This window comes from Phocoena phocoena, chromosome 18 (genome assembly GCF_963924675.1).
Source record: "Phocoena phocoena chromosome 18, mPhoPho1.1, whole genome shotgun sequence".
Classification (NCBI taxonomy): domain Eukaryota; kingdom Metazoa; phylum Chordata; class Mammalia; order Artiodactyla; family Phocoenidae; genus Phocoena; species Phocoena phocoena.
The window spans coordinates 12,611,618-12,755,796 of NC_089236.1; the positions used below are offsets into that span (position 1 = coordinate 12,611,618).

Genomic DNA, 144,179 nt, shown 5'->3' on the forward strand with positions numbered 1-144,179 from the left:
TAACGGGAAGACTTGTCAGCGATTAGCCATCCATAAAAATGTGTCCCGTCCCCCCGCCGCCGCCCCACGCTCGCTGCTCCTTCCGATCACAATGCTGGCGTCAGTAAGTCTCCTGTATCTGTTCCCCACCTCGCCCCCCTCCCCTCCGCGGAGAGTTGGCACCGAACAGCAGGCGAAGGAAAAGACAAACACCCCAGCTCCCAACACAATCCAAGCGCTAGCGCAGAGACACTTGAACAACATTCCTAACTTTTCTTTTTGTCTTTTTGCTCACTTCGCGTGTCTCAAAGGTAAGCAGAGTAAAAAAAACCCTACGAGATACAAGGCCTGGGAGGCCAGCGGAGTCACACATACTACCCCGCACCCCGATTTCTCCACTGTCTTCCCCCTCCGGCCACAGCAAACAGTTACTCAGCGGCAAATCGGGGTCTCCACGGTGCCTCTCCTCGGTGCTCGGCCCCTCGCGGTACCCAGCCTGGGGGCTGACGGCGAGCGCCCATCCCTGTCCCCCGCCGCGGGCCAAGCATCCTCTGACAGGTCCCAGGTGCCGGCGGCTCCCGCAGCCGCAGCCGAGAGGAAGGCGCGCGGCCGTCTCCCGGGAGCTGCCCCCTCCGGCCTCTCGCCCACCCCGACTCACCCCAAACAGGCCCCACCAAGAAATACAGGTATGGAGAGTATAAAGAGCCAAGCCACACACCAAAGAGCCTCCAAGACTTCCCTGTGGAAGAAAAACTTCGCCGCACCCGCGTCCACACACGCACACGCCCAGCGCGCGCCGGGGAGGGCAGCTCTTACCTATTCCCCGCGGTGCCGCTCATCCCTACCCCCCACCCCCACCCAGGTGCGGCCGCGTCCCCTCCCCCGCGGTGGGTGCCCCGGCCGCCCGCTCCGAAAGCCGCGCACTCACCGCCTGGCTGAACGCTTCCAGCGCCTGCAGGGCCCGGCGGCGGCGGCGGCGGCGGCGAGGACCGAGACAGCGGCTGCAGCGGCGGCGGCAGCGGCGGCCCCAGTCGGCGTCAGTCAGACTGGAGCCGCGAAGCCTCATCGCCCGTATTAGTGCGCCGACCTGGAAAGCCGCCAGAAGTCCTGCTCGCAGGCCCGCCCCCGCCTGCCGCCTGCCGCCCGCCGCCCGCCGCCCGCCGCCGCCGCCGAGCGCCCGGGCCGCTCCGGGAGCCCAAGAGGAGGGGGAGTGCGGCGCGGCCCGCAGCCACGTGCGCGAAAACCCGCGGCGGGGGCGCCTCGTGGAGGCCCGAGCGAGGGGGCTCCCAGCCCCGGGCTGCGTCTGCGTCCTCCCGCGAGACCCTGGACTCCACTCGGTCCGCGATCAAGCTCCCTCGGCGGCGAGGCTCCCGCCAGCGCGGGGCAGCTAGCGTCTCTTCCCCGCTACGCTGAGACTTCCTGCCTCCACCTGGAGCCCAAGGCCGGAGGGCCGTTACCAGAACTAGAGATACAGGACCAACAAATCGGTTTGGACTCCCCCCCACGCCCCCGAGTGACTCTTTCTGACGTGTCTCTGGCCCCTGAGGGTTGCTGTTATTTGCTGTTTGTTTCTTACTTGCTTTGCAGAGTAAAGGGGATCATTACTCCCACCGACAGCGCCAGAGTAGCTGGTTTGCCCTGGCATAAGCAGAAGAAAAGCTACTCACTCTGAGTGGTGAGTGGTGGTTAAAACAAGCCATATAATTTTGTGGGTTGTCATTTCCTTACCCGTATTTATTTGCTTAACAGCCTAGCATATATAATATATACTCTTGTCTAATCTAATAAAGGTACAACCTTATGGGCCGTGAACAACGTTAATGGACAGCCTTCCTTGCTCATGGCCTGGCTCCCCCCCTGGATAGCCTGCCTTTGGAGGTCACTGTGGACTCCTCCAACTAGCTCAGAATTTGTTTAGGAAATGCCACCAACATACTGATGGCCTCTGATTCCCCATCAGCCAGCAGCTCTTCATAGAAAAGGCATTTACTGTAGAGATGAAAGTAGAAGAAAGCCGCACGGGACAGTATTCAGCTTGCTCTTGTGTGTAGAAAAATGAGTCCTTCAGAAGGTCCTGATACCCCTGAAATGCAAAGCCATGAATTTAACTGCTTTTTCTCCTTCTCAAAGTACTGAGGTTTCTTCCTGTAGCAGATGCCATGTTTGCATTATCATAGTGTTGTCAGTTGAGCAGTGACCTTGTGTAAAACAGCATTTGTGGTAGAATTTAAATCATCTTTCTACACCTGGCCCATTTTCCTCTGCTCCAGGCTAGGTGTTAAGTTGGAGATTGTTCTGGGTGTGAAACTCCAGGAAACCTTTGGACTGCTAAGAACTACAGGTTGCACTTCCTGGGCACTTTATTGCAGGTAAACTAATGAGGTCACACAATTGCTAATATGTGGCTTACTTTTTCTTTTTATTAATGTTATTAAGAAAAGAAATGGCCCAGCCACTATCTGTTTCCTTTGCTTACGTGCATTAGACAATGCAGAGGACACAACGCAGAGCAAGAAATTATAACCTCTGCAGTACTGGCTGGTGCTTCTGCCACAGTCTTTTTAAGTTCACAGAATTCTCTGGGCCCTTGGCAGGACTTGGATTTGCAGATTCTTTGTGTGTAGTCTTCTTTTTCTGTACATTCTCATTTACATACCATGAAATTTTGGCATCGAGAAGTTAGCCTGTCACTTATACAATGCCTATCACTTATCTCTCAAACCTAGTATAGCAGGTTAATCCTTTATACCCAGGAACAGTAAGATGTGAGTTCCAAGGAGAAAATACCCACTCTGGGAAGGAAGGCTCAGAGCTGACACTCCATTTTTCAAAAGCTGAATATCCTTGGAATAGGAAATCCAGACTCTTTGCTTTAGTTTTCCCTCTTGATTTCTTGATCGGCTGCAGTTTTATTGCTTGTTAGAACTTCCACCAAAAAAGTACATAATGGGAATCATGTGAGAGCTGAGACTCAGTCACGGGTTGTGATTTGGTAGAAACACCAGTATTAAGACCTGAAAACCATGGCAAAATGAAGATGAATTTTCTGAATTACAAGAACTTGGCTGAACATGGGCTCCTGCAGCCCATAAAGAGGTGGTAGGAAAGGCAGCCTCCTTACCCATGAGAAGGTTGGTTCTTTTCACTTGTCATGTGCCCAACATAGGACAAGGTTGTGAGAAAGTCTACAGTAATCCATCGATGCAAAGATCCTGCTTTGTACATCTGTTGTACCTTATGTTTGATCCAGCATTATAATGGTTCCACTCAGAGCCATTGGAGTTGCTGCCTGTACACCTCTCCCACTTCCAGTTTCCTTCCTACATTTCATCTGTAGCTCTCCACTTTTCCTGCCTCCCCCTTGAACTCAGTCTCACTAGAGAGACCCACATGCCAATGATTGTCATACAACTTCATGTGTCGCTTAGGGCCACGGACACGGAAGGTGTCAGGGAGGTCTCCACAGAGGTGAAATTCAGCTACACCTTGAGAAATGAGTATGAATGCCTACCAGCCAGATAGCCAAAGAACCACACGGTGCGCCCGCCCACCTTGGTGGATGCAGCCCTGTGGGTGCTGGCTTTGAGTCAGAGTGCAGCCTGGATTTCATCCAGCCACCTTGGCCAGAGACTTGGATGCAGACACAACTTGCACGATCTTAATGACAGCCGAGAGAATGCCTAGAATGTGCTGAATTCCATGAGGTTTTGAGTATGAAAACCTCAGTTTTTGTAGAGAATTGTCAAACTATTTGATTTGAGTGCTGTTCCAACATTCTTAGAGGTCAACAATGACATTTCTGTAGTTCAGTGAGTTTTCTTGATCCTCATTTTTAAAGTTTTGAGATACAGCTTTATTATTTTAATTGAATTTATGTTAATATTGGAATTCATTCAAATTGGTGCTTGGTAGCATGCTATTTAGGGACTAGGTGAGACTGACTTTCTTTTTTTAATTGTATTTATTTTTGGCTGCGTTGGGTCTTCGTTGCTGCGCTCGGGCTTTCTCTAGTTGTAGTGAGCAGGGGCTTCTCTCGTTGCGGAGCACAGGCTCAAGGTGCGCGGGCTTCAGTAGTTGTGGCGCATGGGCGTAGTTGCTCCGCGGCCTGTGCGATCTTCCCGGACCAGGGATGGAACCTGTGTCCCCTGCATTGGCAGGCGGATTCTTAACCACTGCGCCACCAGGGAAGTCCCCGACTTTTTTTTTTTTTTATCATCTTAATCACTTTAAAGTGTCCAGTTCAGAAGTGTTAAGTATATTCACATTGTTATACAGCAGATGTCTACAACTTTTTCACTTTAGAAAACTGAAATTCCATATCCATTAAAAAGTAATTCCCCCGCCTCCTTCTCCACAGCTCTTGGCAACCACTTTTCTACTTCATGTTTGTAGGATTTTGACTCTTTTAAATTTATTTATTTACTTATTTTTGGGCTGAGTTGGGTCTTCGTTTCTGCGCGAGGGCTTTCTCTAGTTGTGGCAAGCGGGGGCCACAACGGTGCGCGGGCCTCTCACTATCACAGCCTCTCTTGTTGCAGAGCACAGGCTCCGGACGCGCAGGCTCAGTAGTTGTGGCTCACTGGCCCAGTTGCTCCGCGGCATGTGGGATCTTCCCAGACCAGGGCTTGAACCCGTGTCCCCTGCATCAGCAGGCAGATTCTCAACCACTGCGCCACCAGAGAAGCCCCGGATTTTGACTCTTTTAGAAACTTCATATACATGGTGTCATACTGTGCTTCTCTTTCTGGGACTGGCTTATTTCACGTAGCGTAACGTCCTCTAGGTTCATCTATGTTGTAGCATGTGGCAGGATTTCCCTCTTTATTAAGGCTTCATAATTTGCCATTGTATGTATAGGCCACATTTTTTTTTAATCCATTCATCAGTCAGTGGACCTTTGGTTTGCTTCTACCTCTTGGTTTTTGTGAATAATGCTGTAGTGAACATGAGTGTGCAACTATCTTTTTGAGATCCTGCTTTGAATTATTTTGGATATATACCCAACAGTGGGACTGATAGATCACATGGCAGTTCTATTTTCAAGTTTGTAAAGAACCTCAATATTATTTTCCATATGGCTGCATTATTTTACATTCCCACCAGAATGTTAAGTGCACAAGGGTTCCAATTTCTCTGCATCCTCACCAACCCTTTTTACTTTCTGTTCTTTTGATAGTGACCATCCTAATGGGTGTGAGTTGACATCTCATTGTGGTTTTGGTTTGCATTGCTCTATTAGTGATGTTGAACATCTTTTCATATACTTGTTGGCCATTTGTGTATCTTCTTTGGAGAATTTTTTATTCAAGTCCTTTGCCCATTTAAAAAATCTGATTGTTTGGTTTTGTTGTTGAGTTGTAGGAGCTCCTTATATATTATGGATATTAACCCCTTATCAGATATGTGATTTGCAAGTATTTTCTTCCATTCTGTATGTTGCCTTTATACTCTGTTGATTGTTTCCTTTGATGCCCAGAAGTTTTAAAGTTTGATGTAATCCCATTTGTCTGTTTTTACGTTTGTTGCCTATACTTCTGCTGTCATGTTTGATCCTCATTCTTTGATGCCTCTACTACTTTTAAGAAACCCACAAAGTTTTTTAACAAGTTAAATGAATAAGTGAATGAATATTGACTTCCCTGGTGGCGCAGTGGTTAAGAATCTGCCTGCGAAGGCAGGGGACACGGGTTTGAGCCCTGGTCTGGGAAGATCCTACATGCTGCAGAGCAACGAAGCCTGTGTGCCACAACTACGGAGCCTGCACTCTAGAGCCCGCGAGCCACGACTACTGAGCCCGCGTGCCTAGATCCTGTGCTCCACGACAAGAGAAGCCACCGCAGGGAGAAGCCCGCACACCACAATGAAGAGTAGCCCCCTTCGCCATGACTAGAGAAAGCCTGTGCGCAGCAACAAAGACCCAACACAGTCAAAAATAAATAAATAAATATAAATGAATGAATGCAACACATAAAAGGAAAAGAGAAGAAAACATTCTACTTAATTAAATGGCAGGAATTATTCAACCATTGTTAACTCCCAATTCACATTTCCGTTGGGCTCCATTGTATTGGGCTTTTCCTTCCCCTCCTTGTCTCATTAACACCTACTTACAGATCTCAGCTCAAGTGTCACATCTTAGAGAAGCCTTCTTGGGCATCTTTGATATGGTTAGACTCTCTGGTTTATTATCTTGTAGAACCATGTATTTCTCATTCATAACCAACACCATTGTTCCAAATTGACTTATATTTAATTACTTGATTACCGTCTGTCTCCTTTAATTATCTGTAATATCTAAAAGAATGGGGAGTGTGTCTGATTTTGTTCTTGTTTATTCCCAACACCTAAAAAGGGCCTGGCATATAGTAAGTGCTCATCAAATACTTGTTAAATGTATGGAGGTGTATTAGGAATAGAGGAAGAGAATAGAGTAACGGATCCTGGGCTTGGATTCGTACCAGGCTTTTGGTGTGCCAAGGGCTTAGCAGTGCAGGAGAAAGCAACGCCTGCCTCTGGTCTTCTTTTTGAAAAACTAGAAGTGTGTGTGTGTGTGTGTGTGTGTGTGTGTGTGTGTGTGTTTTGAAGTGGGGTGAAGTTAGGGGTGATTCATAGTCATTCTGGGGAAGCGGTAGACATGTTAAAGCACCTGGAGAGTCGTATGGTCCACAAAACTTAACAGTAAGGGTAAGTTTAAGGTTTATTCTTATTTTCATGTGGGATTTAATTATTTGATGGTATATGTAACACAAACCCTAACCCAGTTATAATGACTTTTTAATTTAAATTTTATCCACTTATTTCAATATAATTTTTGTGGGTTGTAGGGGGTACTTGACTTTGTGGTATCTGATCCCCACAGGACTGAATGGGTTCCCATTCCTTTTGAATAGCAGAAATTTGTTTTTAAGATGAAGATAAGTTTAATTTTGATATGGGAACTTTGCAATACATTCTGGGATAAAAGGCAACATCCTAAAGTATCACAGAATTATGGTTGAGCTTTACTACTAAGAATGGGTGTCTTAGTTCAGGTATCTGCAACAAGATACCATAGACTGGGTGTCTTAACCAACAGAAATTTATTTCTCACAGTTCTAGAAGCTGGAAGTCCAAGATCCCTGCCTACTAGCTGCCTGGCAGGAAGATGCAAGTTTCTCCCTGGTATTTGTTAGCGATCAGTATGTTGACTTTTTGCCATTCTCTGTGGCATTATTTTATAAGGGCTTAATAAACTTTATACTCTTTCAGCCACACATTGCTCTTTATTTTTTTATTTTTATTTTTTTTGCTGTGCGCGGGCCTCTCACTGCTGTGGCCTCTCCCGTTGTGGAGCACAGGCTCCGGACGCACAAGCCCAGCGGCCATGGCCCACGGGCCCAGCCGCTCCGCGGCACGTGGGATCCTCCCGGACCGGGGCACGAACCCGTGTCCCCTGCATCGGCAGGCGGACTCTCAACCACTGCGCCACCAGGGAAGCCCACTCTTTAATTTATAGATGACTTCTGAAAGAATGAATTCTAGGAGAAATTAAAGAAATATTCAGAACACTTTAAATGAGAATAAAAGAACATCTCTAAAAGCATTTTCTGTACAAATATTTCATGTTCATACAGAATCTTAAGATTCATAAAGAGTCTTCATGATGTGCTTGTATCGTATCACATATTGTTTAGTGAGCCTTAGATCTGCTTTAAGGCCTCTATTGAAAATAGTTAAGCAGAGAAGAAAGCCAATCCATTACTTTTTTTTTTTAACATCTTTATTGGAGTATAATTGCTTTACAATGGTGTGTTAGTTTAATCCATTACTTTTTGCTCTCCTATTTAAGAGAGAAGTTTGGGTGGAGAAATAGTCTTTTAGAATAGTTACCTTTAGAATAAGGTACGTTGTAAACCAATAAAAGATAATATTCTGCATTTACCAAATATAAAATATTCTCCCTGATATGAGCATATGTGTTATCTTTCATTTTCATGAAATTCTTGTTTTTAAAGCTTAGGCTTGTATATTTCATTTCATTCAGCAGCTCATGTGTTATCTCTGTATTACTGTTTTATAGATAAGAAAACTGAGATGCACGCAGCTTTCATCACTGGAAAAAAGTCTCCTGACTCACCCAAATAGTATCCTTCCACATCAGTTGCCTATTCAGAGGGAAGAATGATGTCCAAGAAACCACATTTTTAATGAAATTTAAACTTCTTTTTTAAAAAATATTTTTTAGGGCTCTTCTGGTGGCACAGTGGTTGAGAGTCCGCCTGCCGATGCAGGGGACACATGTTCGTGCCCTGGTCTGGGAAGATCCCACATGCCGCGGAGCGGCTGGGCCCGTGAACCATGGCCGCTGAGCCTGCGCATCTGGAGCCTGTGCTCCGCAACGGGAGAGGCCACAGCAGTGAGAGGCCCGCGTACCGCAAAAAAAAAAAAATATATATATATATATGTATTTTATTTTTTGGCTGCGCCGCACAGCATGCAGGATCTTCTCCTACCAGGGATTGAACCCGCGCCCCCTGCAGTGGACTCACAGAGTCTTAACCACTGGACCACCAGGGAAGTCTGAAATTTAAATTTCTAACATATATTTCCCATAAGAAATACAAATAAGGTTCTACCTAGGGGCAGGACAGGAATAAAGATGCAGACGTAGAGAATGGATTTGAGGACATGGCGAGGGGGAAGGGTAAGCTGGGACGAAGTGAGAGAATGGCATGGACATATATACACTACCAAACGTAAAATAGATAGCTAGTGGGAAGCAGCCGCATAGCACAGGGAGATCAGCTTGGTGCTTTGTGACCACCTAGAGGGGTGAGATAGGGAGGGTGGGAGGGAGACGCAAGAGGGAGGGGATATGGGGGTATATGTATACATATAGCTGATTCCTTTGTTATAAAGCAGAAACGAACACACCACCGTAACGCAATTATACTCCAATAAAGATGTTAAAAAAATTTAAGAAAAAAGAGAAGAAATATAAATAAGGTTCTATTTTTGTCGGAAGTGTTTTCTTCTGAAATGATTATTTTTGAAAAGTGTGATAAAATTGCAGCTAAAACTCAGCTGTCATGCACTGACTGATCATCAGAAATGGTGAGTGTACAGGTATTCGAGAAATTCAAAAAACTATGGGACTTGATTAAACTGAGGATTTTAAATTTTAAAATCTCAATTTATTTCTCTTAAATAATTGGCCTGTGGAAAGAGAAAAGTAATCATAGTTGGAAACATTAATGGGTCAAACTCTTACCCCACCTACTTTAGTATGAGAATCTGTCACCTTCTGAATAGGGCTTGCTTTGGGCAGATTCTGCTAATACTTCTTTTATCTTAAAAAAGACAGATTGGGCACTAGTTGCATACTTAGCTTATTGATTCTCCAACTGTGGGTCACAGCTCCCCAACTGCGATGTCAGAAGATTGCCTAGGGGATTGCAAGGCCTGTTACCTCTGTTTTTGCCCCTTTTCCCTCCCTCATTTGTAATAAATTGTCTTATATATTCCACTACATATATTTAGAACCACATCAGACTGTTTTAGTATTTGCTTCCACCATCAAACATAATATAAAACTCTTGAAGATAGTCTTTTGTATTTGTCAATATTCTGCTTACCATGTATTTTCTTCCTTCCTAACGTCCCAAGTTTCCTTTTGATGTTTTCTTTCTGTTTAGAGAATTTTGTTTAGCCATCGTTTTAGGGTAGGTCTGTGGGTGTCCAGTTCTCTAAGCTTTTCTTCATCTGAGGTTGTCTTTATTTCCCCTTCATACTTGAAGATTTGTTTTTTGCTGAGTATGAGATTCTGTGTTGACAGTTTCTTACTTTTAGTATTTAAAAAATATCGTGCCACATCCTTCTGACTGGCATAGTTTCTGATGGCAAATTCAGTCATTCTGATTGTTTCCCCACTATAGGTAAGGTGTCAGGTTGGTTTTTTTTTTTTGCGGCTTTCAAGATTTTTTCTGTCTTTAGTTTTCAGAATTTTAATTGTGATGTGTCTTGGTATGGATTTCTTTGGGTTTATCCTATACGGAATCTGATTCTGTAGATTTATGCCTCTTGCCAAGTTTGAGGAGTTTTCAGCCAGTATTTCTTCAAGGATGTTTTCCACCCTTCCAGGGACTCTGATGATACTGTTAGATCTTTTTATAGTTTCACTGAGCCTTTTTTTTTTCCTTCTGTTTTTTCTCTCTTAATCAGATTAATTTCTATTGTGCTATCTTTGAGTTTACCGATTCTTTCCTTTGCCACCCCCATTCTGCTGTTGAGCTTATCCACCAAGCTTTTTATTTAGTGATTGTATTTTTCAGTTCTAAAATTTCCATTTGGGGGACTTCCCTGGTAGTCCAATGGTTAAGACTCCATGCTTCCACTGCTGAGGGGCACAGGCTCTATCCCTGGTCGGGGAACTAAGATCCCCCATGCTGCATGGCGTGGCCGAAATAAAAAAATTAAAGATAATAATAAATAAATAAAACTTCCATTTGGTTCTTCTTGATATTGTCCTTTGCTGAGACTTTCTGTTTCTTTGCTGAGGCTTTCTATTTTTTTCATTAATTTCAAGCATGTTTGTAATTCCTTGGAAGCATTTTTGTCATGGCTGCTTTAAAATCCTTGTCAGATAATCCTAACATCTCTGTGATCTCAGTGTTGGCATCTCTTGATTGTCTTTTTTCATTCAAGTTGAGGTTTTTCTGGTTCTTGCTTTAACGAGTGATTTTCTTGTGAAACCTGGACATTTTTTTTTATTATGTTCTGAGACTCTGGATCTTATTCACAACTCTTGTTTTAGCTGACACTCCTCTGGTTGAGAAGGGGGAGCAGCGTCTTGTTATATTGCCAGGGGAGGTGTAAGTACAGGTTCTCCCCTTGGCCCCCACTGACACCCAAAGGAAGGGGGACTATTTATTTATTATACTTGGGCAGGGGTAGGAGTTCTGGCTCACTACATGGTCTTCATTGTCACCGCAGCGGGTTAGCCTCATCACTTCGAGGCCACCAGAGGAAGTGCCTCCTCTGACTCCATCCCTGGGAGGGGGTGGAGCTGCTGTTACTGCAGAGGGGAGTGCAAGGCCAGCTTCCCCTGGTGCGGACTCAGGATTGGCTTTGCGGGAGGAAAGTCCTGCTCCCTGCTGGGTGTCTCTGACATCACCCGGGTGAGGATGTCTAGGTACCTGATTCCAGCCTTGTGAGGGTGTACATCTTGGCTCCCCACTCAGCCTGGGCTCTTGTCAGCAGGTGTGAGGTCACCATTCTTTCCTGTAGTGTTTGGTTGTAGAAGGGCAGTAGTTGTCTAGAGGATCAAATCTGGGAAGGTATTGCTTTTTGTGACCATCAAAATACTAATGAGTTTTACTTCAAAATCAGTGAATTCCAAATAAGTCCTATATTGGATGGACATAATAAAATCATTAGTTTGTAGATTTGGTGCCTTTGAGTTTGCATAAAAACAAAGCAACCCATAAGACTGCTTCTTCAGGACATTTAGCTGTCGATAAAATGGATAACCTCATTCATGTAATTTTTTTCTTGGACAAATGAATTGTAATGCTGGCATTATCTAACTATTTGGGAAACCTTTATTGAACAATCACAATTTAGGATGCCATGGAGACACACAAATAAAAGGCAAGGTTTCCGCCCTTGAGGAGATTATAACAATAAAAAAAGTGGAAAACAGAACTGGAGAATCAACTGTGAATTGTGGAAATACACAACTACATAGAGACATAGAATTACAGATGTCAAGAAACATGTCATCATCCAGACATAATCTTAAGTCAAATAAACTCCATGTACATATTCTATAAGAACAAGTCAGAAGGTAGAAAGTACTGTAAATGGTCATGTTGTCTGATTGTGATGAGATTGTACCCTCAGTTTTAATCATGGCCCATGATCCTATTTCCTGCTTTTATTTCAGTAGAAGCATGACACTGGCTACTTGTGTGATCTTGGGCAAATCGCTTGTCTAACACTATTTCTTCGTTTCTGAAATGTGGGTAGTCATACCTGTACGATAGAGTTGTTTCATCGGATTAAGCTAAGTAATGCACATGAAATTCTTATCACAGTTCCTTGCACATAGTAAAATGATAGTAGCTGATATTTTTGCTTTTGCTATGGCTGCTTGCCTCTTTTTGTTAGCAGGCTCTATAATGTCAACAAGTTAAACTACGTTTTCTCTTACAGAGTGCCCCCGAGTCTGTACTACGCTGTTAGCTTAGGTGAACCTGTGCCTAGGAAGATAAACTGGCATCAAGAATATCAGAAACCTTTCTTAATAGGGCTCATGGGTGAACTACATAAAAAACTATTGACCCTTTTCCTGAAAATTCCTCTCCTGCTTCAAACATACACTTTTATCACTAGCTTACAAAGAATAATAAATTATTTTATTGTCTTATTATAGTTTCATTAAGGATCTTATTTTTGGCTCAAGGCTTGTAACTTTAAATTCTGTTAATGCTCACGGTCATCTTACTATTTGTTTTCTCTCATTTCTACTTGCATAAGCCTTGTTTTGTTCTGTTCATTTAAGTGACTTAAAGGCTCTCAAAACCTGGTAGTGAATGAAGTTTGTTTATTTACTTGATCGATAGTAAGTGCTTACACTAAGCACCGTACTGGGCATCCTAATTGGAGTAAGAAATGCTTTCTGTTTTCAAGGCGCTTGTTTAGTGCAGATGTGACAGCGTCACTGTTGTTTAGACTACTGGAGAGGAGTCATCTTTAGCTTATTTACTTTTCCACGTAAGTCTTGTCTTTAAAACGTTGTATTTCACGTGCTTCTGAAACTTTCTACTTACATGTCCCCAGTTATCATACTGTCAGAAACTCAAGTAGCATACTCATTAAAGAGTGTAAGCCCTGGATCCGGACTATGTGGGCTAGGGTCACAACTCTACTGTTTCCTACCTCTGTGACCTTGGGCAAGTGACTGCTTTGTGCCTTGAGTTCCCTCTCCTATTGTAAAAGTTAGGTGAGTCATTATATAGTAAGTGCTTAGAACGGTGGTGGGCAGACAGTCAACGCTCAGTAAATGTTAGGTATTATTATTTTCTCTAAAACATCAGAAACAATCTAATTCTTATTTTTAGGATTATTTTTTATAATCATTGTTTTATAATTGCTATTCTTTAGTCTTTAGTTTCTCAAAAACACAGGCTTCTGGGGCTTCCCTGGTGGCGCAGTGGTTGAGAGTCCGCCTGCCGATGCAGGGGACACGGGTTCGTGCCCCGGTCTGGGAGGATCCCACATGCCGTGGAGCGGCTGGCTGCGTGAGCCACGGCCGCTGAGCCTGCGCGTCCGGAGCCTGTGCTCCGCAACGGGAGAGGCCACAACAGTGAGAGGCCCGCGTAACGCAAAAAAAAAAAAACACAGGCTTCTGATGTTATTAAGTAAATACATTTATTAATATCGCAAAACTTTCTCTTTTTAATAAAGAATTTCCAATTTTTATTAACATGAACTCAAGAGGTTAGGGTTGCCAGGAGGTAAGAAAAATTTGGAAGGAGATAAATAAGACTGTATGAGAAAGTGGATACCTTTGTGAGCAAGCCTATATCCTTTCTTTAACATAATTTCCTAGACTTTTACAGAATGAAAAAGTTTTATGGGTTTAATATTGGTAAATTTATATATATTTAAACATTTATTTTTAAATCCCTGAACACCTATATGATTGTGGTTTATATTTAAGTTCATGAGAATAAGGCACTTTAGAGTAAGAATAATAGCTTCTGTCTTCTGTTTAAAAATTGTATTTCTCAGAATCATAATGATAATTAATCTAAACGAATAAAATTGCTAAAGCAAAAGAAAATCTGACTTTTGTTACAAACACCTTAAAAATTTTTGTGTCCAAAAGAGGTATAAAGATTTGTACTGCTGGAGTAAATTCTTTAAAATTATCAAAAGGCATACAATGGAACAGTTTTATTCCAGCTTTATTTAAAATTTTAATTTCAAGTGAAATAATGTGACACTGATGGATAAGAATACAACCAAAGATGGCAAATAACCTAATTCACTTTCCTGGTTTGTTCAAGCCTCCAGGCACCCGTCAAATATCGAAGTCGTATAAGAAGTAGGTCCTTGCCCATCTGTAGCCAGCTCCAAAATGGAACTAATTTAGAACCTGCAATTTAAAAATAAATATATTTTCAGGAAACATAACAGTTTAAAATTGTATTTTAGAAGTCACGACCTTTGTGAGCTTCTAGTCACCTTAATTTAACTTACATTATTTATATTATATATGTATGTCTGTTAAACAATTCCTTTGTACATTTAAAAATGATTTTTGGGGGCAAATCTTCATGTTTTACACACTGCTTTTCAATCTCATGTACTACAGAGAATAAGATACACCTCTATACATAATACAAGTACAGATTAATAATCTGAGATAAGAAAGCCAAGACAAAAACCCAACTTTTATTCTAATTCTACCAAAGGCTCTCAATCAGATAAAATAAATACACCTTAGCTATAGGCCATCTTCTTGTCCAGTGGTTGTCAAATGGCAACATGCCAAGTGTAGCTGACTGCATGAGATCTGCCTCCTTGAGCATGTCTTAAAAGCTTATATTCCTTGATTTTACCCCTTGGAATTGTTTTTTTGGTAAGTCAGAAGCAGACCTGCCTTGCCCTCCAATCTCAGGTAACTGGCATGCTGGATGGTAGAGTGAAGTGGTAAAGACCACAGGACGATCACTGACAATTTCCAGACTGAAGCCCAAATGCTCTAGCTTCTTTCTCTGTTCCTTTCTTCCCACCCCTCCCCCGCACCACAAGCTTTACTGAGGTGTAATTGGCAAATAAAACTGAAATGTATTTAAAGTGTACAACGTGATGATTTGATAGCTGTATACACTGTGAAATGATTACCACAATGAAGTTAACACATCCACCGTAATTAATTTAAATCATGGATAAGAGATTTAAATATCTTCAAAGCCAAAGTGAGTGGTTTCTCTAAAAACAACAAAAACAAAACACCTTGAAGTGAAATAAAACTTGGGAGGATCTAAACCATGAGAATTTCAGATGGCCCTGCTCTAGTGGGGAGGCACCGATCGTATATGGCTGAGGGTTTGGGGATGATTAACAGAAAAACTGCTAAGTGCTGGTTATCGAGATTTAACACTCAACTCTCTGAGAAATGCAAGTGAGCAACTGATATAAAATGAAAAATATTTTTACTTTTCCCCACTTCAACTTCCCATAGAGTCTATGCTGGGCACAGATCAACACAGACACATCCACCGAGCTGATCCTAACGAGTCTGAGGCATCCTTTCACCTGCTTCCCATCCCGTTTGATCTAGGCTGCTACTGTGGAGGTGAGTCAAACCGCTGTAAACTCAGTATGACTCAGCAAGACTCCAAGAGGTCTACATAGCTTGTATGATTTCCAGACGGGTTCTTAACCTTCTTCTGTCCCTAAACATGTGAAGTTGCTTACTTCAACAGTGACTTTTCAAGAGGAGGCCATGCTTACCTGGGGGAGAGGTGACTTTGAAAAAGTCTCCAGTTAACTGCTCCTACACTGTGAATTAATTTAGGATCATTCTAAGGTAAGCAAAGGAGAACAATAGAATATATTTTAAATTGTAAACAGTGAGCGCTGTCTAAGCTTTTCTGAATAGAAATTATTCGGAAGTATGACAGATTTCACATTTTAAATCTTAGAAATCTTTACATTTTTGGATATGTGTACAGATGCCAGTTAAAAATCGGCTGTGAATGGATTATGGACATTTGGAGTAAAAACAACTAATTCCTTATTTAGCTTTGCACAGTGGTTTGTAGGTACTCAAAACTCACTGAGTAATGAAATAATACTAAAAAAAAACTGGTATTACAAACAATAAAGTTTATCTGAAGACTATTCACCTTGCTTCTAGCCTGAAATCACCACGATCCTGTCTACTGTACAAGTTTTTATTGAGTTGCTTAGGCAAGCCAGTAGGCCTAATGAAGACCCTAAGAAGAGACTTCTTCTCTTAGGAGAAGAAGGCATTTACAGAATGAATTATGGGCTTACAGAAGGCAGTAAGCCAGCTGGAGGAGGGTGGCAAGGATTAGTAGGCAGTACTTACTGTCTATGAAACTGCCTCTGAGTTAGGACAGCTGAGCTGGGGTGACAGTAAAGCCAGCTGACTTCACTGGACAACTGTATGGTCTGACGTCTTCCCCCACTTAAGATCAGCTGTAATGTAAACAATATACTCACCTTCAATTTCAGTCCAGTTGACAGCAATTTCTGCTATTGGGATCTTAAAGAACTGTGCTATGTAAAGCAGTTCTACATCAAATGCCCTGAAATAGAAAATACATTGCTATTTATTTTTAAAAAGACAAACAGAGTGTAATTAAATCTCTACTTTGGCATATTTTAAAGAAGCTTACACAGCAGATATAAAAGCTTATATTGTAAAGTGAAGGCCAGATAAACATAAGGTCAAATAAAAGCAAAGTAGTTCAGGAGCTTCAAGGCAAATAATATAACATCGCGTGTCACTGCATAACATATAAATGAGAAATATGGCGTCTCTGTCACAACTCAGAAACTCTCAGGTAAAAATGGCCTCCTGGGCTCCAAGAGAAAATTAATCCTGGAAATGTTCAAGATTGATGGTTTTCAAATCCCAACCTTAACTAGCTCAAGAAACAGAACTGATCGCATTTTCAACTGATTCAGAGAGCTGGTAAAACAGAACCTTGAGAAGCACTAGGAGAAAATGTTCTCAGTCACTTTAGAGCTGCTTGATTACATTCTTCTACCGCCAAAGAATCAAGGTTTCTTTTCTAAGTACGGGGTCCCTGTGGCCTGCCTTCCCTCTTCCCCTCCCCAGTGCCGTCCTGGCCAATACAGTACTGGCAGCTGGCGGAAGTGAAAAGCCAGTTTAGGCTGGCCTGAAAGGCCTCGTGGGTATAACTACATATATACATAGGAATTAGATACGTTGTCTCATTTTAACATACACTTAAAATCATCTCTAGCCTGAATTCCCAGCTCAGCCTTCCTTCTACCTAGGAAAGACTCTTTCTTAAAAAGCTCCTCTTCAATCAGCCCTTTGGTTTTCGTCGAATCTGCTTTCCTTAACATTTTTGAATCCTGACTTAGAAGTTTTCCTGGATTTTTACAAAATTCTCTCAACCAGTCGCTTCCTTTCACTGGCATTAAACTCAGAAAGAGAAGCACCACTGCCTGTGCTGCGCTTCATGCTTCTACTTGTCTCGAAAAGCACTGAAGTCTTTCACTGTTTTGCTTTCATTCTTGAGACATGAAACGCCCCACTTTCTAGACTGCATGGAACACACTTCAGACTTCCCAGGCTTGGTTTTAAGATATGAGCACAAACAAGAAAACGCCTAAAATCCACTTCTATCTGATTTCCCTGATTCCAGACAATCTGAATTTGGGAGTTTTGTTTTCTTGGCTACAATACCACCACCATCCATTATGCAACTAGTTTAAATCCCAAGTGTTTGGATAATTCAATATGAAAACTATTTTTTTTTAAACACTTAATGCTTTTCCTTATCCTAATAAAATATTTACCTAAGATGATAAAACCATCTACAAAAGTGTTCTTTGTGTTTCTAAAAGGACTAAGTAAAACTTCCGCTAAGTAGAATTGTGACACTCGTGAAAGAAGGAAATAATTTGAATATTAACCCTTAAAACTTTCCTTTAACATAAAACCAAAAAGTTACCTAATGGGCTGCTGAGTAATGCTAATTAATAATCAGATCAAGATTATTACGTATTTCTCCAAAGATATCATATAGAATTAGTGACTCATCAAAGACACAAAACAACATAAAAATGATGAATGAAAAGGAGTGGGGTAAAAAACCACTGATAAACTGAAATACAAATTAATTTTTTTATATTAAAAAAACTGAAAGGGCTATTCATCTTATAAACTATTATTTTTATTATACACTTCTCCCCTTAAACATTTTAGAAGACATGAGATGTTTATTTAAAAAAACACCCCCAAAACAACAAAAAACCACAAAACAAAAACTGCAGTTTGTATCACCATATTACAAATAAGAGACCAATCTGTTACCAAAGGAAACATTATAGTTAAAATACCAAGTACTTCTGGATGGAACCTTATGCCAATAAAGAGAAGCAGCATAAGGGTTATTCTCCAACTGAAATGACTTCTTGAGTTTTGGTAAATGTGGGGAGGGCAGAGGCACCACGTTTTCTTTTGTTATTCAGTTCCTGATACAGCTGTTACCTCAGGAACAGATGTATTTCTGAAGAACAAAGAGTGTGTTGAGACTCTGCTAAACATGGCACACACACACACCCTACTGCTCCCTCCTGAAATCCCACTAAAATTAAAACGACAATGATGGGATAACCATACGAGAACAAAAAGAGGAGAAGATGAGAGTAACAAAAAATGTGAACGTTGGAAAGTAGCTAGACAAGTGGTAACTAGAAAGTAGACAACGGCAGAGGGAGAAGCCCAGAGCAGGTTAATGGGCACCACAGAGCCCCCGAGGCTCAGGCATCAAGGGCCCAAGTGACCTCTGTAAGTGGAGGTGCAGGTGGGCTGCAAACCGGAGGGCTCACTGAAAATCTGTATGAGATTCTCCTTTCTTCCAGCCGGTTCTGTGAATGCTGGCAGCCAGGATCATATTTCTTAGGCAGCAAATTGAAGGATCCCAATTTAGTGAAAATGACCAGCCCCAAACATAGTGAGAGCTGGGAGTTACCCACACAAAATGGCCCCACTAGTTTAATTTGTAGTGAAATCTATCAGTCAGTCAGAGTTTGCTGACCACGCACCCAGCTGCTGATGAGCTAAAATTTTTAGCACCACACTAGATATCTGAGGATAAACGTTAATGATAAAAGCAAACATAAAGAAAAAAAGTGGAGCAACAGAAACAATGCAAGAAGAAAATAAAGTGTTAGTGGAAGCTACTGTAGTCATGAAACAAGAACAGATTTAGAAAAATGAATACTAGAATATAAGAATTGCAGGAAATTGAGGTTTTGATAGCAGAAATAGAAATTTAAAAGGAGGGTTAGATGATAAAATTGAGGACATCTCAAAAGAAGAAAAATAGGAAGAGGGAGAGAAAATAAAATGAAAGGATCAATAGGGAAGCTCTATATCTGTTTTATAAGAGAGAAGAGAGAAAAGACAGAGGAGATCATTGAAGAAATGAATAAAGGACATTTCTCAGAACTAAAGGACATGGGTTTCCAGACTTAGAGGGCCTCCTGAGTACTCAACAAAATGCATGAAAAAGAGCCACGTTAAGTCGCTGAATCATGACATTTCAAAACACTGAATAAAAGGCTTCCAAAGTGGGGTGGAAAAAACATGCCATAGACAAGGAATCAAGATTAGATTATTGACAGAAGTGGGCTTTCCCACAGAAACATTGATGCCAAAGACAACAGAGCAATGCTTTCCAAATCCAGAGGAAAAAGGATTTCCAACCTATAACTCTTTCTCCAGCTAACCGGTAAACAAGTATGAGGGTAGAATCAAGGCATGTCTCTACATGTGGGGTCTTGCAGTGTCTTTCTCATATTTTTTAGGAGGTGTAAGAGAGGTGTGCTCTACTAAATTAGGATGGAAACCAAGGAAAACAAGATCTAGGACAGGAGCTGCAGCAGGCCAGGACACAACTAGAAAGAAAGAGCCAATGAGAAAGGCTTTCCATCTCCAAGAAAAAGATGGAATTGAGGCATAATCTGATGTGTCTGGGAACTTATGCTTCTGTCAGAGAGTGAGGACAAGTGTTAGATCCACGGTCAAGTAATGCCAGCAAAAAACTCCAGTTATTACCTTTAGAAAAACAAAAAGTACTACAACTATGTGGGTCATATAATCCCATTGCATGCTACGGCTCAAATTTGAATTCTCTTTACCCAGCTATAACGATCAATGCTGAGCTAAGCAAACATTATTTTAAAACTGTATTAGGAGCATATCTGTGGAGGGTGTACAGGAGTTTAAGAGAACGAAATACTTGTCCATTGATTTCCTATTGTGGAAATTAATATCTAAAACTGAAAAACTGAGACGTAGCTATGCAGACCCATTGTTTTCAATGTGAAAGCAAACACCACAAACAAGCAGTAAAGAGATGAAAGTGACTAGAGTGAGGGAGCAGGAATGGGGGATGGACGGAGATGGGGCAAAGGACAACTGTTTTCTTGTTATAAGCCTGATGGAATGACTTTAAATTATAAATATGAATAACATTGATTAAAAATTTTTAAAAATTCACTAGAAATACATTTCAAAGAATCCATTTAAAAAATTATTCATAAATTGGGTCAAATTATACCTTAACATTAAATGGAAAGAATTTAGGTGAGGTAGAGTTCAGAGGATGGAGATTTTATATACATATTTATATTTAATATTTAACGTTACCCATACTCAAGTAATTCGGAATCAAAGAGATGCCTGTAGTCTTTTAACTTCAGCAGTACAGCGTATACCTTGAAGTGTTTTAATACCTAGAAACTCTACTTGACTTGGATTCCCTGAAAGTTACGAGAAAAATTTCTGTGAATCTTTAGAACAAGTCCTCTTAAAAAAACCGTCTAAGAAGACACATATGGAAATGAGTGGATGCACAATTTGGTTTCTAAAACTTATGCTGCATAAGAAAAAACAAATCTGCTCTTTAGTCTTTCTTGATTGAAGTGAAGGAACAGAGATGTTTAAATAAAGACAATGAAACATAACTGTGGTGAAGGGTATACTGCTAATCAGGTTCTCCTTTATGGGCACAACATAAACATAACTGGACCCTAAAGAGAGATGTGAGAGGCTAAAATTTTAAGGTCAATATTATGCCAATCAAATTGCAAATAAATAATTAAAAAGGCATGCACATGAACATAAAATTTAAAGAAGAAAAAAATAAAAACATGTTTTTTAACTTAAAAAACCCATAAAACCTTGAAACAGTGCTGGCCAATACACTAGCCACATGTGGCTGGCTGCTGGGCAACTGAAATGTGGCTAGTCCGAATTGAGATGTACTGTAGGGTGAAGACACAGTACAAAGAAAAGCATGTAAAATAGCTCAGTATTTTTTTCATACTGAGTGCATGCTGAAATGACTACATTTATATTGTGTTCAATACAGTATTAAAATAAATGTCACCTTTCTTTTTACTTTTTAATGTGGCTACTAGAAAATGTAAAATTACACATATGGCTTGCATTTGTGTCTCATATTATATTTCTGTTGGACAATGCTGCCTTACAACAATCCTGACTTAACAACAGTCCTGATAAGGAAACTTCATAATTTTTAAGTCATCGACCCTAACCCTAATGTTCTCCATTTTTAAATCCTTCCTTTTGAACTACAAAGAACCTAGCTCTTTGACCATAGATGGAGACATAACAACTGACTGAAAAATATCTAATGCAGAGGGAGGACTTTATTTCTAGAGTGGCTTAATAAATAAGATCCTCTGATTTTGGAGTCCATTAACTATCAATATATTTTATTCTTTAACATAATAGAAACATGCATCTAGAATTTAAAACCAAATATACATTACTTAAAAAATTTTAATCTAGGAAAGAAAGATTCAAAAACATGTTTGATAATTTTAATTCTGAAACTACAGTTTCTTTATAGTTATTTGGGAAGATTATATGACATCTCTTTCTGCAGAGATAACAAATCTTTGCAAATAGACACATGAAAGTTATAGAGACTATAAAAATGAACATCTACTGGAATAATTATGCAGACTCCCACCATGAACAGAATTCACACAGAACCCGGTACTGACAGTAAGTATTCTTTCAACAGTATTTACTGAGTACCTATGATGTGCCAGGCACTCTCTTTGCTATACAATAAGCAAAATCAGATGGGATTCTTGCTCTTGTGGAGCTTATGTTTTAATAGAGAAAAAGAAACATTACACAAATAAAACACTACAGATGTGACAGGTGCTACGAGAATGGCTTATGGCACTGCAGCAGCATACAATCAGGGGCATCTGATCTGGTATAGAGAGTGAGGGCAGGTTGTCCTAACGAAGATCTGAAGGATAAGGAGCCCTTGACGGAGGGGCAGTGGGTGGTGAGAAGGAAGAATCCGCACATGGAGACTCAGGTGGGCCAGACCGTAATATCAATACTGATACTGCCTATTGGTATCCCTCTCAAGGCCTTGGAAGGCACTGAAAGGCAATGGGAAGCAGAAGAGGTGCATGACTGATCACTTCTAATTTCTGAAGGGTCCCCTTGGACTGCAGCATAGGAACTGATGTCTTGGATTGTGGTGAAGATGAAGAGGAATGAAGGGACATAAAAGCTCAAAACAACAGGCCTCGGTCATGGGCTGGATATACGGAGGGGCTGTGGGGAAGGCTGTAATGACTCCAAGGTTTCAGGCTTCTATGTGACTGTTATTCCCTAAACAGGCTGGGAGCCGAGGCGAGGTCTGGGACAAAGAGAGGCCGAATGCTGCTGACAGGTTCATTGAGACGGTAAGTCGTCATCTTAAACATGACCATTGGATTTAATCATAGGAGGGTAACTAGATGTTTAGATGGGAGGATGGGTGAGGAGTGAGTGGGAAGCGAGAAGATGGGGACAGTGAATATGGACCACTTTTCCAAGAAAAGGTTCACTGTGAAAGGAAAGAGGGCTAGAGTTGAAGGGGTGCTGGGGGCAGGGGTCAATGGAGAGGGTGTTTTTCTAATGGCAAGAGAAATTTAAACTTGAAAAAACTGATGGGAAAGATGTGGTTGAGAGAAAAGGCTAAATACACAGGAGAGAAAGTAAGTGAACAGGATTGGGTTGTTAGAAGGTGGAAGGGGATGCAGAGGTCCAAGGATTGGTCTTAGGCAGGAGAGGGAACTTACTCCTGCAAAAGAAAGGAAAGAAGAGAAAGTGGGTACCCTCTTCTGCTTTGGTATGTCTGAGCTTTTTCTTTGAAGGAAAAAAAGGAAGCTTAAGGTAACAGGATGTTTTCAAGCCTCTCAATTTATACTGTCTACAATTAAGGTAAATATATAACTTTATACCCTATGTTTGGTTTGAGATAAATAAGAACCAAACCTGTAAGGGTACAGATTAAGTTTACATATATAAGTGTCAATTTTGTTTAAACCTGGATGTTCATTATGGGACTACAGGGCTGCTGCCCATTACCTGGAGAAACTGCTGTATAAGATACACCAGACACATTCCGGTTAGGAACCTACCATCGTTCAATGTGGAGAGATGAAAACGTCCGTGACGCTGCTTCTCGAGTTAATAATTTGAACCCACACTGTGTGTCCCTGATTCCTTTGACACAAAGGAACCACACCAGAAAGTGGAACCCATACATGAGAAGAGTACGGAAGTAAGAACGCTGAAACAAAGACAAAATATAAATGACTTTTCTATTTATCTATAAAGGAGACATTGAAAACACCTGGCTGTAGACAACTGCAACTTAATACTTAATTGACTGGGTAGATCTCACACATGAACGCCATTGTTCCATTAGCTGCACTGGCAAAGTCTATTCTAGAAACTGTGAGGACGCCTAATGCTTGGAGCTGGACAGAGGCTAGAAAAGTAGTTACTCACTTCCTGGAGGTGGAGTCAGACAAGAAGAATCACAGTGCCTATGAGAGTCAGGGCTTCAGTGCGCCAGAAATGTACCACAGCAGTTGGAGGGCTGCTCTGAGCCAGGAGAACATCTCATTCACCTTATATTTTGTGCCCCAAACACATTTCCGTTTCAAAAAAAGGTGAGTTACCAGAATATCTTGGAAAAATGAAACACTAAGATTTCAACCTGAAGTATGATACCTAGCTAATGAGGATGTGATAGAAGAGGTACAGCCGAGTGTCACAGAGTAGAAAGGACTTTGAAACAAAAACCCAGTGTCTCTAACTATGACAGATATTTCTGATTAAATATATTTTAACAGGAAAGTTCTTTAATACTTTGGATATTAAACTTAAGTTGTCTAATCCTATCTGAGAATTCACTATTGTTATTAGTCATTATACATGACACAATTCCATTATTCATTAAACAATGCAAACTTAAAAAAAATCATTAACTATCACTGAATTCAAGACTTCCATATTTAGGATTAAAAATATATAAGATCTCTTAGAGTTTTCTATAATTATGGTAATAGACCCATGGAATGATATATTACATATGCACATAAGCAAACCAGTAAAAGTCTATGCAGAATATTTAATATCTTATCCTACTAAATAAAAGTCCTTTCCTCCTTTGGGATTTTCTTTTTCATTATTGTAATCTTTAGTACTGTTCTTCATTCACATGTCTTTTTCTATCACCATTGAACAAAATCATGACTCAACAGTGAAAAAATGATGGGAGAAAAGCCACGGAGCTGAGCAGGCCTATATTTGAATTCTGGCTCCATTAATAATTAGCAGGCTGTGGGCTTACCTGGTGGTGCAGTGGCTGAGAATCCGCCTGCCAATGCAGGGGACATGGGTTTGGGCCCTGGTCCAGGAAGATCCCACATACCGCAGAGCAACTAGGCCCGTGCGCCACAACTACTGAGCCTGCGTGACACAACTACTGAAGCCCACGTGCCTAGAGCCCATGCTCCGCAACAGGAGAAGCCACCGCAATGAGAAAGCCCGTGCACCACAACAAAAAGTAGCCCCCACTCGCCGCAACTAGAGGAAGCCTGTACGCAGAAACGGAGACCCAATGCAAACAAAAATAAATAAAATAAATAAATTTATTTAAAAAAATGATAAAAAACAAAACAAAACAAAAAAGATTAGCAGGCTGACCTTGAACAAGTTACTTCCACTCTCTAAATCCCACTTTGCTCATCTAGAATGAAAATGCCTGCCTCACAAAGGTAAAGTTTAAATGAGATAATATTAAAGGCTTTAACCAAGTGTTTGGTACAGGAAGTAACAGAAACTTAATAAAAGCTTTTAATAAGGGAAGAAGGCTTGAAAGCTCACTTTAACCTCCTGACCACAGTTTCACTTGTGTATTAAATAGGGCAAGAAGGGAAGGAAGAATAAAATACTTATCTATAGGGTACATAAAACAAACTCTTTGAAAAGCTCTAGCACTTATCACTGATCACCTAGAATCGTTAATTATGTTTTGATGTAAGTATGTCTTACCTCTCTAAGCAGATAGGGCAGAAACCTCATCTTAAAATACTTTGGGAATCTCACAACAGCTTGCTCAGTGCCTTTCATTTAAAATATTTCCAATAAATACTGGTTGACAGATTAAATCTCCAAAAGAGCATTTATGCTTAGGAAAGGAACAAACAGAAATCAAAAGACAGAAAAATAAAAATTGGGCTTCCCTGGTGGCGCAGTGGTTGAGAGTCTGCCTGCTGATGCAGGGGACATGGGTTCGTGCCCCAGTCCGGGAGGATCCCACGTGCCGCGGAGCGGCTGGGCCTGTAAGCCATGGCCGCTGGGCCTGCGCGTCCGGAGCCTGTGCTCCACAACGGGAGAGGCCACAGCAGTGAGAGGCCCATGTACCGCAAAAAAAAAGGTAGAAAAATAATACCTATAAACTATTCTCCTTGAATGATTTTTAACATGATTTAGATGAGCTTACTAGTAACCAAATGAAAATATTCATGACTGCTTTTGCTTGGATGTTAATAGATTTTTGTTTGTTTTAGGATAATGGCTATTTTTTTAAAAAACAGAAACATGTTGAGTTCACGTGAGGACTTTAACTTATTTCATTTCTAACATATTGAAAAGCATAACAATATAATCTACAAACAACTGGAACTTTCTTTAATTTTTAAAACTTGGCAAAATATCTTAGAATTTAGAAGACATCTAAAAACATACTACAGGATAGACTTATTTAGTTAAATGAAGGTAACAAAGTCATAGAATAGCATATGAACTTCTGAAGTAGATATTTAAAAACATTCACTGCTTTAATATTAACAATCATCTCTAATGTTTATGAAGTGTAAACAAGGAATTCAGGTGAAATTTAAAGCTGACTGGTAATTTTATTATCTCAAAAAGAGAAGTTAAAGAAGTCCTAAGACTTAAGCAGACTCTTCAAAAAAAAATCTAAAGAGATCAAACAAACAGTAATGGATTCTATTTTGAATCATTTAAAAATGAAAGTTTGAGAATACCCAGACAATATAAACATGACTGTTTTAACTGTTATACAGAACACATGGGCATATGAACACTTTTAAGGATGCCTGAAAGACTCCAATGGTGCTGTATCATGCATGTTTGTCTTCCAAGAGAGCAACAGAACAGACGGTGAGATTAACTGAGAATATGTGTAAAGGTATTTAGGACAGATAAGAATGAAAACTACACAGTTAGGCTACTGAAGTTGCTGTTTACTATCTTGGTTAATTAATACTTTTATAATTTTCTCACTGTCCACAGATCGATCACCATGCAGGATTTATATTACCTATGGCACATTAAGAGAACACCCTAATGGCTGAGAAGTGGAAGGCCACGCCACACTTTCTTGGACACGTGGCAGATGGTTGTGTTGCCCCTTGGAGATGACCTTCTATAAGACAGGTATAGTTCTGTGAGAATCACCTGGACTTGAACTACAAGCCTACTCAGCAGGAGTTATACATAGCATCTGCAGAGGACAACTGCTGATCTCTAGTCAGTGGACCAGTTTACCCTTTCTTTCTAGAGTAGCAGCCTCTGTAGGGTCCAAAAGCACTATGTCAGTAACTAAGTTTTACAGATGGAGGAATGGATGGATAGATGACAACATAAATTATAAACGCATAGATCCTGGAATAGATCCTTTGATGACTGGTTAAAAGCATCACTAGGTAAAAGAAGGTTCAGACCATAGCACAGCCTCATCTTACTATTCTGGAAAAAAATTCAAAGAGTTTTCAACCAATGGAAGTTCTAAGTGAGAGAATTTGCACCGTTAAAAACAAAGTCAAAAACCACAGTTCTTTTCTACTGCCACCAACAATACAGGTCCCAACTATTTCTTGCCTAGATTACTTCAACTGCTTCCTAATTACTGCCTCCTATTTCTCCAACCCTTTTTCCTTTCCAAGTAGATAATCCTCTTTTCCCCTATCTATATATATATTTTAAAAAAGGACCAAATTTACTCACAAAACCCTTAAATTAACATCAGTCTATTTTCATTAAGTGTTTTTTACACAATTATACTGTATTTACAATATCATGCTGTTTTTTTCTCCATACAACCTAATATTTTAGTATTTCCCAACATGATTATACAGTCTCCATTATCATCTATTTTATCACTGCATGACATTTCGTCCAGGGGAAATATGTACACTTTCTAGTGTTGGGATTTAGTATTTTATAGTTTCTAGTATTTCACAATGATAAATAATGTGCTGAACATTTTGCACATGCACTTTTTCTTTCCTTATCTCTTGTGTATCAGTAAAGTGATGAAGTTGGACTAGCTAATCTCTAAACTCTTTCAGTGTTAAATTTCTAGGAGTTTGATTCTCTATGGTTAACAGATTAACCTTTTTGAAACACCAATAACAGTCCATAGGGTTATAGAGTTACATTTGGACTAGATGCTGAAGATGTTAAAATTATTTATTTCTTAAAAAAAGGAGGGGCTTCCCAGGTGGTGCAGTGGTTGAGAGTCCGCCTGCTGATGCAGGGGACACGGGTTCGTGCCCTGGTCCGGGAAGATCCCACATGCCGCGGAGCCTACGCGTCCGGAGCCTGTGCTCCGCAATGGGAGAGGCCACAACAGTGAGAGGCCCGCGTACCGTGAAAAAAAAAAACAAAAACAAAAAAGGAAAGTTCAGGTTTCCACATTTGAGCAAAATCCTTAAGGGATTTTATGAGTCTGCCATCAGTATATCTTGGGGAAAAAATGAGAATATTTTCATGTCCTACTTCAGAATCACTAAGGGAAAGGTTCAATCTTTTATTCCACTGGTTCTCAAACTCTGGTATGCATAGGGTGACCTGGGAAACTGTTAAAAAGGCACATTCCTGGTCCCGTGGCTAGAGTCTGACTTAGTGTCTGGGATTGGCCTAAGAACATGCATTAAAGAAAAAACAGACAAACAAACAAAACACCCCAGATAATTTTGACCTTGCACTGAAAATATGGCTTTATTCTTGATCTACTTGACCAATCTAGTAGATGAACTGTTAAGAATATAATGGACAATTACGGAGCTTGATACATTAGGTCTACGTTTTCAAGTGAAAAAATAATTAAAATAAAAAATACTGCATAAAGTAGTTCCTTATTATATTTTTTTCCTCAAAGTTACTCCAGCTTCTTAGCCTGATCTGTAAATTACAACCTGAAGAAGTTCATGTCTTCAGTCAATTTTTTGAATATACTAAAAAGGGCAGTACAACTTTACAAATCTGAAGGTATAATGCTTTTCTAAGAGGAACAGTTAAAAACAAATTTAAACTTTGAATAAAACTTAAAATATAGTACTTAAGTATGCTGACATGAGAAAAATTAAAGGCAAGTTGATAGGTTCAAAAATGGATCATTTGGAGAAATTTGCCTTATATAATAACTGAATGGGGACTCTCTTTGTGTCTTAAAAAAAGAGCTGCTTGTATCCAAAATCAAAGTGAAGTCTACATCCTCCCTGTATACTCATGAAAAAAAAAAAAATCAATTTCTGAATATGCTAATCCTTTCTTCTGAAAGGAACCTCATCTTTATGAGATTAAGTATGAAAGCTTATCTCATGCTAATGTATATGTAAAAAAGGAGAAAACTGATCCATGATGAAAGCCTCACCTGAGCAATTGATTCTTTTTCCAAATGAGCTCGAGATCCACATGCAATAGCCATTTGATCCTGAGGAAAAAAGCAGTGAAATAAGTATCATTAATAAAAATATTTATTTTCAATGTGAATACCTCATTTTTTAGAAACTATTTTTTAAAAAAGTAACATTAAATATCTTTAAAGATTTACTGAGGAATTCAGAATATGTACAACTTAAACAACTCTAATTGTATTTACCAAGATGACACTATTCAGGGCTAAATATAAGGGGCATGCATTATTTCAAAAGTCATATATTTAAGTGATTTTTCTAATTGAAAATACTGTATCAATATAATTATAAGAAAAAGTAGTAGTATTAGAAAGAAAAGGGTTATCTGTAGATGGTATGATTTTATATATAATCATTACATTATGGAAACCCAAGAATATCAACTGAAAACCTACTACAAACAATAAGAGAATGTAAAAAGATGAGTGGGCACAAGATGAATATATATATAATATTTTAGCCTTCATATGTACAAACAGTGATCAGAAGATATAATGGAAGAAAAGACAGTATTTATAACATCAATAAGAAAAATCTATAAACTTTACAAGAAATGTGGCAAGATCTAAATAAAGATATAAATGCAACCAAAAGAAACAAAAAAATCCAGCCACAGAGGGCATGCCATGACCATGGATGAGAGGATGCACTGACAGCACTGAAAAGGCAATGCTCATTAAGCTAATCTTTAAATTTAACGCCATACCAATGAAAACATAAAAATAACTTTTCATTGATTTAGACAAGCTGATCTGGAAGTTAATATTGAAAAATAAAGAACGAAGAAGAGCCGAGAAAATTCTAAGAGTGACGAAGGACTAGCTCCAGAGGATTTAAAAATACATCATAGGGCTTCCCTGGTGGCGCAGTGGTTGAGAGTCCGCCTGCCGATGCAGGGGACATGGGTTCATGCCCCGGTCTGGGAAGATCCCACATGCTGCGGAGCGGCTGGGCCCGTAAGCCACGGCCGCTGAGCCCGCACGTGCGGAGCCTGTGCTCCACAACGGGAGAGGCCACAGCAGTGAGAGGCCCGCATACCGCAAAAAAACAAAAAACAAAACAAAAACTCAACATTTATAGTAACAATGCAGTAAATTGGGTTAGGATTAGAAAAAAAGATGACATCAGAACTCCTTTCCTTTTCAGAGGACCTGGATTTACAAGAGGAAGGTTCAGATTTTTTTTCCAGTGTATGGTTTGGTTCACCCCCTGACTTTGGCTGAATCATTTAACTTTTCTTTGCCCCACCACAGAATGACATATAGGCAGCTAACAATCTGACACCTTCCACTCTCCCTCCCACTCTTGGGTCCCCAAGGTAGAGAAATAAGGTGGGAGAAATATATCAAGTCTCCATAGATTGTCTGGAGAGAACTAGGATATCAAACCCAAGAATTTCACCAGTTGGACTTTTCTTTTAGCTTATCATGATTTACTAAGAGATGAAAAAAGACATACTTTTTTTAGTAAGAGTGAACATGTAACATATCCAATAATAATTTAATAATTTCACTGTCCAAAATCACTTTGATTTTGGACATGCTCTACATCTGTGTCAGCCAATAAGGTAGCTACTAACCACATGTATTTGCAATGTGGTCAGTGAGACTGAAGAGGTAAAATTTTATTTAATTTTAATTGACTTAAATAGCCACAAATGGCTACTGCTTTGAATAGCACAGGTAAAAGGGATATTTGCAAAACTAATTCTTTTAAGAATGATATTAGTTAATTTATTTAGTATCTTGAAAAAACAAATGGGAATGGGTGATGGTGGAGGAAGAAACAATATTTCACAAACTATGAAATTAAATAGATATTTATTCCTAGGAAGAGAAATATGAGATGAATTTTTGTAATTATTATTAAATTTTCTGGGTTTTGGATATTTTGCTTTAATAGGTTTTCTATGTGTGGTGTTTTAAACTGTTTACTTTTTGAATGATCAGGGATTATTTTAACAAATATATAATAATATTTTAACAAATATAATAATTAGGTTTAAATTTGGTCTATTTCATTCATGGATAGTTCCATTTATTGATCTTATTTTGGCCCTCAATTTGTTTTCTTAAATCTGCAATTGTCATCTCACCTTCAAATTGCCTGTGTTGCTGAATTCTTACTTTCATTAAGTACTATTTCTTTAGCAAAAATACTCTTATGTAATTTTATCCTTTTCCTTGGATTACACTGGCTTTCAGATGGGGTTTATCTTCCTTTTGTATGAAACTTTCTTTAATTCTTTTTCTGTAGTAATATGTTGGTGTAGCTGCCATTTATTTCTTTTCATTTTGTCATGATTAACATAGGTAGCTCTTGTACAGTATAGGTGAATTCTCCTTGATAAACTTCTACCTTTCGTGATACCTATTTTTCCCTTCTGAACTAGAGTCTCAAGGCCTGAGGATTATACTTGGTGGTGGCGGGGAGCACCCTAAAGCTCTATGTAGCTTTCCTGGGTTATCTGGGTTCCTTGCTGTTGTGAGATTTTGTCGTGCCCTGTACAAGGACAAGGGTACACTCCTCTGAGGAATGGATCCAATCATGTGGATCTGTGATCAACCCAAACCCAGTCTGAGGCCAGGACAATGGCGAGCCCTAGCAATTTCCGCTTCTGCTAGAATCCTGGGATACGGTTGTCTATGGGTGCTAACTCATTCTTGAAGTCTGATTCTTTCTAGATTGGGAATATTTTTAAAAACGCTCAGAATTTGAAAAATTCATCTTCTTTCTCTAAATGGCTTTTAAGAGGTGGGAATGGCACCAAGATTTTCTTTCTTTCCTCAACCTCTACTTTTTTTTTTTAAACTAATGTTGATACTGGCTTTATTCATAATTGCCAAATGCTGGAAAACAGTCCAAATGTCCTTCAACAGCTGGACGGATAAAGAAAATGTGGTACACCCATACAATGGAATATTACTTAGTGATTAAAAGGAACAAATTGCTGATATACATAGCAATTTGGATGAAAGTCAAATGTATTATACTGAGTGAAAGTCAACCTCCACTTTCTGAAGTTATGGCACGAACTTACACATAATCTTTTTTTGAGAGATTGCTGCTTGTGTTTTGTTTTTGTTTGTTTCATCAAAAACAAGAGTCTGGTGATCCAGTTTCATTTCACATCTTTACCCAGAAGTCTCAGTCTATGCTTTTAAATAAAAGACTTAGCTAAATATGCATGATAAATATTAAAACTCTGGTAGAAGTAAAGCAATTTAAAATTGAGAGAGACGGACAGAATATTAAATAAGTAATTGTCAAGTGAATCTCAGAAAATCAGCAAATGTTTATAATAAAATATTAGCTCTTCTGTGGGACTGTATACAGGAATTTCACACCAAAAAAAAAAAAATCTCCCAATTGTTTAACTTACAGGTAAATATCATTTTAACTTTACTTTAGACCCCCTCTATTCTTTAATGAATATTGTTTAAACTATATTCTTATACTCACAGGCCAAGGCTGTAGATCATTCAGTCCTTTTTCTAATTTCTCAATATCTGGAAACTTTGTGGCTCCATCAGCATCTGCCATAAGGATCTTTTTTCCTCGAGAACTGAATACACCCTGGATTTAAAAATTTCAAAGAAAAGAAAGTTGCTTAAAATCAAGGTTAAATTCGGTGACATACGAGTTTGTACTTAAAATATCCAAGAATTAAATATTAGGTATGAAATGGCAGAAAGAAGCCGTAGTTCACTGAACGCAAATTACATTGATAAGATCTTTCCAAAAGTAGCTAATGTCTATTTCATGATTTTTAAAACTTTGTGAAGTCATACTATTAATACCTTGGAAAATATCAAGATAAGAAAATAGATTTGGATAAGTTAAAGATATGCTGCATCAGTAAGAATAAAAATGTAAAATACCTATCATAAATATTATATCTGTATTGTATATGGATTATGCTGCATAAAAGGGATCAGGGGTTCCTTACAGCAGCATATGAAGAACAAAACATAGATAGCTTTGCTATGACATGCATCATAACATGATAGATCTTCAGTATCTTTTATTATGGAATCTAAAGTATCTTAAATTAATTGTTGAATAAATAAATGTGGAATGTCACTAAAATTTAGAAAGTATGGATATATTCAAATGTTATTTTGTTATCTGAGGCATCTGACACTTAGCTAAATTATGCCATTCAATTTTGAATTGATTGGTCTTTTGGGCAGAATATGGCTCTACGAGTGTATATTTCACCCAGAAATAAACTATGCATCAACTCTTCACTTGATCTTAGCCAAAAGGCCAAAAAGTGATTTATGCATCAACTCTTAATTTCATGGTGCATGTGAGTGAATACAGTGTGTCTTAAGTGTAAATATATTTATGGTTTGATACAGAATACAGCTTTGATGTCACTCAGCAGTGTGGCTATAGATAAGATGTGTGTATACAAATCTAGACAGAAATTTGACCAATTATTGTATAGTATAAGGCTAATTAGTATCTATAATTTTCTTTATCATATCTGTTAGAATATGGGTAAAAAAGCAGAAATAAAAATGTTATATTTAATCTATAAACTTTATCAAGTTTTGGAAAAGAGTAAACATTACAAGGCACAAAATCTGTAGCTGTATGTTTGAAATAAAAAAAACAATAAAGGACTATTTCAATGATACATGATAAGGCTGAACTGTAGGCTGTTACACAATATTAATGGAAAATTGCCTTTGCCCTCAAACTTGTTTCAGCCACCTCATCGCTTTTTCTAAAGGGGGCTTTTGAATGCCTGCTACTCTCCCATCCTATCTGGATGGCCTCCACTTCACTGCCAGACTTTTTGGAAAGAGTCTAAGTTAGCTGCTCCCACTGTTGTCCATGCAGTCACACCCTCTCCCCTCTGTTCTTTCTGATTTTTCTTCTTCCTCATGTGCCTCTTTGCCCCAAGGCTTGGTTCTTGGCCCTCCTTTTCTTCTATACCCTCTTCCTTGCCAACTGAATGGCTTCAACTCTCAGCTGATACATGTGGATGACTCTCACACCCTCTCCACCAGGCTATTCTGGATACCACTACTTGGCATCTCAAACTCAGTATGGCTCAAACTCAACTAAACATATTGTCTCTTAAACCAGCTCATCTTCCAGTGTTTCACCTCTTCTCTAACGACATCCTCCCCCTCTCAGGTACCCAAGGCTACTTACTGGTAACTCACTGCTCTCTCCGATCACCTGACACAATTCTACCTCACTTTGCATACCTCTCATATTCGTCTTTTCCTCTTCCTCTGTTGTGTCACCATCATAATCCAAATATTCATGGTACCTTGCCTACACCACTGCGCTGGCTGCTGTCACTGTCAATGGTGAAAGTCTAGCAGCCCCTACCTAGCCTAAAGTCTGTGATCTACACCCACATAACCCTCCAGCGTATCTCTAAAGTCAAGCCTCATGTACCACTAGAAGTTCCTTTGTTGTGTCTTTGTTCATGTTCTCCTCTGCAAGCTCCCTGCCTCGAATTTTGCCTAGAGAATTCCTAATCCTCCTTCAAGAGTCCATCCAGAATTTATCTCCTGTTGGAAGTCTTTGCTGCTCCTCCCAGAGCATTTATACTGGAGCATTTATAACACTAGTGAACTATGATACCCTACGGACAGGACAGGTATCTTTCATCTTGGCATCTCTAATGAAGTACGTGGCACTTAGTGAGCACTCAGATGTGGGCTGAATAAATAAATGAATGGGTGCATTTAAAGCCCACGATGACATTGCATCAATCTTATTTTCTTTTTCTCCTTTCTGCATATCCTGAGACCCTGTCAGAGAAAACTCACTGCTTCTAGTACATACCCCAAGAGTTCCTACTTCTGTCTTTTCTTGTTCTGCTGACTGGCATGCTCTTCTCTCAAATCTTTCTCCATATGGGATCAGGGAGGTGAAGAGCACGATCTCATGGTTAAATCAACCCAATCCAAATCTTGCCTTAATATCTATGTGACCTTGAGTAAGTCACTTTACCTATCTATGCCTCAATTTCCTCATCTATATAATCAAAATAATAGGACCTAACTCACTGAGATGATGTGAGGAGGTTTAAATGTGATAATTATGTTGAAGTGGTAAATTTTTGCTGTCCAGCTCAAAATAATCAGTCAGCAAGCGGAAGCCAGTGTTCACCATCATTGGAGGCCTGGCTTCAGGGACATATCTTTTGTGAAGTTTGCTATTTTACTCATGTGCCCAAGGTTGCTAGTTACCTACCTAATACCTATTCTTTTCTTCTTCCTTACAAATGAAACCCTGATTTGGCCGAGAATGAAAATGTCAGAAAAAACATCTCTCAGCCTTCCTTGGAAATAGGGGCGGCTCTGTGACCCTGGCCAGTCACTGGGTGGAGCTTCTGGGAAAGTTCCTTAGAAGGGACAAACTAACTGGCGTGCGTCTTTTGCCCTCTGCCCTTCCTGTCTGGAATGAGGAGGTAATGGCTGGTGCTCCCGCAGTCACTTTGTATGCAGGTGGGCAGGAGGAAGAGGGAGCGAAAAGGCAGGAAGCTGGGTTCCTGAGGACACGGAGTTGTTGAATGAGCCCTGCACTGCCTACATCTAGACTTCTTTTGGAGGCACAAAATAAATGAATTAACCTCTACATCATTTAAGGCACTGTTGTTTGGATTTTCTTTCACATATCTTGCTTTTAGATCTTTTCAGTGTATCTTGATTCCTACCTGATATGCCTCTGCTGAAAGTAACCTCTTCTTTCCTGGAACTTCTACTGTACCTCATCTGTGCCTCTCTCATAAGTACAATCACTTTTTGTATTACACTGTAAATTACATCAGGAGTGACCATATCAGATTTATCTTTTTTTTTCAGTCATACTGTGCAGTTTTTGGGGATCTTAGTTCCCAGACCCCTGCAGTGGAAGCATGGAGTCCTAACCACCGGACCACCAGGGAAGTCCCAGATTTATCTTAATTCACACTACCATGTTTTGCATAGCACCTTCATATAGGTAAAACTCAATACATGAAAGCATTTTGTAAACTGCAAAAAATCATGGAATCTTATTATCTGGTAACTATGTCAAAGACACATAAGAGACAGAGGGCAATGTTTTCAACTTTGAATAAGATAAACATTTTCCTGAGTCACCCGGTATGTTATAGATATGGCATGGTATTTTTTAATTTGATATTATATGTACATATATGCATGAAGTTATTATTAAAAGCAATTTACCACTAATTTGAAAGACTAGTATTTAACTAGCTGGCTGTAGGACATACATGTACTGTAATCTGCAAAAGAGGTTATTCAAAATACCTTTAGATTTCAAATAAAAATGTTGAAATTAGGTATTACCATCCTAATAGCGCCGCCTTTCCCACGATTCTTCACCAGCGTTATCACTCGAACTTTGTCACTTCCATATTTCTGGCAATATTTAAAAGCTACCTGTCAAATTATATAAAAGTCAGAATAAAATAAATTTGAATTCCAAGACAGCAATATAAACTGGGTCTCTGATTTTGGCTTAAACACTGCTATTCTAATTGCCCTCTCCTTGTGACTAGATTATACCCACCGCACATTTTGGTGGCCGAGAGGAGTTGTTGGATTCCTGGTGCCAAGATCCGACACTGACCTACTAGGTCGAAGTCACAATTCACTTTCCTGCAGAGGAAACACCAGAACAGGCAGTGGCCATCTCTCATTCTCTTGACTTTTTTGCCTAGGCTACCAAGCTGCTAGAAAAAGTAAAAATAAAACCCATGCTCTAATTGACTGGTACACATTTTTTTTGTGTGTGTGTTACGCGGGCCTCTCACTGTCGCGGCCTCTCCCGTTGCAGAGCACAGGCTCCGGACATGCAGGCTCAGCAGCCATGGCTCACGGGCCCAGCCGCTCCGCAGCATGTGGGATCTTCCCGGACCGGGGCACGAACCTGTGTCCCCTGCATCGGCAGGTGGACTCTCAACCACTGCGCCACCAGGGAAGCCCCGGTACACATTTATGATTGGGCTCCCAATACTGCCTAATGACCTGTTTACTTGTCAGCAACTGACCTTATTCCCCAGAGAAGCTGTTTGTATCCTAGACCATTTTCCCCAAATCTTCTCACTCGAATTCCTGGCTCTCAGCAGATAATCATCCACGATCTGTCCTCTTCTGAATCTTCAATCTCTTCCTCTTTTCTGGGTCCTCAGCCTCTAATATGCTCAAAACTCCAGCATCTTAAACATTTTCCTTTGACTTCACTATTATCTTAAGCGACTGCCATTACTCTTTGATCTAGTATCCAAGTCATGAAATGGTGATCTGTATTTCCTATCAACATCTCTTTGTCCCTCATTTAGACTTCAAGCCATTGGGGTGTGGCTCATGCCCTTTGCTTTTCCACATCACCCTCCGCAGAACCTCTTCATCACCCCTTGCCTCTGAGGCTCATTTCCATAGGCAGTTGTGAAGTTATTTTTTTTTAATTTTTATTTATTTATTTTTGGCTGCATTGGGTCTCCATTGCTGCGTGTGGCCTTTCTCTAGCTGTGGTGAGCGGGGGCTACTCTTTGTTGCAGTGCACGGGCTTCTCATTGCGGTGGCCTCTCTTGTTGCGGAGCACAGGCTCTAGGCATGCGGGCTTCAGTAGCTGTGGCTCGCAGGCTCTAGAGCACAGGCTCAGTAGTGGTGGCGCATGGGCTTAGCTGTTCCGTGGCATGTGGGATCTTCCTGGACCAGGGCTCGAACCTGTGTCCCATGCATTGGCAGGTGGATTCTTAATTACTGCATCACCAGGGAAACCCCTGTGAAGCTATTCTTATCTGGTGTTTGCACTCCTGTCTTCAGACTCAGCTCAAACACCATTTCTTCTTCCTAGCTTCCACGCCCATCGTCACCTTCCCCAGGGAAAAAGTATAATTCTAATAAGTATTCCTAATGCATTTTCCCATTCAACTGTTACTTCTCTCATCTGTAGATCAGATAGATCTCTCATCTGTAGATCTGTAGAGCCTTCCCACTAGGAACAGGCTCAAGACTCTGGGATGCCTGAAACTTTCCTGACTTCATTATTATTAATAATCAAAGTCATGGAACAGTGATCTATATTTGCTATAAATCACTCTGCACCACTCATTTAGTAATGAACTGTAGTGTAGCCCCTCCCCACTTGGCTATGAGCTACTTAAAGCCAAGGATTAATATATATGTGTATATATATATATATATATATTTTTTTTTTTTGGCTGCTTTGGATCTTGGTTGCTGTGCGCAGGCTTGTTGCTACTCTTGTTGCGGTGTGCAGACTTCTCACTGCAGTGGCTTCTCTTGTTGCAGAGCATAGGCTCTAGCCGTGTGGGCTCAGTAGTTGTGGCATGCGGGCCCTAGAGCGCGTGGGCTCAATAGTTGCGGCTCACGGGCTTAGTTGCTCTGCGGCATGTGGGATCTTCCTGGACCAGGGCGATCCCTGTGTCCCCTGCATTGACAGGTGGATTCTTAACCACTGTGCCACCAGGGAAGTCCCAAGCATTAATATTTTAGTGCCTGACACACAGCCTGGAATTGATTAATCTCAGTGAACAAGAGTAGCCACCGTGCTTTGTACATACTCTTATTACAGGACTGTGGTGGCACTGTTAGCTGCTTACCCAACAAACACCACCTCCTTCCTTGCTCCTTTGGCCCCAGTCTGCATAGTGACAGTGTGTGCAGTCCTAGGAGATGAATCATTATTGGTCCAAATCCTCTTTACCATGTATTTATACTTTCCCAGCCCCTCTTGCAGGCAAAGGTGGCCATGTCACCAAAGTTCTGGCTCATGGACTCTAGGGGAGGTCTGCTGGAGGGTGGGAGCTTCTTGTGAAGATTTTTATTCCTGGTTATAAAAGGAGAGAGGCACACAAGAGAATTCTTAATGTCCTGACTGTCTCAACTGCCTCAGGATCAGTGATATTTGGAGCTGTGCCCATTTGATGATGAGGGAGTGTGTGGTAACTGAAAAGACGTGGATCCAGCCACTTGACACTGTCCAAATGCTGAAACAACAATGTCCAGACCTTCTGGCGTATGAGATAATCAAACACCTTCTGTTACATAAGCTCCCCCCATGAGACACTTTCTAACTGATGAAAATATCGAACACATTGTGCTCTATTTCTCTGGAGCGTGTCTCCAGTATTGGATGTGAAGTCCTTGGAGGCAGAGGCAGGGCTCCATCTTTGTATTTTAGCACCAGTCCTACTCCTTGACTCATGTTAATGGCTCAAGAAATGTCTATTCAGAGAACATTTATCTGAGTTGCTGATGTTTATTCTGGGGTGGCAGAAAGCATGATAGTCATCATAAGACCCAAACCAGGAAGATGAAGTCACTGGGCATGCAGCTGAGTGCACTGAAAGGCACCTGACCAGGCGAGGATGAGGGCTCTTTCTAAAGGGGACGTGATCTGGCTTTGAAGGAAGCAAACACCACTGAGGCCCACCTGCTTGGCTTATACAGACACTGACACTTCACAGTATGCCCTGCAGAACACGGCAGCAGCTGACACTTGCTCACCATTTGTGAATTCAGCTCACATGGAATGCTTACCTTTCTGGCATCTTATGTTATTTGAGGGTATAATAAATATCTCTGCACAAATGCAATACTCTCTTATTCTGTACTTTGGCATAAATTTTACCCCTTAGTTTAAAATTCCTTAAGAACAAGAACTATATCTAAATTTTTTCCCAGACCCCTCGGAGAGTGAAACGTGTTACGGGAAGATAATAAATACTCAGGGGAAAAGAGTTTCTTTTTCTTTTAAAAAAAAAAAAATTTTACAAACTATGATTTCAAGTTTTCTGTTTCTCCCAACCTTGGGAACAAGTGCGAACCTCTCCCTCTTGGATCCTTCCAGAGAGCAGCCTGAGACTCACATGGCAAAAGGCCTTGAAGGAAATACTCTTCAGGTAAAGCTGCTTCTTCTCAGCTGGGCTGAGGCTGCTCTGTCATCTCAGCAGTAGATGCCCGATGCTGACTTTCTACACCACTCCCTTCATATACTAATAACCTGTGGGACAGTTTGTGTTCATCTTTTAAGTCATACTATTCCAAGTGCAGCACCTACTCTTCCTAACACAGATCCACCAATACTTTCAGGCCTCTATGCCTTTGTTTACATTATATATTTTTTTCAATTTGAATATACTATCCTCCATGTTCCTAGTCATTATCACCCTTAGAGGTTTAGTTCAAAAGTCACTTCTCTTTCTCTCAAATTCTTTTCAGCATCTTTCTCTTTGGCTCCATTTTTACCTGCATTACAGAAATTGGAGCCATGCTGCCTGACTGTCCTGGGGGCTCCTTATACCAGGGGGCAGGCGCGTGTATCTGTGGGGTCCAGCCAGTGTCCAGCACTTCCTGCACAGCTGGAGTTGACCAAAATCATAACTGATGAATAATCAGGTGAACAGATATTCCCCTGTATATTTAAGATCTATTATGTTGCCATTTAACAGGAATATTAATAGCACCATAAGTGAATCTTTTATTATAGAAACATGAGTGTCAAAAAACAAAATGTGAAGTAGTCATAATAACAAAAATACTTTGATGTTTGGAGAGTAATTTATCAGGATCACTGACAAGATTTAATAGATGTACTACTGCAGGATTAATGCACCAGGGCCCAGCAGTTACAGGTCTAGGAATGCAGGAAGGAGAGAGGATAAACCCTAAGATACTGTCACCCCATGGGGCAATCTAGAAGGGACCATGGGGTAGGCCAAAGGACATACCCAATCCCCAGGGGAGGATATGAAGGTGTCTTCCTATTTGCATGACTACTTTAGAAACCATAATTTAAGGTGGAGCATAGAGAAAAGAATTATGCTTAGAATAAAAGGAACCATAAATTGGTGGGCAAAGAGGGTTCCCCAGGGGCCAAGGTGAACTGTTGTTATGTGTACTCTCTCCCTATTTGGTGACCTTCCAAGCTTCCCTGGTCTCAAGGAGCAGTGGAAAGGCAGGTATATTTTCCAGCTTCCCATATATGAAATCTCTCTGCTTTTTCTACTACCCACTTATGTTAAATGGAGAGTATCTGGCACACCTTTAGGGTTCTCTGACGAGCAGAAATATGATTTTACATTTGCAAATTATTCCATCTGTTGGCAATTCTAAAAGCAAGTTTACTTACCTTTGAAGTCTCATCTTTGCTGCCATCATCAACTACTATTACTTCATAAGTGAATGTAGGATCTTGTTTCTGCAAGAAGCAAAGATAAAATACCACAATTTGGCATGACTGCCATCAAGATTTCTAATAAAGTTGTAAGGAAGTTAAGAAACAACTGTTTTACAAATAACCCAATTCAAAAATGTGCAGAAGACCTTAACAGACTTTCTCCAAAGCAGACATACAGATGGCCAGTAGGCACATGAAAAGATGCTCAACATCACTAATTATTAGAGAAATGCAAATCAAAACTGCAATGAGGTACCACCTCATACCAGTCAGAATGGCCATCATTATAAAGTCTACAAATAAATGCTGGAGAGGGTGTGAAGAGGGAACCCTTCTACACAGTTGGTGGGAATGTCAGTTGATACAGCCACTATGAAAAACAGTATGAAGGTTCCTCAGGAAACTAAAAACAGAATTACCATAGGATCCAGCAATCCCACTCCTGGGAATACACCCGGACAAAACTATAATTCAAAAAGATATATGCACCCCTATGTTCACAGCATCACTGTTCACAATAGCCAAAACATGGAAACAACCTAAATGTCCATCAACAGATGAATGGATAAAGAAGATGTGGTATATATATACAATGGAATATTAGTCATAAAAAAGAATGAAATAATGCCATTTGCAGCAACATGAATGCAACTAGAGATTATTATACTAAGTGAAGTAAGTCAGAAAGAGAAAGACAAATACCATATGATATCACTTATATGTGGAATCTAAAATATGGCACAAATGAACTTATCTACAGAACAGAAACAGACTCATAGACATAGAGGACAGACTTGTGGTTGCCAAAGGTGGTGGTGGGGGGGTGGGATGGACTGGGAGTTTGGGGGTGGTAGATGCAAACTATTACATTTAGAATGGATAAACAACAAGGTCCCAATGTACAGCACAGGGAACTATATTCAATATCCTGTGATAAGCCATAATCAAAAAGAATATTAAAAAAAGGATGTCTACATGTGTATAACTGAGTCACTTTGCCGTACAGCGGAGATTGGCACAGCACTGTAAATCAGCTCTACTTGAATAAAAAAAATTTTAAAAAAGAAACAATTGTTTTAGTGTTGAAGTGTATAAATATGAACATAAATGTAAGTGCACAAAGCACATAAAGGAAAAAGGCCAAGGACAGAAAGGAGATCAGAGACTGGGAGGGAGTTGAAGGTGAACACAGACCAAGTCTCCATGGGCCTCCCGTGCTCCCCTGGCTGCCCTCCTGAGCACCACTCAGAGGCTACGAGGTATACAAGGCAAAGCCATGAGGTCTGAAGTCAGGGGTGCAGGTTCCACGTGGCTGTGCCACTTCTTAGCTTTATGACCTCGGGCAAGTTAGCATTTTGGGCCTATTTTCTCGCAAAAAAAATAACACAACCTAGTCCACGTGGCTGGTGTGCAGATTACATATAATAGAAGAGGCAGAAGCTCAAATATAATAAGGGCTCAGTCCTCTTCCTCTTTTTTTCCCTCTTTCGATGAATCTTCTCTTTTCCCTTTACACAAAAAAACCTAAAACAAAGTAAATCAAAACAAGGAGTTTTCTAAAAAAAAGAAACAGCCATAAATCTTATTTATTAAACTCTCCCAAGAGATTCCAATGGCAGCGGATACAAAAGAGGGGCACATGCTACTTTTCTTCTCTTTATGCAGAGAAAGCAGAGGAAAATAAATGAGGGGGGACTCTTCAGAATAATAAAGACATACAAAATGATTTCACTCTAGTTATGGGTCTTTTTCAAATAAACATCTTACTTAAAAAGTCACAAAAGCAAAAACAGCATTGTGCTGTCATACAAAGTCTGCAGGCACACTACCACTCAATTTTAAGTATATCATCAGGCAAGAGAGGATCAAAGGGGGGCGGGAGAGTCCGTAAGAGGAACATCAGCTTTCCTGTTTGCTCTGGAGGGGGTGTGCTGTCGGGCTTGCCTGCAAGTGGCTGACGGCTGGCAACACGCTGAGCACAGAGGCCAGGACCACGATGGCCCAGAACGGACGGCACTGCCTCTCACAGTGGATCTAGCCTGGGGTCCACAGCTTGATGACCTGCTCTACTTTTAAGTAGACCCCATACCAGACGAGAAAACACAATACCTGTCTCTCCTCTAGATAGCCCAGAGCTTCATCCATCATTACAGGCACTTAAAGAAAAAAATATATATTAAAAATTGCTTTTGAAAATAACTTTCCCAGTCCCAGAACAGTTTGCATATGGAAAATGCCTGAATAACCTAACAAGTCCCTCCTGGACTGCCCCCCAGTGGCCATTTCCACCTGGAATGTCTGTCTTCTGTTCACCTCCTGCTCATCACTCCTCTAGAACACTTCAGCCCTAGACCTGATGCGGCTGCTAACACTCATTCTTTCTCTTCTGAACGACAACTACCAACTGTGCACTCTCCATAGCCCACAGGTATCAACGTTCTGGCAAAGTCCATACTTTAAATGTCCTTTTCTTCCCAAATTACCCCTTACCAAAAAAATCGAGTAGGGCTTACACCGTTTTTCTTCATTGTATGAAGGCACGACCACAGAAAGCTGCTTGGTAGGCGAGTCCCGTATGCTGGGTAAGGCTTCCCTCTGGACTCTGGCATTTAAGAAGAACTTCTCATCTTCATGTCGATGCAGGTGTGGCATCTCTGTAGCAGTTATAAATGCAACAAAGGAAATCTAAAGGCAGATATGTTAGTAAGAAATTGTGTTATGTTGACCTTTTTAAACATTTGCTACATTAGAATACATCATTTACATGATTTTTTCACCCTGAGGTGAAATATTTACTGTTTAGTCCATTAACAATGGTCTGGAGGTGACTTCAAAATTTAAACCAGTCAGTTCCCTATTTTTGAACTGATTATTATTGTCCTTTTTTCCCCTAACTAAGCATTTTCCCTAATGCTCTAGGAGGCTCTTTGTCTCCTCTCACTTGTCATTCCCCAGCCTCTGTCACCCCAGATCTAAAAGGGAACAGTCATTACAGAAGTGCCATCTACTCTGAGATGCCCTGAACTCCCAATCCCTGGTACACACACAGCGAGGCCCCATCCCACTTGGAGCCTATGTGATCGAGGACACACTGCAGGTAGAGCTTGTGGGTGAGGGCAGACCTCCCATCTGAGACCAGGCTGACCCAGCGTAGGAAGGGAAGAGTCCCCCAACCCCCAGAGTAGGGATCAGTAGTGCTTAAGAATATATTCTTGATACTTATCCCAGATTTGAATTCAGAATACACTATTTTTTGGAGTCAGGTATCAAACTTATAGGCTGTAGGCACCATCCCACTGCTAACATTATATAACCCCCTTCCATATTCAGTGGGGACCTAGCCCTGGAAACAACCATTCTTTGTAACACTGTTTCCACTGGTATACTTTCTGCTTTCAAAACAATCAACCTACCAACTTTTGGAATGCTACTCATTTGTACTCCAGTGACCATTTATAATATTCTATTGGGCACATACTGAAATTGAATATGCTTCTGATTAGTATATGAGGGCAGTATCCAGACTAGTGGCTAAAGAGTTCCTGCTCTGCACCCCTAGTGTCCAGATTGTGGTTTCTAAATTCAATTTCCTACTAAAAGTAACCAGTGTTCCTAAGAGGAATGGCTGATTCAGGTCCAGGCCAGGAAATGTACAATGGTGGTCAGAGACGGGAAAGCAAGGAGGCTACCAACAATCATGACAAAGTAGCCAACTTGACAGGCTCCCATTGGCCTGTGAGGGGGAAATTTTAAGCATCAAAAAGAATAATTAATGCAATGTATTAAAACACATGAAAAATTTTATATCACGGATTCATAATGATACTAAATATAAAAAATTAGTCACCTTTGTAAGATGCCAGGGAACCATCTCATTATTTTGAAAACTTGCCTTTTATCTTACCTTTTATATATGAAAGATATTTCAGCGTTATCGAATAGCTGAGGATGAAATTTTTTTCATTATAAAATTCCAGGTAATACATGAAGAAGGAATGATACAGTCAGAATATTCCACTTTGCAACCCACAGTGAAATACTGGATTTAGGCAGTGATCATCAATGACTGCTAAACCATTAGGTTAATGACACACTTTATAATCAGTGGGTCAAGCTAACAACTCCTGAACCCAAGAATCCCTCTTAATACCAAAGAAAATCAGAGATTAACACACCTCCTGATACGACACAAAAGGAAGTAATCAGCATCACTCACACACTTCTTTTGATTAAAACAAACATGCATTTCATCAAATCTCTAGATGTAACTAGCAGTTTACAGGAAATTCAGGGGACAGAGTAAGATGTTAAAAGTCACTTAAGGGATAAAATTAGTAAAATCCAGACTGTGAGAAATTCTACAGGACAAATGACCGCTTATTAAAGAAAAGGAAAAAAAGGGAGGAGAAATTGTTATAGTTTAAGAGACTTGAGACATACCAATCGAGTGCTAAGTGTGTGTGAATACTGAATGGAACAAACCAATTTACTAACACATACAAGAGGCATGTGAACTGATGCAGTATTTGAAATCACTGAACAATGTTTAAAAAAATCTGCAATAACCTTATTGTGGTTTTATTTTAAAAAGGGGGTCCTATCTTCGGAGATAAATGCTTAAGATTTACGGATAAAATGTTATGCCTTGAATTTGCTTCAAAAGTAATTCAGAAAGGAAGTGGGGTGAGGAGACAGTGGGGAGATACATGTATGTATGTGTGTGTGTGTGTGTGTGTGTGTATGTGTGTATATATACACACATATACATATATATTCATTGAAAAAAAAAAAACAAAGTTCCACTAGTTGGGCGACATTTGCATACCAGCTCATCAGCTTCCTCACCAGTCAAAGGAAGCTAATGATAACATTTCTGTCAGCACTGTTTTAAAGATCAAACGAGATAATCCCTGTTGAATGCTGAATACAATACCCAACATACTGTAAGTACTCAATAAATAACAGCTTTTATAACCAGTTCCGGCTAATAGGACCAAATACTTCCAGTACAATCTCATAACGTACACATTTAAATCTGTGCAACACAGTCAACACAAGGCAGATTCAGTCTAGGATTCTGTCAAGCTCTGCCCAACCCAAAACCTGAAACCTCCCTCCCCCCCAAATCTCCATATACTACTAAGGGAAAGAGAGGACTCCTCTCTCACCCAGACACAAACCCTAAAGAAGTCAGGATACACCACTTTTTCTCTATCTACACTACTTTTAAGCCATATATTCTGGTCAGATGGCAAAGTGTCCTTCCTGGCAATGCTATCTAGGCTGCTAACCTTAACGTCAAGGAAGCGGAAAACGCTCCATTTACAAACTAGAGGCAGGCCCATTCCAATTATATGGGAGAAAATTCACTTAACAAATTTCCTATTACCTATGGATCAGCAAGTGTTACAAGGTTTCCGTGTTTCCACAGTAATGGCAAAGAAAATCGTAGTTTGAATTCCCCTGTACTGTCTCTTCTAGAGGCAGCAAGCTTAGGGTGTTGAATTCTAGGACATAACGACCCCCAGGCGTATGATAACACTAGGCCTTGTCTATCTTGGTCTTCCTATGTCCCTAGTGGGTCTTCCTGATCCGCTGACTTATCCAATCTGTAACAGACGGCTCTTGTCAGTGCTGTCAACACTTTCTATTTGCTTAACTACACCAGGAAAGGGAGTGTCTAGAAAGCACACACTTTCTGGGGGCTCAAGACCTTCCCGATGGGGCCAGAACTACAGCGATTGCAGACCCGGGAGGAAATCCTGGAGAGGTCGGGGCTCAGAGGGCGGGTGGGCACAGTCCGGGGACCAGGGGGTGACATAAGACAGGGTGGGCATGTCCCAGTAAACACAAGTACTAGGCTCTGGGCACGCAGGGCTATAAAGCTCTAAAGTAAACATAAAGAACGGAAGAAAGGGGGTGTGAAATTCTAGCAGAGGAAATTCTGGGGTCAAGGCTCAGAGGAAGTATGGTGCCCAAGAGCCGGCAGCGCGGAGGAGAGGATGCCTGGGGCCCGAGTCTCCCGGAGAGCAGTGAGCCCAGGCCCGCGTCGGTCCCCAACCCCTCTCCTCACCAGAATCAGGGCTACAGCCGCCAGCGCCGCGCCGAGCACCGCCAGCTGCAGCAGGAGCGGAACCATCCTCCATGCCGGCGAAGCCGCCCGCCCTATCCCGCGCCTACACACACGCGGAAGTGCGGCCGCGCAGCCCCGCCTCCCACCCGCAGAGAGACCGCGCCAGCCGGGCGCCCGCCGCCCACAGCGCCGCCGCGGCCAGACCCAGCCACGACCCGGGAGCCCGCGCCGCCCACAGCGCCCCCGCGCGGCAAGGCGAAGAACATGCAATTGTATGGGAGGCGCTCAGTCCGTTTTTGGGAGGGCGGGGGGCAGGCTCTGTTCCACCGTAGCAAGGTTGCCAGAATTGGCAAGTACAAATTCAGGATGTCCACATAAGTTGAATTTCACATAGGCAACGAATCGTTTTTTAACAGCATTATTAAAATAAAACTCACAGACCATATAACCCACCCATTTGTTTTTGGTATATTACATTAATTTTTAAAAACTGTGATAAAACATAAAATTTCCCATTTTAACCACTTTATGTGTACACTACAGTGGCATTAACTGCATTCACAATTTCCTGCAACCATCACCACCATCTATTTCTAAAACTTTCCCAGTTCTCCCCCAGCTTCTGGTAACAATAACACGAACTACTTTAGGTGTACTCTTTGTTTATCTGACATTCAAACTGAATTGGATGCCCTATATTTTATACGAAGGAGATGGAGGTCTTGAGCCACGACACAGGATACAACAAAAGCTGCTCCTTTGGAGCCCGCTCCCGGCACCTGTAAATGTAACCTGGTTCGGAAAACGAGCGCGCAGAAAATTTACGTAATTCTTCGGTGCTGGAGCAGGGAGGCTTTTACCTGGGAGAAGGCAAGCCCAGGGCCCAGAATAAGAAGGAGAAGGGAAAAGGACCCTGAAACACTGGAATTATGCTCCACACTCAACACCTGATTCTTTGCTTTATATAAGGTCGGTTTTCTCTGAAACTCTTCAACCACCAGTCTCTAAACAGGCACTCATCACTTCTGTAATAGCCGACTCGTCAAAACGCGTCAAAGTCTAGGAAACCTCGAGGGGCGTCTGGCTAGGGGAAGTCTAAGCAAATGCAGGAGGGAAACCTTCCCCACGCCACCCGCTCCGCCCACTCCACCCAGCCTTCTAGACACCCGGCAGCGGGAGAAGGGCGCAGGCGTCAGTGTTGAAAATGCGAAGCGGGGCCGTAGAGCCGGAGGAAGGGGCGGTGCTACCCAGGCGGCGGCGGCGCGCCCGCAGGCGCAGGCGCGCACATGCGCAGACGCAGACGCGCAGACGCAGACGCGCGGGCGGAAGATGGCTGCCGGATTTAAGTGAGTGTGGGAGGCTGGCGGGCGTGAGTTCGTGCCGTGCCGGTTGGCGGCTCCCGTTACCCGTAATTTTCTCCCCAGGAGACCCCCCCCCCCACACACACACCTGGTTCCCACTTCTTTCCACCACGGAAGCGGGCGGCGAGCGGGAGGGCTGGAGGTGGTCGCAGTGAAAGGAAAGGGGGCCTCTTCCCGTCGGGGAGGCGAGCGCTGGAAGGGGCTGTGTTGAGCTCGCTACCCGCTGAGAGCGCTGTGGCTTGGTGTGTGGTAGACCTGCAGCCCCCGGGGAGCAGTTGTAACCTCGTGAAAAGTGTTCTGTTAGAAGCACCTGCCACGCTGCTCTCCCTCTCCCTTGAAATTTATTTCTAAAAGCGTTGTTACTCGTTCGGAAGGTTTTACTTAAGCGTTTTTGCTGCCGCTCTGGAGAAGCTTGTAGATTTTCGTTTTGAGTCCAGTTTTAAATAAAAGAAATAAGATTGCAAAGGAAACCAATTGTACTGCAACAGTTATCTGTTTGTATAAATTCTAAGTTTATGGTATAATGAGATATACATCTGTTTTAGAATTAACTTTCTTAATTAAGATCTCCTGGGGAGGTTAGTAACTAACTCCTGGAATTTCGAAGTAACGATGAGTCTTACAGGTACCTTTGACAACTCTAAAGTAAAAACGAAAACATTTACTCTCTGTGGTTGTTAAAGTCGCAGGTACGGCTAATATTAATGGTTTATTGCCAACGGTCGTAATTGAAGAGTATGCTAAATTTCAGTCACGGGATAGCGAAAAATATGTAATTTCTTTTTCCTGCCCACCAAGAATCCCTGCTTCAGAGTGAGAGTGATGTTATTTTCACACCTGTATTAATCCTCTTCTAAAGATGCCCTAGGGTTTTGGGCTCCAACCCTATACTTGTTTAAAACAAAATTAAGGACAGCCTTTGAGTATGGTTATTGCAAAGGTATCTAATTTTTATAATTAGCAACACGTGGCAACATAAACGTTAGAATTCATGAAAGAAACTTGGAGATTTCTGCTCCATCACCACACTGTTAAGATTTTTGCCAGTTTCTGGATTATACTGATTTACTAATTTATCTCATTTTTAACATGTGTTTCAGAACTGTGGAACCTCTGGAGTATTACAGAAGATTTTTGGTAAGTAAAGGTGGTTATGTACATTTTTTGCTTTTTGATAATGATATCATGTGCTTTTTTCATAAATACAAATACCATTCATTACATTGCACACCTAAACTGTCATACGACAATTATACCTCAGTTTTTAAAAGACAATTTTCAAGTAATTCAAATTAATTTGAATTAACGAGGTTTAGTGTATTTTCACTGGTGTGTGTAAAATATACACGTAGATGTAATCTACTTTCATATATTTTAGAAAGAGAATTGCCGTCCTGATGGAAGAGAACTTGGTGAATTCAGGACCACAACTGTCAACATAGGTGAGGGTATTTTGAGTTCTAAAATAGAATGTTGAAGTTGCTTCAGTTCTGAAAATAGTTTTTATTTAAAGTAAATTTTTCTTTGCAAAGTTTTTTTAAACTCACTGTCCTCTCAGTTGTTACGCTCATTTTAAATTTTAAAGTAACTGTAAAGTGTTTTCCTGCTTTCCCCCGTTCAAAACTTCTAAGACATGGTTTTCTTACATATCTTACATTTATTAAACCTTCTGTTGCAAACATGGAATCTCCCAATTTTACCTATATGACATTCCCAAGTTTTAGCCTCTGAGCCATTTAAACAGTATGTCAGACAAATTCTACCGTGTCTAAGGGATTTTGTGTCAAGAGATTTAAATCTTTCTAACAGCCCTGTGATTGAACAACAAAGGATTAACTCACTTCAGGGACAATGAACAATCCTTAGACCAGTGCAGCTGACCCTTGAACGACGAGGGTGTTGGGGTGCCGGCCCTCGCACAGTCAGAAATCCAAGCGTAATTTTACAGTTATGGATCGGTGCTTCGTAACCGAGGCTGTGCATCCTCAGACTCAACCGTGGATCGTGTAGCACTGTGGTAATATTTATTGGAAATAATCCTTGTATATAGGTGGAAAGGTGCATTTCAAACCCATGTTGCTCAGGGGTCAACTGTAATTTTAAAAAGACTCAAGAAAGGAATAAATTTTCATAAACAACTTAGATATGTAGCAAGATAGAATCATATGTAGAAGACGAAAACACTTTTTCATTTTGTTTAAATACTTACCTTTTCAGGTTCGATTGGTACTGCAGATGGTTCTTCTTTAGTGAAGCTGGGAAATACTACAGTAATTTGTGGAATTAAAGCGGTAGGTTTACTGCATATATTACTAAGATTTGAGTTACTAAATTAGCTTCATATACTTATTAGATTGTAATACACACCTATAGTTCTGCTGTTGATTAGGCAATAAGGTGTCTGTTTTTTAGTATTTGTTTTCATTTCCCAAGTTTTCACCTTTGAGTTTTAGATAATACAACCCAAGTTTAATGGCTCTTAATTACAATTTATGAACATTCTCAAATGTGCTGAAATGGAACAACTTAAAACAATCCTCACCACCTTTACTTTTTAAAGAATTTGGTTGTAATTTGAGAAATTGAGAGATTTTTGGTGACGTTTTTATTTAGTGATGCCATTTAATCTGTGCAAATGTGTAGAAATTGCTCAAAAGAAAAGCTTGAGGGAATAATAGCTACTATTTACTGAGTATTTGCTATGTTCCAGGCACCTTATGTTAGGTGTTTTACAGAATTATCCAGTTTAATCCTCAGAATAATCATTTGAAGTATTTTTTTCTTCATTTCCTATTTTACATGACATTCAGTAACTTGTCCAGGAACATAAGGCTCCTAAATAGAACTTAGACATGACTGACTCCAAAAGCCTCTGCTTTTTCGACTACACTGAACTCTGAGTTAACCTAAGTTCATTCAATAACTGGCCCAAAGTCTCTCAGCCAAAAGGTGTGGGTCTCACTTTTGAATTAGGTCAGTAATTCTAGGGCTTTTGCTCTTGACCATTATACCATCAATTCCTAAATCTGTCAGTATCACCTGGAGTTTAAATTCAGATTCTTGGCTACTGAATAAGAGAATCTATTTTCTTTCTGTTAGGAAGAGAGGGTGGGACAGAAATCTAAAGAACCCCAAGTAATTTTGATGAGTAGCACTACCATCAGCTGTGCTACTACACTGCCTTCTTGCCTTGCAGAGCTGGTGAGGAGTGGTCCAACGTTCCTAGAGCCCCTGATATACGTTCCCAAGCTCATCTTCCCAGTAGATGCTCATGATGTAGTTAACTAGCTAAGATGGTCTTTGGTAGAGCCTTCCATAACTGACTTCTTCACAATTTTTTAGTAGCTTCTTTCATAGGAAACATTTGTCTGCTTCTGTAGGAATTTGGAGCACCACCAACAGATGCCCCTGATAAAGGATATGTTGGTAAGTTAAATGCCTTCATAAATTTAATACAAATACTTTAAGACAGTTAACACTATTATTATAGTTAAATCTTAGTAGGTGAGTTGAAGAAAATTATTCATAAGCTTCAGACGTCCCTGAAAAGTTTTATGTATGTTTATGTTAGAAGATAGCATAATAGCAAGATACAGAATTTTGTAAATACCTTTTATCAAACTTGTTTGATCATTTTTGGTTTATACATATGTCATCAACCAAGAAAAGATTCTCTTAGGCAAAGGGCTGTAATTGCAAACTTTTCTGTTTCCATAAAGAATTTTCCTTTATACCACTATGTGATTTTTTTTTCCTTAACTTGGACCATCTTTTCTTTATGGTAGGAACCAACATTTTAAAAATGCAGAACAGTTGGTATGAATAGAGGGGCTATTTACTGTTACAGATTGGGGTATTTTGAAATAAACCCAGAAACTTTTGTGAATAATTTAGGATTAAGGCTGTTTCTTAAACACATGCTTTTTTTTTGGCGGGGCGGTTGTGTGGGAAAAAATTTATCTAAGCATAAGATTCTCACAGAGATGAAAAAGAATATAACTGATGTGTTACAATGCTTTCCACTTGGAAAGCCTATCCATGCCTACAGTTGTCTTTGCCATGGATTGATATTATCTTTAAAACTAAACGAGAGGTGCCATTTGGTTCATAGCTGCAGTTTCTTTCAGTTCCTAATGTGGATCTATCACCTCTGTGTTCCTGGAGATTTCGGTCTGGACCTCCTGGAGAAGAGGCCCAGGTGGCCAGCCAGTTCATTGCAGATGTCATTGAAAAGTAGGATCATTATGATAAAATGTGACTATCATTCATTTTAGAGAGTTTTTGAACTTTTATTTACTGTGTTCTGTGTCTTCAAATCAAGTTCACAGGTAATTCAGAAAGAGGACTTGTGTATCTCTCCAGGAAAGGTAAGAGGAATAAAGAAGCTATGAGCTTTTATTAATTCTGAAATGTTTTTTTGTGGGGGAAATTTAATTTTTTTTTTTTTTTAAAGTTTCTGAGCCTTGAAGGTTATCTTGATTGTCTAGCCAAGGGTGTGGTTTGTAAGTAGAAACGAATACCATGTTATAGCAATCAGAAGGCTTTAATTTCCACTTTGTTTAAACTGTTTTAGCTTGCTTGGGTTCTATACTGTGATCTCATTTGCCTCAACCATGATGGAAACATTTTGGATGCTTGCACCTTTGCTTTGTTAGCAGCTTTAAAAAATGGTAAGCAACCTTAGGGAATACTCCTACTTATGTGTCAGAATGTTCCGTTTTGGTAAAATTTCTCAATAAATTTTTAAAGGTTTTTGTTAAGACTTACCTATCATTCATGTGTTTCTAAATTAAAGAAAAACATGTTTGTATCTACTGTATTTGCCTTAATTGTTCTAAGATAAATACTACTTCTGGACAAGTTTAATAGAGGGAAAAGTGAATTAATGAAGCACAGAATGCCTTTTTGTTTCTTTCACTAGAGTGAGAGACTGACTTTACATATTCGCCTTTTTCTAGTACAGTTGCCTGAAGTTACTGTAAATGAAGAAACTGCTTTAGCAGAAGTTAATTTAAAGAAGAAAAGTTATTTGAATATTAGAACTCATCCAATTGCAACTTCCTTTGCTGTGTTTGATGAGTAAGTTAATCAAATGTATTAAAAGGTTGTATATTTAACTGAAGGGAGAACAAAGATTCTTACAAATAGTAGAATTTCAGGTTGCTGTTAACTTTTCTGGTTTTTACCAGTTCTAGATCCTTGCTTAAGCTAAAATGCAGGTAGTGAGTTTAATTTGTACGGTTTTCTAAAATAAAATTTGTCCCATGGGTTGATAATTTATACCTTTTCATTTTTAAAATAGCACTCTGCTTATAGTTGACCCTACTGAAGAGGAGGAAAACCTGGCAACTGGAACCTTAACAGTAGTAATGGACGAGGAAGGCAAGCTATGTTGTCTTCACAAACCAGGCACGCACTTTCTTTCCATTGCAGTACTAAACACGTAGATGAAAACTCAGCATGAGCTTCTTTATGTTAGGGAGGGCCAAATGGAATGTGGGATGTTTTACTGGTTTACGTAATGTAAATCTACTATGTGGTTTCTTTATTACTTCAGATACCTTGCATTTTTATATTGTATGTCAGTGGTTCTTAAACTTCAGGAGGTCTTGTTAAAACATAAACCTGCAAATCTTGAGACCACACCACTGGTTTATATTATTCACTTTTTGGTTTTATGTCAATAACTTGACATGATGTAGATCATGTAAAAATAAGTGTTGGCACAATACTTTTTCAGGTGGAAGTGGACTGACTGGAGCTAAACTTCAAGACTGTATGAGCCGAGCAGTTACAAGACACAAAGAAGTAAAAAAACTGATGGATGAAGTATTTAAGAGTATGAAACCCAAATAAACAACCACCACATTTTCAAAACAGATTTGTAAAAACTGTATTTGTTACACTGTGCACAAACCTTTTATACTAAATAAATATCAAACTACATTCTTCTGAAAGATGTTTCTAGTATTTCTTAGGTCACTTCTGTATTATGTACAGTGAAACCATTTTTAAAAAGCAATGACTTAGGCAAACCCACTCTAATGGTTCGTTAAACCATTTCCCTGTTTTCATTTAAAAATCATAGGGTTGTGCTTCTGTATAAAGTTTGTATATCTAGCAATGTAAAATACTGACACGTTAAAAAACAAAAACGAAGTAGAAACTCAGAATCCTTTTGATTCAATGCTCTTACGTTTTTAAAAAAAAAAAAAAAATGCAAGCCTCAGAATTTTGGAGTGGTTGGCGTGCCTCTCTTCATTTTACTTTTTGACTGGCTGCCTGTATGCCGATGACGATGTAGCTGAGCTGTCTGTGCTGCTGCCATAGCCATTTGATGCTGCAAGAACCGCAACTGCTGCAAAGCAGAGGGGAAAAAAATCAAGTTAGGTTAAAGGTAGGCAGGTATGGAAGATGCTTTTCCTGAGAGTGATGAAAACAACAAAATTGAAAGGGAGAAAGCACCAAGGTAACAAAAAAGGACTATACCACATCAGGACAATGCACAGTCAAACAGCACCAGTGGCACAGAAGCCTGCTGTGGGCTTTAAAAATGGCTCTTGGTAAACTTCAAAAGTATTTCTGTTACTTTGCCTGGCCAGTCTATATTGCAGTAACTCAGCAACTTCAGTTACCATTTTGTTGTATGATAGTTTATAGCAATATAAAACCACCCTGCAAATTAAAGTAAGTCAACTATAATATGCTGACTTCTAGAATAATGGAACAACATTCTTCAAAAACAGGTATGACATTTACAAATAGGAACACTGGTACACTTGCCTTTTTCTGCAGTACAGTATTAAAAAGTTAACCATTGGCACTTAAAACTATTTCAAAATGTACTGAAACCTATAAAAATGTATGTTAATGTGCCACCAGCACTTCAGGAAAGATTTTGAATTAGGAAAAGAGTATGACTTAAATGTACAAAATATTCAGTGCTCCAAGTTCACTGGCTAAAATTGTCAGACTTTTAAATAAAATTTGCTAAATTATTTACCAATTACTGTATAGTCTTAAAAGACAGTAACATAAAACTAAAGTAAGGTATTTTGAAGTACTTTTGGAGCAGAGTATCTTTAAAAATGTAACCAGAGTGAAGTTGCTGGATTACTTGGATCTGTTGCTGCTGCTGTTGAAAGGCAGAGGAGAGCTGGAATCTCTGCTGAGGAAGGCTTTGCTCAGGTCTGTTCTCGGCAGAGCCAAGCTGAGACAACACTACAGAGAGGAGAAGGGGAAAGCAGGCCAGTCAGAAAGTTTGAAGGCTACCAGGGTTAGAAAAGGACAACACAGAAAATGAAATAATAGAAAAGTATCAGTATGATTAATCTTAAGTATCAAATCACAGACATTTCAGAATAAATTTAGTACAGTCTCCTGTTAGTTGAGGGTACCATTGATGATAGAACTTCCTGGACATGGAAGAGAAGGGAAAGCATGTGGGCCAAAGCACTGTATCCCCTCTTTTCTTACATCTCAATGAAATTTGATACTAGTGCTATTTTGTTGAGAAGGCTTTCTAGCAAAACATTGAATACAGTATGTTATTTTAAAATATAACCAATCAGGTAGGAAATGGAGTGGGAGAAATCCAAACTACCATAAGGACAAAACTGGTAGACAAGTGCTAAAAGATGAACGTCAGACTACACTATTAGCAACAAAGGTGGTGAACCTTTTAGAGCTGAGTGAGATCAGGGACAAGTTCAACTCTCACTGCTCAGTTGAGGACATTTCAGACCTGGATCGTTTGAGTGACTCAAAGGTAATTAGTGGCAAGTCGAGCTAGGAACATTCTCATTTTTCAGCCTAGAGTTCTTTCCACTAAATTATACTACAGCTATTTTAGGAAAAAATAGCTTGTGGGGTAAAGTTTATACTAATAAATTTCCATTTGGAAATTCACTGCCTCTAAATTAGAACTTTACATAAATTATTCCAAATTCGGACACGGAATTATACCAGATTCTAAAGGCATCATAGTAAGCCCAATGATAATTCAAAATGTTAACATGTTCACTCATTAATCCTCAAACAGTATCTCAGTTTTCTTATACATGTGGCTTCTTGATTTTAATTAAATGTAGTTATAATTGCTATCTTCAATTGATGAAATGATCCTCATTAAACATACATCTTTGGTGCACCATTTATTACTAGAAGTGGTGAGCAATCATTTAGTCCAATCATTTTTTTACAAGTGTCTTACAGAAGCTAAGCTACTTGACTATTAAGTCCTAATTCATACAACTACAAGCCACTGGAATGAGACAAAAGATTGTGCAATCTGGAAAAATGCAGTCTCAATAACTCAGGGAAACTGAAGAGCTAACAGCTTTAGAAGCTTCCTAGTAAGTTGGGTAACAAATTTTCCCAACAAAATTTAACATGAGGAAAACATTAACTGCTGTTAATACATGTAGGTCAGAGCACTTTAATCAATTATCAAAATAATGAAAAAAATCTGAGTGCCATCAATTAATCCATTTAATAGTTCATACATTAAATACAACTAAACTTTTTCCTTGTAACTGTCTGCACAAGGAAAAGAAATAGTTAAAATGGTGAGATCCCAAATAGATTAGACACTTTAAATAAATTCAACATATTTAGTTATGAAGATACCAACCAGCTGCCTGTGACTGCATATAACTTCCTACTCCAGCAAGGTTGATAACTGCAGTGTGCCGAGCAGATACGGCCTGTTCTTGACTGGTACAACTTTGTTCAGAAGCCTGAATAAAAAAATAATACGTGACTTGTACAAAAATAAAAACAATTTTGGATTGGTGGAATTAGCATTTTACTCCTATATGAAAAAGAAATCAACATTAGTCTAGGTCTTGCAAAAAGAATGGCCTAAGGAAAAGACGTCAAAGGTATTTAGAATTAGCAAGAATAAGCTTATGGTATTTTGAAAGCAAGAAAATAAAACCTAATTTTCAGAATTGATTCTGTATTAAAAATAATTACTAAGGCTTCTATAAAACTTCATCAGAACTTTTTTTTAAATTGAAGTATAGTTGATTTGCAATATTGTTAGTTTCAGGTATAGAGCAAAGTAATTCAGTTGTATATATATATACACACACACACATAATTTTCAATTACTTTCCCTTATAGGTTATTACAAGATATTGAAGGTAGTTCCCTGTGCTATATGTTAAATCCTTGTTGCTTATCGATTTTCTGTATAATAGTCTGTATCTGGTAATCCCATACTCCTAATTTAAGCGCCCCTGCAGCATGGTAACCATATGTCTGTTTTCTATGTCTGTGTCTGTGGGTCTGTTTCTGTTTGGTATATAGATTGGTTTGTATTATTTTTTAGATTCAACATATAAGTGCCATCATATAACATTAGTCTTGCTCTTAGTTCGCTTAGTTTGATATTCTCTAGGTCTATCCACATTGCCGTAAATGGCAGTATTTCATTCTTTCTATGGCTAATATTCCACTGTATATATATATATACACCACATCTTCTTAAGCCAATCATCTGTTGATGGTACTTGGGTTGTTCCTGTCTTGGCTATTATAAACAGTGCTGCTATGAACATGGGGGTGGCATGTATCTTTTCAAATAAGAGTATGAACATGGGGGTGGCATGTATCTTTTCAAATAAGAGTTTTCATCTTTTCTGGATATATACCCAGGAATGGGAATGCTGGATCATATGGCAGCTTGGGTTTTAGGTTTTTTTTTTTGCAATACGCGGGCCTCTCGATGTTGGGGCCTCTCCCGTTGCGGAGCACAGGCTCTGGACGCGCAGGCTCAGCGGCCATGGCTCACGGGCCTAGCCGTTCCGCGGCATGTGGGATCTTCCCAGACGGGGGCATGAACCCGTGTCCCCTGTATCGGCAGGCGGACTCTCAACCACTGCGCCACCAGGGAAGCCCGGGTTTTAGTTTTTAAAGGAACCTCCATACTGTTCTCCATAGTGGCTGCGCCAATTTACATTTCCACCAGCAGTGCAAGAGGACTTCCCTTTTCATCTATTTAGGCCTGCCCATTTTTTGATAGGGCTGTTTGTTTTTTTCAATACTGCTTCTATAAAGCTTCATCAGAACAAGTTTTTAAAGCTTAAAACACTGTTTGCAACATAGTACTAGAACTTCTAGTGAGCACATTCAAGAAAAGGAAACAAAAAGGCATATAAATTAAAAAGAAAAAATACCTGCCCTTATTTGCAAATGGCATTGATTATCTAGGAAAAAAACACCCTAACGAACCTACAAAAAAACTTCTAGAACAAATAAGTGAGGTCAGTAAGATTGTAGAACACAAGATCAACATACAAAAACCAATTCTGTATACTAGCAATGAACATGTAGAAAACGAAATTAAAAACAATACCATTAACAATTTCCCAAGAATGGGAAAAAAAAGGAAGGAAGGGAGGGAGGGAGGGAGAAAGGAAGGAAGGAAGGGAGGAAGGAAGGGAAAGAAAGAGAAAGAAAGAAGGAAAGAAACTTAGGTGTAAATCTATGAAACATATAGGTTTTGTATGCTGAAAACTAGCTGATTTTAGCCTAGAGACACACTGTGTTCATGGACTAGAAAACTCATAGTAAACATGCTAAGCCTTTCCCAAAATGACCTTTAGGTTTAACTCAATTCCTTTAAAAATCCCAGCAAAGTCTTCTGTAGATATAGATAAGATGATTCTAAAATTCATAAGGAAAGGCAAAGGATCTAGAACAGCTAAAGAATTTTGAAAAAGGATAACATGGGAAGAATCACTGTGTCTGATTTTAAGACTTACTATATGTATGTGTATGTGTGTATATATATATGTGTGTGTGTATATATATAGTCTACAGCGATCACAACAGTATGGTACTAACAGAGTGACAGATATTAATACATAGATGGGTGAAACAGAGTAGAGAATACAGAAATAGAGCCACACAAACACAGCCAACTGATCTTTGACAAAGGTGCAAAAGTAATTCAGTTGAGGAGGATGGCTTTTCTAACAAATGGTGCTGGAGCAAATGGACATCCATATCCCCCCATAAAATGAACCTGGACCAGTCTCATACCTTTTATAAAAATCAACTGAAAATGGATCATAGAATTAAATGGAAACTATGAAAAAAAAACTTTGGGGCCTAGGGCTGGTGAGGAGTTCTCAGACTTAATACCTAAAGCACAATTCATTAAAAAAAAAAAAAAAAAGATAACTCAGACTTCCATCAAAAGATGGAAGCAATCCAAATGTCCATTGATGGATAAATGGATAAACAAAACGTGATATATAAATACAATGAAATACTATTCAGCCTTAAAAAGGAATTTCTGACACATGCTACAACATGGATGAACCTTTTGGGTATTATGCTAAATTAAACAGGTCAGTCACAAATAGACAAATACTGTATAATTTCACTTATATGAGGTGCCTGGAGTGGTCAAACTCACAGAAACAGAAAGTTGGCTAGAAGAGGGGGGAAATAAGGAGTTGTTTAATGGGTATAGAGTTTCACTTTTGCAAGATGAAGAAGTTCTGGAGACTGGCTGCACAACAATATGAATATACTTAATGCTACTCAACTGCATATTTAGAAATGGTTAAGACGGTAAATTTTATGTTACAGTATTTTACAATTTTGTAAAGAAAGTGCAAATCAAGAATTTTATATCCAGCCAAGTAATCCTTTATGTGTTAATAAAGAAAAATAGTTTTAAATGTGCCTTTCCTGAGAAATCTAATAGAGGATGAGCATTATCCAATCAAGATTTGACTGGGGAATCTTTGGTGGAAGGACTGATAGTGAACACTACATATATTTAATTATGAACTAAGAGAAACGATGAGGGTGGGACTCAGCAATCAGTAATTTTTAGTTTCCCAGATGATTCCGAAGTGCAGCAAAGGTTCAGAAAAATCTGAAGTTCCTTCTATTACTTTAATTTACTGTAGTTCTTGTTCAATTTCATTTTGTTTGGCAATATACAAAGTATTTGTTTTTGTCTATCTTCGCTCTGTTTTATGCTTCAAGATAAAAAGAACATCTGTATTCTAATAGAGACAAAATACTATCAAAAGAAGGATGATGATGGGGTAGAAAATACATGGCCTATAGAGGCAGAAAGACTTGGACTTGAATCCCTGCTCTGCCACTCGATGTATGGTTGTGAGCAAGTTAGTCACCTGAATCTATTTCAGACTATGCAAGATGGAAGTGACACATCTATTCAAGTATGGCGGTTGTGAGAATTAGAAATAGGCACCCAATAACTGATAGCTGCTACTGTTAATGAAGAAAAACCGCACATGAAAAGTTGGTTCAAACAATCTAAATAAAAACACTTGAAATATGCTTGGCATATACCAAAAGTTATAATTCTATGATACAAAGCATATAGAAGGTAGAAAGGACATACCTGCTCCCCTGGCTGTTGAGGAACAGAAGTTGTGGGCTGCTGAGGTTGCTGTGGTGTAAACTGAGAAAGCTGCTGCTGCTGCTGCAGTGTGTTAAAAATGAGCGAGCCACCTGGAAGCTATTAAGTAAGCAAGAATTAATTAGCCGATTTCAGATTAAATTTCTTTATTCTACAAACATTTCTGGAGCATTCACTATGTGTCAGGCATTCTTCCAGGGACTGAGGAAATAGGTGAACAAAAATGGAAACAAAACAAGATTCCTGCCCTTTAAAAAAAGGAACAATCGCTTTAAACACAATTTTTAAGTGCTGTTACTTTGGCTCTCAAATATGTTAGTAATCTCCAATGTAAGTCTTTCTGCTTCAAGTTAATAGTTAGCTATCCAAATATACATACTGCTTTTATTTAACTCCTTTTATACATCAACACAAAACAGCATTAAATGCATTTGGAAGTATAAACAAGAAGCTAGTGATAATCAGATATATATTAAGAAAACTTGTCTCCCTAAATTTGGTCTAGCTTTGCCCTAAACCAGAAATGCATGGATTTTTATATAACATAGCTAGGAATTCCAAAGCTGAAAAGAAAATGCATTAGATGTCCATATTTAGTTTGGAGACATTACTTGCTCTGTCATTCTGAATAAATTAATTAAAAAAAAAACTTTTAAAAAAGCATCATCCAGAAAACTCCACACTACAAACTAAAACTATGCATTCCAAATGCATCAGGAAACAAATGGTTTATCCATTTTATTCTACAGGAGTTTAAGTTAAAAGCACTTTGAAGTTTTGTGGGAAAGTCCAAGCAAATATCAAATACAGAACTCTTAGGTCTTTATAGTCAAAAAAGGTGTCTCAGGTCAAAAGCTCTATACACAGCATAGCTCACTGTTAGGTAAACCTGGACAAAGCACAGGTCAAATGTTCCTTCCTCAATTAGGTAGACAGTAATAAATGTTGCAAAATATAATTTATAAGGTGGCTTTGCCCTTAATCCTTATTATCAGTGCTATTAAGGAATCCCACTCCTCAACACTGAGACTGATCCTTGTAGAAATTCCTACAGCAAAATGCAGGAAAGTCGGCTAAATAAACCAATGTGTCCATAACACAATTAGATCATTCTGCAATTAGTCTGTAAATACTGACACTGTTTGCATATTGTGACAGGAAATAAGTTTTAAGATTTAGTTCTAAATGTATTTCCTGATTTATTACTTCTGAATATCAGGTTGGGTTGATCTGTTTGTTATTTCCCAATAATCCATAGCTCTGCCATTCTTTGTCTCCAAGTCTTTATATTTATGTCTACCTTTTCTAAAAATTCTCTGTAGATAATCCCATCCATTTTCCAACCTACTAGCTTAATACTGAACTCCATCCTTAAAGGACCTAGCATAACACTCAGAATATTATAAGTTCACAACATGTACTAAATTCTTTACCTACAATCTCTCTTTATATGTTAACATTGATAAAATGTGTTAAGAAAAGCCTCACTACTAGACACAAACTGTAATCTAACAAACATTTATTGACTGACTACTAGGTGCCTGGCACTGTGCCACGAAGTCACATTCTCCTCAGGAAAAGAAGACACATACCTAATTTAAAAAATTTCTATTCACACAGAAAATCAACTATAAGCAAACAGCAATACCTACATGCATACATAAAAAGTCTGTTGAGAAATTATTTCTAAGTATACCTGCTGCTACTATTGTAGGCAAGTTATTTTCCTTGGCAGTTGTCAACTCTCCCCTCTGGAACTAGTTCTTGATTTGGCAGTGGTGCCAGAGCCGATGAAAGTGCAGTACATAGGATACCAATTCTTTCCCCTTATCTACTTGAACATGCAAAGGTAACCACACCCTTAGAAGATTCTGGACAACCTCAAAACTTCAAATGCTGGTATGTACAAACTTACATGGTTAAAAGCAAACAAACAAACAAAAACTATAAAAACTTTAATAAAAAGCAGTGTTTCAGGTTTACCTGGAGTAGGTTTAAGGGCCTGAGACTTGAAGTATTTTTTAAACCAAATGGAACACCTATTAAATAAAACTCATGGTTAAAACAGGGAATTAAAACTTTATTATACTTGAAAGTATTTTATACTTTAGTATATAAAAATATAATACTTTAAGTACTTCCTGCACAGATGTGCTTATTTTCTATACTTTAAAAATTTCTTGTAAGCAAAAACCCCCCTATTTTCATCAATACCAAAGATGTGAGCACCAGATGTACACTATAATCTGTATTTCAGAAACTGAGACTTCTTTGTAACTATTTTGACTGTTGGTTGGAAAAGTAATCTAGCAGTATGCAAACACCATAAATATAATAAAACTATCACTGTTGTGCGAATACATTTCAGGGACTGGCATCTATTTATATTCCTCAGTGCTAAACAGCATATGATGATAACCCTATCTCTGAGAAGCAGTGTGCCCTGTGCCATTTTTGAAAGTACAAATGCTAATATTAATAATGCTAAAGAACGCTGCTGAATTTTGTGTGTAAGGATCAAGCTGAAAGTCAGGAAACGATGCTCTGTTAATTCTGAACTTATTCCCCAAAATCTGTGACACAACATGGAGCACATCGTAAAACAGGGGTTGGCAAACTCTTCCAGTAGGCTTTATGGGCCATACAGAGACTCTCATATACTCTTTCTCTTTTTTTTAAAAAAACAAACTTTAAAAAATGTAAAACTATTCTTGCTTAAATGTGGGTTATAGTTTGCTGATCCCAGTCTCAAAGTATGTATTGTATATATTTTCCTCACTAAGTATACCAATTCGAACACTAGTTAAAAATGTATATAGTCCTCTAAGCAGATAATTGTACTAAAAAAGATACAGAGCAAATAATGCACAGATGACAGTATGAAAGTCTTGTATAAGAAATGGAAAATGCATAATCAGATAAAAATGTGACAATACTGATATTCCCTCCAGGATTCTCATGAAAAAAAAAAAAAAAAAGACATAACTCCCTTTAAAGGTGGATGACATCTGTATAATGCTTTATAGCTTTCTAAAGGCACTTTCATATCACTTCATTTATTTCTCATAAGTACCAAATGAATTTAGAAATTTTCACTCCCATTTTAGAACAGATGAAACTCAGGCTAAGGTGGAAAAATTAAGTGAACGCTTTCAGACCCCACAGTTAGCATTTGGAGCCACAAGTAACTGGTAGAATTATATGTAAATATAAAATCCTAAATTCAACACTGATTCCATTTCCAGGGCTTCTGTCACTAGAGCATATTTATACATATTAAAATAAGAATATGAGCTAGAAGTAGAAAATCACAGCAATATATTAACATGTTTAAATTATATTCTTTGGGTTTTCTTTCTCTTAACTCATAGAAAGTTTCAGGTAAGTTCTTCTTACTATGCTGAGTTTACTTTTCCTGTTAATTTTTTTCTCAGTAGTAAGAAATCGAACTGTTCTGAGATATAATACATTCTCTCAAAGAGCATTAAAAAATGGCACAAGTCAGGACTTCCCAGGTGGCGCAGTGGTTAAGATTCCGCGCCTGGGTTCAATCCCTGGTCCGGGAACTAGATCCCACATGCATGCTTCAACTAAGAGTTTGCATGCCAGAACTAAGGGGCCCGCCTGCTGCAACCAAATAATTAGTAAATTAAAAAAAAAAAGCACAAGTTGTTAAAACTCTTTTTCAGTGTATGTAATTATAATTATCACTACTACTGCAAGAAAACCACTACTAATGACGACGACAGCAAGTATTTTTGAATGTTTATCACATCTCAGGCATAGTTTAAGCATCTCGTCTGTATTTATTCATTCAGTCCTCACAACTCTGAGGTAAAGTGTTATTACTACCCGCATTTATGAAGAAAGTGAGGCGCAGAGGTAACTCTGTCTTGATCACACAGAGTAAGCTGCACAAGCAGGATTCACACCAGGCAGTCTGGCTCCAGAACTGAGGCTTTTAAATGCCACGCTGTGTTGCTTTTCTTGCTCGTATATATGGTTTTCAAAATACATTTCTTTTACCTGGGACAGGACTACACTGACAATTATAAAAGTTACTTTTACAATAATCTTTGGAAGGTAAAGATAAAATTTGCAGAGACTTACAGGCTTACCAAGTTTCCTCACAGAGAAGTTCATAGCTAGATGGGTTTTTAATTCAAATACCAGAACTCTTAGAGCTTTTGCAAGGAAATACTTCCGACATAATACTTCATAAAATAAGGATGTTAAACAATATAATTAAAATGGCATTTTTACATAAGCATGGACTGTAATTTTATTAGAGGTTATTATTTCTAATATTCTGACCTGCTTGAGAAGCTGCCTGCATTGCACTGGGCAATGCATTTGGTAGCAGACCTCCTGAGGGTAGAAGGCCACTCAAGTTTATTCCTGCAGGAGTTATGGCACCAGTGTTGCAGCCCAGCATAGGGTTTGAACCACTCATCAAAGCTTGAGCTCCACTGCAGGAGAATAAGACAGAGCATTAATCTAGCACTATAGAAGGGAAAATCAGCCACATAATTCCTTGGATTAAAAAACAAACCACTAAACAAACACAGATATTTCTGTCTCAAATGTCAATTTGGAGGCTTAGTTTCATTTTTTTGCTAGAAAGTGACAGCAAGGTTGGCAAAAATTAAGTACTGTATATTTATCAATTAAGTACTATATATTTATCAAGTACTGTATATTTAGTGAATATTTATCAAGTACTATATATTTAAAATATAATTTGGAAGAGTAATGTCCTAATCAATGGATTAAAAGATGGTAAAACAGAGGATAAACAGGAAAATCTAAGCCACTGTCAATGTGTAGTAGTATCATGAGTGCATGTAATAGATTGATCACCTAAAATTAAAACATACTTGTTGAGATAGCTTCTATCCACATAGAAACTATTTTCTTTCAATTTCAATAATATGCAATTTGTTCTTAATTTCACAAGTAAGAATTTCTTTAGATTGCTTACAGTATCTTAAAAAAAAAATCAGGGCATCAATGCAAACTTACCAAACAGAGCCCACTACATTGATGAAGTTAAGTCCAGCAGAGTTTGCCATGACTTGGGTGGCCGTGGTTCCTGTAGTTATAGATGTTACCATGGTGGAAAGAGGAATGGTCGTTACAGGCATTGCCTGGCTCAGAGACCTTTGCTGCTGAGCAAACTGAGTTAACAAAGTGGGCTGAGGGGTGAAGCCTGAATCTTGGGGAGTAGGGGTAGCTGAAGGGGTAATAGGAGTTGAGCTCTGAGCATCAGGAGGGTGTGGGGTCGATGAAGGGGTTGGTGTAGGAGTAGATGGCTTAGGAGTTCCAGATCCTGCTCATTGAGAAAAATAAAAATTGCTAGTTTGTTATAAATGGCCAGTCCTTTTTAAAATAAGGTTAATGGAATCTTATTTAGCACTGACAATTTGTTCCAGTTTTTTTTTTAAAGCAGTTAACTGCAAGTGTTAATTTCTACACATGATACATGAGTGTTGCTACACTCAATTACAATTAAGGATGCAGTATATCACCTACAAATCCCATCAGAGATGCTATTACAGTAACAGTAAAAATATACATTTGTATTCTACCACAATACCCATTTAAATGTTAGTTTCCTACATGCTACCTTTGGTCTATAAAGTTTAAAAGGACTTCAAATTAATTTTTGTTATTTACGATTTCACTAATTTAGGACTTCACTTAGAAATATTGCTTATTTTCTGTTAACAGTCTGAGATAAACTCTGAACATATTTAATAAATTACATATGATTAACAATCATATTTGGCACCTAGATATACATATTTAATTCCTAACACATCAAGTTTATCCTCACAAATTTTACAAAACACAGTAATGAAGCAAATATTTGAGAGATAATACTGCATCTTTAACAGTAACTGTGTACTTCTGTTTAAATGTAGAATGTATAGAAAATCTGTTGTGAATGAAGTATGCACAGTTTATCAACTTTTTTTAAAAAAAACAAAAACAAAAAACAAAAACCAGAAAAATAAAACCAAAAGCTCTTGAGGTGTTTTCTTTTTTAGCTTTCATGTCCTGCAGAAAGAAAGGAAAGAAATGTGAATGTCCAGAAGCTGTCACTCAACCCTTACTTAAAGTAACAACTGTGTGCAGTAGATTAACATAATCCATACCCACAACATAAGAAGTGTGAATAAGACTTTCAGGAAATTTATAAATTTTTCTTTGTGCAAAACAAGAAGGCAGAAAAATTACACCTTTTGAGCTATCAAGATGAAGATGTTTACATCTAATGCAAAGACCACCCTGTCACTGTGCAGTGTACTAAAACTTTCAGCACACATTAGTTATTTATTAAAAAATCTAAAAAACTGGAATGCTTTTTGCAAGTTGGTACCTAAATATCTCAGATATTTACTAATTTGAAGAAATTCTCCCAAACTAACGCTAGAATTCTTGAACAACTCTTGATGTTAAAAAAAAAAAGTATTCAGTAGTAAAAATTACATTTTAATATCTTCAGATGCTTTATGATCATCCCACATTTTACTAACTGATAACAATTTGTAAGAGTGTAAGAGTGTTATTGAAAAATCGGCTTTCAGTTTACTGTATCACCACCTTGGAACTAGTTGGCTTCTTACATTTACAAAGATAAGACTGCAGCAACAACTCTTATGACTTTTTTTCCATATCAGCTGCATAGTTTACATAAAATGTAAAATGCCCAAGGGTACACTGGAGTAAAAAATAATTTGGACTCATTGCCACGTTTAACTACCACATTATTTTTTTCAGGAGATGTGTAGGTTGCAAGTCTATAAGAAAGGTATACACGAGGTGCATACATAAATACAGAAAAACAAATACAATTACAATAAACATGTAATACATACAGTCAACAAGAGATTGGCATGAAGCTTCTCAAAAAATTACATTTTGGGTAGACAGTACATTCAGATTTCACTATTTCACTGGTCAAAAAGAGCCATCTTAAGAAACACTAATGCAAAAGCTTACGAAGAGTTAATGAAGAATTTAAGTTATGACTCACTTTGTGATGAACTGGCAGGTGACAGGGCAGCTGGAGAAAGCATGCTAACTTGATTGAGATCCATGGATGACTTCCGAGAAAGACTTGGTGGCTTAGAAGCAGGAGGAGGAGTTGGAGATTTAAGAAAGCTGCTGACCTGCTGTGGTGTAAAATAGTTACCTAGAAGAAAAATATACATGTTGTTTCCTAGATTTACAATTTAAAATTCTGAGTAAATCAAAATATGAGTAAATGGATTACGATCATCTGTTGTTTCTTACTCTAGATTACAAAAAACTAAGGAATGTAATACCTGAGGAACTATTTCCTGAGCTTGAGGGAAGTTTGATGGGTGGAGGTCGATGTTTTACTCCCTTCCCCAATACTGAAGACTGAACTGACAGGGTCTCGGGCTGCTAAGACAGTGACATTAAGCATACTCATTAAAATTAAGGTCAAATCAGAAATTCACAAATTAGTAACACTATTATAACTCCTGGATGAAAACACGGTTTAAAAAACTGCAATGTACATTTAATGTTTATAGATTGGGTATTAGAGGTGTTTCAAAAAAATGTAATTCCACATAAGGAGATCCATGAGATAACTTACAGTATACACAGGATGAAGGAAAGATTTCTGAGTAATAAGGTAGGGAGAAAGTTTGAGGGAGAAGAGCAGAGTAAGATGACAGCAAAGCTTCACCCTTAAATCGTCTCCAGAAAAATAGTAACTGTTGACGCCAGGTGGGTGATCAGTATACACAGATGTTCATTACACTTTTTGCTCTACCTCTGTGTACATTTGAAAGTTTCCATCATAAAAAGTTAAGTAATAAAAAGAAAATCAAAAGTAAAAACAAAACTAAACAATACCCCTATCCCTCATAAAACAGTCCTTTACATTTCTCAGATTCCTTGAGAACAATTAGGCAGAAAAAAGTAACAGCACAAAAAAAGCTAAGCAAACACACTTCTGTTTCCTTCCCTGGAGAAGGCTGACTCAAGCTCGCTGAGCCACTGGAGCTATGCGACATCTTCACTGGACACTTGGCTTCGTTCTGGACCAGTTCCTGGTACTGACTGACTACTCTGAAATATTAGGGGGAAAACAGGTAATGATTAGCTAACTATTTTAAACATAAATTTACTACATAGGAAATGAATAGTAACTGTTAATGAAACAAGTTCTATCAAAAATAACACAAAAATTAAAATTAGACAACTTATCTTTGATAAAAGCACATTCTTTGATAAAAGCACATTCTTCTAATATTTTCAATGACAAGCTAATGCTGAAAACATTTTGCTAATTAACAATCTAAAGATACTTGCTGTATCTTGTCTCTAATACAGAAATTACAGGGATTATTTCACCAATAAGTAGCCAAAAGAACTACCCATTGAGTCTCACTTATAGTCTGATTAAATTGTTACCTAGAAATCATTTTCCTTAGCTACTGTAGATATATCTGAGTTCTCTTATTTAAGATAAAGCTACATTTTAAACATTATCCTTTTAGTTGTTATTTTCCTAATTCTATTTAAAAATCCTAGTAATACCTAGGCATAATTAAAATCAAAGCTTTGACTTCGAATGGAGTAGTCTCTACCCTACAAGAATCCATCCAGATCACAAATAAAGATGCAAATATTTTTACCTCTCAGCATCAGTCTTTGATCCAATAATGAACCTAAATTGTTTTTTAAAAAAGAAAAGTATTAGATAGACTTGTTTTAAGGAGCCCTGAGATTACTTTTGAAGACTTCCATATTTTAGTGACAGTAATTTTATAAACTGAATTAAAATCTACCAAGATATCATGAAAACACAAATTTTAAAATACATTAAAAAATAGGAAGCAATGACCAAGTTCTGCATGCATTACAAAATAATTCTGTGAATAAGTTGGCTGACTTAATTTAAAGATTTACTTTGGCAGAAAACCTATGTTTCAAAACAAAATCTGCGCTGAAAGTTACCAAGTGCTATACACCCTCACAAGTGTCTGTCCTACAGCAATATTCACTGAACTACCATGTACAAGGCCTTGGGCCTTCCTCTCACTTTAACCTTTGATTTTGGAAGACATTATTAATGTCTATATAGCAGGCCCTTAGAATATATTTTAGACAAGGAAGATGGTTTATCGCCAATTTAAATAAAAAGTCTTTATCAAGTCTTAAAAGAGTTTGACATTTATATGATTTCTTAACGTATTAAAATAGTGAGTTTGTTTATTTTTTAATTACCAATTGGAATGATCATCTGTGGAGAAGCTGAAATATAAAATGTAAAAAAAAAAGAAAAAACTTGGTTAATGCAGCTCAGACTTTGACTTCATAGCTATTAAATCAAGTAATTTATGAATATGGGAGAAGGACTAGAAGGTAATAAACCATGCAGCATTTCTGCAGCAACGTCCCAATGTAAAAGGCAAAAAATTCAATTCTCTTCTTGTCAAACAAATCTAATCAGTTGGCCTTTTGAACAATTTTTTTTTTTTAATGAGAGAACATATGCCCTTGTGTTTGAGAAAAGTTAGTAACTATTTAAAATGACCAACGTGTATCTTTAAAGGGAAGACTACAAAATACAGCTAATCGAAATATCTGATTTTTCTACTTAGCATACAAAAATAAAAACTGCTAATGTGAAAAAATAAGTTGAGGATTGATTCCCTGACTGCTGTTTCCTCCCATTGACTTTTACTTAGGTATTGGTGAGGTTACTCTTTAAAATCCATTTTTCTGCCATAGTTTCAATTAGTATTTTGTAAGGATTTAACATAGAGCTGGCCCCTACTTTTTTCTGCTGAGGTTCTCTTTATTTTTCCTTCTTTTCAAAACAGCATCGACTTGATTAAAAAGCAGAACTAATAATAAAACTAACAAGGAAAACAAAACTAAATACTGGTACCTTGTAGTAAATACATGTAGCCCGTAAGTTTAGGAATATCAACTTCAGTTGGCTCTCTATATTTGCAGATTCTGCATCCCCAGATTCAACCACCATGGAATGAAAATACTTGGGGGGAAAATATTCCAGAAAAGTCCCAAAAAGCAAAACTTGAATTTGCCACGGGCTGGCAACTATTTACGTAACATTTAAATTGTATTTATTACTTATTTACATAGCATTTACACTGTATTAGGTATTGTAAGCAACCCAGATAAAGTACATGGGAGGGATGTACAGAGGTTGCAAATACTACACCATTTTGATATGAGACTTGAGCATCTGCAGATTTTGGTATCCAAGGGGATCCTGGAACCAATCCCCTGTGGATTCCAAGGGACAACTATATATGTACTTCTAGAGCCAGTAACTACATTAAGCACTGAGTCTGTGTCCTTACAGGCAGTGCTGAAATATCAAGCATTTTTTACAGCTTTTACATTTAATTTACAGTAAACTTGCTTCCCATTTAAACAAATTATTGCCCGGAAGCACTTGATGCTCACAGAGAGGTAAAAGTCATAAGTGGCAACACATAAATATACCAAGAGGGATATGACGGGCATATCTTTCAAAGCAAATATAAGAAGAATTTACAGCACAGGTTTTTTTGGTTTTGTTTTTTAAAGAAATTATTATTTTAAAGAACTCTTGGACAGCAAGGTAACTACAATTTAAGTTTACTTAGGTCTGCTGCCAAAGCTAACTGGAGTATTTAACTAACAAAACAGGGAAACTTTTATTCATTAATAGTTCATCAGTAGTTGCTAAATACATTCTGATGGCTTATTTTGTCAACTGCCTGTATTTAACAGAACTCACTGGGATGGAGACATCTGACTGTCACTCTCTTCATCTTCTTTACATGGCTGTATTTTACCATAGTAAAGTGGATCACCAAGTGACTGCAAAATGGTCAGCTTTGTTTTCTGATATGGATTACCAGCTTCACATTCAAATATATAGTCATCTTTTACATCCTGAAAAAGACCGAGCATCCCAAATAAATACCTTCTCCAGTAAATACATGGTCAGAATTAACACAAATCAGGAGTAAATGACACAGTAACTTACATCTTGCAATAAAAGGACACATGGAACATGGTCCTTAGACCTATTTAAGAGAAAAAAGCCTAAGGGAAAGAAGTTCAGGATTCTTTTTTCAACATGGTACTCTGGGAACAAGAGTTTCAATGGGATATTTAGTTAACAAAGCCCTAGTGAAATGTCAGAATTTCATATACTGAACATATGAATGCAAATATTAAATACTAAAAGGATAAAACTTTCAAAAGCAAACCTGTTTCCATTTGTCATTAGTCTTTTTGCTATTGCACATACCAAGTATCTCTCACGGGACTTCCCTGGTGGTCCTGTGGTAAAGAATCTGCCTTCCAATGCAGGGAATGCGGGTTTGATCCCTGGTTGGGGAACTAAGCTCCTACATGTCACGGGGCAACTAAGCCTGCATGCCACAACTACTGAGCCTGCATGCTGCAAACTACAGAGCCCACGTGCTCTAACTACAGAACCCACGCACCATAACTAGAGCGAGAAAACCCGCATGCCGCAACTAGAGAGAAGCCCGTGTGCTGCAACGAAAGATCCTTCACGCCACAACAAAGATCCCGCGTGTCACCAACTAAGACCCGACACAGCCAAAAAGAAATTAAAAAAAAAAACAAACTCTCATTTCACTCCTAGATTCATAATTAATTATGCCTATTAATTATGCCACATAATTAAATGCCTTTAAGAAGTCACTGCAATTAGAGAAACATACACAAAACATTTCTCTTTAAAGATATCCTTAGAATAACTTATTAATTATTAATTTGAAACAGAAAACAAATCAGAACTACCAACAGGGGACCAAAACAAAAGTAAAAATGCAGTTATGCATTAAAATTGTCCTTAGAATGGAAACCGTATTTTATCAAAAACAAAACTCAATTGTTGTTCCTTTTTTTAATTCACTGAACTCCCAGAAAGTTCTTAAAAAAACAAACAAAAGAAGATACCAAAATAAAGGCTACTGTACTTTATATGTCTAATAAATTCAGATCCCAGATTAGAAACAGCATCATTAGAAACGGAGACTGCAATGGTTACTTACATGGGCTGGCCAGACTGTTGGTTGTGAGTCATCAGATTTGATAGATTTTTCCACTTTGGCATATTTTTCCACCTAAGCAATCAAATCAAGAGACATCAGATATAATGAAATCAGTATTATGACCAAAGAGAAAAACCTAAGTAACTTAATACAATACACTGAAACGGGGCAGGACCCTTCCCCAACCCAACCCCCGCCCTGTCCCCCTGCTTTTGTCTGTGGAAAAACTTTAGCCAAAGAATAAGTTTAATCAGAGAAGTGAGAAAATGCAGAAACAAAGGAAAACAGTTAAGAAGACCAAATAATAATAGTTTAGTAATGGAGCAAAGTCAAGGCCCTTTAGTTCCTCCTCAAGGGCTATAGATAATACTCTGAGCCCTATCCTGTGAGCTGTCTTGTAGATACTGTAACCCCACCAGGTGGAAGGAGTCAACTACATGATGACCAGGCTGTAGCCATGCCATAAGCTGCCACGATTCCGAGAACTAGCCTCAAAGAAATGGGAACAAACTGACCCTAGAAGTGAAGATTAACTGTCCCTAAAACAATCGAGATGCTGGTCAGACCATTGGTGACCAATTTCAAGACGACTTGTCAGAGCTGACTGTACTGTTTCTGCATGTAGCCCCCTCCCTCCGTGTATAGAAGCTCTTGCTCCCTGATTGTCAGGAGCGGTAGTTGGCCTTTGGACAGGCGTCTGCTCTCCCCCACAGCTGCTGGCATCTAAAATAAAGCAAACTTTCCTTTCCACCAAACTGGCCTCTTTACTGTCTTTTAAGTGGTGAGCAGTCAGACCCCACTTTCAGTTACTATACTTTTTAGCACAAAAATTCTTGAATCACTAATAACACCAACTACTTATGCTTAAGTAGTTTAAAATTCTCCTGATATATATTCAAATAGACCAACTGGTTTTATAAATAAAACGAAATTAGAATCTCTTTTGCCATTAAATAAATGTAATAAACACAGCTGCTATTTTGGACAGTGCCTCTTCTTTATGCTCCGTAAGGTGATATTACATTTGACTTTTAAGAAAACTGGGATGTCAGTGAGGTGATTAGGACCAGGATCTGGATCATTTCCTTTGGCTGGGTCTCGAATGGAACAGGAATTGTCATGTAACAATGTGGACAAAACTAGGAAGAGACTAGGGAAGTTACATTAGAATTGGTAAACATTTTTGTAAATCTTTCCCATTTTCTAGTCAGACTTGAACCATATATTCCATGTATCTCCTGCCAGTCTGTGTGAACCAAAAGTTCTCATCTTCCTGGTAACCATGATTCTAAGAGTAACAGATTCACTTGGGCATTTGGTAAAAATTCAGATTCCCATATCCCTCCCCGGAGACCTGATTCAGTAAGCAGGTCTGAAATGAGGGTTTAAGTGTGTATGTTTAACTGGTATCCTAGATGCTTCAACTGATCGAGTTAGGCTGAGACACTTTTTATTAGGGCTTTGCTACTCAAGGCGTGGTCTGTGGACTCCAGTGCCACCAACCTAGGAGCTTTTCATTATTGCAGGATCTCAGGTCCTAGCCCAGACTTGTTGAACTGGAACCTGCATTTTAACAAGCAACCCATGTGATTCTTACGTACGTTAAGGTTTCGGAAGCCCTGCTTTGGATATCCAGACTGCCCTCCGAAGCTAAATCCCACACTTTGGTATTTACACTAAATATCTCTTCTCAGGCCATGTTCCTTGAGGGGCGCATAAGTTACTGAAAGATAATGTGGCTTACTCTCTTGAGCTGTATATACAGTGTACTTCTGATGCTTCTGACAATTTTTAAAAAATCAAAGGTAATAAGAATTATACATGTGCTAGCCTGGGAAGGATGCACACAGCAAACATCTGCTAAAATAACTGAACAATTCTAAAGAATTGAGTGAATAATAAAAATAGGAGAAATGGGGAAACAAAAGAAATATGGAACCTCCCATCAAAAGATCTCTTTCCTGTCTTTGCTCATTTATAGTTCATGTGTTTCATGGGCCAGCAAAGAATACCACCCAAGGTTCCTAATCTTGGCTACTGCTCCAATATTATTAATTTTTAAATTTAGCCAGTGAGAAAAGCATTATCAGGAAATTATGATGAAATATTATGAAAAAATCAGTCATTTTATGCATATTATGTAATATGTACCATCTTTTTACACATTTTGAAATACTTTGGTTATTATTCCTGCTCTAAACACAGACCTATATTAAGGAGTTACATTTTTAGACAAGTTAATGTGAAAACAGAATAGCTTCTGAAAATGAGCAGCTGACTTAAGAAGAGTCTTAGCACAAACACAGAGAATGAACTAGTGGTTACCAGTGGGGAAAAGGAAGGGGGGAGGGGCAATATAGGGGTAATGGGGAAAAAAAGGGTTATTATGGGATTATATAAAATCACATATGTGAAACTTCTGAAAACTGTAAAGCACTACAGAATTTAAAGAATCTTTCATTCAATAAAATAAAAAAAGAAGTAGTAAGAGTCTTTGTTTTCCCAAAGTTTAAACTACTATTAGTCAAACTTAGGAACCTTACATGAAAGGACGTGCAATTCATGCACTGACTTACATCCACTTCAGAAGGTATGGCCAAATTACAGGGACTCCGTTTCCACATATCCACACACTAAAAAATTAAAAAGAGTATAAATAAATACACTGAACACTGAAAATAAGGCAAGGCATTTGGTATAATAATAAGCTTCATTTAAAAATATATACTTACGTTTCCTGCTTTAGAAATTTTGAGGTCATAATGCTGACCTGCTTTTCTTTCCTTTCTTTTTTGTAAGAAATCAAGTAATTTTAGCTGAGGAGGAGGTGGACAATGAGACAGATCCTGCTGCCGATTCAGAGAGGACCTGGAATATCTCTTGAAACACCTGAAATATTAAGAGATTAGAACTACACAAAGCTAATACAAGAAACTCAGAATAAACATGGTTTAAATTAGTAGGTGTTAAATGTGTAATTAAATCACAAATATCTGTAGAACACTGTCACTTGCCAAGGAATGTTCTAGGCACTGGTGAAATAAAAATGGACAAGACTAACAAAATTCCTGCTACCACGTAGCTGACAGTCCAGAAGTGAAGACACACATATACAAGTAAAGAGGTCAGATCATTCCAGATAACAATAAGCAGTAGGAGAAAAACCAGGGTACTGTGGTGAATACGTGATAGAGAGGGCAACATTAGGGAAGGGAAGGACTCTGAAGAAATGATGCGTGAGCTGAGACATGACAAGAAGGAACAAGCTGTGGAAAGATCAGGGAAGGAACAGTTGAAGCAGAGAGAGAGAATTTTAAAAGGTGCTGAGGCAGGAACAAAGTTGGCTTATTTTTAAAACAGAAAAATGAAGGGAGGACTAGAGCATTAGAGTCCACACAATGGGAGATGAGGTCAAAGAGCAAGGCAGGGGCCTTGCAGATGAATGATAATGAGTTTAGACTGAATGTGAAGTACAATGGGATGGTTTTAGAGGAATTTAAGCAAGTGGTGGCATGGTCGGCTTTGAGGTTTTCAAAACATTACTGTGGTTTGCTTATATGGCGAACAGACCAGAAGCAAGCGAAGGTGAAGTAGGAAGACCAGTTAGGAAGGATTTTATTGCAGAAGTCAAGATGAAGATGATGGTGGCCTGGCTTAAGGCACTGGCAGTGGGCGTGGAGAGATGTGGACAGAGATACTAGGAGACTTTATAGGACTGCTAATGGATACTATATGGACTTATTTCACTATTTCCAAAGCTGCACCTTTTCCCCAGAATATATTATTTCCGTAGTAAAGCAGGGAATTTAGAAAATGGGTAGGTTATTTCAGCCCCTTCAAACTTGAAGAAGATCCAAAGTGGGCAACTCAAACAATTATGCAAAGATAACTTAATGATGAGCCTACTATAACTGCAGACCAAATTAATATGCATTCTTAACTGCAGTCTGAATTAATATGCATTCTTTACTGCAGTCTGAATTAATATGCATTCTTTACTGCAGTCTGAATTAATATGCATTCTTTTACTTTATTAACTAGAAGAGATAGCTAAAACATTCTAAGACAAATTAACATGCTATAAAAAGGCATTTAGTTAGAAACTGACTTCTCAAACTGTGATCATAAATTGTATCTTTAAAGGTAGTATTAACAAAAATTAACTGGTATTAGAAAGTGATAAATTATTCTTTCTGCTCATACCTGTCTCTTCTCAGAATTTCTATCTTTTTGGTGAACAAACTCTGAATTTATAGGTAGTTTGTTCTTCAAAAGAATGCAGGAAATGCATCACTTCAATATAAAGCAGAGTACATATTAAAAAAATCCTAATTCTTACACAATAAAAGTATTAAAAGACAATTAAAAATCCAATTTTAAAAAGTCAGGGACTTCCCTGGTGGCACAGTGATTAAGACTCCACACTCCCAATGCAGGGGGCCTGGGTATGATCCCTGGTCAGGAAACTAGATCCCACATGCATCCTGCAGCCAAGAGTTCGCATGCCACAACTAAGGAGCCCACGTGTTGCAACTAAGCAGCCGGCGAGCCGCAACTAAGACCCAGCACAACCAAGTAAATAAACAAACAAATAAATATTAAAAAAAAAAATCAGAGCACATTTATTCTTTAAAGGGAAAAGATACTATAAATGGCAAAATTTAGAGCTACCGCTCTAGTTCTCTTTTGGTTTATCCTTCCACAAAGGTAATTACCGTTTCATTGGGCGCGTGTTCATCTTTTGCTTGTTATAGAGCAGCCTGTTTGCAGTGCAGGTTACAGCTATAGAAGGATCAAGACACAGTGGTTCAGCTGTAGCTAGAATCAGTTGGCTCTCAAGCAGAAGTTTGTCTTCCTGAAATATGTAAGAGCATACATCAATACCAGATTTAAGATTTTCAAATCATACATATCACTTAATCTAGAGATATTCCTTGGAATATTTCTGCTAAGGAGTACAGTAAAATACAGTATTTCAAGTTCCAAACTAAATGTGTAAACTTTAGAAGCTTGACAGCATAATGAAACTACTAATGGAAATTCAGTAATTGGTACAAAGTGGTCAAATTATAAGACTGCCTATCCATTAGCCCAACAAATATTTACTAAGCACCTACAATGTGTAAGACACTGTTCTAGACCGGGGGCGGGGGGGGGTGGTGGATAAATCATGAAGAAAACAGATAAAATCCTCTGTCCCCACAAAGCTTACAGGACCAAGATAGATGACAGAACTTTCAATAATTGAGATAACAGTCCCATTCTATACTCAGCTTAACTTCATTACAAGAATAAAAATGACTCCGCTAATACTGTATAAACTATATACACCAATTCCAAAGTTTATACAGGCTTTTTATCAGTATCATTTAACTTACTTTACTGAATCCTATTTTTCTTTTTTTTTTGCTTAAACTCTGAAATATTTTAATGGCTGTTAACTCAATTTTTTAAAAGTCAAATGAATCAATTAATTACTGCTGAATAAAAATTTTTTCAAAAAAGAAACATTGCGGGATTCCCTGGTGGTGCAGTGGTTGAGAGTCCGCCTGCTGATGCAGGGGACACGGGTTCGTGACCCGGTCTGGGAAGATCCCACATGCCGCGGAGCGGCTGGGCCCGTGAGCCTGTGCATCCAGAGCCTGTGCTCCACAACGGGAGAGGCCACAACAGTGAGAGGGCCGCGTACCGCAAAAAAGAAAAAAGAAAAAAAAACCAAAAGAAACATTGCTTCTTTCACTAGGTCTATTCAACTTATTATGGAAAATTTCAAAAATACACAAAACAGAAATATAATGACACCCACGTACCAACACCCTATTTTATTTAACAACCGCCCCTCTTTTTTTTCGTTTTTCTTTGTTTTCCTGGAGTAATTTTAAATACATTTTTGATGTTGTATTATTTCATCTGAAAAATCCTTCAGGACGCACTGCTAACTGCTAAGGACCTCTAATATCCAGTCTAGATAAATTCCCATTATCTCAAAAGTGTATTCTTAGTTGGTTTGTTTGAATTTGAACTCAAACAAGGCCTACACATTGTATTCGGTTTTTATCTCTCAAACATTTAAAAAAAAAAAATTCTGCAACGATCACCTCTTCCCCCATCTTTTTTTCTTTTCTCATGCAACTGATTTGTTGGGATTTGAGCAACTGCTTCCTCAGCGTATCATTTAACTGGGTCTGGCTGGTTGCTTCCTCATCCATGCCATTTAATGGTTTCTCTTACTCCATAAATTACTTTTAAACTGTTGGTTAGATGTAGAGGCTTGATTTAAATTAAGGTTCTATTTTTTAAACAAGAGCTCTTCAACAGTACTACTGTATACTTTCTCGTCCGCCACGGAAGGAGGAACACAAGGATTGACTATCCCACTTTTACACCAGACAGTTTAGTCAGACTATAGGTTTTTCACATCTAAGAAATACAGCCATCTAGATTCATTAAGACTTCCAAGTTGATGACATTTTAAAAAGTCTATTATTTCTTTTACACTTGTTAGCTGAAATTTTTCTAAAGAATTTTCCTTGAAAAGGCAGAATAAAGGCTTTGGCCTCTCCCATTATTTACCAATCTTCAGAGTAAGAAATCAATGCCCTAAGAACCTCCAATGATGACCAGTGAGTTTGTTTTTGAATATTCTTTTAATAGCTTTTAACCTTCTTATAAACAAAAAGATTACAGCCCAAACTACAACACAACACTTGATAGTTACTGATGAACTGAATCTTAATTTATAATCATATTTCACAGCTAGAATAATTCTCATTATTGATATTTTCTTTACTTTAACTATACCTCTTTATAGTAACAGAGAAATAAGTGAACACTCTTGTGAGTGGGCACCTCACATATACTGAGCCAGCACTGGAGGACTAACTGGCTATTCTCTGGATAAGAGACGTCTCCGGGTAAGAGACGTCCCCTAGGGCTACAACCAGTATGGATGGCAAAAAGACAAGACAAGCTAGGTCTGCTTTAGAATCCTAGATGACACAAAATCAGCATCTATTTGTATCCACAACAAAACATTCTGTTTGAGAGGGGATACAAAACTATGTTTCAATTGGGTGAGGTCAGCCTCACCCTATTATACTATGCCCTAAAAGCAACTGGGACTGAACTGTTTTAGTTCCTTGAAGGATTACTGCATCTTTGTAGAGACCCTTAACTTCTAAAGCTCATAAATCAATCCCAAACTTTACTCATAAATAGAATTATGAGCAGAAAATATCTTTTGCTAACTTAGTAAATATTGTTTCATCCTATATATTACTGTTTGGGATTAAAAAACAGAACTAACCTGGGTCCATTTATGGTTATCACTTGTTATTGAATGTACATCACAGATTAAAGTCTAGAAGAAATAAAAGTTAAAAAAACAGATTAATGTATAGGCATACAAACATATGAAGACATTTAATAAGTAAAACTCCAAATAAAATCTGGAATAATACTTCTTAATTAAACATCCCTTACCTGCATTGTTGGACGTAAGAGAATGTGCCTACTTTGGTAAGCAGGAGATTTCATGTTACTGGACTGCCTGTAGTCACGTATTTCTGCTATGACACATCCACAGTGAAAAATATTAACCTGTTTTGAGTGAAAATATATAAGTAGATGTCATTTTTCAGAAGCCTAAATAAGTGGGTTTATATTGAATGTTTCAGGTTCTTTACATTCTTATGTAATGTTTCTGACCACTCACACACTCTTAAATGGAATTCCTTGGTGGATTTACCACCATATAAACCATTTAAAAGCAACTGTTTATGTTCATCATGACTCAAGAAGCAGTTTAACACTGTTTAACTGTTTGCTAGTAACAGAAAGACATCTGGCATTTGTATACTGTTAATGTTACAGATCACTGGTATCGCTGTTCTTTTTTTTTTTTTTGGCCGTGCCATGAGGCTTGCAGGATCTTAGTTCCCTGACCAGAGATCGAACCCGCGTCCCCTGCACTGGGAGTATGGAGTCTCAACCACTGGACCGCCAGGACAGAAGTCCCTGCTTTTCTTCTTGACACTCACTGGCTCACTGTTGTACTCTGCTAACCCTGTCATTATTATAAATTGTCAATAACCATGCCAGAGTTTCAGCTTATAGATACAACTGCTATATTTGCTCTGCTAAAATTTCCAGAAGATAGGCTTTACTAATAAGAGGAAGAAAGCTAACATTAATTCAAATAATAATCTCTGTTAAAGATACTGTTTTTTAATCCTTTTTCTAAGTCCAAAGGTAAGAATCTGTCACTCAAGTCTTGCTAATTATCACTTGCCACAATCGCTTATGGTATTGTGTGTTTTCACCATTCAGAACTTTTAGTGGGTACTGTGACCTCCATGTTGTCAGTCATTATTATGCTCATGCTTTTTAACCAACATTTACTGAGCCACTACAATGTGAACTGTGTGTCATTTCTATCAAGAAGCTTCATAGATAAAGTGGTGAGATACTTGCTCAGTGTGGTAAGACAGGCAATAAACATGTAAACAAATAAACAAGGTAACTTGAGACAGTGAAAGCTATAGAGGAAATAAAATAGGGAGGGGCTTAATTTAGACTGTGTGCTCAGACAGAACTCTCTGAGGGAGTAATTTTCAGCTGAGACCTGAATCACAATAAAGGGCCAGACATCTGGGACAGATGAGAAGAGCAGACAGAAGAGCAGATGAATAAGACAGGTATAAGCTCGGTGTGTTTTAATATGGAAAGAAGTTCCGGACGGCTGGAGTGTAGTGAGTGGGGATGAGAACCAGGAGGTGAAGACAAACAGAAAGGCAGGGGTTTTGTACACTGAGGGGACACTGGAGAACTTCAGACAGGGAACTGTGGTGTTGTTGTTTTCTGTTTTTGTTTTGTAAGCTTAATTTGGTTGCCTGTGGAAAACTGATTTCTAGGGTTCTAGAATGAAAACAGGAAGTTCAGGAAGGTAACTATAGAAGGTCATGACCATATATTTTGAAGGTACAGCTGACATTTGCTGGTGGACTGAATGTGAAAGGTGAGAGTATAGTTATCTGTCAGATTGGAAAGACTCGTAATAGAACTGGTTTGGGAGGTAAAAATAAAAAGCTCTGTTTTGTCATGGTAAGTCTGAAGAACCTAATCTATATCCCAGTAAATATGTATATTTGGAGCTTGGTGGGATAGTCATTGTGATAGAGATAAGCAAGGGATTAACTGTCATTTTTTTAAACTCATTAAGCTGTTTGAGATCATCCAGGGAGAGGGTGTTACTAAAGAACAGAATCCCTAGGACCGAACCCTGAACATATTTATGGGGGAACAGAGATGACAGCAAAAAAGACTGAAAGACTAGAGGGAAGAGAAAAACCAGGAAGGTGATGTCTCAGAAGCCAAAAGAAGGGTGTTTCAAGGAGGAAGTAGTTATTTACACTGAACTGTGCTAAGAGACTAATTAAGATGAGAACAGGAAAGGATTTTCTTAGAAGCTGAGAGATGGTACAGTATGCTTATATTCTTTATCTACTAGAGAGAGGAAAATAGATAATAGAAGAGAGGAAGGTTAAAGTTGCAAGACCAGGAGAAGGATCCAGAACATAAAGTGGAGAAGATGCCTTAGGAACAGCTTATTTCATCCATTTTAACAGGAAGGCAGGCAGAAAATGTGGACAGAGATGTAGGCATGCTGGGAGGAAATGGGAGTTCCCATCTGATGGCTTCTTTTGCCTCAGTAAACTACCATAGTATGGCTGGAAAGCCAAGAAAGTAAGCAGTTTCTTTCGTAATTTCTTGATTGTAGCTATAGGGAGATTTCTAGTGGATGAGTTAATTGTTATAGCAATTTTAGAACAATCAACTAAATCTAAACATTTCAGTAGAGCCTAAAGGATAAATATCCCACAATAAACCAATTTTCATATAGCTATGTACAATGTCTCATTTCATGTTCCATGCACTAGTGAGAATACAACTAAATACCCTTCATCACAAAACAACATATATCTAGCAAATCTAAGGACACTTTAAAGAGAAAAATTTTGTACCTGAGATTTTTCTAGGAGATCAACCAAAATAGGAGGTAATTCTTCTGCATCCAAGTATTCAAGTAATTCCCCTTCTTCATAAGGCAGTCGAATGGTCTCAGAATCTTAATTTTAAAACATAAAAGTTCAGAAAGTGATCAGCCTCACCAAAAAGCCTAGGTAATAATTTAAGTAACTTCTGATAAAAAATAAAGAGAATAAAGCCAAAAGCTCTCCTAAAGTCCTTCTTTATTTAAGTCTTAAAAATAAATCACCTTATATATTGCTAAAAAACTTGATAAACTGTATACAGTTTTAGAGCAGAAAGGAGGAAACACCTAACATACTATGGAAAAACGTCTGGCACAACAATCACAGTACAAATCACAGCCAGCAGTATAGTAATCAGAGTATGATAAAATTCCAACATCTGTTAACTAAAAAGTTCCTTGAAGAGTGCTTAATCTAATCTGGAAGTCAGAGGGGTAATCTGGTATCACTTCTGAAAAATGACTACTTATAGACCAAAATTCTCTTGGTGTTATACAATTAACAACCAACACAAGAAAAAATTCTTAACTAGGTAAGTTCCTTGTAGAACTCATAGTTTCATCACTGTGTCAAAATTTAAATGCCTCTTTAGTGAAATCTAAGAGTATTTATATTTTAAAACTCTATTTTCATATTCACATTAATAGGAATAAAATGTTGAAAACATTTCAAAAGGCAGTGAATCTGCTTAACTTTGAAAGCTTCAGACTCAAAGTATATTCAAAGCACAGAAGAAAAACATACCTTAAAGCACCTGATGCTATCTTAAATAAATAAATAGCAACAGAACGAAAGGAAACTTTGACAAGTATTTTAAAATGATGTCTTTTATAATTTAACTTCAAAGACCTCAGTCAGAATACTTCTCAAATTCCAGAAGGCTAATCACACTAGAGGTAACTTCTAATATTCTAACAAAACATCATAAAGAGAACAATTTGGAATCAAAGTCTTCTTTTATCAAGTCATCACTGATCTGAAGGACAGATCATTTAGCAGGTTAAGAAACTACTTCTAAAAGACAGCACATCCGACCTAGCAGAGGAATTTTCGTGGCTGCTGCCCTCTGGAAGTTCTTACCTGATCCATTTTTTCCCCTGAGCATCAGAGAATATCCCTCATTTCCTGGGTATAGGTTGACCACTAAACATGACAATGTCTCCTGCATAACAAGCTTCTCTAACAAGTTCACATTTCTTCTTAATTTCTGCTTTAAAAAGAGGCAGAGCTCATGAAAATAATCCAGCATAACAAAGAATGCAATCATTTAACAAAAATCAGACCTGAGTTAATCTTTTTTTTTTTTTTTGTGGTACGCAGGCCTCTCACTGTTGTGGCCTCTCCCGCTGCAGTGCATAGGCTCCGGACGCGCAGGCTCAGCGGCCATGGCTCACGGGCCCAGCCGCTCCGCAGCATGTGGGATCTTCCCGGACCGGGGCACGAACCCGTGTCCCCTGCATCGGCAGGCGGACTCTCAACCACTGCGCCACCAGGGAAGCCCCTGACTTAATCTTTGATACTCCTTCCACATCTGTGTAAACTTAATTTTGATCTATTACTATGTTTTAGGTAAATGAATTAATATCACAAAGAAAAACTACTGATCTATATATAAAACAATAAACACACTTAAATATGTACCTGACTACACAAGTAGCAAATATTAAAAATATTTAAAAAGGAAAACCATTAAATGTAAATATTTTTTAGAAATATGCTATAATGTATAATTAGTTTCTATTAAGTATAAATCTACATAAATAATTTGGGGCATTTTCTTTGGTTGTACTGTTACAGAGTATATTTCTTAAATATTTTATGGCCTAAATTAGATCCAAACAAGTTCAACAGCTCTAATCAGCTGAAATGTTAAACCCAAAAATATCTAACTGGTTAAAAGGACGTAAGTAATTTAAGTAATTTTCTGTAAATTCAATTTAACAGCTCCTTTGAAACCACTTTGCTAAGAAAAACAAAAATCAGGGAACCTAACACACATACATCAAAATCTATTATTTTAGAAATGTATATGATTTAAAATGAAACCCACTTATAATAAATCCTTTCATCAAATCTTATTTGTGAAAGATATGTCAATAGAATATGGATTTGAAAATGGATTTGAAAAACAAATCCATTTTGAGTACCATATTTAACATGCATATATATATATACAGTCATATGCAGAAAGAAATTATAAATTCTTGATCTATAGTCACCATAGAATCAAAAAAACTGCATTTTGAAAATAAATTTTTAAAAAGCAAAGCAAAGCAACTTTTAACCACATTGATGGGAAGTTAGAAAATGTCTTTCTTAAAGGACCAGACAGTACTTTAGTCTTGTGGGTCATATGGTTTGTATCACAACTACTCAACTCTATTTACCTCAAAATCAGCCACATACAAGAAATAAATCAAGGGGTGCTGCTGTATTCCAATAAAAGGTCATTTACAGAAACATGTTGTGGGCCAGATCTGGCTGGACAATGGCTGTCAACCCCATTTTAGCATCTTCATTTATATATCTCTCCTATCTTAGTTCTGTCTCTGAGGCAACGGATATGCTCATTATACTGACTGTGGCGACAGTTTATGGGTGTATACTGTGAAAATTAATAAAAGGAAACCTCAACTAAAACTGGAGTGGGGAAGGACTGCAGAGGGAGCTCTTCTGCCCCACCACTCATCATCAATTACCCCAAACAGGAAGACATTACTGATCCCACCAGGAAGAGAACTACCTTCAACTTCCAAACAGGAAATGCAACCCCTTTACTTCCCCAACTAGGGGAAGGGAGACTTTCTTCCTCCCAGCAACAAGCTCAGTGAATGGGAAAGGACTGCAGCCCAGCCAATGGAAAACACCTGTAGCTCAGCCAACAAAAAGCCATCATTTCTGGCACTTTTACTTTCCTCCAATGAACTCTCATTTTTTCCTTGCTGATGATTTTCTTTCCTTGTCCTGCCCTCCTTACAATAAAAGCCTTCCATGTTGTGCAACTCCTCAGAGTATCTCTGCCAGATGAGATGCTGCCCAATTCATGAATCGTTTAATAAAACCAATTAGATCTTCAAATTTATTCAAATTTTGTTTTTTTAATACACGTCAAAACTTATAAAATGTATACTTCAAACATACTCAACTTGTTGTATGTCAACTATATCTCAATAGAATTTATGAAAACCATACCATAAGATTTACTCATGGTTTCACAATCATTCTTCTCCTAAAGATTTTAAAGGTTAGATACTACTGGAATTCCACTAATTTTTTGCCTAAGAGGTATTCATTTTTAAAGACAGACAACAGAAGCTCAGTAGAGCCCTTTAAGGCCCTTATGACCTGAGGGTCCAAAAGATATCAAGAAATCAATTTCTATTACATTTCTACTGCCCATACTTTCATGCTAAATAAAAATGAATTAAGTTAACCTGGGCATAAACTAATTTTTCTGACCAAATTCACCTTTTATTATCACTTCTAAATTTCCTACATATCCTGTAATAGTTTTAACTTCCCAGTGCAACTCACCATGAAGAAATAGGTTAATTTTCTCCTGTCTTCAGTCTACAAATAACTTCTCAGGAAGAAAAAGATGCAAAAGATAATATATATGGTGGCTTTGCTTCTTCTAACTTCCCAATGAGATAGTCTGTTACTCAGCAAACATGGTTCCCCTCTGCTACCTAAGTAGGTGATCTCTGCCAGGTGCCAGATTAGCCAGAGCTCTGGTTTAGCTGCAGAACTGGCTAGTCTGGTTAGAAAAGATATTTGTTCACTAACAAAAATATAAATCATTCAAATTTAATTCCTTCAAATTTCCCTCTTCCACTACATTTAAAAAGTCGTAATAACATAAAAAATTTATACTTACCTTAACCTCAGGCTCTTTTTCGCATTCTTCAATATATAAATCATAAAGTTTTTGAAATATTGATTTTCTAAAATTTAATAAACAAAGGCAGTATACAAAGTAATGTTAATATAATAATCATAAAATAAACATTTTGAATTTTCCTGTAATTTTTCCTCCAATTTCCCAAAAACTAGGGGCGAAGTGGGGTTGGATATGGTAGCTAACACCAACCTAGAAATTTCTAATACAGTTGACCCTTGCACAACACAGGGGTTAATCCTCGTATCACTTAGAGTCGGCCCTCTGTATCCGTGGTTCCTCTGCATCGACAGGTTCAACTAACCACTGACCATGAAGTACAGTAGTGTTTACTACTGAAAAGCATCTGCAAATAAGTGGACCTGCACAGTTCAAACCCACATTGTTCAAGGGTCAACTGTATATGCAAAGTACCCAGAACATAACATTTCTAGCTCAGTGTCTAGGAAGAATGAAATAAATGATGGCTATCATCGTATTTCTGTGAGTCTAAGATATCAATTAATTAAGTATTCATACCTTCCACTAGATAGATATTTCCTTTTAGGAGGTCTCTGTCGGGCACTTTCAATGACATACTAAAAAAGAGAAGTTTAAGAAAACAGCTTGTCTTTTGCATACTGCATGAAGAACTGTATTAATAAATCGTGTAAGGCTAAAAAGGCTGTTCAGTCACTCAAGTCTCTGATGCACATTAAATCATACCTTTTAGGGCAACCTACTTAATTTCTAAATATATGTTACAAACAAGTGAAATTTAAACTGCACTAAAATTTAGCACAATATTTACTTACTATATTATAAGCAAAATCATAAGAGTTTCACCACTGTGATTTCACAGGTTAGCAATATTTTCAATGTTTTATGGTTGTTTAGAATACGCGTAGCATACCCAGTTACAAGGACTCTATATATTTGAGCTATTTTCCCCTTTAATTGAGCAGTTAGAATATCTGTTAAAACAGGAAACATAATTTTAGAAACTCTATGACCTTGTTCAAATGTTTATTCCACTGTGTTATTCAATTTCTATTCCACAGCATTATTATCTGAGCATTCTAAGTAACAGACGATCCAAACATCATCTGGTAGTTTTTATGTATTTATAGAAAAATTTGCATACTCATCCTAATATTAACGTACTTCTTTGACAGTCACATAAGAAAATCTCTTAAAACTGAGTTCTGTCAATTAAAGACAACACTATTTCAATATGTAACTTAGTCACGCCTCACCTCCGCACGATCCAAAGCTAGTTCTAAAGCTTGTTGCTGTAAAAAGTAAATAGTGTATTTGGTAATATTAGTTATTTTCACACAAACATAATTTAATATACATATAACATTTTCTAATTAAGTGTTTAAATGTGTTTTATTTTCTAAAACAGGTCTAACATTTTTATTTCTCTCCTCCACCCACCCCATTGTATGCCCAAAATATAGCACAAAGAAAATATATGCAGTCTCAGGCACCTCATTATGACCACAAATTAGTTAAGAAATGCTACCATGATTTTCTCTGGCCATGTTTGTGCAGCTGATACAGGGCTGAGGGTTGGATATGGTAACTACTACCATTTTATAAACATCAACATTTTAAGAGCACCATTCAGGAAAATATACTGGCCATCAGGTATGCAATTAAAGTGAAGCAAAGATTAAAATCCCTTAAAAGCTGCTAGGAATCCTGAAAACCGAGGGGGCTGTTATGTTGGTACCTAATATCAACTTAGAAATCCCTAATATTATTCAGAGAAACTATAATACAATGTTTCTAGGTCAGTGCCTAGCAAAAATAGAATGAAGGCTATCCTTAGCATGTTTTAATGAATTTAAGATACCATCAGTTACATGCCTGAATTATTATTTAACATTAAGAAAAACGTGCTGCCAATTATAACTGTAAGATGTCACTGACTGTAGACACATTATCACTTCAGTAATTAAAACGTAAAAGCAAATGCATCTTAGAAATGATGAAAATATAGTATTATTATTACATGTACAATTTGAGATCTACTAGTAGATCCCCATCCTTCATTGATTTCTTAGAGACCCTTATTATAAGGCAAGAGGGAGAAATAAGAAGGTTAACTGTCTTCCTCATTTGTATAGCATTCTTCTGTAATGATACCCAAGAATAAAAAGTACTAGATTTAAAAAAAAATTAAGCAAATACACCACCACTGATTTCTTTCTGGTTTTGCGGTTTGGGTATCACACAGAGTTACAGCATTTTTCATTCACAATGACAGTCATTTTTAATTTCACTGAGAGGCAAAGAATTTTTATTTACAAGAACCTATATTTTTATTTTGCAGACTCCAATACTTCAATCTACTAAGTTGCATGGAATAAAAGCTCCTAGCACCCACCAAAATCCCAAGAGGATAGGGAGAATAAATATTGCCAGACTTTGGAAATCAAGAAAAAGTTGAAGAGACCCTGTCCTCCTAGTCCTAAGGACGGAGAATACATATGATTATAAAAATAGTTGGCCTTTTTTCTTTTTATTTAATAGATCTTAATTGGAGTATAATTGCTTCACAATACTGTGCTAGTTTCTGTTGTACAGCACAGTGAATCAGTCATATGCATACATATGTCCCCATATCCCCTCCCTCTCGAGCCTCCCTTCCACCCTCCCCATCCCAGGTCTTTAGGTCATCGCAAAGCACTGAGCTCATCTCCCTGTGTTATGCTGCTGCTTCCCACTAGCTATTTTACATTCAGTGTGTATATAAGTCGATGTTACTCTCACTTCACCCCAGCTTTCCTCTCCCCCCGGCCCCCGCCACCCCGTGTCCTCATGTCCATTCTCTACGTCTGCGTCTTTATTCCTGCCCTGCCACTAGGCTCATCAGTACCATTTTTTTTTAGATTTCATAGATATGTGTTAGCATATGGTATTTGTTTTTCTCTTTCTGACTTACTTCACTCTGTATGACAGACTCTAGGTCCAACCACCTCACTATAAATGACTCAATTTCGTTTCTTTTTATGGCTGAGTAATATTCCATTGTATATATGTGCCACAAGTTCTTTATCCATTCATCTGTTGATGGACAATTAGGTTGTTTCCATGTCCTGGCTATTGTAAATTGTGCTGCAATGAACACTGTGGTACCTCTTTTTTTTTTTTGTTTTTGATGTGGACCACTTTTAAAGTCTTTATTGAATTTGTTACAGTACTGCTTCTGTTTTATGTTTTGATTTTTTGGTCCCGAGGCATGTGGGATTCCTAGCTCCCCGATCAGGGATCGAACCTGCATCCCCTGCACTGGAAGGCGAAGTCTTAACCTCTGGACCACCAGGGAAGTCCCTAGCTGGGCTTTTTAAACAGCAATAGAACTATTTTTTATATAGTTTTTTATATATATTTATATATATATTATATTTTTAAATAGCAATAGAGTTAAGTAAAAAAGTCTAAAATATGCCAGTATTTCAAAAGTTTGTTAAAATAAATTTATACCAATTTAATTTATTAAAATATCTTATGGGCAGATTTCAATGAAACTGTTTCCCAGGATTCAAGATGGGATTCTTGAGAATAAACTATTTTCTAACATAAAAACATAACTCTGAATATATACTCTTGACAAAAACACAAGGTTCTTTTAATTATTTTGGCCATAAAACCTTCAAGTAAGTTTAGATCAAAAAATTATAATAAACACAATCAAATGTATACTCTAGGACAATTTCAAATCGCCAGTCTTCTCAAGTAAATATTTAATCTTCTGATATCAAAACTTTAAAAGCTCCAGTGAGATATACTTGCATATGTAAACACTAGTATCATTATATTCACTATTGCGTTCAAATACTTAAGAGGGAAGTGACTGGCTAATACGAATGCAAAAATAAGGCAAGGTCAGAACCCCACTGCGATAGCTTTTCTCTAACACTGCAAGGGTATACACGCAAGATCCCAAGAAGAGAAGATATATGTTTTCTGAGGTTTATCCAACATGGTGGTTAATGTTCATTTATCCTCTGTCAAATGCTGCTGTTTCTTTAAAACAGAAAGTGATTTTTTTTCTTTGTCTTTAATTCTTTAAAGGCAAGAGTTAAATGCCCAGCCCTAAGTATGTTTACTGACTCTAAATGGTAAGTAGAAATCTGCCATTAGAAGTTTAAAACTAATGCTGCTTAAATGTTATTTGCAGTAAGCAGATTACATTTGTTGTTAAAAATTTTTTAAAAATCTAAATTAAGAGGAACTTTAAACTATGAGAAACCTATGCCCCCAAAACTATTTGTACTTATACCCATCCTTCTTGCCAATGATTTCGACTATAGTAAAGCAGACAGAAGTAACTATTTTTTAATACTTCACAAAAATAAGAACAGATAGATTATATGTGTAATCTGGATATGATTTTAACACTGAGAGATGAGTCTCCTATTTTTTAGAGAAAATTTTGTATGTGATTGCTAAGTAATTTCCCTGTTAGGGTAACTTGGGCAGCTTACAAGAATATTTCTGTTTCATACAGATACCTTTATCGAGATGAAGGAAGAGAACATTCTAAGAATATTAACATACTAAGGTGTAGCTTACCATTGTGGTATAAAATAGAGGTCCAAAAAGGAGAAAACGTATGTGCGTTGATGAAGTGGGGTGAAAACCGTACCTTTAGAAACCAGTCTTAGAGTACTGAAAAAGCAAAAATAACACAACCCTTATATTAACATAAAGCTCTCAAGAGATATGAGATTACTTCGTAATTAACAAGGAAAATTATTTGAGGCATATATATTTCTAAGACCCTTTAAAAATAATTAGTAACAATAAAATTCATTATATGACAATCTATATACACTCATTGTTGAAAAGCTGTAACTAGGTAGGGCAAAATACAGTTTGCAAGCTAAAATCATTACTCAGTTTCTTAAAAATGTTTTAACACCCAGGAGAGAATGTTTTTTAATTTCTTCTATCATCACAGTTGCTGCTTTCATTGTTACTCTGGATTATTTTAACAGCCTGCCCTCTGGCCTTGGTCACTGCACCGTTCACTTTACAAATCATACATTTCATCATACCTGCTGATAAAAGTCCTCTAATGATATTCCCCCAAATGCCCCAGGCTACATTTTCCAATGCAGCTCCAATTCTTCCAGCCTTTCCCCTCTTCAAGCAAACAAGATACACTCCTGAAGAACCTCATTCCTCTAACACACAAGCTCTCATCGTGGCTGCACAAGAAAGTAACCTTGGGAACCTTTAAAAAGTGGGATACCCATGCTCCACCCTCCAGAGATTCTCATTAATTGGTCTGGAGTAGGGTGCAGGGATCACCATTTTTGGAACTCCCTAGGTGATTCAAAGGTGCTGCCAGTTTAACTCGACTGCTATATCCTCTCTGCTTCCCACAGAAGTAGTATGTTTGCTCTGAGAGTGATGCTAAATAAAACTTATTTTTAATCTAATTCTTTACCTAACTCCTTGTAACCACCCCTGTGTCTATACACAGCTGAACACATCTTTAAGCGACAGAAAACACTATTTTCCGTGTTAAATTGTTTTGGTTCGCTTTGGGTGAACCCAAAGCTTAAGTTTTGCCAGTTCAGGTTTGAAAAAAAAAAGGAGGGGAGGGGGTGGAAAAAACAGGAAAAAACCCACAAACGACCAAAAAAGACAAGCACCATACAGGTTCCAGGAATAATCATTTAAAAAACGAATAAGACAGTAATCCTACTCTAGAAGAGCTCATGAAAGATTTACGCTGAATTTACGGTGAAAATTTTCTGACCATTGAATCTAAAGATGAAGATACACTAGGTAGAGGCGAAATGTGATGATGACTATCTCTTGTCACTAAATTGTGGGGGATGGTGGAGAGGAAGGCTTAGTGAATTTAAACTAAGTACTAAAAAACACAATAACCACTTACAAACCAAACATTCTGACTGTATACAGAACTTACTAGAACCGTGGAAGAAAACCATTGTAATTATAATCGTCTTCATTTTACAGAATAAGGCTCTCAGAACTAGTGACTTTCCCATGATCACACAACTAGACTGGAATTCAGACCTCTCTTTTCAATATTAAGATTCTTTCTCCTAAATCTTACAACCTTCCAAACCACTCAATCCAACACCCAGTTTTAGATTTTTTTTTTTTTTTCTTTTTTTTTTTCGCGGTACGCGGGCCTCTCACTGTTGTGGCCTCTCCTGTTGCGGAGCACAGGCTCCGGACGCGCAGGCTCAGCGGCCATGGCTCACGGGCCCAGCTGCTCCGCGGCATGTGGGATCTTCCCGGACTGGGGCACGAACCCGTGTCCCCTGCATCGGCAGGCGGACTCTCAACCACTGCGCCACCAGGGAAGCCCCATTTTTAGATTTTTGAAAGCAAAACATTTAAAGGCCTCGATTCTGCTCAGACTAATAAAATTTTTTTTCTTAATTCTGACCTATTTTTACCATCATGGTTATCACCCATCGTACACAGTACTCAATCTGACTCCGAAAATCGTGCTAATCACTTTCTATTGGGAGTCCTACTTCATTGTACGCAGCCCCTCCCTGGTGGTGGTTATCGGAGATGGCTTCCAGCGGCAGCTATTCGCCAAGTTTATTTCTGAACTCCCGAGAACCACGGCGATGACCAGTAATCAATTCTGAACGTCGCCATCAATCCCACTGATTTCCTCGATCGACGTGAGCCTCCTCCAACTGCTCAAGCATTTGTTTACAACTCAGACTTTACCTGAAAAACGGCCCAACTCCACAGCGCAGCGAACAACCTTTATTCAATATGGACACCGAGAACTCCGCCCCCAAAGAAGCGCTACTTGCAATTCTTGCGAGTTTCTGGAAATACCTGTAACTGGAACCCAATGGTCAAAGCTAAGATGAAAACCGTGGCTTCGCAGCACCGCGAGAGGCAACGGAGGGACCGCCGGTAGGGCAGCTGGCTCGACCCGGCCCACCGCGTCTCCGGGGACACCGCCTTCCTGCCTCAGGCTCCGGGCCCCGGAAGCGGCGAAAAGCCACTCGGGAAGCCGCTCGCTCACCTCTGACCCCACCCCGAATCTCGCGCGCCTACCCCGTCCCCCGCAGGCGCGCCACGGCCACCCGCCGCAGCCCACCTGTGCGGGCCGCAGCCTCAAGATATCGCCGTTGGCTCGGCCAGAACGCTACGCGCCGGCGCCGCGCTGCCGCCTACGCGCCCGCCCGCCGCTCGCTCCGCACGCCCCCTTACCCGCGCGGCGCCACAGCTCAGCCGACCGCCTGTTACGGCGCCCGCGCTTCCGATTGGTGCGCTGGGCGGGCGCCCGCGGGCGGAAGCGGTAGAGGTGGGAAGGCGGGGCCGCGGCCAGGAGGCTCGACGCCAGGATGCTCTCGCCTGGGACTGGTCCTCGCGAGGCCTTTTGTGACTAAGGCCCGGTGTTGGGGCGAGGCTCACGAGCGCTTTCGCTGGTCCGGCATCCAGGTCCGTAAAACGAGAGGTAGCGTGTGGCTCTTTGTGAGGTAGGGAGCCCTGTTTAATTTATACAGTGAAAGAAACTTGGAACAAGCTTTCCTTGCCCAGCCCATCCTTATGAAAGGGAAAGACACCACTCCTGTATTTACTAGTGCAGGCCTTGCAGCCTATGATAGTCTATCAATCAAGTGCCAATGAATTTAATGCCATAAAACAAAACACCTCACTGAAGAGTTGTAAAGATTCAGGAACGGAATAACCAGAGCACATTGCAATGTCTGATTGTAATTCTGCACCTTTAAATAACTTTGGTTGTTGGGTTATAAACTTTTAAAAAATGATTATTGAAGTGAAGCTCACAGAATGTGAAATGAAACACTTTTAAGTACACAATTCAGTAGGCTTCAGTACATTCACAGTTCCGTGCAACCACCAACCATACTGGTTCCAAAACAATTTCCTCACCCCTGTTAAGCAATTACACATTATTCTTCCCTCTCCCAGACCCTAGCAGACCCCAACTGCTTTCAGACTTTAAGGATCTACCAATCTGGGTATTTCACGTAAATGGAATATGTGACCTTTTTGCATCTGTCTGCATTCACATAACATAATGTTTTCCAGGTTCATCTACCTTATAGCAAGTATCAGGACTTCATTCTTTTTTTATGGCTAATATTGCATCTTATTTGTGTGTATATACCCCAATTAATTCATACATCCAGCGATGGACATTTGGGTTGTTTATACCTTTGAGCTATTGTGAATAGTGCTGCTATGAATATTTGTGTCGAAGTATTGTTTTGAGTCCCTGCTCTCAACTCTTTCTGGTATATACTGTTAAAGAAACCTGGAATCTGACAGTAATTCAAGCGGTAAAAAAACCAGATTTTATTCAGGAACTATTGCAGTAGGGAGAAGAGACCTTAGTATAGAACTGGGTTCAGTTACAAAAACAGCATAGACAAGTAAGGATTTATAGCCAAGGTGGGTCGAGGAAACAGTGGATGGAAATTTCCTAAAAGGAAATATCAGGTGTAAGGGCTAAATTCTGGCCAAACCGACTTGAAAGGATTCTTAACTGAAGGCAGACCAGGATGATCAGCTATTAACGGTGGGGGCATGAAGAATCCGATCAGATATTGAGGGTGATCAAATACCCGGGTAGGGGTTCTTTCTAAACTGACCTAGCTGGATTCTTACTACAACTGGTTGATGCAGACCCCACAAGACCGATACTAAAGTAGAGGCTAAGAGGGCTTAGCGGAGCCTGACTAAAGTTTAGTCAAGGAGAGAGTCTTTGTCAGTACCCAGGAATGGAACTGCTGGGTCATATGGTAATTCTGTGCTTAAATATTTGTGCAGTCAATAAACTGTTTTCCACAGTGGCAGAGACATTTTATATACTGATAGCAATGTATGGCAGTTCCAGTTTCTCCACATCCTCACCAAAACTTTCGTCTTGTTTTGTTTTTGATCATAGCCATTCTAGCGGGTATAAAATGGTATCTCATTGTGGTTTTGATTTGCAGTTCCCTGATGGCTAATGATATTGAGAATCTTTTCATGTTCTTATTGGTCATTTGTATATATTCTTTGGAGAATGTCTATTCAAGTCCTTTGCCCACTTTTAAATTGGGTTGTTTGTTTTTTTGTTGTTTAAGTTATGAGTTCTTTATATATTCTGGATACTAGACCCTTATCAGATATATGATTTACAAATATTTTCTCACATTCTGTAGGTTGTCTTCACTTTCTTGCTAATGTTTTTTGATTTTCAAACTTAAATTTTTGATGAAGTCTAATTTATCTATTTTTTTCTGTTGTGGATTGTGATTTTGGTGTCATATTTAAGAATCCATTGCCAAATCCAAGGTCATAAGGATTGTTGAAAACCATCTCTGCACTTCGTTTTACACAAAGCAGAAAGTGAATTTATCACAAGGATTTCAACCTGCAAGCCAAGAAACTTGAGGCTATGGGAGCGACGAGTTCTGAGTTGCTCACAGACTAAAGTGTGTATAGGGTAAATGCAGAAGTAATTTGGCTTTTTCAGCTGATCCTTATTTGGATCAGTGTAGTTGTGTCAGGGGACCAAGGAAGTCCAAAGATAGCATGAGCAGACTTGGTCTTTGGGGATTGGCTGGCATCCTCTGCTGATTTCTGAGGGCTGTAAATTCCTGCAACTTACATTAGGTAAGGTAAAGTTTTGTGTTTCTTTAATGCACCTGTGTTGTCCAACTCCATTTTGTCCCCAATATAAGTGACTCCATTTTAGTTTTGGTTCTACAGAATTCACCCCTATATTCTTCTAAGAGTTTTATGGTTTTAGCTCTTATATTAAGTCATTAATCCATTTTGAGTTTATTTTTATATGCATTCTGTGGTAGGCATTCCATTTCATTCCTTTGCATGTTGTCCCAGAATCATTTGTTGAAGTGAATATTCTTATCCACAATGAATGGACTTGACAACCTTGTCAGAAATCAATTTGCCATAGATGTATGGGTTTGTTTCTGGAGTATTACTTCTACTTTGTCCATCTTATGTCTGTCCTATGCCAGCACCACACTGTAGCTTTGTACGAAGTTTTGAAATAGGGAAGTGTAAGTCCTCCAGTTTTGTTCTTTTCCAATATTGTTTTGGCTCTTCAGATCCCTTGCAATTTTATATGACTTTGAGGATCAGCTTTTTCATTTTTGCAAAAAATGCAGCTGGGATTTTGATAGGGATTGCATTGAATTAATAGATCTCTTTGACAAGTATTGTTATCTTAAAATATTAAGTCCTCCAATCCGTGAACATGATGTCTTTCCATTTATTTAAGTCTTCTTTAATGTTTTTTCACAATATTTGTAGTTTCCAGTGTACAAGTCTTTCATCTCCTTAGTAATTTACTTCTATCTATTTCTTTTCTTTTCTTTTTTTTTTTTTTGAATGCTATCTTAGTCTGTTTGGGGATGCGATAACAAAATCCCACAGACTGGGTGCCTTAAACAACAGAAATTTCTTTCTCACAGTTCTGGAGTCTGGGAAGTCCAAGATCACAGTGCTGACTAATTTGGTTTCTGGTGAGAGTTGTCTTCCTGGCTTGTAGAGAACTGCCTTCTCTGGGTGTCCTCATGTGGTGGTGAGGGAGAGAAAGGCAGCTCTGGTGTCTCTTATTATAAGGATACTAGGCCCTCTTTCCAAAAAACAATCACATTGGGGCATAGGGCTTTAACATGAATTTTGGGGGAACACAATTTAGTCCATAGTAAATGCAATTATAAATGGAATTTTTACTTAATTTCCTTTTCGGATTATTCATTGTTGATGTATTAAAAAAACTGATTTTTGAGTGTTGATGTTGCACTCTGAAAACTTGTCAAATTTGTTTATTAGTGCTAATACTTGTGTGTGGTATGCATGCGTGTGTTCTTTAAGGTTTCTTTCTTTCTTTTTTTTTTTTTTTTGTGGCACGCGGGCCTGTCATTGTTGTGGCCTCTCCCGTTGCGGAGCACAGGCTCCGGACGCGCAGGCTCAGAGGCCATGGATCACGGGCCCAGCTGCTCCGCAGCATGTGGGATCTTCCCGGACCGGGGCACAGACCCCGTGTTCTCTGCATTGGCAGGCGGACTCTCAACCACTGCGCCACCAGGGAATCCCTAAGGTTTCTTTATATAGGATCGTGTCATCTGTGAATTGAGGAAGTTTTACTTACTCCTTACAGTTGGGATGCCTTTTATTTCCTTTCCTTGCCTAATTGCTCTGGCTAGAGTCATTCCTTCATTTTAAGGAATTGGCTCATGCAGTTGTAGAGGCTGGCAGGTGTGATCCACAGGGCAGGCTGGTAGGATGAAAACACCAGAGCACTTTGTAGTTTTAACAACGCCTGCCCTCAGGGGAAACTAGTAAACCAGAGCCTAATCTGCTGGTTTTATTAGAGCCTAGCTGACCTGGGGGAAAGGAGATACCCAATTCCAGCCCACTGTAGCCATGTGTCTCACCTGTGGGTGGGGGAATCTGAGAAACACTTGTGAAGTTCACAGTTCGGGGACACAGGCTCACTAAAAGACTGAGACCTAATCCAAGGATTGTAGACTGCTTCCCTTTCCCAAACCTTACCACCACATAACTAAAGGCCTATTTACAGCAGTTCCTTTTATCTAGTACATCATGTCTAGCTATCAAGAAAAAATTACAAGGCATACTAAAAGGCCAAAAATACAGTTTAAAGAAATAGAACAAGCATCACAGCCAGACATGGCATGGATGTTGGAATTATCAGACTGGCAATTTAAAACTATGCCTCCTGATGTAGTGTATTTCATATTATTACTATTTATGAATTATGTTCATAAAAACAGAAGTTGAATCTGAATTGAATTAAGCCCCTAGGTCTAACTACTGGTTTACTTGAATAAAGAGGCACAGAGTAACTTGTTAAAGTGACAGCATGATAATACAATCTGCCCAATACATAGTGTAGTAAACCGTAAGAAAACTGAATGTGAATTGGTTATGTGATATTAAGGAATTACTGTTAACTGTTACAGGCTGAATTGTGCTGCCACCACCCCCCACCGCCCCAAATTAATATGTAGAAGCGGTAATGTCTAGTACCTCAAAATGTGATTGTATTTGAAGATAGGACCTTTAAAGAGGTGATTACGTTAAATGAGGCTGTTAGGGTGGGCCCTAATTCAATATGACTGGTATCCTTAAAAGAAGAGATTAGGACACAGATTGAGAGAGAGACACTAGGGATGCCAGCACACAGAGAAAAGACCGTGTGAAGGTACAGCGAGAAGGGGCTATTTGCAAGCCAAGGAGAGAGGCCTCAGAGAAAACCAACCCTGCTCTCACTTTGATCTTGGATTTCAGCCTCCAGACTCAGAGAAAATTAATTTCTGTTGTTTAAATCCCCTAGTCTGCGGTATGTTGTTATGACCGCCCTGGCAAACTAATACAATAACACTAGATGGAATAGTGATTTTTTTAGTTATGAGAATAAGAAAAATGGACTGTGTATTAGAGATACAAAATATAGCATTTACAAGTAAATAAGTAAATAAAAGAAAAAGAAAAAATAAAAGAAACAAAATTCTGTTAGGATTTTAAATCCTATTTAAATTAATATGCCAAGTATAATTTTATACACAAACTCAATTACCTGTATATATTATATTCCTTGAAGAAAAGGAGGCAACTTCAAACCTGTAATAAATGTTTAATATGTCCAAAAAATGTATTTCAAAGTTTAAGCTTTAGTGGATAAACAGTTATCTAGAACAGTGCCTTAATTTTTTTATTAGTCTTTTAGGCTTAATTAAATAAAAACTTTAATAAGGTTGGGAGGTAAGAAAACAAGATTTGTCATACAAAAAAAAAATTCAGTACTATAAGATTTTTATTTAACCTCTTGATCCTACATCTGATAGCCTTTCTCCCACACTGAAAATGTTGGTCCCCAACTGCATCAAAATGATGATTGTTTTGTCCCACGTAACATTTGCAACCATCTCAGAATAACAACACTAATGCTACCATCGACAGTATAATCACTGGAACATTTAAAGGTTTTTATTGAAGGGTTTTTTTGTCCTTAGACTATATACTACTGGAAATGCATATACAAATTATGAGTTTTTTTAAGTTGTTTAAAATAATTTCTTTCTGGTTGGCTATGTCAACAACTTGATACAGGGAAATATTTGTTTTTGCTTCTGTTTTTAGGAATTGAAACTTTTTTTAGTTCTTAGGAATTATTTTATAATTTATTTTTATAAGTATTTAAAATAATTGTATAGTTACAAGTAAAATCTATAAAATAAGATTAAACTCAGAAATTTTAGTTTCTATTCCAGTTCCTTCATCCTGTTTCTCCCTTCCTCAATTGGTAACCATTATATTTTAGGTTTTTGCTTTATTCTGCTATTTTAACATGGTATACAATATAATAGATATAGATAAATACTTATATCTCCTGTTACTAATACTAATGGAAACTGGTAAATAAAGAGAGAGAATTAAACATTTATCCTGTTTTTATAAATCACTGTACCTCAAGGGATTCAGTTAATTCATGAGTGGAAATTTCTTTTTAAAGAAAAATAAAGGCTAATAAATTCAGAATTAATAGGATCAGATTTTCACCATTTTGAAACTCCAAATGAAATAATTTACCTAGTCATTGATTGGTTGCTAACATCACAGAAAGAGAAACTAGCTAGAAAGGACTCTTGCAAAAAAGCAAAAAATCCAGTCACACCTCTTTGTAGCTAACTAGTTATTTACAAAAAATAAAGAAGACAAAGGAACATGTTAAATGACATTACAGGGATACAGTCAGCCAGATCCAGAATATAGGAAACTCTGCAGAACACATAACAGTGTTTCCTCACAAATATATCAAAAGGAAAAGAGAGAGGAGTGGGAGAACCAACGAAGAAATTGTTGAAAGCAAACTATAAAAATTTGAGATAATATAGAAATTTGAACACTGATTACATATCCAAAAATATTAAGGAATTATTGCTATTTTTTTAGGTGTGATAATGGTACTGTGGCTTGTTTTTTTAAAAGAATCTTTATTCTTTAAAGATATATCCTGCAAGGATAAATACTGAAATGTCTATAGATGAAATGATATGTTTCAGATTTGCTTCCAAATAATTCATGGGGACAGGAGTGGGGGAAATGGGTGTGGGTTTACGTAAATCAACATTAGCCATGGATTAGTCATTGTTGAAGCTGATGAATGGGAGGCCATTATACTCTTTTTTTGTACTTTTGTACATTTTTTGGAAATACCTACCAGCTGTGCAGGCCACACAGTGACAACAGGAAGGCCCAACAGGCAGGGCTTTCTCTACTGCCTGTCTCCTCCTTGCTTAGCTACTTTACATACTTTCAAAACACAGATCATGTCATATCCCCGCTGTTAAATTTTTTCATTGAGCCCCCAGGGTCCACAAAATAAATTATGCATCCTTAATATGATAGTAACCCTCAGCAGTCTGATTCCACCCATGTTTCCAGACTGAGTCTTTCACAATAACTCCTTGGACACACGGGTGTCTTATTAGCTATCTCGTCATGAAATATCATTTCTTTCTCTCTGTTTCTCTCTAGTGATGTTATTTTACTTTGCATTTTCCTCCTCAATAACTTTTCTGCTGAATCTTATATTGCTTTCTAGGCTACATAATGTTATCACTTCTGACACTTTCTGGGATTCCTCAGTTGGAATTAGTTTTTCTGATCTCTGATGTCCCCAAATGCTTTATTTTCATCAACATGGCCTTACAGTTCACTCAGCTTAACTGAGCTTTAGACAGGCTTCTTTCGTCTAGGCTCATGACTTCCCTTTTCTTAGAGCATTTACTTCTGACAACTTGTAAATTCTTTCTCTGCCCCTTTGATATGTAATTTTTTTTTAGAATTGATTTTTTAATGGCTTTAAAAAAATTGAAGTATAGTTGATTTACAATGTTGTGTTAGTTTCAGATGTACAGAAAAGTGTTTCAGATATATATATATACACACACACATATGTATATAAGGTACACACATAGGTATCTATTCTTTTTCAGATTCTATTCCATTATAGGTTATTACAAGATATTGAATATAGTTCCCTGTGTTATACAGTAGGTCCTTGTTGTTTATCTATTTTATATATAGTAGTGTGTATCTATTAATCCCAAACTCCTAATTTATCCCTCCCTCCCCTTCCCTTTTAGTAACCATAATTTTGTTTTCTATGTCTGTGTGTCTGTTTCTGCTTTGTAAATAAGTTCATTTGTGTATCAATTTTTATTCCACATATAATTGATATCATATGATATTTGTCTGTCTCTGATTTACTTCACTTAGTATGATAATCTCTAGGTTCATCCATGTTGCTACAAATAGCATTATTTCATTATTTTTATGGCTGAGTAATACTCCACTGTATATATTTACCATATCTACTTTATCCATTCATCTGTCAACGGACATTTAGGTTGCTTCCATGTCTTGGCTATTATAAATGGTGCTGCTATGAACATTGGGGTACATGTATCTTTCAAATTAGAGTTTTCATCTTTTCCAAATATATACTCAGAAGTGGGATTGCTGGATCATATGGTAACTCTATTTTTAGTTTTTTAAGGAACCTCCAGAGATGTAAATTAAAAAAAAAAGAGGCTTTAACCTCCTCTCTCCCCTTTGAAATGTAATAATAAAGGAAGATATGCTCCCATCGCTCATTGTCTGCTGGGAGAGTAGGAACCTAACCACCGTGGGTGCCTAGCTCCAGGTTGTAAAAGTACCCCCTGTCATGAAGATAAGAGAAAGTTCACTTTTCCTTTGGGTAAGGCTAGTTAACACAGGTGGTCTACAATGTCCTTACCCCAGCTCTTAAAACCTCTCCTACTATAAAATGCTTTGCTTCAAAGGACACAATCAACAGAGTGAAAAGGCAGCTCATGGACTGGGAGAAAATATTTGCAAATCATATATCTGATAAGATATTAATATCTAGAATATATTAAGAACTCCTATGACCTGACAACAACAAAAAAAACCAACTCGATTGAAAAATGAGCAGAGGAGGAGCTTCTGGTTTGGTGAAAGCATCCACATGCCAGGAGGGTGGGGCCACCCCAGTTCCTTGGGGACAGAAGCTCCTGCTCCTGGGACTCTTCCGTACTTCATCCTGTGTACCTCTTCATCTGGTTGTTCATCTGTATCCTTTACAATATCCTTTATTAATAAACTGGCAAACGATTTTTCGGTGGTTCCTATAAGCTTATTCTTCTGGATCATCATTTGTGTCATTTTATCAAGAAAGAGATTATTTCAAGGACTTTTTGAATTATGAGAGCTAATAAGCTACATAAGGGTTTTTTTTGAAACACAAGGGAAGGCTGTTTGGAGAGAATGAGAGAATAAGGTGATGGCAGGACCAGTGCCTAAGTTGAGTTTGTAATAGTTTCTCAAGTTGCCTTGAAAGATATCTGCACTTTATTTCTGCTTTTATAAAAATTGGAAGTCAAACGAAGAATATAGTATGTGATAGATTGATATGTTTTTCATTACTTGAGAACATGGACTATTTTCTCTCCTATATATTTAGCTGTTTTGGCTTTGAATCTTCATAGTTCAATCAGTGTAATATTGAAGGAAGCCTCTTAGGTTTTACTGAAGACTCAGCCATGTTTTCTTTTTTATTGACTGCACTGGAACTAAATATATCTTGGCAGAGAAAATACACTGCTTGCCACCATTTGAAGTAGCCACTGCTCATGGACATAATTGTCCATCAACCCTATAGAGATCTGTAAATTTGTTTGGAAGGCCTGCAAATGAGATTCATCCAATGATAAGTTCTCCTAAGAAGAAGCTGGAGAAACCACTGAAAACAAATATACTTCTCTTATCACCTACCTTAGCATCCACTGTGGCTAGTTCCATGATAGAAAACAAAGGAAAATATTTTATGACAAGTGGCAACATTTGTGACTGATTTTTAGCTGTACCCTTAACAGGGAATAGATGTGTGTGATGTGTAATTATTCAACTGTTACTCTGTGTGTGTGTGTGTGTGTGTGTGTGTGTGTATATGTGTGTGTGTGTGTATAATACTGAGAAGTTCATATCCTAATATACTACATTTTAAAGTTTTAAATAATGTCATCAAGACTATGTGTTGTACATCTACAGAGCCAACACACATGTCATAAATATTGTTATGAATGCTAATAATCAGCTACATGTTTGGTAAATGCATTTAGGTTTAGAAATAACAAATTATTGGGCCATCTGCTATATTTCTAATTGAAAGGCTTGGGGGAATGTATAAATACTCTAAACTCTTACTTGCTATGGAAAAATTTTACTCATCACTGAATTATTACTTGGCCTTTGAAAATCATTATTATTTGGCTCCCTTGGAGAGATGGATAATTTACCTAATATGGACAAGTACTTTCCTCCCAAGAGGGAGTAGTTTTACTAGCCTGTGCCTCAGAGGATCAGAAATATACATGGGCAAAGGACTTGAATAGACATTTATCCAAAGATGTACAATAAGCATATGAAAAGATGCTCAACATCACCAGTCATTAGGGAAATGCAAATAAAAACCACAGTAAGATACCACCTCACATCCTTTGGGGTGGCTATTATCCAAAAACCCACAAAATAACAAGCATTGGCAAGGATGTGGAGAAATCAGAAACCTTGGACACTGCAGACGAGCATGTAAAATGGTGCAAATGCTATGGAAAACAGTATGGTCGTTCCTCAGAAAGTTCAACATAGAATTACCATGTGATCCAGCAATTCCACTTCTAGATATATTCCCCAAAGAACTGAAAGCAGAGACTTGAACAGATATTTGTACACCAGTGTTTATAGTAACATTATTTGCAATAGTCAAAAGGTGGAAGCAACCCAACGTCCATCAATAAATAAATTCATAAACTGTGGTGTATACATTCAACAGAGTATTTTTCAGCCTTAAAAGGGAATGGAATTCTGACACATGCTACAAGATGGATGAACCTTGAAAACATTATGCTAAATGAAATAAGCTAAACACAAAAGGACAATTATTGTATGATTGTACCTAATGAGATACCTAGAATAGTTAAATTCATAGAGACAGAAAGTAGAACAGTTTATCAGGGACTGTGGGATGGGAAGAATGGGAAATTATTGGTTAATGTGTATTGAGTTTCCGTTTTGGAGGAATTAAAAAGTTCTGGAAACAGGTAATTCTGATGCACATTTGTGAATGTACTTATTGCCACTGAATTGTATATTTAAAATAGGTTACAATAGTAAATTTTATGTATATTTTCCTATAATAAAAATATTTAAAAGCCACCAAAACAACTCTCCCATTATTCGTTTCAGCAGAGTTGAGTTTAGACTGTGCTCTGATCTCTCTTAACTATTTAGATAGCCTTGAGTAAAGTTTTCCTTACCTTTTTAACTCTATTGGGGGCAATTTTTGCTTTGACAGTTTGTAATTCTGGCTTTGCATTGTATGTACCATGCATTATATATACTTATTTGAACACACATCTGTTTCTCTGTGGTATTTTAAGCCCCTTGAGGTTGGGAACCATGTTGTGTTCATACTATCATCATCCAGAATGCATTTCCTGGTGTCCTTACAAATTAGAGCCTCAAAAAATTTTGCTGAAAACAATTTAAATTGTTTCTATTATGCACGGAGAGTTTTCCTGTGTACAAGTGACATGTTTTGGCACCAAATGGAATAGCTAGTACTGTATTAGTATTTTCCTTGAACAAATTGTTCTCTTTAAAAATATCTAGATCCTATATATCTTTTTAAAAGTTTACCCAAAATAAGCATTGTTGCAATCAAAGGGTAACAGGCTAATGTTATTGCTAAAGGATGCTTTTGTCCCCTGGGTGGAGCCTACCTGGAACAATTCCATAGCCCCAACCAGGTCGGGAAAGTCACCACACTTATAAGAGATTCCCTAAATCATAATGATTAATTTATTAATAATTGGTATAAAGATGATAGTTGAAACCAAGGAAAAGGAGAAGTATGTGTGTTGGCTGTAGAGGCAAAAGGCTTTGCAAAGAGCCCTGAGAAATATCAGTTGTATTGCTAATTGTCTTGAGGGAAAATTTTGTGCTTAAAAAAACTATTTATAGTTTCCAGTGTTTTAATGAATATTCAATTTATTAAAATTGTAGACATGTAAATTTAGATCTTTTAAGCCTTTAAGCTCAAGGTATTCATTTTATTATAAACTTAGTCAATTTTGTTTTGACTAAAAATAGTCTCTTTTTCTAACTCCTCAGTGGATTCTTACATGCCATGAAATTTGAGAACCATAAGAGGGGTTTCTAAATTACAGTGAACGAATCTCTAATTCTTGAAGCATTGTCTCAGGCCATAAAGAGTTAAGTTTTATAGATTTGGCATGAAGATTCCAAAACATTTTCAGTTCTCATTGGCACAGGTCAAACCATAGTTTCTTTTAGCCAGCACTGGTTTCAGGATAGTGTGTCTGACTTTCTTCCAAGGATGATCCTGATAAAGAAAGAAAGCAAGGGAAAAGAAAGCAGGAAGGGAAAACAGAGTTACACAGCAGGCCCCAGTGCAGAATTTGACTTTCTGTCTCTGCCGCTTTCTTCCTTTCCTCAGGCAAACTTACTGAACCAGTACTAGTCAAACTCTGAAGATCTCAAGGACTTGCTCTGGTTCGTGCTTGCATCTCTAATGCCTACTGAAATGTGAGTGCTTACTGTTCATTCATTCATTCAAGAACTATTTATTGAGAGCCTGTAATATACCAGGCATGGTTCTAGCTGCTGGCAATGTTAATACTGACCAAATAGCCAAAAATCCGTGTTCTCATAGAAATATATCCTAGTGGGAAAAGACAGACAACCAAAAAATAAGTAAGAAGAACAGATAGTATGTTAGACGTATCAGTGTCCTCCAGGCAAATATCACCAGGAACACACCTGTAGTTGAACAACTTGGGTTTATTGTTGCAGTGAGGGAGAACTATCACCACAGGGAACTGTGGGGGAGCTCAGTAAGAGGGTATTAAAAAGAACCTATTATAGGATTTAGGCCTTGGCTGGATAACTTTGGGGAGGTTCTAATAAGTGGAGATTTTCTTTGGATTCCATGTTGTCAGAAAGCAGGGACAATTTTATAATTGTGTCCTTGCCTGTTGTTGACATTCTGTGAGATTGTTTATGGCCAACAGGAGAACACCATGGCCTAGCTGTGAATATCAGGCCAATTTCCAGATTTCAGGGATTTCTGCTTTCTCAGATGATAAGTGCCCTGAAGAAAAAAAGTAAATCAGGGAGAAGAGATAGGGAGTTCTGGATGGAGCTAGGTAGAGTGGTTTTGATTTACAAAAGGATAGTCAACAAAAGACTCCATGAGTAATTAACATGTGTGCAAAGATCTGAAGGAGGTGAGGAGGGTGAACCCACAAGTGAAAGGTGGGGAAATGAATAGAGGGGAGAGGAGAAATCCTTGACACATTCCAGGAACTGTAAGGAAACCATGAGACTAAATGGTTAGTTAACAAAGATAAGAGAAATGACCCAAACTAAGGTATTGCTGCTAGATACAGAGTGCCTAACCAGGTTATCCAGCACTGAGTGGAGTTCAAACTGACTTTAGCAGGTCCTGGGTCAAGACTGGACCACTTTTTGGTGTGCTAATTAGGGGTATTGATCCAGGATTGGATAAGTCTAGACCGGATTATTTTAAAAAGCAGGTTTAAAATAAATAAAATAAAAAGTAAAAAAATAAAAAGCACGTTTAGGCAGACTTTATCTCTCCAGCATCGTCTAAGAGCAGTTTCTCAAACAGGTGATGAGCTTTGTGCTGGCACAGAGCATTCAAACATTTGCTAAATGCTTTAACTCCAGTCATGGGACCTCCCTAAACAGATTCCACATAGAGAAAACCTGAAATCATCTTAAAATGTGTGTTGCATGAGAATGAATTCTGAGTTATGAAAATGCTTCTTCTAAATTGTAACTAGACAAGCTCTCTCATAACAATACTTTAAACATTTACTGTGTAAATTTTCACACGTTAATCTCATTGAACATTTTAACTGCCTTAAGAAATAGGGTAAGAATCTTTCCATTTATATTTGGTTGAACCATATGAAATTGCTATATTTTACCATTTTTAACCTACAAAAATGGCAGTTACATTTGGTCCTACCTAAAAGGTGAGGAAATTGGAGAAGTTAAGAAAGGCAAAGGAGAGTTAGTGGTAGAGTTTCACAACTCCTATACTTAGGTCTCCAGCCTAGATTACTCCCCTGGACTCCATACTCATCCACATCTCCTCTTGAAAATCTATCTAGTAAGCTTCAAGTTTAACATGGTAAAAACTGCTCCAATCAAAAGACATAGAATGGCTAAATGAATTTTTTAAAAGTATATCCTCTTTCACTTTAGCTTTAAGAATGTGTACAGACTGAAAGAGAAGGGATGAAAAAAAGATATTTCATGCAAATAGACACCAAAAAAAAAAAACAGGCTTAGTTATATTTATATCAGACAAACAGACAAAATAGAGTTTAAGCCACAGTCTAATAATAGGCAAAGAAGGTCATTATATAATGAAAAAGGGGTCATTCCAAGACAATATAACATTTGTAAATATACACCCAACATGGGAGCACCTAATTATATATAGCAAATATTAACAGACGTGAAGAGAGAAATAGATAGCCATACAGTAATAGTAGAGGATTTCAATACCCCACTTTCAACAGTGGATAGATCTTGTAGATAGCAAATAGTATGGAAACATTGGTCCTAAACTACATGTTATATCAGATGAACTTAACAAACATATACAGAAATATGAACTTAACAGAAATATACAGACCATTCCATACCAACGCAGCAGAATACACATTCTTCTCAAGCACACATGGAATATTCTCTAGGATAAATCACATGTTTGGCCACAAAATAAGTCTTAATACATTTAAGAGATTGAACTCATATCAAGCATCTTTTATGAAATCAGAAATCAATTATAAGAAGAAAACTGGAGAATTTATGTGGAGATTAAACAACATGCTTCTGAATAACCAATGGGTCAAAGAAATCAAAAGGGCAATCAAAAAATATTTTGAGACAAATGGAAAAACAACATACCAAAACTTATGGGATACAGCACAAGCAGTTGTAAGAGGTAAGTTTATAGGAATAAACACCTACATTAAGATGCAAGAAAGATCTCAGATTAAAAAAACTAACTGTATACCTCAAAGGACTAGGAAAGAAATCTAAGCCCAAATTTAGTAGAAGGAAGGAAATAAATTTAAGAGTAGAAATAGAGACTAAAAAAACAGAATAGAAAAGATTGAGCTGCTTTTTTTTTTTTAAAGATAAACACAGTTGACAAACCTTTAGCTAGACTCACCAAGAAAAAAAGAGACTCAAATAAGAAATGAAAGAGGATACATTGCAACTGTTACCATAGAAATACAAAGGATCATAAGAAATTACTATGAACAATTATATACCAACAAATTAGACAACCTAAAATAAATGGATAAATTCCTAGAAACATACAACCTACAAAGACTAAATCATGAGGAAACAGAAAATCTGAACAGACAAATTGCTAGTAAGGTTATTGAATTAGTAATCAAAACTCTCCCAACAAATGAAAGTTCAGGACTAGATGGCTTCACAGAATTCCACTAACCAATTAAGGAAGTAATATCAAATATTCTCAAATTCTTTCAAAAAACAGAAGAGGAGAGGACATTTTCAAACTCATTTTATGAGGTCAGCACTATCCTAATACCAAAGCCAGACAAGGACACTACGATAGAAGAAAATTACAGGTCAATTTTCACTGGTAAACATAGATGCAAAAATCCTCAACCCAATATTAGCAAACCAATTCAACATTACATTAAAAGGATCTTACACCATGATCAAGTAGGATTTATTCCTAGGATGCAGGATGGATCAACATCTGCAAATCAATCAATCATATTGACAAAATGAATGATAAAACCTATATGATCATCTCAATAAATGCAGAAAAATTATGTTGCAAAATTCAACATTTGTTCATGATAAAAACTCTCAACAGACTGGGTGTAGATGGGACATAACTTGATGTAATAAGGGCCATATATGACAAGCCCACAGCTAACATCATAATCAATGAAGAAGAGTTGAAAACTTTTCATCTAAGATCAGGAACAACACAAAGATGCCCATGACACTTGTGTTCAATATAGTACTGGAAGTCCTAGATAGAGCGACTAGACAAGAAAATAAATAAAAGGTATCCAAATTGGAAAGGAAGATGTAAAACTGTCTCTATTTGCAGATGACATATATAGAAGACCTAAAGATGTCACCAAAAAACTGTTAGGACTAATAATCAAATTCAGTAAATTTGCAAGATACAAAACCAATATACACATATCAATGCATTTGTATACACTAATGACTATTAGGAAGAGAAATGGAGAAAATAAGTCCATTTAGAATTGCATCAAAAAGAATGAAATACCTAGGAATAAATCTAACCAAGGAGGTGAAAATCTGTACACTGAAAACTATAAGACATTGATGAAGTAAACTGAAGACATAGATAAATGGAAAGATATTCTGTGCTCATGGATTGGAAGAATTAGTATTGTTAAAGTATCTATACTACCCAAAGTGATCTACAGATTTATTACAATCCCTATCAAAATTCCAATGGCATTTTTCATAGAAATAAAAGAAACTCCTAAAATAAGTTTGGAACCACAAAAGACCCCAAATGGCCAAAGCAGTCTAGAGAAAGAAGAACAAAACTGGAGTTATCACACTTCCTGACTTCAATCAATATTACAAAGCTACAGTAATCAAAACAGTATGGTATTGGCATAAAAAAGGACACATAGATCAATGGAACAGAATAGAGATCCCAGAAATAAACCTATGCATATGTGGTCAATTAATTTACAACAAAGGAGCCAAGAATATACAATAGGCAAAGAACAGGCTCTTCAATAAATTGTGTTGGGAAAACTGGGCAGCCACACGTGAAAGAATGAAACTGGCCCACTATCTTACACCATACACAAAAATTAACTCAAAATAGATTAAAGACTTGAATGTAAGACCTGAAACCATAAAAGCCTTGGAAGAAAACATGAGGTGAGCTCCTTTATAGTGGGCTTGACAATGAATTTTTGGATTTGACACTAAAACCAAAGGCAGCAAAAGCGAAAACAAACAAGTAGGGCTCCATCAAATTATGAAGCTTCTGCATAGCAAAGAAAATCATCAGCAAAATGAAAAGACAACCTATGGAATGGGAGACAATATTTGAAAGTCATATACCTGTTAAAGAGTTAATATCCAAAATATATAAACAACTCATATAACTCAGTAGCAAAAAACAACCTTATTAAAAAACCAGCAGAAGAATAGAATAGACATTTTTCCAGGAAGACATACGAATGGCCAACAGGTACATGCAAAGGTGCTTATCATCACTAACCATCAGGGAAATGCAAATCAAAACCACAATGAGAGATCACCTCACACTTGTTCAAATGGCTATCATCAAAAAGACAACAGATAACAAGTGTTGGTGAGGATATGGAGAAAAGAGAACCGTCATGTGCTGTTGGTGGGAATGTAAATTGGTGCAGCCACTATGGAAAATAGTATGAAGTTTCCTGAAAAAATTAAAAATAGTTCTGGATGATATAGCAGTTCCACTCTCGGTATATATCTGAAAGAAACAAAACCACTATTTTGAAGATACATCTGCACCCCCGTGTTTACTGCAGTATTATTTACAATAGCCAAGACATGGAACCAACCTCAGCATCCATCCACAGATGAATGGATAAAGAAGTTGTGGAGGGTGTTTCTCTCCCTCTCTCTCCCTCCCTCCCTTTCACTTTCTCTCTCCCCTTCCCTCCATAAATGTATATATATATAGGTAACTGTGTGAAGTGATGGATATTAATTAGACTTATTGTGATCATTTCAAAATATATCAAATTATGTTGTACACCTGAAACTAATACAATATTATATGTCAATTATATCTCAATAAAACTGGGGGGAAAACATGGTAAAAATTGAACTTCAAATTCACCAAGTCTTCTCCTGCCACCTTTCCCATCTCAGTAAATGGCAACTCCATCTTTCCAATAGTGCAGGCTAGGAAACTATGGAAACTGTTTTTAACTTCTCTCATTTTCTCACACTCATATTTAGACATCAGTAAATCCTGTCAGTTCTGCTTTTGAAATATAACCAGAATGTGACCACTTCTTACCATGCTGTCCAAGCCACCATTTTCTTTATATTATGGTAATAGCTTCTTAACTGGTTGCCTGTTGACATCTGCTTTCCATACAGAATGACCTTTTTTAAACATCTAAATCTGATTATATCACTCCTCTGCTAGAAGTGTTCTGATGACTTCACATAGCCAAAGTCATTAAAAATCCTACAAAACCCTTTATTTCTCACACCTCCATGACCTTTTTGATCTCATCTTAACACATTTCTGCCTCCAGGCCTTCACATTTATAGTTTCTTCTACTTGTAGTTCTCTTCTTTAAACTTAAAAAATTCTAATTGTAAATCCTATGTATTTCCAAGAGATCATTTAAAAAGTAATCATAGGGCTTCCCTGGTGGCGCAGTGGTTGAGAGTCTGCCTGCCGATGCAGGGGACACGGGTTCGTGCCCCAGTCCGGGAAGATCCCACATGCCGCGGAGTGGCTAGGCCCGTGAGCCACGGCCGCTGAGCCTGCGCGTACGGAGCCTGTGCTCCGCAACGGGAGAGGCCACAACAGTGAGAAGCCCACGTACCGCAAAAAAATAAAATAAAATAAAAATAAATAAAAAGTAATCATAATATAAATATCACACTGTAATAGTAAACTATAATTCCATTATATCATCTGATACACTGTGTTTACATTTTCTTAGTTTTCACAATTAAAAAAAATTGTTCAAATCAGGATCCAAACAGGATCGACAATTGCATTTGCTTAATATGTCTCTTAAGATACTTAAAAAAAAAATTATTTATTTACTTTTTTGGCCATGCCCTGTGGCATGTGGGATTTTAGTTCCCTGACCAGGGATTGAACTCATGCCCCTTGCAGTGGAAGTGGGGAGTCTTAACCACTGAACCACCAGGGAAGTCCCTAAGATACTTTTAATCTATGAAGCTCTGTCTCCATTTTTTCACATCCTTTGTTTGTTAAAAAAATAAAAAAAGATTGGACATTTTGTGGGGTAGAATTTCTGACATTCTAGATTGATATTGTTTAACATGTTTATCTCCTTTTTATTTCCTCTAACCAGGTTATTAGATTAGACCTGGAGGCTAGACAGATCCAAGTTTGATTTTTTTTCACAAATATTTCATAGATGAGTTTGTATTTTGCCTATTGTGTTACATTGATGAGAGGTTATAATGTCTGGCTGTCTCCTTTTTGTGATGTTAAGACTTCAGTAGATTTAGGTATTGAATTAATTCATTGTAGCCACTAGAGGTCAGGACTTTATTTTAAAAACAAGTACTTCATTAAAAAAAAATGCAGTGCTCGCATAAAAAAATTTTTTTTAATTAAAAAAAGCACTTCATGAAGGATCTAGGCTTAAGTTTTGTAAAAAAGTGAAAAAAATCTATATTAATGATGTGTCAATTTTAGGAATTTCTGGATAAAAATTTTTTGACTCAAATCTAAATGTTTGCTGCTTTAAAAGTTTAAATATTTTTTTTGCAATATAATCTTTCTATTTTTAAATTTATTTATTTATTTATTTTTGGCTGTGTTGGGTCTTCGTTTCTGTGCGAGGGCTTTCTCTAGTTGTGGCAAGCGGAGGCCACTCTTCATTGCGGTGCGCAGGCCTCTCACTGTCGTGGCCTCTCTTGTTGTGGAGCACAGGCTCCAGACGCGCAGGCTCAGTAGTTGTGGCTCACGGGCCCAGTTGCTCCGTGGCATGTGGGATCTTCCCAGACCAGGGCTCGAACCCGTATCCCCTGCATTGGCAGGCAGATTCTCAACCACTGCGCCACCAGGGAAGCCCTCTATTTTTAAATCATTATCACTATGCTAAAATTATGTTTCCTAGATTTAAATACTCCTGTACTCCAGAAGTTAAAGTCATTTTATATGCTGCTTTAACTGTATATAGTATGCTGGTTAAAGTGGAGAAACAGGAAGATAAGACAGAAGGAAGAATACTGGTGAAACCAAACATGGAGTTAAAAAGCACTGAGCAGCAAAGGAGAGGAGGAAGTAAATTTACATATCCGTGGCTACAGTGGAAACCTGAAACTGCTTCCTCTCTGGGGCTGTTCTCAGGCCCCTTTCCCAGTGCTATCTCCAGAACTTCGTAAGAAACATGCCTTGCTATGGGTAGCCTTATGAGTCCAAAGAAGTTCTTCAATTTAATCATTTAAGAATTTTGATTGGGATTGCTGCTATGTGTTGTTTGTGTTCTTCACAAGTGGGAGAAATTTAACTCAGCGATGTAACTGTTATGGTAAATTACTGGCCAAAAACCTCATGCCAAAACAGTAGATGAGTATGATAATAACAATAATATATACATTTTTAGAATCATCCTATAGGGGTGGAAAAACATGGACTAACCCAGAGAACCCAGGATTTAGATTCTGGCACTGCTTTACTATGGCGTCTTGTAGCATGACCACTTTGAGCTTCTGTTTACCTGTATGTAAAGTGGGACCAGTGAGACCTAGAGCTGCCAGGGTGGTTGCAAGGGTTGGGTCTTCTTATCTCATTCATTGCTTCTATTTAGTTTCCCTTACAGGATCTTTGCACAGCCCCAACCTCATTTCTTTTTATTGCTGAATATTCCATCATATGGATATATCACATTTTATTTATTTATTCATCAATTCAGGGTCATTTGGTTTGTTTCTACTTTTTGGTTATTTTGATTAATGTTGTTATAAATACTCATGTATAAGTTTTAGTGTGCATGTATATATATTTTTTCTCTTGGGTATTTATCCAGGGATGGAATTATTATTAAGTCATATGGTAACTCTGTATTTAACCTTTTAAGGAAGTGCCAGACTATTTTCCAAACTGGCTATACAATTTTACATTCCAACCAGCAGTGTACGAGGACACTCCAATTTCTCCAAGTCCTTGCCAACATTTGTTATTGTCTGTCTTTTTGATTACAGCCATCCTAGTAAATGAGCAGTGATATCTCATTGTGGTTTTAGTTTGCATTTCCTTAATGGCTGATGATGTTGAGCATCTTGTTGTGTGCTTATCAGTCATTTATATATCTTCTCTGGAGAAATGTTTATCCAGATCTTTTGCCCATCTTTTACTTGGGTTATTTTTCTTTTTATAGTTGAGTTGTAAGAATAATTTATATATTCTGGATACTACTCCTTTATCAGATATGATATGAGCTGTTTATATATTTTGGAGATTAATCCTTTGTCCATTGATTTCGTTTGCAAATATTTTCTGCCATTCTGAGGGTTGTCTTTTCTTCTTGTTTATGGTCTCCTTTGTTGTGCAAAAGCTTTGAAGTTTCATTAGGTCCCATTTGTTTATTTCTGTTTTTATTTCCATTACTTTAGGAGGCCGATCAAAAAATATCCAGCTGTGATTTATGTCAAAGAGTGTTCTTCCTATGTTTTCCTCTGAGAGTTTTATAGTGTCCGGTCTTACATTTAGGTCTCTAATCCATTTTGAGTTTATTTTTGTGTGTGGTGTTAGGGAGTTTTCTAATTTCATTCTTTTATATGTAGCTGTCCAGTTTTCCCAACACCACTTATTGAAGAGATTGTCTTTTCTCCATTGTATATCCTTGCCTCCTTTGTCATAGATTAGTTGGCCATAGGTACATGGGTTTATCTCTGGGCTTTCTGTCTTGTTCCATTGATCTGTATTTCTGTTTTTGTGCCAGTACCATATTGTCTTGATTACTGTAGCTATGTAGTATAGTCTGAAGTCAGGGAGTCTGATTCCTCCAGCTCCACTTTTTTCCCTCAAGACTGCTTTGGCTATTTGGGGTCTTTTGTGTCTCCATACAAATTTTTTAAGACATTTTGTTCTAGTTCTGTAAAAAATGCCACTGGTAATTTGATAGGGATTGCATTGAATCTGTACATTGCTTTGGGTAGTATAGTCATTTTCACAGTATTAATTCTTCCAATCCAAGAACATGGTATATATCTCTCCATGTTGGTATCATCTTTTTTTTTTTTTTTTGCGGTACGCAGGCCTCTCACTGCTGTGGCTTCTCCCGTTGCGGAGCACAGGCTCCGGATGCGCAGGCTCAGCGGCCATGGCTCACGGGCCCAGCCGCTCCACGGCATGTGGGATCCTCCCGGACCGGGGCACGGACCCGCATCCCCTGCATCAGCAGGCGGACTCTCAACCACTGCGCCACCAGGGAAGCCCTGTTGGTATCATCTTTAATTTCTTTCATCAGTGTCTTATAGTTTTCTGCATATAGGTCTTTTGTCTCCCTAGGTAGGTTTATTCCTAGGTATTTTATTCTTTTTGATGCAATGGTAAATGGGAGTGTTTCTTTAATTTCTCTTTCAGATTTTTCATCATTAGTATATAGGAATGCAAGAGATTCCTGTGCATTAATTTTGTATCCTGCAACTTTACCAAATTCGTTGATTAGCTCTAGTAGTTTTCTGGTGGCATCTTTAGGATTCTCTATGTATAGTATCATGTCATCTGCAGTGACAGTTTTACTTCTTCTTTTCCAATTTGTATTCTTTTATTTCTTTTTCTCCTCTGATTGCCGTGGCTAGGACTTCCAAAACTATGTTGAATTAAAGTGGTGAGAGTGGACATCCTTGTCTTGTTCCTGATCTTTGAGGAAATGCTTTCAGTTTTCACCTTTGAGAATGATGTTTGCTATGGGTTTGTCGTATATGCCCTTTATTATGTTGAGAGAGGTTCCCACTATGCCCACTTTCTGGAGCGTTTTTATCAAAAATAGGTATTGAATTTTGTCAGAAGCTTTTTCTGCATCTATTGAGATGATCATATTGTTTTTATTCTTCAATTTGTTAATATGGTGTATCACATTGATTGATTTGCATATATTGCAGAATCCTTGCATCCATGGGATAAATCCCATTGATCATGGTGTATGATCCTTTTAATGTGTTGTTGGATTGTTTGCTAGTTTTTTGTTGAGTATTTTTGCATCTATATTCATCAGTGATACTGGTCTGTAATTTTCTTTTTTTGTAGTGTCTTTGTCTGGTTTTGATATCAGGGTGATGGTGCTCTCATAGAACGAGTTTGGGAGTGTTCCCTCCTCTGCAATTGTTTGGAAGAGTTTGAGAAGGTTGGGTGTTAGCTCTTCTCTAAATGTTTGATAGAATTCATCTGTGATGCCATCTGGTCCTGGACTTTTGTTTGTTGGAAGATTTTTAATCACAGTTTCAATTTCATTACTTGTGATTGGTCTGTTCATATTGTCTGTTTCTTCCTGGTTCAGTCTTGGAAGGTTATACCTTACTAAGAATTTGTCCATTTCTTTCAGGTTGTCCATTTTATTGGCATAGAGTTGCTTGTAGTAGTTTCTTAGGATGCTTTGTATTTCTGCAGTTTCTGTTGTAACGTCTCCTTTTTTCATTTCTAATTTTATTGATTTCAGTCCTCTCCCTCTTTTTCTTGATGAATCTGGCTAAAGGCTTATCAACTTTGTTTATCTTCTCAAATAACTGGCTTTTAGTTTTATTGATCTTTGGCATTGTTTTCTTTGTTTCTATTTCATTTATTTCTGCTCTGATCTCTATGATTTATTTCCTTCTGCTAACTTTGGGTTTTGTTTGTTCTTCTTTCCCTAGTTCCTTTATGTGTAAGGTTAGATTGTTTATTTGAGATTTTTCTGTTTCTTGGGGTAGGCTTGTATAGCTATAAACTTCCCTCTTAGAACTGCTTTTGCTGCATCCCGTAGGTTTTGGATCATCGTGTTTTCATTGTCATTTGTCTCTAGGTATTTTTTTATTTCCTTTTTGATTTTTTCAGTGATCTCTTGGTTATTTAGTAATGTATTTTTTAGCCTCCATGTGTTTGTGTTTTTTACATTTTTTTCCCTGTAATTCATTTCTAATCTCATAGCGTTGTGGTCAGAAAAGATGCTTGATATGATTTCAATTTTCTTAAATTTACTGAGGCTTGATTTGTGACCCAAGATGTGATCTATCCTGGAGAATGTTCCGTGTACACATGAGAAGAAAGTGTAATCTGCTGTTTTTGGATGGAATGTCCTATAAATATCAATTAAATCTATCTGGTCTTTTGTGTCATTTAAAACTTCTGTTTCCTTATTTATTTTCATTTTGGATGATCTGTCCATTGGTGTAACTGAGGTGTTAAAGTCCCCCGCTATTACTGTTTTACTGTCAATTTCCTGTTTTATAGCTGTTAGCAGTTGCCTTATGTATTGAGATGGTCCTATGTTGGTGCATATATGTTTATAATTCTTATATCTTCTTGGATTGAACCCTTGATCATTATGTAGTGTCCTTCCTTGTGTCTTGTAACATTCTTTATTTTAAAGTCTATTTTATCTGATATTAGTATTGCTACTCCAGCTTTCTTTTGATTTCCATTTGCATGGAATGTCTTTTTCCATCCCCTCACTTTCAGTCTGTATGTGTCCCTAGGTCTGAAGTGGGTCTCTTGTAGACAGCGTATAGATGGGTCTTGTTTTTGTATCCACTCTGCAAGCCTGTGTCTTTTGTTTGGAGCATTTAATCCATTCACGTTTAAGGTAATTATCGATATGTATGTTCCTATGACCATTTTCTTAATTGTTTGGGGTTTGTTTTTTGTAGGTCCTTTTCTTCTCTTGTGTTTCCTACTTGGAGAAGTTCCTTTAGCATTTGTTGTAGAGCTGGTTTTGGTGGTGCTGATTCTCTTAGCTTTTGCTTGTCTGTAAAGCTTTTGATTTCTCCATTGAATCTGAATGAGATCCTTGCCGGGTAGAGTAATCTTGGTTGTAGTTCCTTCCCTTTCATCAGTTTAAGTATATCATGCCACTCCCTTCTGGCTTGTAGAGTTTCTGCTGAGAAATCAGCTGTTGACCTTATGGGAGTTCCCTTGTATGTTATTTGTCATTTTTCCCTTGCTGCTTTCAATAATTTTTCTTTGCCTTTGATTTTTGTCAGTTTGATTACTGTGTGTCTCAGCATGTTTCTCCTTGGGTTTGTCCTGCCTGGAACTCTCTGTGCTTCCTGGAGTTGGGTGGCTATTTCCTTTCCCAAGTTAGGGAAGTTTTCGACTATAATCTCTTTGTATATTTTCTCTGGTCCTTTCTCTCTCTTCTCCTTCTGGGACCCCTATAATGCAAATGTTGTTGCGTTTAATGTTGTCCCAGAGGTCTCTTATGCTGTATTCATTTCTTTTCATTCTTTTTTCTTTTTTTTTTTTTGTGGTACGCGGGCCTCTCACTGTTGTGGCCTCTCCCGTTGCTGAGCACAGGCTCTGGATGCGCAGGCTCAGAGGCCATGGCTCACACGCCAGCTGCTCCGCGGCATGTGGGATCTTCCCAGACTAGGGCACGAACCTGTGTCTCCTGCTTCGGCAGGCAGCCTCTCAACCACTGAGCCACCAGGGAAGCCCTCTTTTTTCCTTATTGTATTCAGCAGCAGTGAATTCCACCATTCTGTCTTCCAGGTCACTTATCCATTCTTCTGCCTCAGTTATTCTGCTATTGATTCCTTCTCGTGTATTTTTCTTTTCAGTTATTTTATTGTTCATCTCTGTTTGTTTGTTCTTTAATTCTTCTAGGTCTTTGTTAAACATTTCTTGCATCTTCTTGAGCTTTGCCTCCATTCTTTTTCTGAGGTCCTGGATCATCTTTGCTTCATCATTCTGAATTCTTTTTCTGGAAGGTTGCCTATCTCCACTTCATTTAGTTGTTTTTCTGGGGTTTTATCTTGTTCCTTCATCTGGTACATAGCCCTCTGCCTTTTCTTTTTGTCTGTCTTTCTGTGAATGTGTTTTTTGTTCCATGGGCTGCAGGATTGTAATTCTTCTTGCTTCTGCTGTCTCGAGTTTTAAATTTTATTAACTTAGTTTTTAACATAATGTAGTGAATTTCAAGTTTGTATAATTTAATTTTTAATGGTGGCTATCTAACATCTGACTTGTAAAATTTAGCAGTAAGCTTCTCACAAACCTGTAAAAATCAATTCCAAAACACTACTGATTCTTCTTGCTCCCCCTGCCCCAAGTACACCATGCACATCTTGATCACAAGTGATAGAGAATAGATTTTTCAAACTGATATCATGTGTTTTGATGCCATATCATTTATGTTTTGGAGCCCTGCTATGGATACCTTGGCTGCTGAGTCTTTAAGAGGGTAGAGAAAACTTAAACCTTACTAATAATCTCTACCTTCACTATTTATTGGCTAGTCATTGGCTATGGCAGGTTTCTTATACTTTAACATGCCTACAAATTATCCAAGGAATTCACTAAATTGCAGATTCTAGGGCTCAACTCCAAGCTTCTGATTCTATAGACATAGAGTGGCGGTAAGAAATGTATAAGCATCTGAGGAAATGCTGACATAGGTGTTCTTTATGCTTTGAGAAACACTTTTGTCATGGTATTATACAGTTGAAGACACTAAGATAAATTCTTCTAAACAGGTTACTGTCAGTGCTGTTGTCAATCAGCCCGGATAAGGTGAGCTTTTATATTAAGTATAATTCAATAGGAGGTCCTAGCTTTGTTCAGAAAGAAATGCTCTCACATATCTCTCCTTAATTTACAGTTAAACATCAATTCATAAATTTAGAAACAGTAAAAATCTGTTCACACCTTAATGTCACCAGATCATGACTTCAGAAGAGTAGATTGAAATCTACTTCTGTATCTCTGTCATGTCTACCTGTATCACTTCTACTTCTACCTCTAGCTGCATCTCCATTTCTATCCCTATCTCTACCTCTATTTCTGTCTTTTTAAAAAATATATGCTTGGTCAGTTTACCTGACATTATGCATTATAAAGTATTATATATTAAAACTCCCACTGGTGAAGAAAGGAAGTGGAGTTTGGGGTGGGAAGAGTGGTATATCATAACAAGTGTTCAGGGAAGTAATTTTCTTCTAGATAAATAAATATTTTACTTCCTTTTAGTTGAGAACTATTTGGGTTTTTATCTTGGCCAGAAACAAGGAGAGTTGAGAAACTACAGCATTTGGAGCTAAAGGAAATCAGAGTAAGAATTAAAGACATTAACAAATTGACATCTAAACCCCAAACACTTCAGTATCTTGGTACATATCATCCATGTATTTTAAATAAGGATGATAACCAATATAATCTTGGGATTTACTGTGAGAAAGGGTCCTTTGAATAGTTGTACAACTGCCTTTTACTATTATCTGCAGCTGGGCCTGGCCCAAATCATGCTGAACTAGTGTAATTCTAGTTGTGTCCTTAGGAATTTCTTAAATAGCTAATATAAATTTTTCACTTATTTAAAAACAGAAGTTTTAAAATTCTATACTATTCTCTTTTCCCATTAGAAAATTTTTTTTAGAAGTATCTCTTCATTTCAGTCTATATGGTATTAAACCTTTAGGTTTAATTAACTACTTAGTAGAAAATTCTGTACAAGAACATGCTTGGAAACATTTAATAGTTTTGTTTGTTTGTTGTCGTTGTGTTGTTGCATAGGGAAGGAATTGCTAAGGAAAGGAGGAAAATGAAATATCTTTTTTTAAGCCTCATGATTTACTAACATAACTGAAAACATCAGATTATTAATATTATTAAGATATTTCAGTGTTCTGTAAGTAGAAATAAAGTCAATACAGAGTTTATAGACTAGTTGGATAACTCATTTCATTCCGCCCATAAATTTATTCATTAACTAAATGAAAGAGAAACCATATTATATTTAAAGAAGCCTGGCCTTTGAAGTCATGGAGTCATATTGACTTGAATTCAAATCTCTGCTTGTAAAGATTAAGTGTGGTTTATTATCTGTCTATCTGTCTGTCCATCCATCCATCCATGTTGAATGGATGAAGTTCAGCATGGTTCATGCTTTCAGGAAGCTTCCAGTCCAGTGAAGAAGCAGATAATAAATCAGTGGTCACAGGTCAGTATGATTATAGTGTGTGTAGATGCTGCCTCAGTACAATGGAGGAGATCTAAATCAGATGGGTGGGAGGATAAGGGAGAACTTTAAAGAAGTGATGCTTGATTTCAGTTCTCAAGGACATATGGAGTCAACCAAATAAACAGTTGAAGGCCATTTTAAGGAGAAGAAATTAATATCTGAGGGTCAAGAGATTTGAAATGCTTATCAGGTACACCATTGGAGAAGGAAGTTTGTGCTAAATACTCAAAACAAAAATAAACAATGGTTTAGTTATACTAATACCCAAGGACAACAGAAGCCATACTGATTCATATTTTCTTAACTAAAAGAGTCATCCAAGTGACTGGCAGGTGAACCAGGTTTCCCTCCTCCAACTGTCTTAATTTCTATTAAGAAAGTAATGGTAGAAATTATCTTAATTTAAAATTAATTTAGATAGTTATATAACTATAGTTATATTAGATCGTTGAAACTCTTTTCATTGATCTATTTAACCCCTTTGCCAGATTAGCCAAAACTCTTTATTCTCCTTGTGAAAGTGACTTATGTCTAGAATCACTGAACACTCACTTGCATCTGGTAGGGTACTCATTAGTATGCTCCTGCAAGTTGACTCTCCAACTGAGTGAGGCTATGGACTAAATTATGTTCCCTCCAAATACATATGTTGAAGCCCTAACCCCCACTGTGGCTGTATTTGGAGTGAGGAGGTAATTAAGGTTAAATGAGGTTATAAGGGTGGAGCCCTGATCTGATAGGATTAATGTCCTTATAAGAGGAGTCACCGGGGAGCTCTCTCTTTGCCTCTCCTCTCACCTGTGAACACATAGGGAGAAACTGTCCATCTGCAAGTCAGAAGAGAGCTGTAACCAGGGACCAAGTTGACTGGACCTTGATCTTGGACTTACTAGCATCCAGAACTATGAGAAAATAAATTTCTGTTGCTTAAGCCACTGAATCTGTGGTATATTTTATGGCATCCTGAGGTGATTAAGACAAGTGATGATGATTCTTACCATGAATTAGCCTTGCTTGTCCTTGTATTTGTGATTGCAATTATATAATTTAATTAAATATTATATAATCCATGAAATAATGAGTAGGAAAAGTTATTTTTATGAAAAACTAAGTTGAGTTTTTGAAAGGCATGATGAAGACAAATCTTTAAAGAAAAAGTGTTGAATTAGATGTTTGTGAAAGTGCTTTGTTAATAAAAAAGTTCTCAGTAAATATGTTATTGTTGGTTCTGGAAGGAATCCATCATACTAAGAGTTATCTTCTCTAACCTAAACTTACATTCTGCTTCCATAGAGGAGTCTCAACCATTGCAAGGTCTATGGCTCCACCAGATTAGGACCAGGGGGTAGCTATATCTAACTAGTCATAGGCAGTAATCTGGGTGGCAGAAACCTAGGACCAAAGTCACGGAGTGTACCTAACCCCTAGGAAAATAATGAAATGAGCCTGAGTCAGGAAATGTGGGGCCAATGCAGGAATCATAAAGGCTGAGAAGAAAATAGCATGTCTAGGGTTGGCTGCTAGAGATAGGAAGGATTAGGCAAGGCAGAAAGCTGCCCTGAGGCTCCTTTAAAAATTCTGATTTCTGGAGCTGGAGGGATCCAGGTTGCTGGATCTCTTAACTTGGGAAAGCAGCTCTGCCCAAAAATATCTTCTCCATACTCCTTGGCATATTTTTACTATTGACAGATGAGCTAATTGTTATAACTTTGTTGAAAAGTTTATTTTGTTTTAAAATAAAAACAGCTTCTGGAACACTGAAGGTAGGGAGTTACCAAATCACTCAATGTGCACAAATATGATAAGACTGTTTTTTCTGCATTTCTGACGGGTTCCTAGTTCCCCAAAACTAAAACTAAATTGATATTTTCTCTTTCAAGTAACTTTTTCACAAAACTCAAAATTCTAGAGGTATTTTATCTTGTTAATGACTATATGAAATTTATAAAATATTGAGCTTTTAATTTTAATATATGCATCATTGGTTTAAAGTAGTATTACATATTACAATATAAGTCCACTAATTTTATTTCTATAATTCATTCAACCAGCTATTTAGACAGCACTATTATGTACCAGAAGTTATATTGTAGGCATAAGGATGAAAAGGGGGGCTTCTGTTTTGAAGAATCAACTATGATATAATTCTATATATATGGTAGAATGTATCTGTTCATATGGTAATGTGAACATAAAAGAAGACATTTTCTTTGGAAAATATGGGAAAGTCCTTTCTCTAAGTACATGAAAACAAGGAATGTGATTACTGTAAGAAAATTGGGGGCTCATGGGTCATGTATTTAAAAAAAGTACACTAAATCCATTAAGAAGGTTGGGGGAGCTTGACTCTTAAGCAATAAGATTATCTTAAAATTTAAAGGGATTTGTGTATGTTTGTATTCTATCAATGGCAAGAGAGGGCTTCCCATACCAGAAAGAGAAAATCTTTGTTATTGTTTAATAGGGTGCCTGAGTATGTTGAAGAGAAGGGATTACAAAGAGTAAACTAAAGTGGGAAGTAAAATAGCCCATGATGAGTACTTGGAATGATTGATGGATAAACACTCCAGTGTTGTTTATATTTGCATTGGGAAATATTTTAAGCACCTGGATTTTAATTAATCCTATTTCCCAAGGCAGTAATGTTCTCCGTATTTGTACAGCAACCCAAGGAAACCAAACAAATGTAGATTGCAAGCACAGAGGCTAAATCAGGTATTCCTCTGAATCAGAGTTACATAGTTAAAGTTGTCTGTATTGGAATTTAAGCAACATGTCTTTCCCTTTTAATCGTCCCATACAGAAAAGGTTAATATGAGTGTGATAAACATTAACTAGAAGTTATAAAATACTCCATGTTGAGTTTTATAAGAGAGGTGTCAGATGATGAGGAAAAAGGACTTTGTAAGAGAGAACGCTGCAGAGCTGTTGAATGCTGGAATGGGTTATCAAAAGAGGTTGTAGAATTTTCGTGTTGTAAGAGCTTTAAACTTTACAATGTAGATCCATTAAAGTTAACAGTGTTTTTAGAACAACCTCTGACTTTGTGCATGTGGTTATCCTAATGTACTTTCTATGACCCAACTCAATCAGTACTTTCACTAAGAAGCCTTTCCTTAGCTATCCACAAAGGTTTGATTATTTCTTCCTTTGTATCCTCATGTCACACTATCACAGCTTCTATAAAATTTTAGGACAATTCTTTATGTAGATTTTACTAGATTATAGTTCTTATAGAGCAGATACTCTCTTATTTATCTGTTGTATTTCAAGTTTCCAGTTGAATGCCTGCAAAAAATAATCAGTATTAAATAAATCCCTTACCTCTTCCATTCTACGTAAATTGGTCATTTCATTATCTAGGAGCTGGCTCTGCACATTAAAATTTCTTGTGTTTATGTCATTTCCCTTATTTTGGAATGCACTTTCCTCTTCTCCATTTGATTAATTCTTATGTATCCTTCCAGGTCCAGCACAAGTCTCACTTCTTTCATAGAGCCCCCAGGAAATTAAAGTCTTGAGTGACCATTCTTTCCTTGTAAATTCTAAAGAATTTAATTATAGGTTTGATGGATTTTTAAAAAATGCATGCCCCATGACTCCTCCACTAGTTTTTGAGCATCAGGGATCATGCCTTTTCCCTATTTGTTACCCCAGGGCCTGGCACGGTGCTCTATTCAGAGTAGCTGGTCAATAATAAATAATACTTGGTAATAAGGCAGGTGAGAAAATGGCTAATCTCATCACTTACGGAACTTTCTGTTGAAGACACTAATGTTAAATCTAGTTTCTAAAATCTGCACACAATGGAGAAACAGGATCAACATTTCGATGTTATAAAACAAAGGGACAAGTTCACATCTCTCTTCCAGAACACTTGGGGCCGGATTGTTTTGGAATTTAGAATTTTTCCTTTTCACTGAGGTAGCACTTCCCATTAATATTTCACAATAAGTGGGTGAATAAAAAAAATCAAAGACTGTAAATATCTTCATGCTAGTTCAGATCAAGTTTGAGTTAATAAAATGAACCTTGATAATCTGAATTGCATAAACTGTGAAGTCAAGTTATTTGCTTGGTGATTAACCTGCAAGTCATATTGTTGACCTTGTAAATTGTTCATAATCTGAAGTTTAGCCTTTGTAGTTTACTTACTATTCCTTTTAGTTTCAATGGGGAGATGTCATTTTAATATAAATGTCACAAAAAAAGACTATAAATCAGGATCTCAATATTCAGCAGATAACCATTCTTAGTTATTTTGGGGTGAGAATTCTGGCAAGAGTTTTTAAGGCTCCCTGTTCAAAACAACTACTTGTTTAGACAGAATGAGCTTAAAAGACAATAAACTTCAAAATGTGGAAAAAAACCTTTTAGTTGATTGACTCTCTCAGGATCACACTCATATTTTTCTGTTTTTTGAGTGTTTAAAGAGGATTTAATTTCTAAATAAACTGTATTTCTATATACCTGAACTATATACGGTATTTTATATTCTCAGCATCTACTCTTCCTGGCTAGAGTTCATTATATTTTCTAATCCCACATTCATGGATTTAGTTGAGCAATCTCTCTTGGCATGTATTTAGGTCAGTTTATTTGTTCACAGAAATGAGGTCATTGTCATATGGAAGCACTTATTGTATTATTTAACTAATAAATTGGAACAATGAAACCTAGAAAACATTTTTATCAAGTTAAAATATCAAACCACACAGTTTTTTCCTTTCACTCTTACCATAAAATTGTTCCTAGGAATTGTGCTATTATACAAAATCTTTTTCCAAACATGATTTTGTTTAAATATTGAAAAACAGGCTCTGACAGGGTGGACCCCACTTAGGATAGTAACTTAAATGGACTTTTAAAAAACAACTTAAAAGAGGATCAAAAGAGAAAATGGAGGAGAGATTGGAAATGGTAGTTGAGAGGAGGAGGACGAAGTGCTGAATGGTGAGGGGCCTGGATTGAATACAGTGGCAATGGATTTGGGAACACCTTTTAACACATTGGTTAGGGAGCCATGTGATGAAGGGTGACTGAGGGTGCTCAGACCCTGTAAAGGGTGTGACTGTGAAAATAGAAAGACAGCATCAGACCTAAGAGACCTTATTAAAAAAGAAGCAACAGACCATAACAATGGGTCAACTGTAGTTGGCAAAGGAAAAGGGGAAGCTTTGGTAGAAATGGGGAACTTGGGAAGGGATAATTACTAGTTGAGATTAGTGATATGCTAAGTTTTCCTGTAAGCTTCAGGCCACTAATACACAGGTTTTGTGTGTATGTCGTGGCCTATCCATGAAAGAATAAGAATGGCCATGTTGACAAATACAAGTTGGCTTTACCTCTGTATTGGGAACAAGCCAGTAACTTGACACACACCTCTCCACAGATACCTGAAGGCAGTGTAGTGTTTAAAAATAAAATAGGCCCATTAAGTGTTGACTAATTTGGAACCTCGTCACCGTTATTTAGCTGGTTGAGGTTAAAAAAGAAAGAACATAATTTCTGTGACACTGTGAAGTATATGATGGTGGTGAAATTTTTTCCCTTCCCTAAAAGTGACTGTGGCATCGCTGTGCTGTGTGCTGTGTGGAGATAAATTGGTCAAGTTCTTTTTCTTACAAGTGACAAGTCTAACTTGTACCATCTTAGTCAAAAGAAGAGAATTTACTGGCTCATATAACTGAAAAGTTCAGGGATTCACTGCTTCAGACATGACAGTCCCCAGTTATTTAAATGATGTTGTCAGGCATCTGTTTCTTTTTTCTGTCTCTTGACTCTGTTTTCTTTGCTGTTGGCTTTGCTTCTATGTCAGGTTCTCTTTCAAATGATAGGAAAGATGGTCCCAAGTATATTTGGATCAAAATAACCCTTATAACTCTAGTGTATTCCACTCTTTTTGCATCCATATAAGTCCCTTAAAAAAAAAAAAAAAAAAAGAAGACCCCAAGTAACCTTCCCTGGAGTAAGTACACCAACCATTGAGTCCTGGGGAGCAGGAGACTGATTGGCAAGTCTTGGTCTTGTGCCTATTCCTGAGATGAGAGAGGTGAGGTCTGATGATTGGCAGTCCCCACTGGAATCACATGGAATGGAGTAAGTGGGGCTCCTGAGAGGAAAGGATGTGAGGCTGAAAGCATCCTCAGGTGAGCTTAAGGCTATTGGTAGTGTAGAAACATTCAAAGCAAAAATAAAAATAGTATTGGTATCTGGTAGATACGGAAGTAGAGAAACCCAGTCAATGCTCATCAATTACAGAGGGATTTAGGAAAAACTCAGAATGATTAAGGACTGAGCTGAAGCTTGAGGAAAGCAAAAGCCTAGTTAGATAATTTCTCTGGACAGTGCCAGGGATCTCTGGATAGATTAGCAGTTCAGAATGACTGTGAAGTTATTGACAGTTTTGATCTGTGGCTAAAAGACTTAGGCCTGACTCTGAGAAAAACATCTGGCCAACCTACGAGTAAGACTTTGTCTTCCTTACATGTGTGTAGCAGCAGGCAGGTCTGTGTTGAATGGAACAGAACTTTATCATGTGATAGTGACACAGCAGATGATATAAGTCTAATAGAGATGAAGTTAAGTTCTAGAAGGTGAGGAAAAGACTTACAGAATCACACAGGTACTATGGGTTTGGGAAGTCAGAGAAAGAATAAGAATGGGGCTAAAGACATCTTGGGTGGATCCGACACTAAGGCAGAGGCAGTTTGCTTCCCACCTTTCTGTAGGTTTCCAACTGCCAGAATTTCTCCACTTGGTCAGCAATTACACAAATTCTAGGCCCCTTCCCCAAACCACTTACTGAGTTGGGGTTTCTGAGCAGGGGGGTGGGAATGAATTTTTTACAATGCCAGGCAAGCCTAAGTTGCTCTAAGGTCCATGGCCACGGGGAAGATGAAGACATTCATTTCTCACTGACTCTTAGGAGATGTATGGGCCGAATGGCCCAAGTCTGACTAGAAAATGGAGAGGTTTTACAAAGATATTGTAAGTTCTTATATTACATATCTTGTCCAGGCTCATTACAATTTTGTCCCTTCTGTCACATGACAACACCCATTTCATTAAATACCAAGACAGGAGGGAAAATTGTGGAGCTTATTTTCTGACTGACATCCTGAAGTTCCCAACATCTTTCAAGGCTTTCAACACGAAATTTAACAGAGTGCTTTTGAAGATTCCTTCTCATTCTAGTTTTATAAATCAGAGGACTGGGATTTTACCATAAAGCTGTAGACCTGGAGGTGTGAGGAGTGGGGAATGCAAAAGGAACAATACTCTTAAGTCATTTTGAGACTCACAGTAGTGTGGGCTGGTCCTAGTGATGTTTTTCTAATGAATAGAATACTGCTAAAGTGATGGGTTGTCAATTCTGAGATTAGGTTATAAAAAACTCTGACTTCTATCTTGCTGTAACGTATACTCTTTTGCCCTCCCTGATGAAGCCAGCTGTCATGTTGTGAGCTGTCCAGTGGAGAGGCCCACATAGCAAGGAACAAAGGCAAGCATCTGGCTAGCAGCTCATGAGGAACTGAATACTATCAACAATCACATGAGTGAGCTTGGATGCTTCCTCGGTCAAGCCTGTGATGACTGCAGCCCCAACTGACACATTTATTGCAGCCTTTGGAGAGGTCTGAAGCCAGAGAAAGCCCAGATTCCTGATCCACAGAGACTATGAAATTAAAAGCTACTATCTATGCAGCAGTAAATACCTAGTATGCTGGGCAAGCAACACATCAATCCCAGGCATTGGGACTATTGAGAACCCCAGTGGAGTTGATAAACCATGTCATAAAAGGAGCAGCTGCAGGATAGCTGAGAAGGAGCAAGCAGTTGAGAGTCTAGTGATGGCCTCAAGAGACCCCCAGGGAGGTGTATAAGATGTATGTGAAATATTTTCCCCATTCTCAGCATGATGAAAACATAATAAACTCTGTGGTCAGAAAGAAGTTCAAAGCCCAACTTTGTTATGAGTTACTTAAGTTGTCTTAACCTTAGTTTTCTTCTCTGTGAAGTAAGACTACCTCTTATTTAGAGGATTGGCTGAGGTGCACATGTAGCACTGTGCCTGACACATAGGGACTCAACACATGGTCTTTACTGGTAGCTTGAACAATTTTTTCTCCTCATTGAAACTTTTTCCAGTCAGTATTTATCTGATTTATGTTTCTAAGACACCACCCTCATTTCTCGTTTTATCTTTCTGGCTACCCCTTACCTTTGCTGCTTCTTTATTTTCCCCAAGATTCCACATTAGTTTCCTCTTCTCATTTGCCATACTCTTCCTGAGCAATATTATCTCCAAGAAAACTATTCTTTCTTTTTCCAAAGTTCCTTCTGGTCATAAATGGGAACTTCCACCAACACTTTCACACATTTAGAAGCACTCATTTGGGAGCAAGCTTTCATCTTCTCCATACCTCTGACTGACTCTTATGCCCAGCAGTGGGAGTGACTTCACTTTTTGGTGAAATTGGGAAAAGGGTCTCTGTGTATAACCCTAGCTTTTGGTGTGCTAGAGTTCTCTCTCTCTCTCTCTCTTTTCCTTCCTACCCCTTCCTCTCACTCTTCACCTTCCATCTCCAGGTCTTCTCTGGTATTCTCTTCTTGAAAGTAAGCATATCAGGCAAGCCTGGAATTGTCTGAATTGAGCAGATATGTTCAATCTTGTTTAACATTAAAGAAATATAGAGTCAGATTAAACATTGTTGACATAAATGCTTTAAGAATTCAAAGTGTAAGATTATGGTATTTACCATTTCATCTCAGATAAGAAAGATTAAGGAAAGACAGAGTTTTATTTATAACCTATGTTATAATCTACAATATTAAGTCTGTGTTAACCTCAAGGCTTATTCAATTGTTTGCTATAGGAAATTGTGTTGGATCACTGAAGTTATAAACTGTATTTGTCCTAGGAAATTTAATTTGCTCACCAGCTGTGTGATAATTAACCCACTGACTATGACCTCATTGATTTTACTAAAGTTGACCTTATCCATATTTAAACTTTGTAAATTCCCTTTAGATAGGAAACTATTTCAGACTCTGTCTAGATATTTCTTCTTGCTTGTTGTATAGTTAAAATAAAATGCCAAATCTCATTCTTACACAGTACCGCATGAGTCCCAATCTAGTTTTTCCAATAATAATAAGAGTGTATTTTGATTTCTATCTTTTTTTCATATTTATTGATCAATTTTGAATCTGGAGAGGATGGATATGATAAACTGGTCTTTTTAAATCCCTGGCATAAGTTAAATTCCCTCGGGGACTTCTTTTCATTGTAACATGCCACTTGGTAGTAAGGTTGAAGAGGAGGGGATGAATAGGCCCCCTTAATTCTAACATGGGCAACTACCGACATTTTAGAAAAGACATCAGCAAGACGGCAACATAGGAGGATTCTGAATTTTCCTTCTGCAGACACACGGAATATACAGCTACACATGGATTATTTCTCTCTGAGAGGAATACAGAGCTATTTTAGTGACTCCTACACATCAGGCAACTGAAAAAATACCAACATCAAAATGAGTAGGAAAGGCTGAGACACATTCTCACCATAAACCCCACCCCTGGCACAGCATGTTATAATCAGGAGGGAACCCCAATATCCAAACCTAGCTTCTTGCTGAGGAGCTAAAGGTGTGAACCACACATATAGCACCCCAGCCTGTCCCTAAGTCTGCCACCCAAGGGACAGGTCCCCAGATCACCTAGCTCTGAGAGCCAATGGGTCTTGCATTCACAAGTCCCAAAGGACTATTACAAACAAGGAAACACTTGTTAACAGGCATGCAAGCACACCCAATGGCTATCCCTCTGGGCTCAGTGCAGAGGAAGTAGACAAAAATGCCCATCTCCCAGTTTTTCCTGGAAGGCGTTTAACTGCATACTCTACCAGCTGCTGTTTGAGGGTCTGGCTTCTGTTTAGCTCACATCTAGGTGCTGACTGTGATCCTTCCTGAAGCCTGAAAGAGTTGGAGGGCACTTTCCCCACCTTCTCTCTTTGGCTCACTCCATCAGTAAAACCAAGTTGTCAAGGTCTCTCTGGAAGGAGCTTGTTTCCCCAGCTGTTACGGCTGCCTCAGGGGACTGGCTCCCAAATCACCTACATCTGGGAGCTGATGGGACTTGGCATTCATGAATCCTCCAGGACTGCAAAAAGCAAAGTGGTACACAGATACTCCCAGAAACTATTCCCTCTGGCTCAGCACAAAGTAAGCAAAAACACCTAGTCCTGATTTATCCCTGATAGGCGCTAGACTGCATATCTAATGTTCTCACTTTCCCAGCTGCTGCCTGAGGGTCGAGCTTCCAATTAACCTCTTTTGGGGAGCTGAAGATGTAGGCAGTTAGTAGTCCTCTGGGAGCCTGAATAGGCATATGGGCATTTCCCACACTTTGGGGACATTCACAGGTCTTGCAACACCCTCCACCACTGACAGTCACTAAGAACAAAGAGGAAGCTTGGACAATCACAAAGGTTTGAGAGGCAACAGGAGCCCACGCTGGGCTGATTGCCAAAGTGTATCTCCTATACAAGGCCAGAAAGTCAAAACAGGGAGAGGTGGCTATTATATCTAATAGGTGTTATATCTAATGCTCAGAAACTAACACAGAGAGTCAAGTAGAATGAACAAACAGGGAATTATGTTTAAAGCAACAACAACAGAAAAAAAAACATAAATAAATCTCCAGAAACCAATCTTAATGAAATGGAAATAAGTAATTTACCCAATAGAGAGTTCAAATTAATGGTCACAGAGATGCTCAGTGAGGTCAGGAGAGCAATGCATGAACAAAACAAGAATTTCAACAAAGAGACAGAGATATAAAAAAGTACTAAACAAATCATAGAGCTGAAGAATATAGTAACTGAAATGAAGAATTCAATGGAGGGGTTCAATAGCAGACTGGACCAAGTGAAGAAAGGATATGCAGACTCAAATACAGGACAGTGGAATTCATCCATTTAGAGGAGCAAAAGTAAAAAAGAATGAGAAAGAGTGAAAATAGCTTAAGGGTCTTATGGGTTATGGGACACCATTAAGCAGACCAACATAAGCTGAAGGAGTTCATCACCACTGGACTGACATTACCAGAAATGTTAAAGGGATTTCTTCAAGCTGAACTAAAGGACACTATTGGTAACATTGGAAATATGACAGTATAAAACTTGTTGGTAAAGGAAATATATAGTTAAATTCAGAACTCTAATGTAATGATGGTGGGCAAACCACTTAAATCTAGTATAAAAGTTAAAAGAATTAAAAACAGATATTTAACTATTTGTTAACTATTATGTAAAAATACATAAATTGAGACATTAAAAACAAAATGTTGGGTGGTGGAAGAGTGTAAAATGTAGGGCTTTTGTATGCATCCAAAGTTAAGTTGTTATCAGCTTAAAATAGACTGTTATAATGATAGGATATTTAATGTAAGTGTCGTGGTAACTGCAAAATAAACCTATACAATTACAAGAGGAAAACTGAAAAATTCACAAATAGTAAACAACATGCTCCAGAGTACCCAGTGGGTAAAAGGGGAAATAAAAAAACCATCTTGAGACAAATGAAAATGAAAACACGATATACCAAAACATGTGGGATACAGTATAAGCAGTTCTAAGAGGGAAGTTTATAGAGGTGAATGCCTACATTAACCAAAAAGAACTCAAAAACAATCTAACTTCACATCTTAAGGGACTAGAAGAAGAAGAACAAACTAAGCCAAAAATTAGCAGAAGGAAGAAAATAACAAAGATTAGAGTGGAAATAAATGAAATAGAGACTAAAAAGACAATAGAAAAGACTGATGAAACAAAGAGATGGGGTTTTTTTGCAAAGATAAAGTTGATAAACTTTTAGTTAGACTAAAGAAAAAAGAGAGAAGACTCAAAGAAAATTAGAAATGAAAGGGGACTTTACAACTGATAACACAAATACTAAGGATCATAAGAAACTACTATGCATAATTATACACCAACAGATTGGACAACCTGGAAGAAATGGATAAACTCCTAGAGACACACAACCTACCAAGACTGAATCATGAAGGAATAGAAAACCTGAACAGACCAAAAACTAGTAAGGAAATTGAATCAGTAATCAAAAACCTCCCAACAGACAGAAGTCCATGACAAGATGGCTTCACTGTTGAATTCTACCAAACATTTAAAGAAGAATTAATACCAGTACTTCTGTAACTCTTCTAAAGAACAGAAGAGGAGGGCACACTTCCAAACTCACTTTATGAGGCCAGCATTACCCTAGTACCAAAGCCAGAAAAGGACACTACAAGAAAAGAAAATTACAGGTGAATATCATTGATGAACACAGATGCAAACATCCTCAACAAAATATTAGCAAATCGAATTCAACATTGCATTAAAAGGGTCATACACCACGATCAAGTGGGATTTATTCCTGGGATGCAGGAATGGTTCATCATCTGTATACCAATCAGGGTGAATTATACAATAACCTCAACAAATATGAAAAAGCATTTCACAAAATTTCACATCCATTTAAGATAAAACTCTCAACCCAATGGGGAGAAAGGGAACATACATCAACATAATAAGGGCCATATATGACAAGCCCACAGATAACATCATAATCAGTGGTGAAAAGCTGAAAGCTTCTTCTAAGATCAGGAACAAGACAAGGATGCCCACTCTCACCACTTTTATTCGGTGTAGTACTGGAAGTCCTGACCAGAGCAGTTAGGTAAGAAAAAGAAATAAAAGGCGTATCTGAGTCAGAAAGGAAGAAGTGAAATTGTCTGTGTTTACAGATGACATGGTATATGTATAAAATTCTAAAGACTCCACCAGAAATCTCTTAGAACTAATAAATTCAGTAAAGTTGCAGGATGCAAAATAAACATGCAAAAATCAGTTTCTATACACTGACAGTCAACTATCTGAAAGAGAAATTAAGAAAATAGTCACATTTACAATTGCATCAAAAAGAATAAAATACTGAGGAATAAATTTAACCAAGGAGGTGAAAAACCTGTACACTGAAAACTATAAGATGTTGATAAAAGAATTTAAAGAAGACACAAATAAATGCAAGGGTAGTCCATGGTCATGGACTGGAAGAATTAATATTGTTAAAATGTCCATACTACCCAAAGCAATCTACAGATTCCGTGCAACTCCTATCAAAATTCCAATGGCATTTTTCACAGAAATAGAAAAAAAAATCCAGAATTTGTATAGAACCACAAAAGACCCTGAATAATTAAAGCAATCTTGAGAAAGAAAAACAAAAAAACTGAAGGCATCACAGGTTCTGATTTCAAACTGTATTACAAAGCTATAGTAATCAAAACAGTATGCTATTGGCATAAAAAAAAGACACATAGATGGACATGAATAGAGAGCCCAGGGATAAACCCATGTACATATGGTCAATTTTCAAGAAGGCAGCAAGAATATAATGGGAAAGGATAATCTCTTCAACAAATATTGTTGGAAAAACTGATATCCACATGCAAAAAATGAAACTAGATCCCTGTCTTATACCATACATAAAAGTCAACTCAAAATGAATTATAGATTTGAACATCAGACCTGAAACTATAAAATTCCTAGAAGGAAACACCAGAGGTAAGCTCTACATTGGTCTTGGTGATGACTTTTTGGATTTTACACCAAAATCAAAGGCAGTAAAAGAAAAAAATATACAAGTGGGACTACAATAAGCTAAAAAGCTTCTGCACAGCAAAGGAAGCCATCAACACAATGAAAAGGCAACCTATGGAATGGGAGTAAACATTTGCAAACCACTGATAAGAGGTTAATATCTAAAATATATAAGAAACTCATATAACTCAAGAGCAAAACCCCAAATAACCCAACTAAAAAATGGGCAAAATAGCTGAATAGACATTTTTCTGAAGAAGACATACAAATGACCAATAAGTACATGCAAAGGTGCTCAACATCACTAATCATCAGGGAAATGCAGATCAAAACCCCAATGAGATGTTACCTCACACCTATTAGAATGGCTATTATCAAAAAGACAAGAGATAACAAATGCTGGTGAGAATGTGGAGAAAGGGAGCCCTTGTACCCTGGAGGTGAGAATGTAAACAGTGATTTTGGAAAACAGTATGGACGTTCCTCAAAATATTAAAAATAGAAGTACCATATGATCCAGCAATTCCACTTCTGGATATGTATCCAAAGGAAACAAAATCACTGTCTCAAAGAGATATCTGCATTTCCCATGTGCATTGCAGCCTTATTCACAATAGCAAAGACATGGAAACAGCCTAAGTGTCCATTGATGAATGAATGGATAAAGAAAATGTGATATATATACACAATGGAATATTATTCAACTTTGTAAAAGAAGGAAATACTGCCATTTGGGATACTGTGCTTGAATCTGAGAGGCAGTATGCTAAGTGAAATAAACTAGGCAGAGATTAGAACAGTGGCTGCCAGCGGGTGGGAGATGAGGAGAGTTTGGTAAAAGCAGCTGCTTAGCCCAGGGAGATCAGCTAGGTGATTTGTGACCGCCTAGAGGGGTGAGATAGGGAGGGTGGGAGGGAGGGAGACGCAGGAGGGAAGAGATATGGGAACATGTATATATGTATAACTGATTCACTTTGTTATAAAGCAGAAACTAACAAAAAAAACAAAAACAAAAACTTCGAAAGTATTTTCCAGTCGTTTTCAGATGTAAGTCTGAATTATCCCAAACATGCAAAAATGTTGAAATTTATAAATAAAAAAGCAATAAAATGCACAGAAAATGAAAAAAAAAGTCCTATTGTGTTCCTTTAACAGCAAAGACATTTTCATTAAGAACGATGTTCATGTTTCTCTTTAAATGCTATTGTTACTTTCTTTAAACTTTGATCTTGAATAACAGTAAAAAAAGTAAAATCTGTAGTAGAACTGTAAAATAATCTCTTCTATTAAAAATGTTTCTAGTGGTTTTACACAAACAGAAACTGACAAAATAAGCAATTATTAGAGTAAAAAAAAAGTTATGTATGTTGGTGGACACATACTAAGAATGCAATAAATGTAAATTATGATTACATGGAACTAATTAAAGATACTTATGCAATAATAAAATCAATAAAATGAAAAAAAGTATAAAAACTTTCAGTTATAAAATGATAAGTTCTGAGGATCTGATGTATAAAATGGTGACTATAATTGATAATACTATTTTGTATAATTTGAACTTACTAATAGAGTAGAACTTAGGTGTTCTCACCACACACAAAAAAAGAAAGGTGTATATGTGATAGATGTGTTAATTTGATGGGGATAATCCCTTCACAATGTATAGATATAGCAAGTCATCACATTGTATGCTTCAAATATAGCACAATTTTGTTGGTCAATTTTACCTCAATAACATGAAAAAAATAAAAAAGAACCTGTATTTCTCAAGGGGCCAAACTGGCTTTGGCCAGTTTGCAGCAGATCTTTCAGGATAAAATCTAAATTCCTTAGAATGACACATGTGCTCCTCCGTGATAAAGCCTTCCAATATCTCTTCCAGTTTCACTTCCATTATGTTGTCCAATACTTACTATATTCAAAGACTGTGAGCATGGAGATCATGTTGTTTTATACACCACGTTATCTTAACACTCGCTCTTCTCTCTGCTTAGAATACCCTCGCTCTTATAGACTTTCCTTAACTCTTCCTTTCCCTTCCCTTGCAAAGTTTTCTTTAGTGCCTTATCTGAGCTTGTATCTTCTATAACACTTGTCTGTAGAGGTCATAGCAGTGTTGTTATTAAAACACATAAAACTGTCAAGCGTTCCTTCTCTGGACACCATGCTTTTGCAACCTGCTCTAGCCCTCCTTCCCATGGGGTAAGGAGTCCATAAGGCCAAGAGGATACATGGGTAACTGAGTCCCTGGGATTTCCTCTGCAAGTGTTCTTGAGCCTGCCTCTGGGGCTTATTCTGGCCTCTTCCCAGTCTCCATCCTCCTGAGTGTGGTCTGCCCCACTGGTATGCACACCCATGTGCCCAATGGGCAGCTGAGGGCAGTTGTTGCCTAAGGAGAAGGATGCTGGCTCTCCCCTGACTGGCATATTCTGCTGTCGAACTGGGAGGAGTCCAGGTCATTATGAGACTATATACATAGAGAATATATATGATAGATAAAATAATAAGTAACTCAACAGTTTATTGACTGAATTTTATACCTCTTCTTAAATGTTTAGAACTCTGCTGTTGACAAAGACTCTCTCCTTGATCAACTTTTGTCAAGTTCCTCTTAGCCTTCTTCTTGACTTGGCCTCCATCTTGGGCCCCCTCCTCTTGCTGGGCCCAATTTTAGCAAGAATCTTGCTAAGTCAGTTTACAGAGAATCTCCCCACCTTTGATATCCAGTCACCCTGGCCTACCTTCAGCAAGAATCCTGTTAAGTTGCTTTAGCAAGAATCTCTGTACTCTTGTTGTCTCCTTCCTCTTAGTAATTTTCCATCCACTGACATTCTCATCCTATTCTTTGGCTATAAATTCCTGCTTATCCTTCTTATACTATACTGAAGTCTCCTTTTCCTCGATTGCAATAGTTTCTGAATAAAATCCTGCTTTACCGCTTTCACCAGTGTTTGGCTTCAGATCTCTTTGATGGTTTAAGAATCTTCATTTATATTCTCCTCCAGACTCCACAGATATTAGGGGTGGGCCTTTTTATTGAGCATTCATTATTTGCCAGTCACAATGCCAAGTGTCATTTATCATATGATCCACACAATAGCCAATTGATAGGTCCTACTGCCGACCTCAGTTTACACACAATGAAACTGGGACACAGAGGTGTTAAGAAACTTTGTCAAAGGTCTCCTAGCTCAGAAGAGTCAGAGCTGGGCCTGGAATGGAGCTACTGCCTCATAGATTGGACTCTTAGCTTCTACAGGGCTATGAAAATGGCAATTGTGATTCTCATTTATTTTGAAGGGAATAAAACAGACTCATTAACCACAATTAATGAGGTTGTCTGGAGAAAATAATCATCTGGGAATCTGCAACAAATTGTTCAGACTCCAAGATTTGCCTTCTCAGACCTGAGACTAAACTACCATATGACCCAGCAATCCCACTACTGGACATATACCCTGAGAAAACCATAATTCAAAAAGAGTCATGTACCACAGTGTTCATTGCAGCTCTATTTACAATAGCCAAGACATGGAAGCAACCTAAGTGTCCATTGACAGATGAATGGATAAAGAAGGTGTGGCACATATATACAATGGAATATTACTCAGCCATAAAAAGAAACGAAATTGAGTTATTTGTAGTGAGGTGGATGGACCTAGAGTCTGTCATACAGAGTGAAGTAAGTCAGAAAGAGAAAAACAAATACTGTATGCTAACACATATATATGGAATCTAAAAAAAAAAAATTGGTTCTGAAGAGCCTAGGGGCAGGACAGAAATAAAGACGCAGACCTAGAGAATGGACTTGAGGACATGGGGAGGGGGAAGGGTAAGCTGGGACGACATGAGAGAGTGGCATGGACATATATACACTACCAAATGTAAAATAGGTAGCTAGTGGGAAGCAGCCGCATGGCACAGGGAGATCAGCTCTGTGCTTTGTGATCACCTAGAGGGGTGGGATAGGGACGGTGGGAGGGAGATGCAAAAGGGAGGAGATATGGGGATATATGTATATGTATAGCTGATTCACTTTGTTATAAAGCAGAAACTAACACACCACTGTAAAGCGATTATACTCCAGTAAAGATGTTAAAAAAAACACAACTGCTTGCCTTATCCTGTAATTAGTTCTGCCTTAAGTAGTATAACTGCATAATGGAAAGAGTGGGTAATCTTGTTCAGATGGGAGTTTCTTCAAATAAAGGAGCAAAGAAGTGGAAGGAATCTAGTTGAAACCTGAAAGGAAGTAGCTCTGTATCATTTAACAAGGAGTGTTAATAGGTGTGGGAAAGTAGCCTTTTGCTTATCTTGAGATGGAATGACAGTGCTCAAGAATTCCATCAACATATACATATCTTTACTCCGCAGATTTAGAATGTACACTACTGGCAGGCAGGATCCACATTGTGTCTTTAAATACTCAACAAATCTTTAGCCACTCAAATGTTAGAATTGTCATCTAATTTAGAACATCATTCCTTGTTGGAACTTGGCCCTAGTGGAAACTTTACAGATCTGCAGGCAAGCCTGGGTTTGTGGTTTGCTTCTTTGCTCGTCATATTTATGTTTGTTCCTAATAAGATCAGTTTTTAATTTGAGAAATCACATCTTTTTTGGCTCTTCACATGACCGTGAATGTCACAAGCTCCTGATGATTTGTAAACCACAGTATACAGCAGCTGAAATGCATTAGTTTAATAATAAATACAGGGAAAAGTTTGATCTTATAAAGTAACAATCATGCAAATATCTCAGACTGAATTGTGGTCCTAATGGTTGCAGTGTTTCAGCCATAGCTGGTTTCCCAATGTACTTCAAGAGATTTTTTTTTTTGCATGTGATTTTAAAATTCCAAATTATTTCCAGCATAATTCAGTCTCTTTAAGATTTTCCTGCTTGCCCCTTACATGTTTTATCTTTCACAGTATTGCTGCATAGCTACCTAAGCAAAGCATGGAGGAAATCTTGACTCATAGATGGAATCAGCAATGGAAAATTCTGTGCTATCTCAGTCCCCTAAGTGAGCAAAGGGAAAAGTATTTAGAGAAACCATCAAAGGACCCCTTGGAGGTAGATAAAGCTACATAGCTATAGAGGAAGAGTCAACCGTATTGACTGCTGCCTGTTAGGTATCCCCATAGGTTTTCCCAGTAGACACCTGCCATTAGGTGTCTATATCTCACAGGCATCTCAAATATAACACATACAAAACTGAATTCCTGATCTTTCCCTGCCCCAAACAGACCCTGCCAAGGTCTTCTCCATCTCAGTTTATGGTAACTTTCTCCTCCTAGTTACTCAGTCCAAACATCAAGAAGTCATTTTTGTTGGGTTTTTTTTTTCCATATAGAAAAAGAACCCCGTTGGCTCTACCTTTCAAGTATATCCAGAATCCAGTAACTTCTTATTCTTTTTCAGCCTGATCCTAGCCATGATCACCTGAGTACCTAGATTATTGTGGTAGAGACTATATGTGCTTTCTGCTTCCAACCTTCTCATCCTTACTTCAAGCTCTTTTCCACACAGCAGTCAGAGGGATTCCATTAAACCTTCATCAGGTCATGCCACTCCTCTGACTTAAATCCTGTAACCATTCTTCATCTCATTAACAATAAAATTTAAATCTCCTCTCCTCTACTTCCAGTTCTCTGACCTCATCTCCTATTGCTCTATCCTCCAGCATCACTGGCCCTCTTGCCATTTCTCAAATACTGTTAGTGTGTGCCTGCTTCAGAACTTTAGCACTTGTTGAAATGTTCCTTTAACTCCATGTCTTTGCTCAAATGGAATTTTCTAAGTGAGGGATCCCTGACTACTCTGTTTATATTTGTAACTGTGTACAATGCTCCTTATCCCCTCCACTGTTATTTTTTACCACAATTATCTTAAATAATTTAATTTACTTGTTTCTTTTATTTATTTGCCCCCACTAGAGGATAGATTCCATGACAGTAGGGATTTTCTTCTATTTGTTCACTGATAGAACCCCAGCAATCAGAACATTATTTGGTATGTAGTAGGTACTCAATAAATGAATATTGAATTAATAAACGAAGATGTGAATGAACTGTGCTGAAACGTGACTGTGACTTCTTCCCTCCATTGTTTAATTCTGGAACTATTGCCCTGAGCATGGAGAACAACAGCCATACCCAGATAGGTGTTTATGTATCAGAACACGTCTAAGCTTAAATGTTAGTAGGGGCAAAGGAAAATCACTTTTGATAAATTCTTCTGTCTGCATTACTCCTTTCTTTCTGTGACAGGGATAACTGAGATTGACCATGAGGAATTTTAGAGGTAAATATTGAGACTTACAGGTAAAAATCAATTTTATCTAGAATTTTTGAGTCAAATCTCAGACTAAGAATCAACAAATGGTTTCAAAGAAATGCAGCAGGAAGCCTCTGGTAGGTTTTTTCAAGGTTTATATGAACAAATCCTTATGTGTGCAAGTGTTGTGGGTAGTTCTGTTGGTACTGCAGGATTGGGGTGAAAAATGTGTATTTTTAAACTTCTGTGATCAATTTGGGTTGGAAACGTAGCACCATACTTGGCTGCTCCATCTTCATAGTAGGTGGCATAATGGCCCTAGAGAATCATTGGTGCAGAAGATGCCTGTAGAAGGGGAAGAGTATAAAGGACCTAGGAAGGTTCTATTCAACTTACACATTAATAAAATGGCCATCCTTCCTTTTTCCCCCCTTTTTGGTTTAAAACGGTCTCCCTGCCATTTTGCAAATTTTTTGTTTGTTTTTTAGTTTCTTTATGATAATTTATGACTTTTCTGGGTTTTTCATTAAAATTTTACATGTTGAGGGACACTGTTTTAAATCCCATGATTCTCTTGTGCCTAAACTAAGTTTCTAAATTATATCATACATGGGAACTGTAGCCAGGAGTTAAAAACCTGGCAGTTAAAAACTTGGATTCAGTACAGGTTTTCTAGCGTTCCCTGGAATCACTAACATGACCCTTGATGAGTGGGGGCTCCCTCTCTCTCATTGCCAGTTCCTGGGGATTTCAAAGTTGAAAGTCGAATAAATACAGAACTGATGATGTGACTTTGTTTGGAAAATGTGTAATTTTATTTCTACATATTTCAGTTGTGTACTTTTTTGGTGACCAGTGTGAAGCTATCAATATATTTAGAAAAATATCTACATATAAATGTGTGCATACTTTAAAAATACTGTGAGCTCTAAAACATAAAATGTTTTATTGTCATCTGTCTTTATGTGGTAGATTACAGTCACTTTTGTTACTCTACAAGAGATTCCCAACCTGGGAACAAAAGCATTTTCATGTTGATTGTTGAAGATTGATTCAGGGTATGGAGAGATGAGTTAATGACAAAGAGCCAAGAATGTGAATTTTTTGAGAAGCTGTTATTGTCCAAGTACTATGTTAGGTGCTCCACTCACCTTGATCCATTTAATACTTCACAGCAATCCTATCAGGTTTTGCTGGGATTGCATAACTGGCCTAAAGCTGTGCAGAAATTGTGGTTAAGCTCGTATTCAAAGCCCCTAGGCTTGTATAACTCTGAAGTTCATGTTCTTTCAACTTCATCAGGCAGAAATGGAAGTCCCAGGGGCTTGAAAAATAAAGATTTTCTTGTTTCCTGGCCCAGTCGTTGACTCACTTGCTTCTCTAGCCCTCATCTCTTCCTGGTTTATTGAGAATCATGGTGCCATGTCTTAGGCTTTTCCTCTGCCATCTCTTTGGTTACTGCCTTATCGAATTTAGTCAAAGGTTTTTTAGTTTTTTTTAACTGCTGGTTAAAATGAAATGTCTTTTTTTGTTTTTTTAAAGCTGTCCTTTAAAAAAAATTTTAGTTTTCATGGAATCCTTTAAGTTAAACAGGGAATAAGGTTCCACATAGAAGTTCTGGTAAAACTGGCTCAACAAAGGATTCAAGTAAGATTTAACTAAAGTACAAAGGGAAACCAGACTTTAAGTGGTTCTGAGCATTTTCTCAGAAAAATTGGGTCAAGAACTAGCATGAAAAGCTGTATCATTTGAAAGATATTTTCCCCTCTTTATTTTCAAGGGAATTCACATCAAAAATAACAAAAAACCCACGATTATTTTGTTTTATGAGGTATGGTAAGGTGATGGGACAGGAACTGAGTATACTGCCAACAGGGCAGTAGCACTGAATGTGGGGAGGCAATGGCAGGAGAGTGAGGTGCAGCTTTGACAGCTGGTATTCCCATTCTTCCTTACACTCTCACATCACAAGTTTCTGATCTGCAACAACATGGGGGGAGAGAAGCAGATAGTTTGAGGTATGAGTGGGCATAGAATGTTATAAGGTGCTTTGAAATAGTTTATTCAGCCTTTATAACAAGTGTGTGAAGTGGGTAGCATAGTGTATCACTTGGCCTTGCAGTGACCCCCAAATCTCTGTGGCTTCAAACAACAAAGCTTATTTGTCATTTACATTTAATGTAGGCTGTAGATGAGCTGCATCTCTGCTTCCCATGTCCTCT

The 144,179-nt window shown here is 38.0% G+C and overlaps 3 protein-coding genes across 5 annotated transcripts; 1 reads left to right on the forward strand and 2 right to left on the reverse strand.

The window, feature by feature from the left end:
• Window positions 1-13,915: 13,915 nt before the first annotated feature.
• ALG5 (ALG5 dolichyl-phosphate beta-glucosyltransferase) lies at window positions 13,916-47,192 on the reverse strand. 3 transcript variants are annotated; one of them, XM_065895971.1, is made up of 10 exons: window positions 47,078-47,192; window positions 43,518-43,689; window positions 43,114-43,160; window positions 40,957-41,025; window positions 36,144-36,236; window positions 32,281-32,394; window positions 28,776-28,835; window positions 23,221-23,372; window positions 16,219-16,304; window positions 13,916-14,119 (listed from the first exon to the last, which is right to left on the reverse strand). In XM_065895971.1, exons 1-10 carry the CDS (start codon window positions 47,141-47,143, stop codon window positions 14,004-14,006), a joined length of 975 nt encoding a protein of 324 aa, XP_065752043.1. In that variant the 5' UTR covers window positions 47,144-47,192; the 3' UTR covers window positions 13,916-14,003. The 3 variants fall into 3 exon arrangements, with proteins under 3 accessions (XP_065752043.1, XP_065752045.1, XP_065752044.1); XM_065895973.1 differs by lacking the exon at window positions 32,281-32,394; XM_065895972.1 differs by lacking the exon at window positions 40,957-41,025 and having other exon boundaries at window positions 36,144-36,215; window positions 47,078-47,143.
• A 1,200-nt stretch (window positions 47,193-48,392) lies between these two features.
• Window positions 48,393-54,395, forward strand: EXOSC8 (exosome component 8). Its single transcript, XM_065896192.1, has 11 exons — window positions 48,393-48,423; window positions 49,539-49,575; window positions 49,817-49,880; window positions 50,656-50,729; window positions 51,819-51,864; window positions 52,566-52,671; window positions 52,760-52,805; window positions 53,012-53,108; window positions 53,397-53,517; window positions 53,741-53,847; window positions 54,179-54,395. Exons 1-11 carry the CDS (start codon window positions 48,407-48,409, stop codon window positions 54,292-54,294), a joined length of 831 nt encoding a protein of 276 aa, XP_065752264.1. The 5' UTR covers window positions 48,393-48,406; the 3' UTR covers window positions 54,295-54,395.
• Window positions 54,396-54,483: 88 nt separating this feature from the next.
• Window positions 54,484-91,554, reverse strand: SUPT20H (SPT20 homolog, SAGA complex component). The gene is made up of 24 exons (XM_065895845.1): window positions 91,459-91,554; window positions 88,128-88,163; window positions 87,412-87,470; window positions 86,872-86,938; window positions 84,075-84,204; window positions 82,965-83,068; window positions 80,425-80,541; window positions 80,249-80,302; window positions 77,658-77,797; window positions 75,675-75,831; window positions 75,519-75,575; window positions 72,943-73,014; window positions 71,649-71,806; window positions 70,121-70,147; window positions 69,529-69,561; window positions 68,842-68,959; window positions 68,182-68,284; window positions 67,890-68,048; window positions 65,873-65,942; window positions 65,165-65,319; window positions 62,834-62,889; window positions 60,833-60,949; window positions 57,071-57,176; window positions 54,484-54,796 (listed from the first exon to the last, which is right to left on the reverse strand). Exons 1-24 carry the CDS (start codon window positions 91,459-91,461, stop codon window positions 54,702-54,704), a joined length of 2,193 nt encoding a protein of 730 aa, XP_065751917.1. The 5' UTR covers window positions 91,462-91,554; the 3' UTR covers window positions 54,484-54,701.
• Window positions 91,555-144,179: the final 52,625 nt, after the last annotated feature.

Excerpts from the sequence above, each read along its gene's own strand:
- ALG5 (XM_065895971.1), bottom strand. The coding sequence starts at position 47,143 with ATGGTTCCGCTCCTGCTGCAGCTGGCGGTGCTCGGCGCGGCGCTGGCG. Across the intron at positions 41,026-43,113 it reads GCTATCTAGAGGAGAGACAG|AAACAAGATCCTACATTCAC; the intron begins GTATTGTGTTTT and ends TGCTTCTTGCAG. Across the intron at positions 28,836-32,280 it reads ATGATCTACAGCCTTGGCCT|GATCAAATGGCTATTGCATG; the intron begins GTGAGTATAAGA and ends TTTTTTCCTCAG.
- EXOSC8 (XM_065896192.1), top strand. Across the intron at positions 52,672-52,759 it reads ATTGCAGATGTCATTGAAAA|TTCACAGGTAATTCAGAAAG; the intron begins GTAGGATCATTA and ends CTTCAAATCAAG. Across the intron at positions 52,806-53,011 it reads TGTGTATCTCTCCAGGAAAG|CTTGCTTGGGTTCTATACTG; the intron begins GTAAGAGGAATA and ends AAACTGTTTTAG.
- SUPT20H (XM_065895845.1), bottom strand. Across the intron at positions 86,939-87,411 it reads AAATATCTATCTAGTGGAAG|AAAATCAATATTTCAAAAAC; the intron begins GTATGAATACTT and ends ATTAAATTTTAG. Across the intron at positions 83,069-84,074 it reads CAGGGGAAAAAATGGATCAG|ATTCTGAGACCATTCGACTG; the intron begins GTAAGAACTTCC and ends TTTAAAATTAAG.